Source organism: Ammospiza caudacuta, chromosome 2 (assembly GCF_027887145.1).
Source record: "Ammospiza caudacuta isolate bAmmCau1 chromosome 2, bAmmCau1.pri, whole genome shotgun sequence".
NCBI classification, from domain to species: domain Eukaryota; kingdom Metazoa; phylum Chordata; class Aves; order Passeriformes; family Passerellidae; genus Ammospiza; species Ammospiza caudacuta.
This window is the reverse complement of record NC_080594.1, coordinates 105,777,625-105,917,629: the sequence shown is the minus strand read 5'-3', so window position 1 is coordinate 105,917,629 and position 140,005 is coordinate 105,777,625. Positions and strand designations below refer to the sequence as shown.

Below are 140,005 nucleotides of genomic sequence, written 5' to 3'. Positions count from 1 at the left end.
TTCCCACTTCAAGGTTTTGTGATTAACATTTTGAAAAATTACTTTTGTCCATTGTTCCAAATCTTATCTCTTCACCTTACAATAGGGGCAACTGTACATTTGCTAGGAGAGCCCTAATGCTGTTCCACCCTAATCCTCAGATACAATCCAGACACAGCAGCTGAAAAAAGTATGAGAAAAAGCTCTTGTTCCCTTCTCAAGAGGAGGAGCTGCTAACCATGGCTGCTGAGCTCTGTGCCATTTATTTGTTACTGCTGATAGGTGGTGTCATGGCTGTGCCCTGCATGTGCCAGCATGCAGGTCTGAGGTACTGTGTGCTAGTGCCATGCACGTAATGTGATACGGGCCATAAATCTCCTGTATATGGTACCATATTATACACACACTCCTAAATCAGTGTACACACAGAACCTGCAGAGGTTGGGCTGGCACAGGGCTTGCTTTGTCCCCTGGGTGATGTCCATGGCTGTCAATGAGCTGACCACCAAGGCTGACAGGTTGCTCTGGGTGGTATCCAGCCACACTGCACAGGTTCTTCATGATGAACTGGTAGGACTGGAGACATCTCTGGGTGTGAAATGATGCTGGGACTGCTGCTCCCTGAGACCCTCTGGCCATAAGGTAAGTCCTGCTCTCAGGTGAATTGGGGTGTCAACTGCTCCTGTGGTTGAGCAAGCTCCAATCTAATCCAGAATTATTTGCTGTTACTGGATATGAGTATCAGGGGACTTGAGTTTCCCTGTGGTTCCCTGGAGGTCTCAAACCCAGCTTTTCATCTGTGGACACTACTATCCTACAGGCAGGTTGACTGCTTCATAGAAGACGATTTAAAATTAAGTATAGCTTTTTGGAAGATGTGTGGGAAGAGGGAAACATTATCTGAAATAATGTTGTTGTAGTGTGAGTGCAGCTTTATTTGTCCCTTTAACCTTGAGGCCCATGGCTGGATTTTCTGCAGGCTGCTGTTGGCAATGCTTTCTCATTTTGTTGCAAAGACGAGTCTTCAGAATTTACTTCTTGGGCTGTGATTGCCCTTCCTTTTGGAGAAGGAGAGAGAAGTAAGGGAGGATGCCTTGACTTAGTTACATTTTTAATCACAGCAAGCAAGAGTCAGAGTTGCCATTGATTAATTCAGGTTATAGCTTGTGCTGTCTTGCCCATCAGATTGAGTGCCAGAGCTCAATATTGTGATTATAAAATGCAATCACAACCAAATAAAGAGGCAAACTGAAAACTGTGAGTACCTTTATTTTGTAATTGCAACTAGTTTAGTGGGACAAAAATTACTTTCAAAAAATGCACAGATGAGACTGTTCTTCATTTTTTTTCTGTGTTTGTAGAGAGGACACTTGCACAGCAGTTTTATTTATATCCTGGCTGCCAGCTCAAGGAAGGAAAGCTTCAGCAGAAGCTGACAGAGACTTGGGGCCTCTTACTGCATCACTTACTTAGCAATGAAATATCTTTTGAAGCCCTCTCACTGTGTTTCATAGGCATTCATTTTTCCCTCTTGCAAAAGTGGATGGATTGTTGTGTGTCTAGGCTGTGGTGGTGTAGGAGTCTGTTCTGTGGTCACCAGCACCTGTATTCCTTAATCAGCCCTACTCTTCATTATGGTTAAATTAATAAATTTTATTCCCAGTTGAGCAAGATGATCAGCTAAATGCCTTTGTGTGCTTGGCCTCTGGAGGGAGCAGACAAACAAAAAACCAAACAGAGCTTGGCATACAGGAGCAAGCAGGGTGCCTCAGCATCTCAGCAGGAAGTTTCTATTCCTGGCTTTCAGAGACTCTGAGGTGCCCATGTCTGCAGTAAGTATTGCCAGCAATGAAAATATTTTTTAGGGTTTTCAAAGTAGGTCACCTTCTTCCTAAAGAAGCAGCTGATTGAAGCACGTTACTATGGGCTTAGGTGCACCTCTGGCACTGGCAGCAGCACACGATGCACTCTGCTGTTGGCAGCTGGAATAAATACAGCCAAGAGCAGCAGAAACACTGAAGGATCCCCGTGGGAAACCCAGGACTGGGTAGGTTACATGGGTTCCACTATCAGTGGTGCTGGCTGTCAGGGAGGATTCAGCCTTGTGACAGGTCCTCAAGACAGTGACAGGACACTGTTTAGCCTCAGTGCTTGGAGAGGAAAGCCAAGTGCTGCACAGGGCTTGAGGAAACAGCTTCTGACTTACAAGATTTTGAAACTAAGTGTAGTAGACAGTGGTGGAGGCTGGAGAAAGGAGCATTAACGAGGTTTCTGAGAAAACCTCAACAAAAGACAGTTTTAGTCTTTTGCTGCCTGACCCAGTAGAAAGAGCCACCCTGCTCATGAAGACGTATAGAGAAACTACAGTGATTAAAGGTGTAGTCTTGAAGACTTGTCAAGAAGCCCAAGACCCTGGAAAGGTGTGGAAGACCTTGCTGCCTTTTCACCCACTGGAGAGTGACTATCCCATCTTGCCTTGCCAGGTTGCCCTGGAATACATTGAGATGTTAATAATGAGCTGTTGCAGCAGTGGCTGACCAGAGGAGTCTTGCAACAGCTCTGACACAGAGACCTTTTTGTCTTGAACAAGTGACAATGTGCAGCTAGATCATAAGCTCTGCAGAAAATGGCAGAAGTAGCCAGTGCTAAGTAACTGTGTGATGGAATATACAGAGATGGAACTTCAGATCTGATTCTGGCAGCCCTGTTAGTTGAAAGCATCTTTAAAAATGTCCTGAGACTCATTGGTGTGCTGTCCAGTGTTACTGTATTCCTCTTGAGGGACTGGGTCCCAAGGATGGGCACCTGTATCTCACTGTGGCTGTCAGCTGCATCCCCTTAATAGCAGCTTATCCAAGTTCCATCCTGGTAATGTGTCTGGATTGCTGCTGGTAACCAGAGTACGGGTGAGTGAGCAGAAACCTCTTCCCAAAACAGGGCACCGATTTCACAAAGGTGTTGGAAATGTGCAACAGCCTAGGGACTGTCTCATTAGAAGTGTGGGTGTGCCACCTGTAAGTGGAACAAACACTGTTACTGGTGTATCATTATCCTGGCATACACTAGTGAAACAGTTGCTGAAAAGTGGAAAAAGCTTGTGCTTTTTTGTATTAAATTGTGCCTTAATCCTCAACACCTTCCATTTCGGGCGTCTCTCCCCAGTTTGAATTCATGCTATATTGCCAGGTGCATGCTTTGTCCATAAATGTAGAAAGAATGATCTCAAGCTTCATAAAAGGTTATAAACTAAACAGATGCAAAGCTACTGTTTAGGAGCACAAAAGTCTAGGTTAACTGTAATATTTAGTATAGGATAATACAAAAAATAACATATGGTTACAAAGAAAGAGAACATAATATAGCCAATAGCTGATTGTGTGTGTTTACAGGCAGTTTAGGTTAACATATCAATAGTTACATAAGCAAGTGTTGGAGAATCAAAAAACACTGTGTTTTTTGAAAAAATCAAAAATCAATGTGTGTCTGGTCTAGGACATGGAGAAGCATTTAGAGGAAATAGCTTAAGTGCCAAGTAGCCAATAACTTTATATTGAGAAGACAGCATGAATGTTTCTGATTACTCACATAGATTGACATCTAAATCAATTACAAAAATAACAGGGGAAAGGAAGGAGTGCATGACACCTAATGGCTTCCTTCTTTATTACCCAAGCCTTCCTTATTAATGGTTTTCAAAATACTATTTACTCTTGAACAGGTTTTGGGGATTTGTTTTGATGAGTGCATGCCTAAAGAGGGTAAGCTGTAAAGCAATGATCTTTCCCCAAACAAGAATTCTGAAAAATTTAAACTTTCAAGATAATTTGGGAGTTGTCACTGATCCTTAGAACAAGCTGAAGAACACAGTATGTGAGGAAAGAATGAGATCCAGTGGAGATCTATCAATCAAATTTAGATTAGGGGCTCCTGCCTGTTTACATATATGTTAATATTTTTCACTGTAACAATAATGAATGCACCTAGTTTGCACAGCTGAAGTACTACACCCATATGATCTCTTCAGCAGATCTTATTATATTGTACTATTTATCATTCAATAGGAAGAAATCAGAAGCTGCAGAAACCTTTTTTTCTCTTGGGCTAAGCTGAATTAGCAGTAGTCTGGGAATCTTTGCAACAAATTTCCCCACTGTAATTCTTCTGCAAAAGTAGTCCTTTAATGATACGGAAGTTAGTTTTATGTTTATAAGAATAGAGTTGGTACTGACCACTTTAGGAAATTGGTATTTTTGTTACTCTATTTCTCTGTGGTTGTGTTGGCAGAATAATGTTGCATTGGTATAAATGACAGACAAAAAGATTAAACTAACATTAATCAAAACAGGAGAATTTCTGAAACTGTAAAAATTTTAACAACGATCACTGGCAAGACAATATTTTTGGATAAATGATCTTTAGGTTCTTTCCTGGTCGATACTCATTTTGAACCTCTGCCACAGTGTGTACAATGCAACAGTTTGTGCAGCACAGCCTGAACCATCTCAGGGCCATTTAGTTGTTTAGTTACTTAAGAAAACTTGTTTATTATTTTTTTTTCACTGTTCCATTTGCATTAATGCCAGCCAAGCTGAGGGAAAAATGCACTGGGAGGTGAGAAGAGCAGTGTAAGTACAGATAACTGTTCAGTGCTCACAGCCAACTGAGCTGTTATAGCCTCTGGGGGCTTTGAGGAAATCCTGGCCTCCAGCAGCTGCTTGACTCACAGAATTGCTCAGGTTGGAAGGGACCCCTGGGGGCTGCAGTCCAATGTTCTGTGCAAAGCAGGTCAAGTTAGAGCAGGTTGCTCATGGCTTTGTCCTGTTGTCTTTTTAGTATTTTCAAGGTTGGAGGTTCCACAGCCTGTCTGGGAAATCTGTTCCAGAGCTGGAAAACAAATAACTTCCTTGCATCTCATTGGAATGTTTTGTGCCCTGGGTTGTGTCCATTGCCTCTTGTCCACCCATGATATGCAGCCAAGAAGAGTCTGGCTCTCTCTTCCCCTCCACCTCAATTATGTAGCTGCAGAAAAGAGTAAGATTTCCCCTCATCATTCTTTTCTCTGGGCTGAGCAAGCCCAGGTATATGAATATCTCCCCAGTGTGATGTTCTCCAGCTACTTCAGGAATCTGCTGCTCATTTTTCTCATGTTGGGGAGCCCCAGAATGGACACAGTGCTTCGGATGCAGTGCCAGCATAACAGTGTTCTTCACTGCAGTCTGAACCAGGCATCTGGTGCATGATTTTTTGTACACTGCTGAGATGTTGAAGCATTTGATCTGAATCACAAGATTAGAACTTGACTCTGAGGATCGGAGAACTCCTGACTCACCTCTCTGTTAGAGAAGGTAACTGAGCAATTGACTGAGCAGAAATGGAAAAATACAAATGGGAAGTATTGCATAAAAATGTAGAGGTTCTCTTTTATCATTTTCTTTTTAAACTAGCTTTTACCTTCAGCACAATTAGAAGTGCCTGTAACTACTGAGAACTGCACCACAGACTGTGGTACTGGTTACTGTCATAACCATAGATAGATTGATAGATAGATAGATAGATAGATAGATAGATAGATAGATAGATAGATAGATAGATAGATCTGAAAGTCTTTGGAATTCTTAGAGGTAAGATTCAAAGGTGTAGTTTATATTTACTGAATCCCAGCTCAGAAGAGTAAATTCTGGTATAGGGAGTAGGACATTTCTCATGCCAGGAGGACTTTCAAAGGTGTACTTGCTTGAGCTGAGGTTCTGGGGTTATTTTTAAGTTCATGTTTAAGCAAAGTATTTTTCTTAAGCCTATAATCAGTCTGAGTGTTCATTCTGTAGGATCACTTGTTCATCCTTTTATTTAATTAGTTTGCAGCCTGTCTTCTAAGGAGGTGCTTTCTGAGGAAATAAGTGCAGCCACTGGAATAATTTAATTGTTGTTATTCTGAGACTCTGCCCCAGCCCTGTTTTAAACTCCCTTTCTGTGTCTATCTGGATTTGATGGGAGGACTTTGGTGGATGGGAAATGTGTTGGATGGTCACATCTCCAGGGCAGTGTTCAGGGGCTCAGTGCCAGATGGAGAACCCTGTCAAGGGCTGTCCCTCAGGGTCACTGCTGCTTAATGTCTGCATCGATGACATGGTGGGGTCAAGGGCACCCTCAGTGGGTTTGCAGGTGACACCAAGCTGAGTGGTGGGGTTGCCACACCTGAAAGATGGGATGGCATCCAGAGAGACCTGAACAAGCTCAAGGAGTGGCCTGTGGGAATCTCATGAGTTTAAGAAGATCAAATGCAAAGGGCTGCACCTGGGCTGAGGCAACCCCCGGTATCAACAGAGGCTGGGGATGAACAGGTTGAGAGTAGTCCTGCTGAGAAGGACTTGGGGATACTTGAGGGTGGAAAGCTGGATGCAAATGGGCAATGTGCAACTTGCAGCTCAGAAAAACAACCATGTCCTGGGCTGAATCCAAAAGCAGCATGGGCAGAACCGAGAGGGAGAGAATTTTGCCCCTCTGCTCTGCTCTTGTGAGACCCCACTTGGATCCAGCTCTGGGATCCCCAGCACAGGAAAGACATGGACCTGTTGGTCCATGGGAGGGCACAATCCCAGGGCTGAAGTACCTCTCCTTATGAATAAAGGTGGAGAGAGTTGGGGCTGTTCAGTGTGAAAAGAATTCTCTGGGGACCCTTTCTGGCAGCCTTCTAGAAGGGGCTTAAAAGAAAGATAGATATGAACTTTTTAGCAGGGCCTGTTGCAATAGGACAAGGCATAACAGTTCTAAACTGGAAGAATTTAGTTTTAAACTAGTTATAAAGCAGAAGTTTTGTGTTGTCAATGGGTGGTGAATCTGGAACAGTTTGCCCAGAGAGGTGTTGGATGCTTCATCCCTAGAAACATTCCAGGTTGGACAGGGCTCTGAGCAACCTGGTCTAGCTGAGGATGTCTCTGCTTATTGTAGGGGGAGCACAGGGTGGGGGGTGTTGGAATAGATTATTTTACAGTTCCCTTCTAATTCAAACTATTCTATTATCTAATCCAAAACCTTATTTATTTGGCACTGCCTTAGTGTCAGCAACCCCTAAAGTCAGAGTTCTCTCTCTGCAGTATTTAAGACAAAAGAGTCTTCAGTTCAATCTTCTAAGTGTCAGAAGTTGAAAAGCCCTTCATGGCCAGGTACCCACAGCAGTCACCAGTGGTTCAAACAGCAGCAGCTTTTACTGAACTACTGGATCAGTACTGTGTGAGACAAGGGCAGGTAAAAGCAGATTTCTACTGCTTGGACTTCAACAAAAGAAAAAAGGAGATCAGACATAGTGTTTCAGTCCATCCTCAGGTATTTCAGTTCTTATCCCCAGGTGTAGGACTTGGCATTTCCCATTCTTGAACTTTAGGATTCTGTTGACTCATTTCTCCAGTCAGAGTCCCTTTGAATGGGAGCACACTCATCAGATGCATCACCTACTCCTCCCAGCTTTGTGTCATCTGCAGAGGGTGCCGTCTGTCTCATCCTCCAGGCCACTAATGAAGATGTTATGCAGCATTAACTCCAGGGTTACATCACAAGTGACTGACCTCAATCATGCCTCTGATCACAACCCTTTGACTCCAGCAGTTCAGTAAGTTTCCAGTCCACCCCACTGTCCATTGATGTTTTACATATTTAATCAGTTTCTCTACAAGGATGTTATGAGAGACAGCATTGAAAGCCAGCATAAATAACACCCCTGCTCTCCCTTCCTCCACCAGGTCACTTATATGATCTCATCATAGGGAGGCATGATCTCCACTTTGTAAATCAATCCTCACTACTCCCCAACAGCTTGTTCTCCTTCGTGTGTTTGGAAATCATTCACAGCATCACTTCCCCAGGCTCTGAGGCGACACTGGCTGCCCTGTAGGTTCTTGGATCCTCCTTTTTGCCCTTCTTGAAGAAAGCAGTGACATTTGTCTTTTCCCAGTTCCTAGGAACCTCCTATGATCACTGGCACCTTTCAGAGATTGGTGAGGGTGACCTCACAGTGACATCAGCCAGCTCTATGCTGTTATAAATTACATAATTCAAATCTAGAAGAAGCAGCACATTCCATGGATTGCAGGATTTGCAGGGAGGAAAAAACCTCATCCTTAGTTATATGTGACAGTAAACTTTAACCTTTGCAATTAAGTTAATGCTTGATTAATATTATACGTTTACTCAAGTTTTGACATGCATGACAAATATCTAAATGCAGCCCTGTGAAACTTCTGTAAAGTTACATTATTTTATCTTCCATGTGGTTTAGGTGTATTCCATCAGATACATTCTAGTTTTAATTTCTCCAAGTATGGCTGCTCTGCTCCTCCTGTTCAGATACATCACATCCTACCATTTCTCCACTGAAACTTTGAATACTGGACCCAAATTAAATCCACAATACAAGAAAGGATTCAGATGTATGGCATCTATACTACCCTCTGAGAATAGGGAGTAAAAGATTCACAGTTCTAAACAGAAAACAAGCAGGTTACTGCTCCCCAAAAAACAAGTAAAAGCAAGTTATCTTGGTGGTGTGATCAGTCAGGGAATCTACTGGGCTGAGGTGTTATGAAATCAATAAAATTCACTACAGAATATGTCTATTTATATCAAATAATTTTATACAAAACAAAGAAGTTGGATACTGATTTGATAACAGAAGGCCAGAGAGAGGCTAATTACTATTGTTTCAGACATGTTGGAAGGCGCAGCTGAGTTTATATTCATATTTTAATGTGGTAGAGGCATAAGTCATCTCAGTTGGAAAGGCAAAAGGATGCCAGGGCAAGGGGATGTGGAGCAGAGGTGTGACATGAAAGCCATTCCTTAGCGGAAGCCTCTTGCTGCATTTCCTACTCGACCAAGTAGGTTGGTGAGAGGTGTTGTCCCAGTTGGGAAACTCACCAAGGTGTTTCCCATCTATTGTGCCTTCCCTCTCCAAACAGGCTGGGTGACAATCTTTTACTACCACTCCTGAAACCAAACAAGTTAATAAATACATTATTTTAATAATAGGCTTTATTAATAAGATGTGAAGACCTGAGACCTGCTGCAAGATCCTTGAAATGTTGTTTGAAAGGTACCTCTGAAGGCTGTTTTTCACTCGGACCAGGTCAGCACTAGACTATGTCAATCTTGGCTTTACCTGAGTCTTGAAAAGCCTCAGTGACAGAGATTCCTCCACTCCTTTGGACAAGCTGTTCTACTGCCCAGCTACTCATTGATTTTGTTTTCTGATGCTTGATCTGAACCTCACAAGTTTTAAACTGTGGCAATTGCTCTGTTAGACCCACTGGCAGTGATAAGAACAGCTCAGCTCTGACACTTTTCTAATGATCCTTCAGACACTTGTAGGCTGATGTTACATTACTTCAGATCTTTCTTTCTACCAGCTGAGTCCAATGCCTTCAGCCTCTCCTCAATGACTTTCTTACCAGCCCTCCACTGAACACTCTCTAATCTTGCCCTGTCTGTCCTGATTAGAGGTATCCAAAACTATTTCAGGCATGGCTTCACCAGTACCCAGCAGAGACAATCAGCAAATTCCCTGTGATGTGCTGGCCATGCCTCTAATGCACCCCATGAGAAGCTCCTTCCAGAAGAGCCATGGGTTCCTGTGCTGTACCCCACGGGATTGTGCCCTTGTCCGCCACTTCCCACTCTGTACCCATACATGGGGCAATTCCATTCCAGGGCAGAATTTCATACTTCTCAAAAGAATCATGATGTCTCTGTCTGATCCTTTCTGGGTCCTTCTGGGTTGAACCAGCAGCTTCTCCCCAACCTCAGTGTTACCTGCTCAGAAGCTGTCGGTGAAGGCCCTGGATATGGGTGCCAGTATTGATCCCAGGCTGCTTTACTGATTACCAATCAGATATTGAGTTAGTGATTGCTATCCTTGCAGCTTCCAGTTCATCCAAACAGGTGGTTTGTCCAGTCCACACTTCTGCTGGTTCCAGAGGGGAAGGGTGGGGAAGGTGCTGTCAAAGCCATTTTCAAACCAAGGTATGTTGCAGCCACCATTCTGCCCTTGCCCTTGGGGTCAGACATTTCATCACTGCAGGCACTCAGCAGCCAAACATGGTTTGTCTTCCTGGGCTGACTCTGCTGATTATGTGTTCCCTGATCTTGCCATTGACTGAGATGTGGCTGAGGGCAGCCCTCAACCCCTTCCAACCCAAACCATCCTGTGATTCTGTGACTCCTGTCTTTCTTCTTGCCTTTTTTTAAGGATGAGGACTGACAGTGTTTTCGCAGTCAGGCCCACCAGGTCTCCCAGTAAGCTTGGGGTGATTCCCACCCAGCCCAGTGGATCTGAATGCATAGAGCTTCTCTAACCTCTTGCTCTTGCATTGCTGGCTGCCCAATTTCCTCCCAGTTATGTCTGTACAGGCAGGAATTGAGGAGCTTTGGCTTTGGCTCTGAAGATAGAGGCAGAAGAAAGGCCCTGAGTTCATCAGCTTTTTTGTTAATACCTGTTATCACAAGGGGCCTCTGTCAGTAGAAGTCCATTTTCCCTGAACTTGCTTTTCCAATTAGCAATCTCCATAATCTGCTTTGTTCCAACCAGTGCCCCTTGGCAGTCTCAGTTCCAGCTGGGCTTTGGCATTCCTGGTTTCCTGGTTTTGACACCAAGTGCCTTCCACTGTGGGTGGTTTTGTGTCTGTCAAGTGGGGGTGATTTACTTAGAACATTAAAATACTTTTTTTTAGTTTGGCTAATCTAAAACACATATAAGAGATGATCATTCTGACTCTTGCACACTTTTGTTCCAGTAGGTCAAGACTTATGAATAAACATAGGAAAATTGCTCCAACTGCAGAAGCAATTGGCAGCTAGCAGGAAGGCATAGAAAAATGTCTGAAATTATAACCCAGTTAAATGTGATTAATACAATATCAATAAAATTGAATGGAATTATTTTGTTTTTTAAAGATTTAGAAGGAAAGTGCAACTTGATAGTGAAAACCAACAGATGACCTGTAGGAAAGCTTAAGTTTGGTCTGTCATTGGGAAACATTCTTGGAAGAGGATCATACATGCATGCACACAGAGAGTAGTTTGAGGTCTGAACTGGGATCAAGGCTAATTTGATTGATAAAAGCTTAAATTTTAAAGTAGGGAACAAAGCTGGGAAAGTTTCATGTAATCTGCATGATGATAATGTAGTGAGAAAGGAATATCAAAAGGTCAGAGGAATGAAAGTGCCAATACTGATATATGGAGTGGGAAACTGCTGGCTAAAATTTAGCCTCTTGTGGTGGCCAGAATGAAGATATTGGATTGGTAAAACAAGACAGAGGATCCAAAACTACTGTGTCAGAATGCAAAACTAACTAACACAGATACCTGTGGAGGATTAGCAATTGTGGCTGGAATAATAGGATGGAATTATATGCATCATTTAGGAAAGATGGAAGAGGAAAAAAAAGATGGCAGAACAGTCATTATACATGAATGACTTCAGATAAAAGAAAGGGATGGTGTGAATAGAAGGAGTCATGTTAAAGTAAAGATTGTAAAGAAAAAGTTAGAAAACAAACTGTGCTGTACTGGAGTGTCAGAGAGCCTGCAGTATCCAAGGGAGCCTGGGAGCTGGAATTAGACAGGGGTGTAGATGTCTGTCATGTCAATTGGAAAAGAAAATAAGTACCTTTAGTTCCTCTATAAATATGGAGATATTGTAAAACCTATTCCTAAATGTGCTAACAGATCTCTACACTGCAGTGAGAAGATATGCAAGAGTGCTATGAAAACTTCACCATAGTTTTCTTATATGTAGAAGAAATGTGTAGAATTATTAAATACTTTTAACTTCAAGAAAGTAATTTCCATTACTTTAATTTGAAATAAAAAGAAATTCTGAAATATCAAAATTCTCATTGAATAGAAACACTGGTTTTAGCCATCATAATTTTCCCCAATTAATTGTGATAGTTACATCAGGCTGTATCTTCAAATTGAGCTTGAAGACAGAGTAAATAACTTCTCTCATAAATATCACAAATTATTTTAAAAACAAGAACGTTATTATATGCAGTAAATATATATAAAAGAGAGAATTTAGAAAACACATGCTAGGTATAATTTTGATTTTCAGTGGGGGGTGAGGGAAAGCTAAAAAGCTAGAATTCAGAAAATACACCAAATGGCTACAAAACCAGCATTATGCATTTGGAACCACCCTTAACACTATTTCCACAGAATCTCTCATGCCTATTTTTATTCAATAACTAGCTTTTTTTTTTTTTTTTTAAATTTTGGTCTCTCTTATGTTGGCTACAGAGGTTTATATGTACCAAAAGCATACACTGTATTTGCTGAGTTGTAATTCCTATAAAATTCAAATCTAGAGGAAGCAGCATGTTCCATGATTGGATTGGCAGGGAGGCAGTAAATGAGAGTGACCTTTAACCTGTGAAATTAAACTAGTGTTTGATTTATATCTGATGTTTAGTTAAGTTTGAAACACATGACAACTATCTAAATGCAGCTCCATGAGATTCCTTGAAGTTGTCATTTTATCTTTTTAGCTTATCTAGTTAGGATTTTGTTATGGAATGTTTACACATTATGAAATGCACTAACTGATTTTTCTCTTCAGAGACAGACTGAGTAATTTGTTGTAGCTGTGTTGAAGGCAGTGGAACTCAGTCTGAAAATCCATTTCATTCTTGATGAACAAGTTTTATCAATAGACCCTCCCCTTTTGTGTTAAAATTCCTGGTGTAATATTTTATACTAATTGATTTCAGATTCTGCTCAACCATTTTTCAAATACTGCTTGCTTAAAAATTATTGATTTCATTTTAATAACCAGGAGGCCTTCATACTGTAACCATCTGCAGGCACAGTCTGATTTACCATGCTTTGAAGCAGCCACAGAATCACTGGGACCAGCATTGCTGCCTCTGTGTCTGAGTGAGCCAAGTCACATGGCACAACCCTTGTCTGTGGAATTTAAGAAAGAATGAAAAAGTGATTATAAGAGTAAATAAAATCCTTGTTTTTTACAATGTTCTTTCTCTCTCTTTCAATAAAAGCAAACAGAATTTGACTTCTACTTCCCTATGCTGGGCAGGTATTGGGTATTTTCTTAAATTACATCTGCATCTGTCATAGATTCCTAAAAGGTAAAAATTAATGAATATTTATGATTTAATAAATCACTGAAAATTAGTTATGAAAGCAGACCTATAGCACACAGACTTCTCTCCTAGAATTATCATGTCTCTCCCAGAGCTGGCTGAGGCACTGGACTTGGCAGGCATTTAGGGAGTGGTGAGCACAAAGCAAATGTCTCACTGTGACTGTGAGGCACTCTGGCTGTGCACTTGCAGTGCTGCCCATAAAGTTCTGTACTCTCAAGACTACAACTGCTTGGACTACCTGGTCTATATGTGGCAGAGGTTTTGCATCCCCAGGGTAGTCACGATTTCCTTTCTCTTCAAAGAGACTGAATTTATCATACTTGGGATGCTAGTTTAACCAAAAAAATAAAAAACGAATTCTCTACTGACTGACTGACATCTGATACAGTATAATTATTATTCAATGATAGCTAAACTTAATTAGTTTAAGGCTATTTTAGGCATTCAATCAGGGTAGAAACATTTTAGGGTTTGATATTCCATAAACTCGAGAGCAGTGCATTATCAGTCTGAGGTAGGAACATTCCTGTCCAAGCTTCTCTCCTATATAAGATAATCTTCTCCTGCATGTTCAGTTGAGGTACTGCTGGGGGAAGAATATTCCACTTCCTCGCAAAGTATCCTGGTGCAGTTAAACAAAAGTACTACAAATAACTGCAAATCCTTCAGGCAAATATCACTCACTTCAGCAGGTGGTGAAGAGAAACAGAAAAATATTTCTATGGCTGCAGGGCAGACATTCTTCCTTTCCAAAGCAAGACCTATCTTCTCCTGCTTCCCCCAGCAAAGGTAAGACTGTCACATCCTCTTAAAGCATGAAAAGCTGACAGAGCTTTTGCCTTTTCTTTGCCTAATACTGCAGTAAATAACCTTTAGTTGCATCCCAGATTCAAAAGCAATCCAAAACTCATTAAAATCTAACTTGTTCTTATTGCCCAATGATACCTGCCCACAAATCTGCAAAGCAATTAGTAACACAGCTCCTAAGATTCATGGTTCACAATGTTTTGAATCTGGAGGGGAATAGCAGGCATTTGGTGGCAAATATTTAAGGACTTATTTACAGGAGAACTGGAGAAATAATAAATACCACCCTTTCAATGAAATATTGATGCCAAAATAATCAGTTTAAATCAGTTTAAATCAATGTGAAATAGGTTTGTACTGCATTCCACTACTGTTTATCCCATAACCATGCTCAGCAAAGCAGGGTGTGTATACAGGGCTATGTTTGTACATGACTTGAAATGCCTCTGCTGTCAGCAAATAACAAAAGACAAGGTGATGAGAGAGTTCCTCTCCTGCTCTATTTTCACTTATTTTTGTGAAGATCAACCCTGTTAGTGCCAAGCTTTTCCAAATCAAATAGCTATGACTGAACTTCAAAGGATAAAAGTGAAAAGTGTGAGGCAAGTGAAAATATGCCCCTGGTTCAAGGCATTTGTAGAGTACAAAAAAGCACATATGGCATAGAATATTGGGGTATGTGATTTATCAATTTAACATTTAACAATGTTAATAAAATCTACTTTAATATGAAGGAGAAAGAATACACTTTTCACATGTCAAATAAATAAAAAAGCAATCCATTATGATTAATCTTAAAAATTATTTTAACACTAGGCTGATATTACTCACTGAATGACAGTTCTTGATATATGTGTACACAAAAATAAAGCAGACAGATGTAGTTCAAGTTTTTCCAGACTAAGTTGCACATTGTTCCTGCTCTTCAGTCAGGAGAAGATGCCTGTGAGTACCTGTGACTTCTTAAACAGTGAGAGATAAACAGAAATTGAAGCCATTTCACCTGGGCAAATTCAACTATTTTTTATTAAAATATTTTTGACTAAAAGGTAGAAGTCCTTCAGAAATACAACCATGAGTTCTGATTTCAAAACTATAGTTTTGAAACAGAGCACCATTTTGCTGTTGGTATCTACCTTCAAGACTGCTACTACCAACATTCCTTAGAAAGATTTCAAGCTACTGGAAAAAAATATTTTCTCTGTTATCACAATGGTCCTCAACAGTTTATTGACTCAGTGCCCATGATTTTTTATGTAAGATTGATCTCTCATGAGGAAGATTTCTTATCAGTCAATTACTCCATGAGTGTTTCTGTCCTTTCATAGAACCATGGAATAGTTTGGGTTGGAAGAGATCTTTTAGAGCTCACCTAGTCCAACCCTCCTGTGGTGAGCAGGGCCACGTTCCACTAGACTGGGCTGCTCAAATGTCCATCCAGCTTGGCCTTGAGCATCTCCAGGGACAGGGCATCCACAACTCCTCTGGGCAGTGTCCATGTACCTCACCACCCTCACCAGAAAGAATTTCTTCCTAATATCTGATCTAAACTTGCCCTCTTTCAGTTTAAAGCCATTCCCCCTTGTCTTACCCCTATGTGACCTTGACCTTGTAATCTATTTTAGGGGAATGCTTAAGATGCTAGGTTAATATTTCAACAATCAGGAACAACTCTATTTAGTTATACCCACCAGCTTTCTTCAGTTTCTGATGCATGTGCTGAAATACTGTCTAACTTCTGACTCAGGTTCTGTTTATCTCAGAGAACACCTGATGAAGAGGAGCACTTCTCTTCAGATGACTTTGCACTGCTTGTAAAAATACTTTGGTCTGAGCACTGAATTTCATCCAGAGATTGTGAGGCACTGGACTTCCAAGTTTCAGAAAAGGAAGGATGATTTTGAAATTAAAGCAGACAAATAGTGCCTGAGATAAATGGATTTACCATCTCTGACAAGCAGTGTTTGCATGACACTGGGCTCATTGCTCCAAGTGAAATACCCCAGGGAGCCATTCTACTTGTCTTACTTTTTTTTGGGCACTCAAATTCTTGGCTACTGATTCAAAAACTGTGGACCAACATAGATTTGTAACACTGTAAATTTGGCTAGTTTGCTCAGTACTGACTGTTCTGTTTTCCTTCAGAAGCATTCCTAGGGTGGGATGGCTTTGGTTGCATAGATACCACTGTCTCAAAAACACTGAGAAAAGAAGCCAAGATTCTAAAATTTAGTTTACACTTTTGACAGTTTTTATCTGAATGTCTGTTAAGGTGGCAAAATTATCAGTCTCTCCAGCTTTTTTTCTGTCTGCATCCTGAGCTGACTGTAAGAATTTACTTCTCTGCAGATTTACCTCTGAGATTTTCACAGGTTTTCACAGGCTGACCATCACCTATGGTAGCTCATTTGCACAGACCCTTTTAAATAAAGAATCTCCTCAAAATGTGTGGGAAAAGAGGAAAAATTTTTCCACAAAAGAAATCCAAAGTGGTGTTGATTTTAGTAGTGCACAACACACCTTAAATGAAAGAACAGTGCTTCAAAGTACAACAATCTAGAACAAGTGTTACCAGAGCTTCATTCAAAGCAGGACAAACTGGGCTTCAGATGAAGAAAGTAGAATAACCAAAGTATCTGCAATAAACACTTTCCCAAATGGAGTGCTCAATGTGACATGCCTTACAGACATGAAGTTCTGTGTTGGGAAAATTCCTGCACTGCTTTATAATTTCTGCCAGAGAGCTGCTGATCAGAGACTGGTAATGCCCAGCAAGCACACAGCTTCTCCCTGCTGTCTCATTGCCCTTGCAGGCAGTGCTGTGATAATTCACACTCCTGGCCCAGGAGATGAGGAGAAATTTTCCAATCCCTCAGCAACCAAAGACTATAGGACTGTGTAAAAGTTGTGTAACCCTTCTCCTATCACTCAGAAGTTGACCCTCCCATTGCTCCTGGTGATGTGCAGCCTCTAGGATGCTTTCCTTCTGCTGATAGGAAGGGACATCTAAGGAAGGTGGGCTGTGCAGAGTTAGGGAGGAGCATGGTGACATCCCCAGTTCTAAGCATGCAAATGCTGGCCATAGTCCCACCACAGCTGGGAAGGTCCCTTTTGCTTCTATAGTCGAGAAAATAATCTTGTTCTGTAAACTATGGGCAAAATTAAACTGTTCATAAATTCCTTTTTGAAGGTTGAAAATTAAAAAATGTCCCAGAGTTCTTCTATTTATCATAAAGAAGGATACAAAGACATGCTGAAATTAGCTCCTGACTCCAGGTATAAGTGCATACCAAAGCTTTGTAGATTACCCTAAGTAACCCACTACATCTAGTGCTTAAAAATCTATAAAGTGTTTAAAGTCAAACCTGAGCAAGAACAGTTATGCTCTTGTTTCCGTGGTGCTGGTGGATGCACATTGTATTAAATCCACTGTTCCCTGCTTTAAAACCACCTGCCAGCCTCCACAACATAAAAGAATTAACAAACCACTACAGACAACTCCAGACACATTACCTTCCTTTAGCTCTTCCCTGTGTGCAAAATATGATAATAGTACTACTAAGAAGGCTGCTACAAAGTTAAATTTATGAATGTTTTGAAGGAGTTATAAGACTACCACAGGAAAGTCATCATGGAAATTAATTAAGCTGCCTTCAAGGCAGGGTTTGAAGAATGTACAGAGAATATGACGTGAAAGATTCCACTTTACATGATGAAAATGAAGAGACACATTGAAGAACTATACATTAATTAAAGACATCCTTGTATTGAATGAGGCAGGAGTCTTGTGGAAAAAAACACTCTGCAAAGGTAATTTGAAAAGTGATTCCTATCACAAACAACATAAAATACTATAGGGGAGGGCATTGTCTTTGGAGGTCTCATGTTTTCTGCATAGTTTCCTTAAGTTTTCTTTAAAATCTCCTTTTTAATATTTTTTCCATGGCATGACTGCAGGTCTGAATGGTGTGAACCAACTATCAGAGGAAATTACAGTTGTAGGAGAACACTTCTTTCTCCACGTGACATGCTGTGCTTATGGGCTTCACAACCACCTGAGAGCCAGCACTGGTGGGCTGCTGTTCCTCAGGGCAGATTCTCCAGTGCCCCCATCTCCTTTCAGCCACTGGCTACTGCCTGAATATCCTCCCTCCCTCATATCCCTTTCTCCAGTCTGACCATAATCTTCCATCTTTTCATCCCTCACATCCATTCTCTGCTGTCCTGTTTCCCAGTCCTGGAAATACATCTTTTGTGTTTCCTTTTCCTCATCACTAAGCCCATATATCTTGCACTGAGACCAGCTGTTCTTTCCCATGTGTTCATCAGAAACCAACAGGCTGAAGATTAATTACTGTCACAGGAGATTCTTCCTTCTTTTGGTTTTGTTGCCAAAGGAGCCCCTGGAAATTAGGAGGAACAGCTACAGTAAGAGAGATGGGTTTTCTCTTCTGTAATGTGATCAAAACTGTGCAATTTAATCTTTAGACAGGTAGAATAATAAGTGGAGCCCCTTGATGTAGCGTTAGTGGGAGAAACAGCTGAAATGAAAACGTAATTTGCCACTTTCAAAATGTGGCAGAGTTATAAGCAATGAAAATTACATATTTAATTGATAAAGCAACATTAGGAATAATTATTACTATATACACCAGAAACCCTAAATCTTTGTGGCTAAACTTTTATTGAGGTGCGTGAACCCACACACGACAACACCACTTCAATGTCTAGATGGAAGAATTGCTGCCCACCACCCCAACAGAAAAATTGCCTCATAGGAAATAGGAGACACATCAGGAAAACCAAAGTAAATGCTGTCCTCCTTCTTCCTCTCATATTGACTATGGTCTGTACTTTCAGGTGAAGAATAAAAAGGTAACATAATTGCTTGGCAAAAAGAAGAAAACAAAAGGAGTAAGAATAAAAAGTGGAAGGGTTAAATTTATCTTACATTTAAATTTTGGTAAATTGGCAGTGAAGATGGGTCAATAAGGGGTTTGGCATATAACCACAGTTCTGGCAACGTTTTGGGCAGGAGCTGCCCCAACGCCGCAAGCCCTGTGGCCGCGTGCCCTCCCCTGGCACTGCTGTGCCCCAACACGGTCCGGAAACACGAAACCAGCAATGGGGGAGCAAAAGAAGCACACAAGGTGTGTGTGTTAAAATTTTGGGGAGAGGAGTTCAATTGCTAGTATGTGAGTGATGAGGAGAAACAAAGATTATGTTAATTTCTCCCCTTCTAACACCGAGTACAAAGTGGTCCTGCCGCTGCAGGGCCAGCCTGGCCCGAAGGGAACCGGGACCGCAGCCGGATGGGGAGGACACGGCTGTGCCTTTCCCGGAGCCATCGATTCACCCGAGGCCGCACGAGGCTGCAAACAGCGGGCGCAAACACCTGGATGGAAAAATCTGGGAAAACGGCCCGGAAAGCCGGAGAGCGCTGGTTGTTCGGCTCTGGGGGATAACCCGAGTGAACGCGCCCGGGCACCGCAGCGCCGCTCAGCCGCCCCTGCCCGAGCGCAGCCCCGCCGCCGGAGCGCCGAGGGCGGGGCGCGGCCCCACCTGGGCAGCGGGCCCGCCCCGCCGTGAGGGCCCGGCCGCGGCCCGCCCTCGCTCCCCTCCCTCCGCCGCGCCGTCAGGTGCCGGGGCGGGCACTGCGCCTGTGCGGCGGCCGCGGGCGCAGCCAGCCCAGCCGGCCCCGGCGGGACGCGGTGGCGGCACCGGCGGGGAAGATGGCGGAGCCCGGGGCTGCGCGGAGCCACCCGCGGGCCACAGGTAAGGGATGGGGCCGCGGCCCCGCGACGTGCCGGGGGACCGGCGGCTCCTCTGCCCGCATCCCGCGGTTTCTCCCGGCGCTGTCCCGTCCCGTCTCTCGCCGCCCGGCGCCGGCGCTGCCCGAGTCCCGGCCAGGGGCAGGCGGGGGTCGCTCCCCGGCAGGTGCCGCCGGGTGCGGCCGCCATCTCGGAGGGATGGGGCCGCCGCTGTCGGCGGGAGCCGCGGCGGTGCCGGCGCTGGGCGGCCGCTCCCGAGGGGACACGGAGCGGGTCCCGCCCGCGGCTCCCGGCGGTCCCCATCCTTGCCCTTTGTGGGGCGGGAGGTGTTTGCCATGAGGTGGCTTTTGTGCCGCCGCGATTTCCCCGGCCGCCGGCGGTGCTGCTGGGGCGGGCGGGCGGGCTGTGCCCCGAAGTGCAGAGCAGCGATTTGTAAAGCTCCTGCTCGGCGGTGCCTGGGCCTGCCTGTGCCGGTGCTGCCCAGCCCGGGCACAAACTGGTTGAGCGGGTATCGGGCGTGAGCACCGCACGCAGAGCCCTTATATAGACACGGCTCCTGGGTAAGGTCTCTCCTCGCTGCTCGGCGAACAGAAGTTTTAATTTCCGAGGATGAAAAGGGTGTGTGAGATGTGGTGGAGGGTGCTGTGCTGTATGTGGGAACAGCACCTGGCATGGGATCAAGTCCCCAGCACCCTGAGGTGTTGGAGCCAAGGCTGGTGGTCGTGACCTTGGCTCTTGGCTTCCCGTGTAGGTGTTGGGGTGGGTCTGGCTGCTCCTTCTTCACACGACAGACTTCCCTGGGCGCCGTGTGAGATGAGCGGTGATTAAGGTGTTATGCAGGTGCTCATTACACTTTTACCTTAATTATCTGGTATGGAGCCTATGCTTTGTGGATGGTAAACCATCTAAACCTGGTGCATAAGAGGGAATTAATTTCCCCGTTTGTCCTAAGCCACTGTAGTGACTAAAAGTAGCTTTGCAATTGTTTTGGGAGATAAAGAAGGATTACTCTTCAAATTTATGGAGAGGGCATCTGAGACTTTGACTACACTGAGGTAACACGGTGTGAGGAGCTAAGGAAGCAGCTGGGAACACCTGTGTTTGCTGCTCCTCACCCTTCTCCACATGCTCAGTAGTTACAGCTTTTGCTGTAAGGCTGTTGCTGTTTGAGCAGTCATGCACTCCTAGGGCTTGGGTCTCCATTTCTTAGTATTTCACATGGAAGACAGGAGGAAATTAATGCTCAGAATTCATATTTGTGAGGTTTCTTCACACCTCTTGTCTAAAGCATAGGGAATTCTTCCCAATATTCACTTGCATTCTTCCCAGACATTTTTCTTTTTGTGTTTTTTTTTTTTTTTAATACATTCTAACTTCAGAGGCAAATGTTGCAAAAAACCTTCACTCTTTATATTAACCAGTACATAAAGCATTTTTCACCTTGATGAGATGAGGAATCCATAGAAAAGATAGCATGTACTCTAATTAAAGATTGTATCAAATGGGTCATCTGTTGTAGGGCATGGGCAGGCACAGACAGATGTCATTACTTGTGGTCAAGCATTGGCATTTGAGCACTAATACCCAAGGAAGGCAGTATATATAGAGTGGTCTTGGCCAAGTTTGTTATTTGAGTTGTCTGCTAGAAGATAATACATGATGTGGTGTAAAGATTGTGTATGTGTGGGGTGTGTTACAGACAGCACTATGGATGGCATTTGATCTCCTGCAGCAGAGAATGAGGCTCTTTTTTGTGGGACTTGCCAATTTTGTAACAAGCACGACAGCTACTAAAGTGCATCATTAATGCGGATGTGGACATGATGCTCTCTTAATTCATGTTTGTATGTATGTCTTGGTCCTGGAGTCCTTGCCTTGGTCCTAGGGATAGGAAGACTCTTACCTCTCTGTTCCAGAGGAAAATGCTCTTTCCCACGGTGTTGTTCCCAAAAGGGTGCTGCCAACACCAGGCAGTGACTGTAGCCACTGTTCCCCTTCCCAAACTGTAGTTCTCTGGCAGCATCTGAGCTTTGATCTGCAGGATCCTCCAGTACTGGGGGAATTGTTAGGATGGCAGTGCAAGCAAGGCACTTCACACTGTCTGCCCAGACCAAGCTGTAACAAACAAGCCTGCAATAATGGATTTTTTTTTTTTTTTGCATCTCTTGACTGCTAGAGGAGAGAATATTGTTAAATTGTTTCTAATTCTGCAAGCAAGGAGCAAAATTCTGTGGCACAAAAAAATAATAATTGCAGAGCTCAATTATATCCCTTTGCCAAAAATCAAAGGCATGAGGCAAACAATAGCATGAGAAGACACTGTAGGAATCCTGTTGTCAGGGAGAGTGTTAGGTGACCAAAATGTGGGCATTATTGCTGCTGCTGTCTATGGTAAAGGTAATGACTAAAGAGCATTTGAAGGACAAGTGGCTCAGTATTGAATCTCGTCTTCCTTTTTATTGCCTGGTGAGATTTGCTTAAAGTATGTGCTAGGAGGTTGAAATACTGGACACTTTGATTTTCAGAGTAAGGTGTGTTTGTTGGTTGTTTGGGTTTTTCTCCTTGTATAAAACATGATCACGCCTAAAAGAATTTAAGAGAAAAAATGATGTGCCATCCTAGACTGTATATCACAAAACCAGTTTGTGTGAAAGGAATTAATGTGTGGATTCCTTTTAAAATACTGTGTGGGTTTTTCTTCTTGATCTCATTGCTTTTCCAAGTGATTTCTCATAGGCCAAAATTATTTAACCAACATGTACTTACATTCTTCTTTTTGTACTGTACTGTTGTCTCTCATATGTGGACACTCAAGGTTTATCCCCAAGGTTAATTCATGTACTGCTTTTCATGTGATGTTACCATTTGCAAGTATTGGCTTTAGTTCAGGGCAGTTTAATACACTCTCAAGGTTACTGTTTTGGTATTTAAAGTATTGGCTTTGTCCTTAAAAAAGCAAAGTCAAATCTCTTCCCAGTAAAGTTCACTAAACGGCAGTGAAGAAAAACGTCTTGCCTTTGCATTCTGGGGCTGCAGCAGTAAAAGGAAGGTGTATCACTTGAAATGCACAGGTCAGGGAAGTAAAGCATATGAAAGCTTTAGTGTTTATAGGACAGCTTTGTACAGTGTCACAGAGCTGCCTTTGCTTTGGTGCCTGGTGCATCCATAGCAGTGGAAAGGCATCAGGAATGTTTGATTGAACATTAGGTAATTATTTCTAGATGTGCTAATTGAAGAAGCATGTATGTATTTAATGTTAATGAAACTGTGTATCCTGTGTGATGATACTGTATGAAGATTTATGTAGTAAACCTTTTTAAAGCTCATGAGTAAATAAAATGCAATTATAACTTTTTTGGTTATCAGTCACTCAGTGTATGTGGACCAAAACTGACAGGTGAAATTCTTAAAAATCTTATGTCTGGCATTTACTTATAAATGCTTTCTAAGGCTACAGAATAAATCAAGGCTTTAAATTCTGTTCAGTTCTGGACTGCTTGGATGATTGGAAAAAACATCTTATTTCCTTCTTGTGTGTTTCACCCTTGCAAGGTCCCAGTGTCAGGATTATTGAGTAGCTTGTTTGGCTTTTTCTTTTACTTATCTTGACCACTCCTTGTGAAATCAGGTTTTTGCACCAGCTCTCTGATAGGGCATTGCAGCTTCCAGCCCTTTGTGACTGGCTCAAGCTGTTGAGCAGATCCTAGAAGCAGTAATCCTCAGTCTAGAGTCTACATCAATTTATACAGTGCTTTTTTTGTTTAAGATACTGTTTTATGGAGTTTTTGTAAATAACTGGACTGTACAGGTCCATTTATTTGTAAGATGAAGCTGATCAGGAAGCTAATGCAAATTTTGGGAATGCTAACTGCATTTAGTTACTTTTATTACACACTCAGATTTAACTTTCTTGTGGACATCTACTGGTTGAGAGGGAAAATCTGGATAATATGCTTAAATATTGGAAGGAATAGTAATGCTCAGCCAAGATTCTTGAGGTAATCAAAAGCAAAGTTCAGTACTGTAACTGGGTTAATTTTAATCTGCCTGTTTTAGGTCACTTTACATAATTTCTGAGTTATTTTGCTGTAATTGACTCATGTTTGGTGTTTTCATGACAATTGGCTACATTGCTGGTGTATTTTCTGTGTCTGGAATTAGTGCATGTAGGAACATGGTATGTATCAGTTTTCCCAATGTGTTCAAGCAGTTTAACCAGTGAAAAAAGTGACTTGGGTTGTCACATTAGCCTGGGCTGGCTTTAGATAGGATATTTAGAAATACCTTTCACTGTGTCTTATCTCCACAATGATTAATGATGATGCTGTGTCACTGTGCAAAGATAAGTGGGTCTCACAAAGTGGAAATCCATCTAACCATTAAAAAAAACCCCAAGATTATTGTTGTGTTGTTTAAAAGACTAATGCATCTGACAGACTTTGTCATTCAAAGAGTACACTATTGTTTTTCTTCATTTGTGTCAAGATCCTAAAACCCTAGCACTCTCTGTGGATCTGAATGTTGCAAGAATCTTAGTAAAGTACTTCTTGTTGTAGTTAAATAGTAATCCAAATCTTTCATGTGCAATTACTTCTGGCTTTGAGTTGTCCTCTGTGTATGCACATATATAATGCATGTACATTTCAGGCTTTTTGCAGTTGTAATGAACTGATATATTCAAATGCTTGTTGGTCATATTCTTAGTTTTTGTAATTTTCTTCTTGTAGCTCTTAAATGCATTATTCTCAGTAGTTACACTTTCCCATAATTATTTAATATCTATGCCCTCTGTGATCTGAAGTTTTGTGAAGTATTGTGCTTCTTTTCATTTAATGTATTATTTGTGTGTGTCATCTTTGTTTGCCAAATGTCAGATCAAACTGTTTTGCCCTAAATTCTGGGACACCAATTTTGCTTTTGCACTGGAATATCTAAAGGCTTTTGCTGCTTCTTTCATGTGCTTGTGTGTGCTTTGCTTTGATCGAGGGGGAGCTGATTATTCCTGTAGTATTGAGGTGCTGCAGACAAATGCCTGCTTTGCTGAGATTGATAAAGCATTGCTGTGATCTTTGCATCAGCTTCAGTTACACAGCAGGTGTTTGTTGTTTTAGCAGCTTTTCAGTGAGGGGCTCCAAAGCAGTGATGAATAGGAGAGGTATTCCTGATGTTGTGCAGGGTTTGCACAGTTGTGCTGTGGTAGCTGTTTGCTTAGGCATTAAACTGTTTAAACTGTTTTAAACTGTTTTTCTCTGTGTGCCAAAGTTTGTTTTTTTCACTGTGTTTTCATGTTACTTTTCTTGGCATAAAGATGCCAGTAGCAACCTTCTCATATTAATGTTTCAGTTTTGTTATATGCATTCCTTTACAATGTGTAAAATGCAACTTTTTTTGTGTTCCAGTGTTACAGGTATGTGCTTTTTGATTGGACCAGTTGGAAAAACAACATTGAACTCAATTTCTTCTAATGATTTAACAGAAGTGATTGCTTCCTGTTCATCATGTAATGCTTAACTTTTTGAGCTCTGGACATTCAAATCTTTTTTTCTGGTTTGTGAAAAATCTGTAAACTCTTATTTTCTGTATTTTGAGTACAGAAATAGATGAAATTGTCGAAGCTTTCAAAGTTAACCCCTTCAGTAGTAATTACGTGTGTTGTTTATGTGCTCCTGTGTGCTTGCATTTGCCTTCCAAGAGGACCAGTCTATGGAATATGTATTAACTTGGTGTGAAATGATGAGCATTTTAATCTGGAGTGTCTTCTGCTTTGTTACTTCATGCCAGAGCCAGGTGCCTTGTTGGCTTTGTGCATGTTAATACATCTGCTTGCACAAAAATGAAAATGGATTTTATGCCCCATAACCTTAACACCATCACAGGTGTGTTGTGCATTCAACCAGTTGGGAAGAAATTACATGAAGCTTCATAAATCTGGTTTTCTTTGTTGAATAGTTTCTCTTAGATACTTCTTTTTCCTAGTAGAGATTTCAATAAATAACATGAGTGAGAATTTATCACTTCTGCCTGAGATTTTGATAGGATGGGAATGGGTGTGTCAGATAAAAGTGCACGATACCATATATCAATTTGTGGATGCCACTGTAAAAACATATAAATAAGTCTTCAAGAAAACAGTGGTAACACTACTACAGTTAGTACAAATTTGTCTGTTTTGGTGCCAGATGCTGGAGGATGTGTTGAGGTTTTGTTTCACTTAGGAAGATCTGCAACTATGCCTTGCCCAGTTCAATCCATATGAATTATCAAATTACTTGTTTCGTGCCAAGCAGAAGCCATCAAGGCTCTGCTTTAATTCAGAAGAATGCTCATTCAAATATTTGTAGTTTGAAATTAATTTTGCTCGTGGGTGTGGAATACTGAAATTCTTCAGGTGGCTGCAATCAAAAGAGAAAGATACAAACTTTCCAAATGTGCTGTGCGTGCCTGGGGCTGTAACCACAGCAGGAGTGCTGAGGGGGTCCAGGCAGGGCTCTGCTGCCTTCTCACTTCAGTGATAGACCAGTTTGAACAAACTAGCCTTGATTGTTGAGTTGGAATAAACTTTCAATATCCAATTATACTGGGAGTAAATTAAACTTAATTTTGAAAACACTCCAGCCATGTGAAACAAAAATATTTTTTATGCTTCTAAGTTTGCTGCATGACAAATCACCCAAGAAAGGCCCTTTCCTTTTGTCTCAGAAGGGAAAACAGGACATACTGCAGTGTTTGTCCACACATCATTACTGTGATTTTTACATATTTTAAGTTAGGGGATTTGGTTTCCCTTCCCATGGGAGGGTGGTATCAACAAATGGGAAGAGTTTGCCTTTTGCTGGTGACTTGCCTGCATCTTGCCAGTTTTCATTCCCTTGTTTGTGTTGAGTGTGGCATCTGTGTGTGTGCAGACCCACTCGGTGTCAGGGGAAAGAAACCTCAAGGAGGGAACTGCAGTGTGCTGTTGGACCTCTTAAAATGTTGATAAACAGTGAGCAAATTATGGCTTCCAAAATAAATGGTGGATGAGTTTTAGTTCTCCTTTCCCTCTCCTGAAGCCAGTAGGGCTTTACTTTCATGTGTCTTGACTTTTGATACCATGCATCAGCCCCAGGACATATTTTTCCCATATGCTTAATGGTCTATTAATAGATGTGAGTATTTCCATTATGTTTCCTGGGTTTAGTGGCTCTAAGTGCTGTGGTTACAAGTAAACATGGCACTTTTCAATAGTCAGAGGAAGTGGTTTTAATGATGCAGTGAAACAAGAGGGTGACCTTCCCCTCTTGTTGGCACAAATGAGTTTTTGATGAGGTTCTGGATGTGAGTGCTGCGTTGCAGGGTTGTGAGCTGGGATGTGTTTCATGGCTCGTTGAGGCCAGGTTATGGCACTGAATGAAAATGTTTGAGCCCTGCCTAGGGAAGAAATGGTTTAGAGAATGTATTATGGAGAAAGGTTGCTTTTTTTGGCATTATCAAGTTACAGTACTGAAAGAAAACTTGAAACAGAAATAACTGAACAGATTGAGGCATTTACAGATATTGTAAATAACTTGGTTTCTGTAATAATTTTTATATTCTATGAGCGGTTTTGCGTCTCTTTCATGCCTTGCAGTATGTTTTCCCTGTTTTGGGTTGGGGTTTTTTTGCCTCTGAGGTTTTTGCAATCTCTGTTCTTATAACAGAGTCACTGCCATTATCCAGTCTTCCTTTAAGTCTCATATAGCCAAAGGATGTAATAAAAAAGTAGCCTGTCCTTGAATTTTAATATATTTAATCTGTGATGAAGTTGTCCAAATTATGTGTGAGTGGCACTGAAAACTATGTTACACAGTACAAGCACATCCACTTTCAGATCCAATTTTTGTCATGGTCTGTTTGAAGTGCTGAAGATGAACTGAATACTATAAGGAAAGTCTTCGTGCAACCTCCTTGTAGTGAGTGCTCCCTAAAGCATAGTGACAAGCTTACAGGCCATGTAGCAAGTAAAAAGGTTTTTAAAATAGCACAGTGATGCTCCTGGAAGATCCCTAAAATCTCTGTTGATGAGAACCCCTGCACTACATAGACCTTCTGGTGCCTACTTGCTGATAATGGTGCATCTGTGCTTTTGATAAAATGAGACCCTACTAGGATATCTCTTAAGATTTTAGAAGTTGGCTTTTTATTTTTCTCTCTAATGGTGTTTTCTTCCTTCCCTATTCACATCCACTCAGTCCTGCCTACAAGGTCATAAGGGTGGCCACCTTGTGAGGGAAACTGTCTCACTGCTGTCCTCCCTGATGCCTAGAAACAGGCATTAATGGAGGGGTGTAAGATCACAGCAAGTATCCAGTGTGCTTCCTAGAGTCCCTCAAATTATGGTTAGAGGACTTAGAGATGTATCCAGAAAATACATCTTGACTATATCTTCTGTGTGTACATATTCCCATGCTCTAGTTTGCTTCTTGCCCCAATTTCATAATTACACTCAATACAGTAATTCTTGCTCTTGCTGCCCCAGCAGAGCTCACTCCATTCCATCCAGCCTAGGGAGGGGAGGAAGAGAAAAGCCTGATGGAGGAGACTGAGCCCATCAGATGGGTTCTAGCAGGAATTTACCTCTCACCAGCCCCCATGCCTCCTACAATAGACCCCAGAGGGCTGAAGCAGCTCTGAAGTTTTTCTTGTGGCAGCTGCAGGGCAGGCAAAGAGACCATGAATAGGAAAAAGGTGGAAAGGAAAAGAAAACGCATTCCATGCTATTTAACCTCTGCTTCAGGCGTTCCTGTTCAGAAATAGAGAATCACCATATCAAAGAGCTCTTTGAAAATCAAAGGTAACAAAAACAAATAGGGTGAGGAGTGTTTTCCTAGTCTTCAGAACAGCTCTTGGTTAATGTGCTGCAAGTGTGATATACTTACTTAAGTTATAGACTTGGAGAAGTAGAGGGGCGGAAGTCCTCAAGATGGTTTGTTAATGACTATTTTGCACTGAAATGAATCCAGGTATCTCCTGGTGATGCATGCATCTTGAGAAATTCTGGTCAAAATCTCCATGGTATTAAGTAGTATTTGGAAGATGTAATTTTCCTATTCTGACCCAATGGCTGAGAACTGTTGGATCTGAGGAGCAATGTTTCAAGCTGGTTATATTATACACTCCTTCATAAATTTGTACAACTGAAAAACCCCAAGAAATAAGATTCTTAAGGGAATGTGGAAAACTGCTCAGCAACTAAAAGCTAGCTATAATTCCAGCATTTTAGATTTGAAAGTATTCAGCCATCCCTGTCTGTTTCCAGCTGTGTAATCTAGCCCATTACATTGTACCTTGCCAGAATAAACCAAATTTGTTCTTCTTGGGTGTTGTTTGGTAAAAAAATGTAGTTTCACTGTTGTCTGACAGATGCCAAGTGCTGAAGGTGTGGCAAGTGGGGAATAGTGAAATAAATAAATACACATATTTATTTGTAGGTAGAGCTAGAGTGACATTCTTTGAGTATACAGTTTGGGGTCTTTGGGAATTTCCTGTGTCAAAGTTTACACAGACTGGTAAGAACTGATGGTGTCAGTTTTGTAGAGGAAAAGATTTTCAGTGTGCATCATCTAGCTCTGCTTTGAGAAGGTGGTACAGGATTTGGCTTCAGGTTCTGGACTTAATGAAGCATGTTACACTGAAGTAATCTGCCCCTAAGTCTTCAAATGTTTAATCAGGAACAAGAATCTCTTAATCTTCTGCTACTAGTCAACTGTCTCCTTTTGATTCAGAAATATTTGGTGCATCAATAAAAAAATACTAAAAGCAAAGACAAAAATATTTCTTTCTTGCCTGTTAGATAATCCTCTTGCCTATGCACAGGAGCAATACCAAAATGTTTGCTTGCTTGTTTGGGACAAGTTAATTTCAGATCTCATTTGTATTCTCAGGTAAGAAGTTCTGAGGCTGATCTACTGGAAAAAAAGAAGTGTTAGTTTTGTTTTTTGTTTATAGCATTAATCCTCATTGAGGTAGAAAAGGTGGGTATAGTTGGCTGTTAGTGATGGTGGGTAGAGAAGGTGCTTAGAGAAGATGGGCATAGAGGCTCTTTGTCCCTTTGCCCATTAGCCCATTCTTTCTTCTACTGTCAGCTGAGGCTTAGAGAGCAGCCTTCTTGTGTGTGTGTAGCCCTACATTTCCCTTCTTCCTGACTTCTTTACATGTGCAGGACAGCATGTGGCTTTTGCTGCATCCCCAACCCTTCCTGGCCTCTTCCAAAATATTTACTGCTTTCTATTTCTTCAGCCAACTCAACCTACTCATCTCTCTCCTCTTTTCCCTTGCTATGGGTAGGCAGGTTTTTCAAGCCCTGACTCTGTAGCTTTTGATTTGTATCTACATGTGAAAGAAAATTCTGGAAGAGTGTAGGATTCCCATGTAAGTGCTGGCTTTCAGCCTGAGTGTTTGTGACATGGGGCTCCACATTCAGCAGAGCTGCTCTGTTGCCACAGTCAAACAAAAGCCTTTCCTTGTACAGGTGTGTCCTGAACTTTGCTCTGACCACAATTAGTCTGTGTCTAATCACCCTGGCAAGGAGCTCCACAGTCAGCTGCCTTTGCTGAGAATCCTACAATGAATGTCTTTGCAGTGAGGCGAGGTTTGTGCACAGATAACCTCTTGTTGTGAGACCAACCAATTACAGTGCAAACAAGCAAAGTTCATTGCCCATCAATCTGGAGAAGGAGCAGCTTGGTTCATGGTATGTGGAAGTGGAGAGGAGAATAGGACAAGTGAGTGCATGAGCACTGAGGTTCTTATGGCAGCAGCTGCTTCCTGCTCTTACAGACACACAGGATGTGGGGCCCAACATTTTATACTGGGACACAGCCCCTTTGATCTTTTACTGTGCTCCAAGGTGGCAACCACTGGTCAACTCATTTCAGGTTCTAGAGAAGCCCTAGGCAAGAGGGTGGGAATAAAAATTCAGATGTCTAATGTGCTTTGAAAAGTATTCTAGTGGGGTTACTGGCTTTGCAGGGTGAATATTTGCCATATGGTTTCAAGAACTGACTAGGTGAAGTTAAGACACATCTCTTGGGGTTTAGAACAAAGTGTACAACCCATTGATGGGTTTTGGTTTTTCTGTGCTTATATACAAAATAACTTTCACCTAATGAAGCAATCCTGGTGAGTCATTTTATTAACTGTAGTTGAAATGATGGAATTCCAGATTAGCAAGGGAAAAAAAAAAAAACTGGTGTAAAAAAGAAATAAACAAAAAAACCCCAACCCAAACAAAAATCCCCTTCTGACGTATCTTTCATGTCAGTATGTTTTGGATGTATACTTCATGATTTTTAAAAGAATAAACCAAGAGAATTGCTGACGTGTAAAATCATTGTATGCAGTTTTCAGATTCCTTGTAAATGCTGGAGATAGCAATCTTTTGAATGCAATCTTGCAATAATTGCTGAGTATTAATAAATTTCTGAGTTCATTTAAGTAGGCAGGCAAGACTCTTTTCTCCTGTACTGCTGTTAATTTGTTCCTAGGTTTTTCACCTAGGTTTGCACTGTATAGTAAAGATAAATGGCCCTACTGGTTAGTTTGCATGGAGAAACGGGATGCAGTCTCCACTTTCCTTGCTTGAGACCTTCCTTTGTCAAGGAAAAATGTCAGATGAAAGCTTGCTGGAAGAAGTAAAAATGTCAGCCATAACACTTGGCAAGCGTGGATTTTTTGTTCTTGGTATGGTGGGATTTATGGCACCAGGCTGTGGGCACATGTGGAGCTAAATGAGCAGGCAGGCACTTTGCTGTGACTCTGTTTGCAGGGACTCTGCTGTTACAGGCTTCTGCCATTTCTTCAGTGGAAAGGAATTTAACAGTGTCAAGTGTATTGTATCATCAAAGCAGTGGCAGCTTTGCTGTTTCTCTCTAAGATTTTTCTGGAGAGGAAGAGATCCTGCTGCCACCTACAGCATCAGCAAATACCAGATCTGTTCCGAGCACATACGTGCTGTCCTTCAGTGTTTCAGGATTTCAGTTCCTAAGATACTTAGGGATATGCAGTAGTTATCTGGAAAAGCACCTTTTCTCTTACTTAGCTGAGCTGTGGTTCTCACTGGGAGCCATAACTGGAACCCACTGTCAGAGCCTTACATGCCCAAGGGCAGATTTTTTTCAGCAAATTTGAGGGGAAGGGAATTTATGAGGCCAAGTACAACTGCTTAGTTTCAGATTTAAGAGCTTTCAAAGTAATTATAAAAATGTTCTTGTTATTTAGCTTTGTTTTATTTGACTTGACAAAAAGTTCAGTGCCATATAAATAAGAGAGGGGAATAAGGTCATATTTTGTGTGTTATGTAAAATATCATTAAATTTTTTTTGCCTTTGAAAATAGGATATATTATATCCTATTTATAGGGTATAATATATCTGTATAGAATACAGATTGCCTGCTAAATATAGAGAACGATCAGCTCTTAACACTTTGCTTGTACCATAAGGGTGTTTGCTTTTTAAAAGGGCTGGCAGAACAAATTGCAGACAGGAGGAGTGAGGGGTTTTTGTGTACAGCACAGACGTAGAGGAGATGGAAAGTTAAACTTTGGAACAGAAAACTGTGGAGAAAGGTGGAGATTTCCTTTACTATTTTCATGTCTTCTCTTTTAAAATACAGCGAGATGGAAGGTGGTGTAGTTTCATTTGACTGACAGAATGAGAGTAGTAGTCAAATGTGTTTTGGCAGAGGGGTTTTTAAACTGTGTCCTTAGACGTGTGTGTGGAGGCAGGGGGTGGACTACAGAGCAGTATGTGTTGGCAGGGATAGTAGGAACAGCCCACTTTATTTTAGGAAGAGTTGGAAGGAATAGGTATGAAACTACATTTTTTGGACAAGGAACATAAAGCTGAAGGTAGCTGAATGCTTAGAGAAGGTGATAAGTGAAGAAGCTGTAGGCTCAACAAAGGTGAATCTTGTACCTGATTTCAGCAAAGGGAGGAGGTGTGAGGTCTCTGTGGTTCAAAGCTGAGACACTGAACACCCACGTGTCTTGTGAATGGACCTTGTGTTGGTGTATAAGCAGCATGGGGTTAACCTCAACTTACTGCAATGATGGAAAGCTTTCAGTTTCAGAAACCTACATTTGAACTATATCATAAAAATGTTAGTAATCTGATTTTTATGCCTTTATTAACGCCACTGTAGCTTAACTCTTAAAGCATGACTGACATGAACCATAATTGAGGTAGCATGCCCAGGATTGACAGCTCTGATGTCAATAATAAGGAAAGAATCCAGTTTTTTCTTTCTGTAGAAGCTTCTAGGTTCTTCTGAAACCAAATAAGATCTCTGCTTCAGCTATACTTGGGTAAGTTCTGGCAAGTTATTCAGTGCTTTTTCTGTGCAGCTGCCTGTTTCTGAAGAACATTGTCAATGAGGGGAAAATGGTAGGAAGCTCACACTGATGTCTTCTGTGGGAACAATAGAAAAGGGTATTATTTGGTGCTATTTACATACAGTATGTTGCTTTGGTAGCTCATGCTACCAAGACATGGCTGTGGTTCTGTATATGTTATCAATAATGAGCAATTGGTATTGCTTTCCTTAATCCTTCTTAGGATGCATTGATTTTTTTTTTTTCCTCCAATATTGAGTATGTACTGTAAAAAAAATCTTTATTAGTTGAGGTCACTAACTCATGACATTTGTTTTGATGTTTCCTTTTCTACTTAGCTTACTTATTGGGGATTGAGTTTTGCAAGGAAGACACATTTGCTAATCAGTGACTGAGACTTGATCTTCTAGAAGGGCACAGAGCTCTTTAATCACTTCAATTTTAAAAAGACAAAAAATACGTTGGAGAGGAGACAAGACATTGGAAAGTGGGTGGGTATGTTCTTTTGGTTTTAGAGATGCTGACTTAAAAGCAAGAATGAAGCTCATAATTTTAGTGTTGAAGCTCTGAAAAACTATGGAGAATAAATAAGACAAACTAAAAGTGAGCAAACCCATGCTTAATAGAGAATAACATACATTAATTAAACAATAAACAGGGTCCATATACATTCTTATTCAGTGAAGAAATGTCATTATTAGAGAGTATTACATTGATTTTCATTGTAGTCCTGTTGTATATTTATTTATAAATGTAAAAACGTAAGGGTTTTGTGTATTGATTTTTTTCTTTCCTTTAGTCAAACATCTGCTTGTAACAGGATCTTTTAAAAAGAGCATCCTGCTTCTGTTAGATGTTCCTGGAAAAGAAAATCAATGTATGAAGTTGCATACTGAAACATCTACTGCATTGACTTAGTAATCTTTAATTCTGCATGTAAACAGAAGGAAAAATGATGTTCAGTAAGACTATTTTTTTCTTACAGTTTGTTGTTTTTCATCTTCTGGTAACAGGTTTAACTTCTGCAGTTTTTATGTGCACATCTATATATGTACACAGAAGAGTTCTTCTGAAGTGTCCTGTTTTTATTTGTATTTGGAATTCTTCTACACACAGTCACAGGAAAGAAAATTATGTGCATCTCTTTGGTTCAGTGGGATTTATTGTCATGATGGGGAAAAGAATAATGGGATTAAGATTAAATAAAGGTTGAGGGTTTTATGTTGGCATTACTGCGCTGCTGTTGTTTCCTCGTGACCTTTTGCAGCATCACTCTTGCTGTGCTTTCATTAAACTACAAAAACTCTGAACTCTCCTCGGGTTTGTTTCCCATCTCTGAGGTTAACAGGGCATGAGCACTGTCTGTTTCATGCTGCTCTGAGCATTCATATCTTAAGCAAGTGCTGAGCCTGGAAGTGAATATTGGAAAGCTGCTACTATTAGTGGGTTAATTTGTTGAAACTCTGCTAAGCAGTACCTGCTAATGAACATTTATAGAGGTTTGTCACAATTGACAAAGATATTGTCAAGTGAAGATTTATCAGCGTTACATCACAAATTGGGTTCATTTCATCTATTTTAGAGATTCTGCTTAAATGTTTCAGTTCTCATGGAATCAGTTTTGAGGTTGTTTTATCTCTTTAGCAGTCCAAGGAGATAATTACCAAATTAAATATGTAGTATTTCAGTTCCTTTGCTAAGATGCTTTAGCTGGTTTCTTTCATTCTTCTCAGTCCTGCTGTTCTGTCCTTTAATTTCCTCGAGGTCTGTTCCTCTGACAGTGTAGAAGTGCTGCCTTCATTTAGAAACCCAAAGGCTGATGGTGCTGTGTAGTGTAATATGTAATGGAATAGAAAAATATGAGCTTTAGATAGTCAAATTGTTAGAAAGCCTGATTTTAGAGCTCTTTTAGAAGCCTTTGATCCTTAGCTGAAAACTCATCATTAAATGTCCCTTCCCTGAAGGGATATATGTTCAACTGCTTAATGTTCTTAATTTGTCATCAATAAAAATGTAGAGTTTTGAGATTCTGACCCCCAAAAAAGAAAAGTTTAAATAAAAACTTCCTCCTTGCTATTACATGTGCAGTGTAATTTTTCAGCTGTTAATAAGCAGGCAAATGAAGACAGTTGGTATTTTGAATATAGCTGTAGAAAATCCTGCCATTTCCTGTATGTGCCCTAATGCCTCACTGGTGGGAGAGTGCACAAATTGCATTACTGTGCACAATTAGGTTCTCTGCAGGAATTCATCTGACATCTGTCTGCCCTGGTTCTCTTGGGCTCCCTTTGAGTGGAGTGGAACAGGCACTTCTAAATTCCTCCCTCAGGAGGAGGTGACAGGTCTGAGAAGTGCCCCAGCTCTTGTAAAGTGAGTGAGAGGGAAGCTGAGGAGCTGCTGGCTCTCGGAGGTATCTGCTTACTTGGGCAGCTGAAGTTAGGCTGAATCTCACCCTTCCTGGTACACTGCAGGTGCTGTACCTGTCCTAATGTACAGCTCTGCAAATGAGGAGACAATTTGGGGCTGCTGTCCAGTTCATGATATGCTGACAGCTGTAGCAGTGCTTTACTCTGCCCTGCTCAGGCTTTGGGGATGCTCAAGAGGCACAGGAGGGCTGGTTGTGGCCCCTCTGTGCACTGCTGAAGCTGCTGCCTGTGAGCCCAGGGGCAGAAGATGGGTGCTGTTTACAAGTCAGGTTTACCATTTTTGTTGCAAAGGTTAAGTGCCAGTCTGCTCTGATGTTTTCCCCTCTGTAGCAGTGTGTTGCTGCTGGTTGGCATTTCATGGAGCCACAGCTCAGCCTTTCTCAGAGGCCTTTTGTTGGCTCACAAAGATGTAGTCAGTGGGACTTTTCCAGTGGCAGCAGTTTGTCCCCAGCTGCTGTCTTCCTCAGTAGCCCTATAGCTTTGCCTGGTGTGTGACTTGAAATGCCCCATCCAGGCAAAGGAAATCTGCCTGTGCCCTGTGTGATGGGCAGGATGTGGCCAGCAGGCTGCTGGTTTGGTACCACTGATTGGTTGTTGGTAATCATTCAAACCACTTAGCACTTCATTTAAATCTCTTCTTTTTAAGAAGACAGGCAGATTTCATGGGATGTTTGCTTTCAGTTATGGATGTGTTGATGTGTCATGAAGATATTTGTCATGCTCTTGTTTCTCTGGCTCTGAAAGCTTATTCTAATCATCAAAAGGATTACTGTTCCAAATATATTGTATATCACTGTAACTTTTGACCACTGAGGTTACATGTGCCACTTAAGCAAACACTGTTTGTGATGTTTTAGATTATTGCAATATAGTAATTAAATACAAATGTGGGATAGAGGTTATGATAATTGCCAGTCTCTGTTTTAGAAAGGTCTCTGTAAGGTAAACCCATATATACATGGATTCCTGTAAAGTCTGTCATCCAGCAAAGCATTTGGGATGAGGTTTAAAAATATTTTTAAAAACCCCAAAAATCATAAAGCTTCAGGTTTTTTGAGTTTTGTTTTGATTATACAAATTGTTTATCCATGTAGGGTATTTTTATTGCTAAATTGAGGGTAGTCATAAGAATAAGACTTAACATACTGTATTAATTCTGTTTATTGGGCCTTGATATTGGGTACATATTTTGCTTATTATGGGCTTCCTGGTGAATGTAAGATTATTTTCCAGATACAACTAGAAGGCCACAGAATTAGCAGGCTGTGTAGCCCCCTGCTTTGGAGATGAAGCCATTACTGATGCACCAAAACTCTGAATAAATGAAACCTCTTTTTCTGCATCATTTGCTAAATACAGGTAGTATTTTATCTTTGACCAGTTCTCCTGCCAGAGCTGCCTTATGTAATTTTTAATGCCTTATTACAATTATGACTATAATCACTGGGGGACAGGGACTGCCTTTATCTTGTGCTTCTGATGCACAGTGCAACTCTGAGCCAAATATTAAAGGCTTTGTGCAATTTTTTCCTACAATAGAAAAGTGTATTTTTTTCTCCCAAAGAAAAAACAAAGTCTATCAAAATAGTATTTTGTTTGAATCCTCAAAGCATAGTTAAACAGCAGAGTAAAGGAATACATTGAAAATAAAGGAACAAGGGGGAAATATATACAAGACCATGGAAGCATAATGTCTGGAAAATTTTTAAAATTTTAAAATTGCAAGGCAAATATTTTTGAGGAGCAAACTAGCAAAGAATAAAAAGACCAGTGAACATGTCACCCTTGATACAGACCCTGCCAGACTTTGTGGTAGGTTGCTAAATGGTCCCTGTGTGAAAGGAACACAAGAGACATAAGGCTGGATCACTGAAGCTTCATTACTTGCTTTAGTGTTGTGTGTGGAGGAGCTTCGGGGTGTTTCTTGTCCAAGTCTTTCTTAAAATGGAAAATACCTTGATTTGTTGCTTAAATTGTATTTGATGCTACAGGAAATTAGGCTTAATACAAAGATTTAAAAACTCTAGAGAAGTGAAGAATGAAAAATGAAAGTTTTCAAGCATTAAATGGAGTGGGTGAAATATGATACATTGGGAAGAGCCTATGAGCTCTCTGTTAGGGAATGTATTTTGTACAATTGGGCTTCTCACAAGAGGTCAGCAAACAGGCAAGGTGGAGCGGTCCAGAAGAAGGAATATGCTTGGCTTTTCTAAAAGATGTTTGCAGAAACCATCATCAAAGACACTAAACAGCTTGAAAGCTCTTTACTGTCTGGTGATTTGATGATTGATGTGAAAAAAGTGTGAATACTGTGATGAGGATTTTTTGAATAGGCTTTAAGAATGGTCATGTGAAGAGTACTTATTAAAGTTTGGTAGAAAAATGAGCACCAAGTGACTGAGCAGTAAATGGCAGATAAATTTCAGTGTGCATTGGTACAGAGAGATGTCAGGAGTAATGCCTGTGGCAGACAATTTATACACAAGGAGTTATTTTGAATTACCCAGTAACATTGGGGAGGGCAGCCTTGGAGAAAGGCCAGTCTGGGGGGGTGAGAGCCTTCTCTGCAGAAAGTTCCTGACCTTGGGAGGATGGGTTTGGCTGGGATCTTCTCAACTGTGTCCTCACAGTTAGTGAAGCTGCCTGTAGCTGTGAAAAATCTTTTGATCTGAGTAGTATTAATGATCATAGAAGCTGGTTTTCTATGCAATATTTTCTATGCAATACATGTGAGTGAAACTTTTTTTAAAACCAGTAATTAAGGGTTTGTGATAGAAGTATTTCCTAAATATGATGTATGATTTTCTTTGTAGAGAGAAACTATAATGTTAGAACTATTGATGTTAATTTTAAATAATTTTAAAAATTATTTGATCGCTACAGAATTTGGTGTACGTGAAAAGATTGCCTGTTATAAATAAATGCCTTTAGCCATTCTTTGCACTATGAGGTCTCAAATCTATTTGAAAAGTAACTTTCTGCTGAATATATGCAACAAGGAAAGCTTTGTCAAGCCTGCCTCTTGTAAAATCTACAGGTCTACTCCATGTTTTTTGCTCCTTTTCTTGTACAGATTAAGCATCCCATTTCGTAAATATGTAGCTATAATGTAGGCTTGCAGAGATTTTCAATTATCTCTTAAAGCTAGGAGTAATTTTGAGAATGAAAATTTAATTATATAGAGAGTATTGCCTTTTTTTCTTATTCAGTGTTTTCCGTTTTAATCAGATAGAATTCATTTTGGTATGGAGGATTACATTTATTTCTTATTTGTTTATGTTCAAAGGGACTTTTAAAGTTGCCCTTAAAAATCCTAGGGTGATTTTAATCAAGATTGAATAACTTTTTTTTTTTTTCCCAGAAATTGTTTTGTTCTTTGAAGATGATGGTGATGGTATTATGAGTAGTTTGTCTCAAAACATCTGCAGTAATGCTGTTTCTAGAACACAGATTGTCTGGTGCCACTGAGCAGAAGAGCACATTGTTTGTCCTGTAGGTAATCAGTTGATCTTGTAATTGTGTAGTGGTATAAAGTCAAGTCAGAGTTCTTGGCTCCTGTTTTAGAAGGCTATTTATTCTTACTGTGTTGACATTTTAAATAAGGCAAATGGTGTTACTGATAGAGTTCAAATATTATGGCTTTTACTTGTAAATGAGCCAGTTCTTAATGAAGTTCCAAGGTGAGTGGAGGTTGTGTATTGAAGACTTCACATGGTCCGAGATTTTCATTTTCCATTCTTGACTTCCATCCTCCCTCCCCATCAGTTCCCTGCATGTAAATTTGCCTGCCTGCCCTAATATGCTTTTTCTCCCTCTGTCTCTCACCTTCAGGAATGCAACCACGGTATTGTATTTGCTTGTTTTCATCCTTGTCAAAATGTCCACCTCTTTATCTCCTCTCTGTACTGTTGTGTATGTCCTGGTTGTTCAGAACTGGTCTTTGCAAAGGAAAGCAATCCATGCATGTCACTTCCATGCTTGGCTTTGTTGGTTTCAAGATCAAACCAAGAGCATTGCTTGGCTGCAAATCTGTGTGCTCTCTTTAAATTCTGAACTGTGTTTGATGGAGTATCTTACTGAAATCTCATGTGTCTGTTAGGTGGACAGCTTGTTTTCCCTTCAAACAGCTGTAGGATACAGAAGTTAGCTTCTAATTCTTGCATCAGTTGGACAGGATTGGAACACTGTCTAAAATGCTGGCATCCCTCATTGCATTTCTGTTGTTTTGTGTGAATGCCTGTTCAGTCAAGACAAGGAGAAAGGGAGCTCCCTTCCCTGCTTTGCCACATCCCAGGCAGCAGCACTTTGCCCTGTCCTGGTGGTGTATCCCATTTATCTCCCTGTGCTGCCCTGGCACAGCCTTCTGCCTAGCCCTGCTTCCTTGAGCTTGGCTGTTATGCCTGTTCTGACTAACCTTAGCTTAGGGCTGTACAGTCTGCTCTAAGTTTGGCTGATTTCAGGATGATGCAGACTATTTCTTGTGCTTTTCTCTTTTGACCCACAGAAGAATTACTGTTAACAACATGCAAAAGTACATTGATATCAAAGAACTGAAGTTTTGACCCTTAAAAAGGGGCACAGTTCTCTGAACCCCTCTAGGCCTCTGGGATGTGCACATTAAGGGAATTTTCAGTGGATTACTCTAAAAGATTGACTGGCTTTGTAAAGTATTCTGAACGAGGGCTTGAGTGACTGTAGAGAATACAGACTACAAGAGCATGTAGTTTAATCTTCGTAATACCCTAACTTCATCTTCCTACATACACTATTTGTTTGTTTTTCTTTTTAAAAGCTTTTTTTGCCTCTGGAGGCTTTCAAAATTATGCTCTTTCTTCCCTAGTTTCCATATACCAAAACAGTTAGCTTGGTTTGGATTTTTTTGTGTGCAGATGATGGAGGATGCCACTGCGTTATTACATGCTCCTTGGTGGTCTCAAAGAAATAAGATAAATAAGGAAAATTAAATGGTCTCAGTTGCTCCAAGTAAAAGCCCTTCCTCCTTGCCCTGTAGAGGCTTCTGTGCCCTTGATTTTGATTCACACAATGATGTTCTTAAGCAAAGATCAGGACAGTGATTGTCCCCCTGTAGCTGGCATTGGTGAGGCTGCACCTCAAGTCCTATGTCCATTTCCAGATCCATCACTATAAGAAAGAGGTTGGGAGGCTGGAGCATGTCCAGAGAAGGGTAACAGAGCTGGGGAAGGGTTTAGAGAATAAGTTAGTGAGGAGCAGCTGGGTCTGTTTAGCCTGGAGGAAAGGGGGCTCAGGAGAGACCTTATCACTCTCTAAAACTGCCTGAAAGGAGGTCATAGCCAGGTGGGGGTTGGACTCTTCTGGCAGGCAACCAGTGACAGCAGTAGAGGAAATGACTTCAAGCTGTGTCAGAGGAGGTTCAGGTTAGATATTAGGAAGAATTTCTTCACTGAAAGGGTTCTCAAGCATTGGAACGGGCTCCCTCCTGAAATACTGGAGTCATCACCCCTGGATGTGTTCAAGAAAAGACTGCTTTATTTAACAGGGAAATGACTGGTGTTCAGTCAAAGATTGGACTCAGTGATCTTGGAGTCTTTTCCAACCTGAACAATTTTATGATTCCATGAAAAGGACATACATTTGGATGGATAAAGTTAAAATACTGAAACAGATTAAATAGTTTGAAAGAAACTAGTTGTCATACTCAAGTGTAGCATTGTACTTAAGTGTATGATTAAATAAATTCAAGCCTTAATAAAATCCTAAACGAAGCACATCAGGTTGTGTGGCTTAGGTATAAACTTCCCTAATTTAGGTAGGTCAACACTTACCTCCCAGCTTTAAAGAGCTGTGATGTCACCTCCCTCCCTTGTGTCAGACTGCTCCAGCTGTCACCTGCCGAGCCACTCAAGGCAGAGGTGTTGGGTGTGCTGCTCGGGATGTCCCTTGCTTACCAGCAGTGCACAGGGTAACCCTGCCACCCCTCTCTGCCTTGCCAGGGCAGGCAAGAAGGTGAGGGATCTGCTGGGCAAATGTAAAATAGAAATCCCCAAATAGGATCTGCTGCTTGCAGGCTTGAGCTATTTTGGTTAGGCACACTCAGGATTGTGTGTACCTACAGACACACACTATTTAGTAATTCTGCTCCCAAGGCCAAATATTTCTACTTGAAGCTATTTTGGTACAGTGAGTAGGATGAAAATTTTCTTACTAAGCCTTAAAAAGTAGTCAGAAAACAAGCTAGTATTTTCAAATACCACACTTGAGTGTGTGACAGACTTGCTGGGAGAGTAATCTACGTGCTTTTTCCATAGAATATCATCACCTTGGTCCCGGAATACTAAATCATGCATGCTGTAGATTCATAGACTCTGTAGGGACTCTGATGGCTCTCGGGTGCCAGCAGCCCTGCAGTGTACCTGCACACTGCTGGGACACTATATTGAGTAGGTAATTCTTCCAAATAGATTTCAGAGGGGCAGCCTGAACAGGAGCCTGGCTGCAGCAGTGTGGAGGCATTTCCAGCTGTCACAGGCAGCAAGCCAGTCCTCCTGGAGACACTGCCTTGCATGTGGCCACTAATGGATTTCTGCCTTCCTTCAGAGCCTTCCTGATTGGGGCTGGGGAATCCAACTATACAGATCCATTGCAGGATAAAGGCACATGGTTATGTGATCCTATAGACCTCCCTCACTCCTGGAGCACATCTGATATGTCAGGTCTACAGTGTAGTGGATAATAAGTCCTTTTTTGCTGTAGAGGTTTTAAAGCAGATCTGTTATACAATCCCATAATTATGTCCTGGCATGGTAATGTCTTAATTTATTTTAAATAAATTGACTCCCCAGGAAAAGCTGTTATACTGAGAATGAGCTTCATTTGTCATTTACAAATAAGTGAATTTCATAACAGCTTGAATGCCTTATGTTGAGCTGCTTATTTCTGATATAATGAATAATGGAAGAGCTGGAGGACACGTCATGGTGGGTTTTTTGTTTTTTTAATTGCATAATTTGATAAACCTAATAGATTTTAATAATTATGAAGTCAGATACAAGGTCCTGTTGCTCAAATCAGTATCCCACATGTTGTGAAACAAATAGGTGTGATCCACACTTCCTCAAGCCAGTGTACTAGGGCATATATATAAAATTATGAAGATCCATTCCACTTGCAAGAAATTGGGTATTTTTGTATGGAAATTAGATTCTGAGCACCAGAAGGCAGTTATCAAAAATACCATTTGCTCGGCTGCTGTAAGCTGGCCCAGTTCCTCTCCTGTGGCTTGGATCTTGAAATGGAAGTAATACAGTTCCTTCTCACACTGCTGTGGTTCCAATCAGATATGTGGCTATGCTGATTATCACTACTTAAATGTGCCTGCTTTTGATTGCCCTAGGAAAATAATGTCCCAGTATGTTGGTTATTTTTGTTACTGAATTTGAAGCTGCTGTAGCATAGAAGCAATACCATCCAAATGATCTTCTCTGCTATAATTATGTATAGTAGATGAGAGCCTAATACTACTCACTGCAAAGGGGAATTTGTTCTGAAATTGACTGTAAAGTGCTATGAAAACATTCCTTTAGCAAAGAGGCAGTTTTCTTTTTCAAGGACTATGTGCAGGCTCATTTCAAATTACCTGCATTAAGGTAATCACAATATTCACCAAGTAAAAACAGTGTATGTTTCGTGTATGGATGCTCAAGGGCATCCTTTTGTATTGAAATGATGACTGCAGAACTAGTGACTGAAAGAACTCCTTTGTTGTGTGTGAGTTTTTTTTGTGTGGTTTTTTTGTTGCTTGTTCTTTTTAATTTTTTATTCTGATGTTATTTATAACGAAGGAGCAGATCTGGAAAATTGACTGTGTTCCTTCACCTTGCATTCAATGATGTAGTGCAGGAATGCGCAGCTTTTAATTGGCTGTAAATTGGGATGTGTTAGCTCCTCTTGCTCACTGGAGCAGCAATGAGCTCCCTAAATCGTTCTGCTCACTCAGCTCCCGGCTGACAGAGGAGCCCGCAGCCTGCCCGCAAGGACCCCGAGCCATTCCCCTCTCCTGATCCCACGTATCAGGAGAAAGTTCCTTCACATCTTCACAAAGCTCTTCTACTCAAGCAAGCCTGTCACCCTCAGTTTCTGAGCATTGCATTGAAGTGGCTTTGGTGTCCAAAGACTTATTTTGAAAAGTGGTGTATGAAGTAAAAATTATCATTGTTTAGTCTGTGTGGCATGAGAAGATGTTGTTTAGAAGGTGGCAAATAAGGCTTTAAAGCTTGAAAGTAGAGAGATTTGGGACTCAGAAATGGTAATTTCACAGAAATGTTTTTGCAGGTGAGTATAGGTGGAGTGGAAAAAGGAAGAAATATTCCTTAAAAGGAGTTCACAAACTGTCAAGTCAAAAGAGCTTTAGCCAAGGATGAGTAAGATGATTTTCCAGCATATCATAGTTATAAACTTAGTGATGTGTTATTTCTGGATGATGTAATAGTTTCCATTTATAATCTCAGAATTGTTATCAGTGATTTTTCTATTTTATGAAATACAGTGAACACTTTAGAAAGAAATACATATTGGGCTTGCTGATTGTATAAGTAGAAACAAGTGAGAATTCTTCTGTCCAATTTGAGAAGATCCATTTTAATTTAAGGTTATAGTTCCTACACCTTTCTACCTCTCATGGAAAACATAAAAGCAGATAGAGTTAGAATTCTGAGTAGTGCCACAAGATAAGCCAACTTTAGTCATAATATATAATAAAAGTGATGCCCAGTACATCATCTATGTATCCTTGAATCCCTATAGATAAAAACATACTGATGTTGTTCTAGTTTGGGTCAGGTCATTGCAAGGATATTCAGATATGTCAAGTACTTGCAGATTACTTCGATGTCATGTTGGGGTGTGTGTTAAGTTTTAAGAAATAATCAGAAGTACTTTGTAAAAACTAATTCAGTCTTTGCTTTAAGGTAGTTCTGGTTTACTGACATTGCTTTCAAATTGTTTAAACTTCATTTTTACCATTTTCTTGTTCCTTAGGCAGTCAAATATCAATACTTATATACATCTGAAGTGTAAGGCAAGGCTTGCAGAAAACACTTCAAGTTAAATTTTGCTTTTTCTTCTGATTGCCACATCTCCTTCAGCCAAACCATTTCAATTCATCTTAAAGAGATGGTGTTAGTATATCCTTTTAATAGCTTTAACTATTACAGTTACAAGAGAACTATTTATTGAAGAGTGTTTAACTGGGTATAACAAATTAATGTTGTTTCAAGTATCTTCCTATGTACATTTTGGTTAAGATATTACTTGGAAGTTTAAAAATAGGCATATATGTATTTTAAGATCCAATAAAACTTGATTTTATGGAAGTGTGATGTTGAAATATTGATGTGCACTTTTTATATAGGAAATCATGTACTCTAGAATTTTGAGGCATAAAATTCAACAGATGGTTTCTAAAAGCCGTATATGATTTAGGGTCAGTTTGGATTTTAATTTTGTAGCTGAATAATAATCCCTCAGTAAAGTTTGAGTGATTGAGGGATCATAAGAAGAATTCTTAAACATAGAGTAAGAACAGTTTTTCACTAGAGGATTTATATCCCATCTCTAAATTTAGGCTATTTTTCTTGAATATTTTATTATTAAAGTAGTACTGAAAGCTCTATATTGACATCTGGATACTGATTAATAACTGACATGTTTTCATCAAATATTTCTGGACTAACTTGGTTCAAAAAGAAAAATAAACCTGTTTTCCCAGTCAGTTAAGTATAAAACATTTTTCTCATTCTTGTCAGGGAGCACCTAGATAAAGTTCTATAAAACGTGAGCTTTGAAATATTTATATTTTAATACTGTACAATTAATTTGTTTGCATTGATTCTCTGTTGTCTTCTGTTGGAAAACAAAGGGACTCTTAGTGTTAGGTATAGTGGAGAAAATTATGCTTGCGCCTCTCTTAAATTGACAGTGATATCTAATCTAGTCAGCTACTGTAAGGAAACAAGTGTTCTTTTCTACTGTCATTTTAAGTCTGTCCTGTCTTCATGCACACTGATGAAAGAAACAGCAGTGTGTGTTTCTGTTGTGTTCCAAACATGCAAAAATATGAGAATTCTTTGATTTGTAATTAGCACAATTGGCTCTGATTATTTTGATGCTCCTGACTAGGCTGCTGTCCTGCTTGCAATACTCCAGGACTGTGCTGCAGGTCTGTTCATAGAGTTTTAGTAGAAGAACATCCACCTCCTGTTTCTGCCCTTTCATCTGTGTTGCAGCCTGGGCTGCTGCTCACATCTTTCTTCTGCACCCCCTGGGTATCAGCAGGCACCTGCTTTCATTTTTCTGTTTTTCCTGTCAGAGACCAGGCATTTAACCTGGAGAAGAGAAGGCTCAGGAGCTCATCACCATATTCCAGTACTTAAAGGGTGTCTCCAAAGAGAATGGAAGCTTTGTCTTCTCAAGTAGCTACCTGGAGAAAGCAGAAAGGAATGGTACCAGGAGAGGCTTTACCTTGATAAAAGAAATAAATTTTTTTACAGTGCCAACAATAATCACTATAACAAGCTCCTGAGGGAAATGGTGGAGGCCCTATCACTGGATATTTTCAAGACGGGGCTGGCCAGGATGTTAGCTAATCTTATCTGGGCTCCTTCTCTCATGGAATATTTGACCAGATGGTTTTTTGAGGTTCTTTCTTCCCTGGGCAGTGCTGTGGTTGTATGAACCCACAACCCTTCAGAGCACAAACTCTAGAAAGCAACAAGCCAACTGCATATTTGCAGTACCCATACTGAAGTTTTGCTTACTGCAAAAGGGTTGATGTGATTTTTGTAAGGAAAGCCCGTGTATGGTTTCTCTGTGAGGCCTAGAGCTGCCCTGGGCCAGGAGTGCCTCATGGCTGGCAGAGGTTGTGCCAAAGCCCATGGACCTGTCCAGACCACCTCCCTTGTGAATGGAGTGGCTGGGTGTGGGGGAGAGACTTCCTGGTCCTGAAAAATGTCTGTTTTCTGGCTGTGGGCTTCTCAAGCTTCCCAAAACAGCAGGCACGTGTGGGGTGCATGGTCTGCTTGCAGCTGGTGTGCTGGAGCCAGCCCTGACAGCAGAGTGCTGCTGGCACTTGGCCTGCCAAGGATGGCACATCATCCCCAGCAATGCCTCAGGAGCTTCCTGGGGCACTTGGTGAGTCAGGGGAGGGAATGTCATGGGGGGTGCAGGACAGTTGTGCTGAAAGCTGCAGGAGCAGTGGGCTGGATGTGCAGATGGCATTCTCTTTGAGGGGTAGGGTTTTGAGGGGAAGGCAGGAGCTCATGCAGATTTGTGCTGAGGAGTGGGAAGGTGCAAGGCATGCCAGAAAAGGGGTGTGCATAGGCAGAGCCTGAAGGCAGAGAGCTGCTTTTGATGTAATTTGAATTATTTCAGAAAAAGAAGGGGAAAGGTAGGGAGAGGACATCCTTATCTATTTCTTCTTCTCTCTAATTTTAAGAGAGGAAAACTGCTTAGAATGAGGAGAAATTGCAGAACTCAGCATACTGGTACTCTCTACAGCCAAACTCCATGAAGGTGGAAACAAGTAATTATTGGAATACAATACAGGTAATGATCCTAGAAGCATTCAAGTGTCTTCTCAGAAGCATTGTATACATATTTGAATTTCTCAGGTGTATGTAAATGCACCTTGTTTTCCTTGCTAAATAAAGTCTAAAAATAAGCATAGGGTAACACTCACCACCACTGAAGCTTAATGTGTGTATTGTTCTTTACACATCAAAATTCAGAACCTGGCTATAACATGTTCAGTGCTGCCCATTTGGCCAATTCCCAGTCTGCCTTGCACGAGGAGGTTGTGACAATAATTTTTTCATTGATACTTGAGAGAACTTTCCTGTCCTTAAGACTATTTCCAAGCCAAGGTGCTCACCAATTTTCAAGGTTGAATAAGCCTGCCATAAGATCTCCAATAAATAAACAAGCACAAGTTTGAAAAGATAGATGTTCACACAGCACTACTATTTATAACTCTGTTTATAGGAAACTGTTCCAGTTCTCATGGGTTTTGTTTTTCGATTTCTGTCCTCCCCCTTCAACCATATATATGTATGTGGGAGGAATCTTATTTATCTAGTCACACATAAATCTTTTTCTGAATCTCACTATTTACTCTTCATGCTGTAAATCATTTTAAAATGGCTGAGTAAGAGCTAATCCAGTCTTTGGCTCTTCATGTAACAGTCAACACTTCTGACAGGTCTCTGCCATGAAGAAAAGTAATCTTAATTATGTGCTCGCTATATAAGGTATATATATTTTTGCCTAGAAAGACAGTATTTACAGAGTGCTGCTTACTGATTCTTCTGTAGAAGTTAGCTTTGTATAAATCACAGCAATCAGCCTATTAATTTTTCACAAAGTGTGGAAAGTGCTTAGACAAAACCTGCATCCACTTCCAGTGAGAGGAAGGAAGCTCAGCTACCAACATCATTAGCTGCAGATGTATTTGTTCAAAGTAATTTTGAATGCAACTGAATAGCCTCTAGTCACACATTTTTTATATTCATGAGAGGAGGGAGACATATATGATCTCTTCAAATAGTGTTTAGGAATGTTGTCTTTGAGATTATCATGCTGTTTGCTTAAGTGGTTGTCAGAAACATCCTTGAGAGCTCCTCTTCAACAGAGAGAAGAAACCATTGTGACTTGTTTGCAGCAGGGGCGGTTACAGACAAGGCTCAGGAGAGGCTGTACTTCACTTTTTATTCAAAATAAGCCCTGCAGAGTGTTTTCTGAAAACAACTCTTAGTGCTGGCTGTGGTGTTGCAGTTGAAAAGAAGAATGATTTTGTTTCCCTGCTGTTGTCTCAGCTGCACTGTGCAGGATATTGTCTCCCATCTGGCTAGATCTTTATGATATTAATAAGGAGATTTTGCAAAGCAGGCTGATTTCATTTTCACCTGGAGTGCTTCCCATTTTCAAACTGAAACCTTTCATATTTCCTCCTGGTTCTACCTTTATCAATTTCAGAACTTGCTGTGTTTGTATGGGGTTGTCCTGTTTTGTTTTGTTTTCATTAATATGTGGCTCTTTAACTGGGTTTTGATAGACTATCACCTTGGACTTTTAGACCTGCAGATTTTATTAGGCAAGTAGCCCTGATCTTTTAGCTGAACTGCCATTTTAGCTGAACTGGATTACATAGGGTAGGAATCTGCCCTTCAGCAGATGTGTGTTCAAAACACCCTTCATCCTAAGTCTTGCTTTTTAAGGTGGCAAAATAAAAATACCTGATGATTCTTGTGGACATTCCAGCCTTTAGTTTGGGGAAGTGTTGATGAGAAGTATGTCCAAAAACTTAGGAAGAAGGTGAGGGATAAATACAAAGTGAGGTGGGGGAACCCAAAACATAGTTGTGTAGGTTTAACATTTTCTTTTCCCTGAAATTGTTTTTATCTGATCACTTCTCACTTATTAAGCTGGAGTGGCTGCTGGTTTCTTGGGATGTGCATTGCTGAGCAGAACTTTTCCTTCCCTTCTGTTAGCAGCTGGGGGCCTCTGTGCAGTGAGCAAATGGATGGTTTCCTGGCTTCTGGGTACTTGTGCACCAGCAGCCATCTCTGCATGTTAGAATTGTTTATTTATGAACCTCTTTTATGTATAAAGTACCCAGCATGATCATAGGCATGGGTAGTGGGCATGTGTTACTTACTAAGATAGAAATAGAAGAATGTAATAATGTCAGTACTAAACAGTTTAATTTTCTGTCAAAAGTACTTCACACTTTATAATCCTCTGTTTAAAAAAAACAAGAGAGAGAAGTAAATATCACTATGCAAACCTTGTTTTGTTTTAAACCAATTCACATAACAGTTGGACTTGATGAGACATTTGTGTTTAAAAGTACCTGAAACCTGGTACACTACTTGCTATTGACATAGCTATTGTTTTACTCAGTTGTTATCTATCTAGTGGGCTGACTAGTCACCCTATTAGCTTTTTTTTATTTTGTTGTGGTTTAATTGCTGTTGTTTTATGTCGTGAAAAATCACCCTATTTTATGTCAGTCAGTGATTCTTGGAAGCCAGAAGTGGAAAAGATCATGCAGGTTTCTGTGGCAGTAAAAGGGATGAGAACTCAAAAGGAGCCTGGGGGAAAGTCAGTGTTTGTTGATCCTGTGGTTTCACAGGGCTGTTCAGTGATGCTGTGCAGCCTGGGCTCTCCATGTTCAAGGAGGGAGGTCCTGGGCTGTGAGGAACAGAGATGTGGAGCTGAGCACTTTGGCAGTTCTCTCATGTGAAACAAAGGAGCAATTCAGAGTTTTGTGCATTGGCAATAGTGCAGCACAGTTTCTGTGCTCTGTCCCCAGCACTGCAGAGTGGGCATGGCAGTGCCAGGCCAGTAGGGTGGTCTCTGAACCAGGGACCAGCTGGAATGGGCTGGAGATGGGGTACCAGTGACTGAGCCCAGAGGAACAGCCAGTCTGCAACTTTGAGTCCATCCATGGGGCACCGGCCCCTTCTCCGTGCCAGAGGTGTCTTCAAGGGAGTGATGGCCTGTGTAAAAACCCTCTTAATGAAAGAGTTAGTGTGGAGGGAGATGGGTGCAAGGTAGTGTCAGTGTTTACCCCAAACTCTGGCGCAGTCCAGTAGATCTGATACTGCATGGGTGGTCAGGGAGCTTGGACTGTGGCTTTTGTGGGGATCCTGAGGTCCTGGTGTGTTTTGGGTTTTGTTTTGCTGGCAAATTCCTTTGGATTGACCCCTTCTGTTGTTCATTGTCTGTGCAGTTTGTAAACAGTACAAATTTGAAATTGAGGGGTTTCCAAGTAACTTTAATACCTTTAGCAGCTATTTATCACTTGTAATTTAGTTTGCATTGCATAATTTATGGGAAATTATTCAGTCAATAATATGAAACTTAGTTGCTACGGCCCATTTATTTTTGAGGTATAACATAGCAAAAGGACATGTTTATATGTAGTAAATCCTAAATAACTATATTGCAAACAGCAAAAAAAGTGATGAAAAGACAGTCTAACTTGAATAAACCTGGTAGATTGCTGGAAGATAAGGAATTTAGTCAGTTGATAATTATATGTTATTTCCATAATTGTGTTGCAGATTTGCACCAGTTTATCCCTGAGGTATAGCTGAGAAGATTTTTTAAATAAAACTTCTTCAGTTTTGTAGGATCCAGAATAGGAATAGTTTTAAATAATTGATTATGTTCTTGATATGAGGAAAGTTTTGTATGTGTCTCTACTCTGTAGCTGTAATGTCAGCTCTGGCAGCCTGAGAGGTGAACAGTCTCACTGGAAACCACAGTGAAGGGGAAAGATAAAGAATAATTTTAAATAGATACTCATACACTGAATTACTGAACATGCAAGATTTAATGGTGCAAATGTCCTGAAGCATTATATAAAACTAGAACTTTCTTACAGATTTTGTGACATAAAAAGAAAAACAATCAGGTAGGAAATAACATAGTTTGAGATTTAGTGTTGATATTTGGGCAGGGAAAGGTGATGAGACAGGTTGTTACAAGAATTAAACCAATTGTTTTACTATTTTGGGGTGCAAAGTTTTAAGCTTTTGACTGTAAATTCCTACATTTTGCTGCCAAAAAAGCTGTGTTTGTTTTATTTGCAGGATCAGTCAGGTTAAATTTTCTGCCAGCAATTGTTTTATTAAAACCACAACTGCAATACATCAGAAAAGGGGGAGAGGGAAGAACAAAGAATAAGAGAAAATTAAAAGGTAAATTTTAAACAGAAAATACCAGCTAATCCATATATAAGCTAATTGTAGACTTACAAAGTCTGAACACACATTAGAAGGAATTAAGCCAACTAGACTCTATCTTCCAAAATGTGTAATTATGTTGTATTGCAAGTAGATAATTTAATTGCTAAATCATCATTCAAGTGTTTTCTAAATGAATTAGAACAAAGTATTGTCTGCCAAGGCTGTGTGACCTTCAATTCCTCGCATTCATCATGCATTTATCTCTATTGAAGAGCTTGCTTTTATCCCCACAAACTCATCCACACCACGTGCTACTGGACTATGTCATAGCATTAAATAAATCTGTGTGCCAAAAGAGCCAGGCTCTGTGATTAGATTTGGTGGATTCAGTGTGGCATCCCACACAGGAGAAGGCTGAGTGAAAATTCAGCCACCATCAACCTTCATACATTTGTGCTGCTGTTCACTTGTGCAAGTAATTATCTTTGTTTCCTTTTAGAGCTTGGTATGTTTCCTGCAAGTATTTTTTTCAAACTCATCTGTCAGCCTCCACTTTTTTAGCCAAACAGTGATGTTTTGATGAACTGCAAGCACTCAGTTTCTCGTTTTGCTTTTTATAAATAACCCAAAAGACACTATCACTGAAAATTATTCTGCCATTATTGTTGGTCAGTTTATCTTGGCAGTTTAACATTGTGACACTGGATTAAGCTTTTTTTATGGTTCCCATCTTATATCTTGTCTCTGCCTTTCTTTAAGCTGTCAGTTTAAATGTCAGGCAGTTAATTAGATAAATATCAGTATAACATAACATCATATGTCTTTTTCCTGAAATATTTAAACTGTGTGTTTAAATTTGTTTTTTGGCTAATCTATGTCCTCTCATTTTTATTGTTAGCTTTATTCTAGGTGAGTTATTCAGAAAATTCAGGAGAAGCTAGAGATTTTTCTCTGAACTATTAGGTTATAAAAAAACATAATATGGAGATTTCTGTATTTGTTCTTTGTAGAAACTTCCATGAGTGTTAATAGATTTTTTTGAGTTCTTGTGGGTTTTCTTTTTACTCAAGGCCATCATGTTGTGAGTAGCTGAGACCTTGAAGATAGAAAGCCTTTATTGATAGGGCATTGTGTACTTAATATGCTGTATTTCTGGAGAAATGCAAATGAATAAGGATTTTGATGCAGGTTTTAAGTGTCTTGCTACAATTTCAAGAACTCAGTTGTCTGTATTTCTTGAAAAAAAACTTAAATGTAGAGGATCACATCTGTTTGTCTGTCCATCCTTTCTTCCCACCAATAATTAGCTGTTGAAGCCATTAGTCGATGTCAAACAAATTTGTCATAAATGACAGTCTAAAGGATGCTATGTTCCCACAAAGATGATCAAACCAGATGATGCCACAGAATGCAGGAAAGCTCATCCCTATATCACATGGCCTAAAATTCACCACTTTCAGGAGAGAATTGTTTATGAATGACCCTGACCTCTGAGAACACCTCAGTAGAGAAGCTGGTGTCAAGGCACAGCCCTGTAAGAAAGGAGGCTTTTCAGTGCCCTGTAGAGGCTTGTCTGAAGTAACGTGTTTGCAGAATTTAAATTACCAGAAAAATAAAAATCTGTGGGCCAGATTTCCAGCTCTGCCCTTATTTATGAATGAGAACAAAAATTTGCTTTGCAAAGTGCTACAAAATCATGTGTGAGAGTATACAGAGGCAGAAGGATTAAAGTAATAAAAAAAATTTTAGTCTTTGAACCAGATAGCTTTTCTTATACTGTGGTGGAAGACCCATATGAGCCTCTTAAGAGACATCTGTCATTTTGGACAAATATAAGCTACATTTTTTTTTTTCCTTAGATATTTAAAGTCATGTTCTGCTTGTTTTGTGCCCAGAAAGCATCTGGACACGGATGTTGAATTACTGACTCTAGCACTTAGATGCCAGCTTTGGACTTTGTCCTGAATCAAGTCAGTCTTCTCCAGCTGGCTGAAGCATCAACAGAAATACTCCAAGAAATGTTGTTCTATAAGTATCTGTATTTTCTTTAAAAATTAAGTGCTGGGCCAGTGTGTCTCATCTTTGAAATGAATTCTGGTAACAGTGGAAAGAAAACACTGTGCTTATAGAGTGTACATGGATGTGCAAGGGCCTGTTTGTGTCTAAAGGCTCTAAGATGCCTGTGCCATGGGAACACCATGGTTCTCCCCTGCTCCTGCACAGGGGTTCCCTGAGCCAGGGCAGGGCAGACTTGTCACAGCCCTGAAAGCTGCAGTTGTTGACTGGAATATGAACTCTTCTCTCATCTTGTTCCTCTGTGGGCCACAAAGGTCACAGAAGAAGGTAGGAGACACCAGTGCAAAATGAAGTTTCCCTTCATCCAGTGTTGCCACACATCACTGTGAAAGTTCAGATGAACTTTGACAGAAAATGCTGAATACAGGATCTGATCTCTGTGCTAATGCTCCTTACTGCAGAGCTTGGTGACCCACTATGTTTTAATTGGCCTCTTTGGGTTGGCTTCAGTGTGCTGTCAGGCCTGTATCAGTGTATGCTTTCATCTTAGCTTATCATTTAAGCACTTTGTGTACAGTTTAGTCATTTTATTTTCTGATTTATCCTATAATTTTATAGATTTTTGTAAATTTTTGTAAATGCTCCAGATTCTTACCCGGAAAAAGCCTTCTTTCTGAGATTTGAAAAATCGGTGGATGCATAATCCACTCACCTCTCTTTTGTGGAAAGTTTGAGTTTGGTAAATTATCTTTATAATTCTGTAGGTTAAGAGCTCCATGAATAACGTGATTTGTGTTCTGAGTTTGCATAAACAGCTAATATAAATTATACTGGAACTCTGAATAATCCTCTGAGAAATTAGGGATTAAACACAGATGTAGGTTTTAGGGTGCTAAAAAGGCAGACGTAATCTTTTTTACATTTGGTAAGATATTGACTCTCCAAATAAATTCCACTAAAGAACATCGGTTCACATGACTCGTTCAAGGGATGCAGAAATGTTCAGCCTTATTTGTGTGTCTGTCCATCTCCTTGCTGTCTCTTGCCCTTGAAAAATAATCTTCCAAGTACTAACCTAATAGATCTAAGGTCTTCTGTTTCCATAAAATGCAAACATTGTCAGAATGGAGCAGGATTTAGGCAAGGTGGATGGGTCCCAACATGGCTCAGTTGTCACTGTTCCCTCACTGACCTGGACTCCTTCAACACCAGCCCTGTGCGCAGATGGGCTTACCTGGGTCAGTGTTAAGGCAGTTTTTACTTTGGCATATTTCCTAAACTTCTAGAAGCTCCAAGTAATTCAGATCCTTTCTTTTCAGATCCCTTTCAAGGGTAAGAGTGGAATGAGGTTCTTGCTTTTGGAGCTCTGCCCTTCAGGAGGCTTGATTGGTTTCTAACAGAGGCAATTAACAGTTTGTGTGCATAGTGGCCAATATTAAATTGTTGGACCAAGAACAATCATAATAAATAATTGTTCAGCAATGCATACATATGTACAAAAGGATGTATGTAAATGTAATATTTTGTTCTCTGGGGCAGAGAGGTTGCCAGCACATGGTCAGATCTCAGCAGTGTTTTACAGGTGGACCTGCAGGCACTGAAAGCTTTGTGCTTGGAATTCCTTGAATGTCAGAAGCTCACAGCTAAAGCACAAGTAGAAAAGTAAGCAGAAATCCCAACAAGGACATTAGCTCTTGATGAAAGACCTAGAATGATTAGTTTCTCAGAGGAGACTGACTGCATAAATGCCAGAGGGAAAAAAAATCATGTTCTGGATTTAAAAGGGTATTTGGAGCCCACTACTAAATTATGTGCATTATTAAGAATTATGTGTAGGGGCCAAGACTGGGGAATACAAAACCAGGAGCTGTGTGGAATACACTTTGATGAAACTATATGACTGTATGTCCGTACATAACGTTATAAACTTCAACTCTGTTGGTGTAGTTCATTTACTAAAACACAAGAAAAAACTTTGAAGCAAACATTTAATTGTTAAAGCTTTTCTTCCATATGAGGATTTACTGTGCATTTTCCTAGAATAAATTGTTTTGATTTTGATAGTCAATGGGTGTTCTCCCTGAAATAAATGACTGGGAAATATAATTAGTGTGAAGCACAGCAAAAGCAACATTTTAACTGTTGCTCCTGAGCTTAGCCAAGTCCACAGAGGATGAAGTTCACTTGATCATGTGTGCTGTGGATTAATCAGCTTTGCTGCTTTTTATTTTGGAAGCTTTTGCCAAATCACAGGGAAAATGTGCTTTCTACGTCTGATGCTGGAAGCTGCTTCTATTTGGAATAATACATTGTTTCAGCAATGCTTGAGGTGTGGGTAGAGCAAAGTGGAGGTTATGTAGGTCAGTCCTTGATAGCTGCATGTAGTGTTGGTAAGTCATCAACACTTTCTTTTGATATATATATATATATATGTATAAATGGAAAATTGCAAATGGATTCTTCTTTTGTTAAATGCTTTGTATTCACTTTGCGGACCATAAAGAGCAGAACTAAAGCATCCTGAAACTTTCTCCAAATCTTCACTCATGGAGGACAGAGTATAGTGGTAGATTAAGGTAATGTTAACAATTTAATTTTACTATCTAGGGAAAAAAATTTCATCGTGCTGGCAACACGTCACGCCTCCGTAAGCATTGTTAGGAGTCAAGAGTGTTTTCTTGGTTCTCTAACTGTATCTTTGCTGCAGCTCAGAGCAAATCCCAAAGCACCAGTGTCTCTTTTGCAGTTTCTATTAAATAAGACTTGAAATGTCAAACAGACCTAGTAAAAAGAATCTGCAGAACAATCCCTGTACATACATGTGCAGTTGGAAGGTTGGTGGTCTCTGTTGCTCTGTAAAAATTGCCACCTCTGAAGTGGTCATGCACCAAGCCTCTGTCGCCCAAGTGTGAGCCTTTGATTTGTAGATTTTTCTTTTGTTTTATCATTTCTTCTGGGATTGTCTTAAATATTTTTAAGGACAGTTTCTGAGAGCATACTGACAAATCCTTATAATTTTCACTTCAGGCTCCAAAAGAAAACTTTCTGGGTGAAGTTGATTTAGAAGCAAGGTGAAAATTTTTGTCATGCTTTAGTTTGGGTACCTAGTCATAGACATAGATGTTAATTACCAGTTTGATTACAGGATTTTTTAAAAAGCTTTATTGGCTGCCCCATCTGCAGACAGTCATTTTGCTGCAGAGATCCATGGCCTGCAAAGAGGCTACAGTGGAAGGCAGGATGTACAGGGACTGCTGGGGTTTCCTCCAAAATGCTGTCCTGTGACCCTTGAGTCAGCTGAAATTAGAGATTTGCAGCTGCTATGGACTGGTGCTGTGAGCAGGAGCTTTGGCAGCACAGGAATGGCCTTCAGCAGTGCACTTCAGTGCCTTGAGCTGGGCAGCTTGACATGTTCCAGGTAGCTGCCACAGTGGGGAAATCCTTCCAGCTTCCCTCTTGTCTGTGAAGCTAAATTGGAAGGCTGGGTGCTGCTGTGGGGTGCCTGGCCTGCGGGTGGAGGCAGGACAGCCCCCCCTGCAGAGAGGAGGGTTGCTGGGGCTGCTTGGCCACAGAGCCTGAGGACAGGAGCTGAGCCCAGCGTGCTCCAGGTTACCTGGGTGCTCACATCTGGGAGCTCTCTGTGTTCTGCAGACAATATTGGCAAGTACTGGCTCCTGCACCCCTTGGCTTTAAATGTGTTTAGATGTGCAGAGTGAGGTGCTGCTGGGAGGGTTGGGTCAGGTGTTCAGCAGGACAGTGAGCTCTGGTGCCCCCAGTGCAGCCCCTCAGGGCAGCCCAGCTCAGCTCCTCACCCACCAGAGGCTGCCCAAGGCTCCCCCAGCTCTGCCTGCCTGGGCACAGGGGAGCAGCTCAGGGCTGCCTGCCTTCGGCTGTCACTGGAGAGCGCAACACAGCAGTGACATTTGAAAAACCACCAAAGCATGAGATCACTATTCAGTGCCACACACCAGCAAAGCCAATTAACTTGAGCAGGAAGTGGGGTTTAATGTGCATTTGGGGATTACAAGCCAGTGGAGGTGGGAGAAATGGGTACTTACAGTCCCCATCTGCTCTGCTTGTGCTAAAAATAGCTGAATTTCTCAGTGAGATGCTACTGTTTCACTAAGCTCTGGTTATCTAATACCTAATAGTCAATATATAACATCAGCAGATGTTGATACATAGATGTGTATTGTCAGTCCAGAAACTTTTAATTAGAAATTGAATTGTACTAGACTACACTATACACATAAATACAGCTATACATGTTCATGTGTGTTAAATTTGAGAGAAAGACACTGTAAAGCACTGGTTAAACCTTCTGACTCCTTTCTGCCTGAGAGATTACAGAAGCGCATAAATAAAACATCAGTGTAGAATGCACATTGGACAGAGTGCTGCTGACTACACCTATGCACTATAGATCCAAAGCTTTTTTCCTTTTGGTAACTAAAATTGTTACAAATAAATGGAATTTCTTTCATTTTGATGTATATGTTCCTAAAATGAGGCTGTTCAGATTGAATTTAGTGTGATGGAGAAACAATTCTATCTGATCCTATAAAGTTTCCCTTAGATAATTTGGACAAAATAACTGTGACCTGAGGTCTGCTGTCTTCCACTGAGGCTTTTTCTTGCAAAAGTCAAAGTACAGTGAACCAGGCAAGTGATGTCTACAGTACTTATAGCTACTCTCCTTCCAAAAAATGAATTTTCCATTCAGTATGATAGTACATGAGTGATAGGACCTTTTTTCAGATTTGGGTGGGGTAAGCATGGGCTTCCTGATCCTAACAAGGTATTTCGATATCTTCTGTTTTAACACAAGTCATTCTGCTGAAGTCAGTGAAACTAGTCTGTGCAAGTTTACCAATGCATAAACTGCAAATACAAGTTGGGACTATTGCTGATTCAGGAGATAGGCAGTAAGTGAATGAAAGAAGAAAAGTATTTCAGCCATGGGAAAAAATTTTCAATTTGAAATGTTTATAGCTTTGGGGTTCATAGGTTTGCTTGTTGTTTTAGTGTAAAATTTCAAGCTAGTGCCACCTTGGCAAACCCTAGAAGTTTCAGAATGTTAATTGTGGATCAGAAACAGTATTTTTGGTGAGGTTTTTTGTTGGTTTGTTGTTGTTTGTTTGGGTTTGTGTGTGTGTGTTTGTTTGTTTTTATCCTTTTCAGAATGCACAGTGTTTCCTTCTAGAAAGTTGCTGGGCAGGCTGCAGAAAGGAAGATCCTGCCTGTAGATGCCACATGGGTCTGGGGTCTAGGGCTGTTTGAAAAACAGAGCTGTAAATGTTCATGTGTGTTAAATCTGTGAGAAAGACATTGTCAAGAACTGGTTAAGCCTCTGGACTCCTTTCTGCCCGAGAGGTTGTGGAAGCACATGAATAAAACATCAGTGTAGGAAACAGTGGTACTGCTTGGTATGGGCTGTGGGGGGCTGTATAGCAGGGACTTGTTCAGTAAACTAAATAAATAATAACACTAGATTAATTATATAGTGTTTTCATAAGTAAAAGCATTCTGCCAATGTATGTCACCATTCTCTGAGTGCTCTTGAGGTGCATCTGCTGTGTCTGCCTCATACTGGAGTCTCCTTGGGGCACTCTTAGGGCTGCACACACATCTGTACACAATCCCATGGAGCTAATTAGGTGTCTGTGGGCTCGTGCAAAACTGAGAACATTAATATTTTAGCAATTTTTTCCTCCCCATGTAGTAATTAAGATATTTATGTTAATATATGTGATGACAAAATGATGTATTTATATTCTGTGTATTGTTTCAAGGTTATTTGGCCAGCATTTTGGAACAATTTCACCCAAAACTTAAATAAACATACCAGTAGGGTATATTTTGCTACTGCAGTCTTTGTGTAAGTATGTTTTACAGCTGAAGTTCTTCATTCAAATGGATAATTTTAAAATGCAGGGTGGGGAGCAGGAGCATAAGGCAGGTGTCCTTGTTGTTTAACCAGAGCATGAAGTCCCCAACAGCTTCTCTGTTCTATCTGCCAGGCCACCTCAGACAGTTAGCCTGGGGTTCTGAAATGTCACTGTGTTTGGCAACTGTTTGTCTTTAATGACTTCATCCACTTAACATCTTTATAACAACAAATAACCATCCTGGTATTTTAATTAGACAAAATGGACAATGCTCCTTTTTCTTTTCTGGTTATATTTGAAATCCAGCCTGGCAAATCTAAAAATAAAATTAAGTATCTGAAACTGGGGGAATTCTGATTCTTTGTAATAAGATTTTTGAATGCCATAGAATAAAAAGCTTTTTAAAGAAAATGTGAAAAAGATAATTGTCAAAAAGGACAATTCACTAAATCTTACTGAACCTACCTGCAAAGCTCTTGTGGTGTTTGCATGTTGCCTCTACCTGAAAACCTCTCAGCTTTAAAATTAAAATCTACAATAAGTGCCTTTTGCCAATAGAAATTGCCATCTATGTACAGTCACACACAGCTTTGTAATTCTTTTCCCCCTCCAAGTACAGTTAATAGCTGAAAACCTGAACATTTCTTCAATCAGGAATACCCAGAGGGAAACAATGACAGGTGGAAAATGTCTGTTCATTATTGTCTCAAAGAACAGTCCCAAGAGAGACAAAGCAGATTTCAGGGAGCAAAATGTCAATTTTATAGATGAAGATTGTTTGAAACAAGAGTTTGCCAGCAGTGCAGTGGGTGTAAGTGCAGTGGTGACCCAAGCAAGGCTAACCATTGGCAGAACTGCATCCAAACTGGGAAATTTCACAGATTCAGCAGCATCACTGCATATTGTGGCAAAGGTCTGAAAGTGCTGGACAATGTCAGGTAGAATGGACAAAGGTGTAAATGTCCTGAATGTGGTCATGCGGGATGGCCAAAGGTCTCGGTGTGTGGAACACTGCTGTGTAGAGCTGGTCTCAGATGCCCAGCTGACATTTCTTCTGTCATGGTGCCCAACAAGGATTTCAATATCTGCTGTGTATAAATATTTTGTGAAACCAAATACCATGGGGTATTAGAGAGGATAGATGGGGGTGTGGGTTCAATAACAAAATGGAAAAAAAATTAATAGAAACCTTACCTGCTGACAATTACTCAGGTGTGAATTTCAGGAGAGGAGCTGCCCAAGCAGCCTGTTGGTCCTTTTGAAATGTAGCCTCAGCTTCCACTAACCTAATTGTCCTACTTGGGTACTTGTTTTCTCACCAAAAACAGGATATGGATTTTAAAAGACAGAGCTTGCTATGTCTCATCAGGAGAGGACAGCCTTCCTCTGTCTTGAGCAGCCACCAAGAGGCTTCACAAGCAGGATGTGGAGCAGAGCAGTGTGTGTGGACATGTTCTGGCACTGTTTCATCAGTCTGAATAGGTTTACCTTGCCCATAAAAAAGACTTGAAGCAGTGATTAACATGTTGGGTTTTAGTTCTGTGAATATTTATTTTCAGGGAACATGGAAGTATTTGAAGGAGTCCTGCAGCATCAGCTGTTACATTATTGCTGCAGGTCTGCTGCTGACATTCGAACTGGTTTTATGTTATGGTCTTTTTCTTTAGAAATGCTCATTGTAACAAAGTCCCAGATGAACAGCTAGCCCTCCTCAATCAAAAAATGAGGCACAATCTCAAGGAATTAGCCCAGTGCCTAAGAACATGCCTTAGAGAGTGGGGACTCTGCAAAGGACTTTTGGGGAGGGCTGGGAGATAGAGTAATAAGCAGAAGCAATTTGTACGTGTGCATTTCCTGAGAGTAAAATCTTGGATCTTATTATTTGAGCAGTTTCCTTATTCCTCTGCAAGTCTGGGAATAAACATTTATTAGGGAATTTTCTGCCAGTATCCCTTTGTATTCATTCCTCTGGTTGGCAGAAGAACAGCCAGCCTGCGTTTATATCCTGACTCTTAAACATGTTGTTAACGTGCCTCTCTAAGTGAGGGATCAGAGGCTTAGCTGTAAATATGAGGAAGGCTCAGGATAAAGCTGCGTATACAGACTTAACCCGAGGTCACAGCTCAGTGAGAGCGCCTTTGCCGTGGGGTTTTGTTGTTCATTGAGACCTTCTCCTGCCCTCTGCTGGCAGTTCCCTGCTAGGGCACAGGGATGCCTTTACACTATTCCCGGGATAGTTACCTGTGCCAGCTTGCTGCTTGCAGTCTGCTTTGCCAAAGGGATTTGAATTCCTGTCTTTAATGAAATTCCTTACCACAGGTAACTGCTGTGCCCACTGCATTTATAATGCTATCTGAATGTTATATGAAGATGCATAAAGTACAATCATTTTAGTCTTTGAAAATCATCTCAATGTACAAGCGATCACCCAGGGTTCAGTTATTCTGTCCTTCAAAACTCTATTTACTTTCTGAAGTAAAGTTTCTGTTTTTTGGCAGGCATGCTGATTTGCCAAGTCAAGTACTTGTGTTCAGAAATGCCAGCATTGATGATGCCTGTGCTATTTTAATGCTACTCTTGCCATCTTGTGTTTGATGCCTGTATGTATTAGAATGCAGTTTTCCTCCACTGTTTTATTGGTGGGTTGGGGTTTTTTTCATGTTGGTGTATTGCATATGTAATGATCATAATTCCATGTATTTGTAGTTTCACCTGTGACATAGCCAAGTGTGGAATGCTGTTCTCCAGAAAGCCTTTAAGTATAGTTTTGTCTACTTTTCAGTTTCAGAAAGAGAGTGCAAGAAGCACTAATAACTTTGAACTTGGTTCAACTCTTATGCTGTGAATGAATAAGCAAAGGGACCTAAAAGGAAAAAGTGTAATATATATGTAAGAACAGGCAAAATAAAAATTGTACAGACTGTTTCAATTTGGATACATTCTCGTTCCTTTAATATTTGACATCACAACTTTGATCATCTTATAGTATTTTCTGAATTGGGTTGAGATATTCAAATGCTTGAGAATGCCAACCTGAAAAATTGTGCATCAGCTTTGGATAGCAATGGGGTTGTGACCAAGGCTTTTAGACCCACTTTTACACTTTTCACTTTTGTGTTTGTGAAGCAATCAAAGTAGAGATGAGTTAGCTGTGATTTTATTGATAGGCATAATGGGATGCATTTTTGCTGGTGGATTTCTGAGATAGTTACTGTAAGCCAGGAGAGTGATGAGAATCAGTGCAGGAGTTTGTGAACATAGTTCATGGACATGAACTCTCTTGCTTCCTTTCCATCCCTCCATTTATCCCCATTCTATTTTCTGTACTTTAGGTTCCACCTCTCCATCTGAGTTACATCCTTTGCCACAGAAGACCATAACTCATGCCTCGGTTTGTTTCTTTCCTTCTCCTGCCTCCTTGTTACCAAGCTCAGTCTTCTGTCTTTGGGCTTTTGATCCACCAGAATTTCGCATCCCTCTGCTGCTTCTAGAACGAGTTGTAGGTTTTATGTTTGTTTGACTTTAAGGCCACTGAAAAGCTTTCCATTGGAGCTGTAAAATACCTATGCTGATTCACCTTCTTGCCTATTTACTGCAGGTCCTTTCAAAGCAGTAACAAACCTTTGCCATAGCTGCCTTACTGAGCTGCCACCTCTTGTCTCCTTCCTCCTTGTCGAATCTGAAAATAAATGTCAGCCAAGTGAGCAAGCAAGTGGACTAGTATAGAAGTAGGATGAGTCTTTGGAAATAAATAAATAAATATGTATTTGACCCGCAAATTGAGTTGTAATTAACCAGCTGGGAGCTATAATCACATTTTTCCAGGGACCTGGCTGCCTTCAGGTAATTGCAGTCTGTGTGTGCTGAGGAAGATTAGAGATGGTCTTTGAAGGTGCTGCTTGGGGAAAAAGCAAGCTGTTATTGTAATGGGGGACAGCTGAGACCTGCCTTTGTCACTGAGGCCACTGAGGCTGGCTTTCAGCTTTCCTACACAACTGTGCATTTTAGAGAAAGGTACTTCCTATGCAAAATCCTTGCTCCCACAGACAGGATATCTTTGGAAAGGAACCTGCAAGTGTGATGTTTCAGGAAGGTAGTTGGGGTTACAGTCTATGTAAATTTTCCATTCATATTTATCTGAAAAAAATTAACAGATGCAGTTCTCAGAGCAAAAGGAAGGGGACCTAATTAGAATTCAGTAACTCAGTAGGGAGCCCAGATAATGACTGCAAATGATGTAAACTGTGCTGTGAGACACCATGCCTGTTTGCACTGCTTACACCTCAGGAGATCCTGAGCAGAGAGGGAAGGGAGGGCACTGGAGGTGTTTTAAGAGAATGCCATCCCCTGGATGGTCTGTCAAGGTACTCACTGGTGACCTTTTTCCTGCTGTTGCAGAAGGTCCATCTTAGGTCCCTTTGATGCTTGTTCCAGGGCGTGAAGGCAGGTGACCCTGAGGCACCTGGTGTGTCACACTCTGCCTTCCTGCCTCCTTAAATTGGGCTTTTCAGCTGCTCATGCTGTGCTGGGGTGTCTGAATCCCAGACACATCCTTACAAAACATCCTTAGGCAACCTAGACAAGTATCTTACTTTTAGATACCAACTCCAGGAGGAAACAAAGTGTTTCCTGCCTGGGAAAGAGGGCAGCAGGGCTGCTGCTTCTGTAGCCTCATCCAGCAGTAATTGCCGGTTGTTGAAATGCTGAGCAAGCAAGGAAACTGGGGGGCTGTAGTCAGCCATAAATATAAAGGCTGGGACTCCATAGCTGCTCACTGCTTTTCTGAGCTACCTTTTCATACCTAGCCAAAACATTTAAAATGAGCTTGTTAACAAAGATAAATGCATGTTTATTGCATCCTTACCCTTTTTCCCAAGGAAGTTTCAGGTTCTGAAACAAACACTAACAGCGTGCTTGTTTGCTCTGAGAAGAGGAGTCAGGCATTTGCAGTGAGGAGCCGTGCTTGGAGTTCAGCAGTGAGTGGGAGACTGTGCTCAAGAGGTGCCCAAATCCCAGCTCATTAACCTGCCCACATACAAGAGCAAAGTTGGTTTTGTTATTGGAGTTGTTAAATGTAGTAGTTATGATTTCTTTTTGATGGATTCCTTTAATTTCTTTTGGATCCTTCTTTAGTTTTGCTTAACAGCTTCTTAAGACTTTTTTATTTCTCTCCTTCTGTCTTCAGCTATTGATGGATTTCTAAAAACTGATGAAAGACAAAGACTGGCAAAGGAAAGAAGAGAGGAAAGGGAGAAATACCTGGGTAAGTTGGCAGGAGGTGTATCTATTATTTATATACATGTTTTAATAGGCTTAACTAACTAACATAGCATTTTTTGTGTTCTGATTTCTAAATCTTGTTGTTCAGTCTGTTCCTGGTCTTTACCACTTCTTTTAACTTAAATTATAAAAGATTATATTCTTGCATTTCCAGTCAAATATTTCGTATTTTATATTTACAAGTTTACTTTCTTCTTTGATTTGTGTGCCTTTGAATATAGGTTTATGTTCAAGATATTGCTGTTATGATTGTGGTTTGTGAAAATCCCAAATAAGCCTTGAATAATACTCAGAAAAATATGTAGGATGATTTGATTAAGCAACTTCAATTTTAATCTCTTTGGTTTTTGCCATATTGAAATATATAATAGAGTTTTTAAGTGCAGCATGAAAGTGTGTACTTTTCTGGAAGTTGTAAAATGGTTAATCTTTCAGGAGAATGCTTATGTTATTCAGGAACTGAAGAATGTTTTTTATCAATGATTTCAGATTTTGTTTAAAACAATCACTTATTTTTAATCTATTAATATGACTAGGGAAATGTGGAGAGAATTTTAAAATAGATATGTAAAATGTATAAATATATCTTTAAGGGGAGTGGGTGTATACACAATTAAAATATACATATATGTCTGTGTGTATACATATATATATATATACACGTAAATTTAAATTTTCTGTTCAACATTGATTTGGACTTCCTATATCTCTCTGTGTATATAAAAAGGTGTTAAGCAGTTAACTTCACTTTTCCTCATGGTAATGACAAGAAAGATCAGTAGCACTGTTCCTAGAGATAACCTGACAATACCTAGCAGAAGGAATTGTCAGTGTTTTATGATTTTTGCAAAATTTAAGGTAAACATATATTTTGAGGAAATGTCAACTAAACAAGTAAGGGCACCTGTCAAAATAATCATAGGAAAATACTGTTTTTCTTGCAAGAAATAAACAAACTGTTGACTATTTCTTTGCAAAGTCTGGGGCTTGAGACCAGTGACTTGACATTTTTTCATTACCATGGGCTTGGTCCGCACGATTCCTACGATTCCTTTGGTAATTTGGTAAAAATCTGCTGCTCTTTAGTACTTAATCTTGCCCAAGCTTCTGTCTATCTGGGATTTACTTCTCTTCCAGGTATGCTCAATGTAGGCTATTCTCTTTTTTCCTTCTGATTATCCCTTCTTTTCTGGTTCCCAAGAAAGTGATATGGTGATTAGATTGGAAAGGACTCAGAGTAGAAAAGATGAAAAGGAAACTGAAGCCTGGAGATTTTGGGAGTGGTTGGCCCAGGGGATTTGGAAGGTGGTGTCTGCAATTTTCTCCCAGACATCATGCCTCCTGGAAGCATATTCTTAAGACCATTTCTGTAGTGGGAAGCTTTGAGTTTTGGTCACAGTTTGATTGTGAGAATTTTCTTTTAGAAGTTCAGAAAAAAGCAGCATGTTTCCCCCAAGGGTCAGCTCTTTGAGCAGTCAGCAGGTACTGTATAGCAATATGAAGTAACTTTTTCACCTGAGCCAAAACTCATTAATCAGTGGTTTAGCATCCCTAAATTAAGCAACAAGAATTGTACATGTGTCCATGATGACAGAATTGTTTACTTCTTTGTCCAGAATCAGTCCCAGGTTTCACCTACTTACTCAGAAGGTAATCTTAGCACAATCTTTGGACACCTCACTTTATTTTTGGTTTTTATGGACTCCAGCATGCTTTGTCACCTGCTCTACCTGATGTGGCTAGCAGTTGGAGCAATTCATGCCTGGTCACTTGTTATCCACTGTCTCTGAGGTAACTTTTTCTGTTGACAAGTCTGAACTTCATGCATTCAATCCTTCAAGGTTCACTGCATCACTGACACTCCCCTCATACTGCCCTGTCTTGAGTGGGGAGGATGAGTGGATTTTCATTGGACAGAAGGGAAAGACAACACCAACTGTATTTCTGACAAGAATAAGCTAGAAGGTATTCTGGAAAGCAGGCTGGATTTGAGGAAGAAGTATTGTAGAAGGATTCTGTATTCAAGGGAAAGAAATGGAATGTTGGAAAAGAATCTGGATGTTGGGAAGACTCTGGCTTTCACCCAAGGGAGAGAGGATGGAGTGGGGCTAAGAGGGACAAAAAGTCACAGCTGTGGTTAAAGCCTGGGGGCAGGAACTGAGGGGAAAAGGCTGATCTGGAATGGCTGGACAAGAGCCTAGGAACAGTGGGAGAGTTGGAAGGGTGATGATGTGCTGTAAAAGGAAACAGGAACGGAAGAAACACAGGCATAAGTGAGCAGGAAGAAGGACTAGCTTTTTTATAAACACTGTTAATTCTGGCTTTCCCTGACTTTCAAGTTCTTAGCCTAGCAATATTCCCTCTTTGATATTGGCTGTATGTGTGTTGGTATGTGACACTACAGGCTTGTGTGTGTATAGGCATGCTTACAGACCTCCTCTTTCCTGCCTTTTTATGGAATACACTTGCATGGGAAATGGATTTTTCCTCTCAATTTGCCACCTTAACTCCTGCTACTTGTTTTATGTACACCTGAAGCAGCAGTCCAGTATCTGTTGTTGCAGTCTGAGTTTCTGAAACATCAGGGTAATGTCCCATGAAGATTATTGCTCCAGTTGGAATAAACAGCTGGGAAAAACCTCAGTAACAGAATAATTTTTTTTTATATTAAAAGGCAGAAGTGGGTAAAGACGTAGCACCAAATCATGAGCTGAAAGATGTATTTTCAAAACTTCATAGAAAACAGCATATGTTGTTTGCATGTGTCTATTTCAAAGGCAGCTCTGTAATATAAGCACAGTTTTAAAGAAGTCCCAAGGGCTTTTGCGTCAACATATACAGCTGATTTCCTTCAAAGATTACTAGGAGCAGTATGTCTGAAAAAATAATTTGGCTTTAAGCTTCAGAGGGACTTGAAACATAAAAACATTGCTAGTTTGTTCTGTACACTGTTTTTTACATAGATAAGGGGTACAAACTGGCACCTTGTGTACAAGGGCTTCCCTCTTTATGTATTGAACAAATTGCTTAGATTTACTAATCATTTCAACACTTCTGTGCACTATATTTTCAATCTCAGTCAACTAAAACCCTGTGTACTTGCATTTGTTGTTTTTCACTATTGTTTCATGTTACCAAATAATTTTAAAAGAGAAGAGAATTTGCCTGATGTGAAATGCACCTTTTTCTCTGCACAAGCTGCTAGGGAGCAGCAGATACTGGAGAAGGAGAGAAGAGCAAAACTTCAGTATGAGAAGCAAATGGAGGAGCGATGGAGAAGGCTGGAGGAGCAGAGACAGAGAGAAGAGCAGAAGAGAGCAGCTGTTGAAGAAAAGCGGAGACAAAAGCTTAAAGAGGAGGAGGTGAGGTCCCCTGGGAGATGTATGGCAGCACTGAACAGGGCTGAATATTGACATGCATTAAACCATGGGGGGTGGGAGCAGGACTGGAGACATGGGAGCAATTACTGCAGGAGCTGCAAAGCACATCACCACAGCTGTAAGGAGTCTACCACTGTACATCAAAAACACTTTCCAAAACAATTTTTTAAATTTTTTATGATCTCCTGGAATAGTCATCTACCGTTGCTAACATATCTGGGACTCTGATTGTCAAATATAAAACACCACCTTTCTGGAAGGAAGTCTTTAAAGATGAGTGTTTCCAAAAAGGGAAAGATTCTTCTTACTGTTCTGTTTACTGTCCATGAAAAAGAAATAATGTGTTGTTCCATTTTTCCTCGGTGACAGAAAGTCAGAAATTTGTACTTAAAGCAGTGAAGAATCTAGGCTGTTTTCAAATTCTAACATAAAACAGAATCACGTATTTTTAAGCATCTTCATGCCCTTCCTCTCTTCTAGGCTCCCTGCTGAGATCATTTAAGGTTCTTTTTTTGCTCTAGTGAGTCCAATTTCTGGTGCAGCTCTCTGAATGCAGGGTGTGTGTATATATCTCTGCATGACATTATGTGGAGAACACTAGCACTGCTACCCGCAACTGATAAAGAATGAATGATTTTTGGAAAAGGGGGCAGTGGTTTAAAAAAAAAAAAAAGCCCAAAGAAAATATTTTCTCAATTCCTGGATAAAAAAAAGCTTTAGAAATCCACAGTTCTTAAACTTCGTTTTTCTGCCCCCTTATCCTTTCATCAAAATAACTTTGCAAAACAGGTAAAACACTTCTTGTGCATGATTTCACAATAACATACAGCTATTCATTGAATTTTTTGTTTGATTTTTCACTTTACTTGAAGAGAAGATTGCATCCTGTCATTTGTTGTTCAACTTTAACATACTCATTGTGGCTTCTATGTAATGGCAGAGAATTGATTTAAAAATATTTTGTTATGTGTTTTGTTTCAAATTCTTTTAAGAAAAATGAGAAAAAACTGAAACAAAGGGTAGGAGGTCTCTCTCTTGTGGTAACAGCATTGAAGTCATGTGCTCCTTCCCGAGCATTTCCTGCTGTAATAACCTTCTGCAGCTAAGCAAAATCAATTCCCTTTGTGAGGGTTGTAAGGGGAAGGGGCAGAAAAACGTCCAAAATCCTCTCTTCAAAATATTCAGCAGAGCAGGTCAGAAAGGCAGAGAGGTGTAGGAAGAGCAAGTATCCACCAGTTTTCCCTGCATTCATGGTTTGCCTTTGCTGAAGAAATGAGAGCAGAGTTGTTGGATGTGAGAGGCAGTGACAGGTCAGACCCAAGGCGTCTGTTCAGTGGGGGCCGACCCCATCTCCTGTAGTGGCCTCCTGTACTTCCCCAGAGATGGAATAAGAGCCTGATCACTCTGTGATGCTTTTCCCAAGCACCAGTGAGCCTGATCCAGCTCCGCAAGACCCTGCACGTGTGAGGGCAGGCTTCTGTAATGGTGAGGGAGAGGCTGATTCCCAGTGTTCAGTCATGGTGTGAGTACCACTCCTAGCTCTGCTCAGCAGGCTGGTCCCTTATGCTTAAAGTGTCCAAAGTCTTTTTTGGAAGCTAAAGCAGGCCTGGGTCTGGATTCTTTCCCGTTCCTTCCCACTCCTCTACTCCCCCAGGCTGAGGAGTCTGAGAGAAGGCTATGTGGGCAGGAGGACAGGAGAGGATGCTTGTTTGTTTGGGGATGGATTAAACCTGTGGGAGGAAAGTTCAGGAGCCTCAGAAGAGGATGCACAGGGGAATAATCCATAGAACAGGGGAGAGTGAGAGAAGAAGGAAAATGGGAATAGAAGGCATCCCTCCTAGCTTCCCTTCACAGTTTCTTGTCCTTCATTTTTCAAATTCTGTTTGAGTTCTGCTAAAGGATCTGCCAGTTTAGTCCCACCTTCCCCAACTCTTGTTATTGTGATGGAGCCCTCAAACTCTCGTGCATAATAACAGTGGAGGTCTGAGTAAGGATGGTGATGAACTTGCAGCTCCCTGGACATTTGAGTTACTCACTGCTTGTGAGTAATTTTGGCCATTTAAGACTGTCTTTACTGGAAGAGCTTTGAACATGTATTTCCCCCACCTGGGGTGTGCCCTGCCAGAGAGCCAGTGTGTGCTGCACCATCTTCTGAGTGCTTCTCCTTTTAAGACCAGTTAACACTGGCTGGGTACTGAATACCCATTTTACTTGCTCATCAGGTGTCTGAAATGACAAGTAGAGAGATTTTCTTCCTTGCTCTCTGTCTTACTGGTTGTCCTTTATAGTTTCCCTGAATTATTTTTCCTTGTCTTTTAAACAGAGCAGAAAGTAGTGCACATTCATGATAGGAAGAGGTGATATAAATCTCTCTGTACAAAATATTGTTGTTGCATCTGAAAGAATCTGAGAGGAATAGATCTTAACAAACTGATGGGGACTTGTTGGCTCCTATATCAGAGCATCCTGTGCTCGACTGTTTTGCTTGCAAAGGACTTCTTAAAGTGGTGGCTAAAATTTGATTTATTTTGCTTAGTTTTCCCCCTCTGCAATGCCAGATAAAGGATGATGGTTTTAAAGTCTGTCTTGGTAGAAATCAAGGTATTCTGTCAGAGTTTTTTGGGGCTGCTGGAGGCTGTTGCAGAGCACAGTAAAAGTGTCCGATTCTTCAGAAGGAACTGAATAAATAATGTTTAGAAATTATTCTGTCTATATTGACTGCATCTTTCTTATCTACAGAGGTCTTCAGTTTCACTGTCCTTCCCTTCATATTACTTTTAAAGCTGCACATTTCTTTTAGTAAAAGTAGCCTTGAGGAAAGCAGTGTGTTGTTCTACAGAAGTGATTTAAAAGTTTCTTTTAACAGGGAACTAGACAAAAATAAAGCTAGTCCTTTTTCAGTTAAAGTAATTCTTTCCCCTTTCCTGTCTTGAACTTTCATGTAACTTGGAAATACCTTGTAAATAGATGTCTAGCTGTATACAAGTTATTGAGAAGAGATTGTTTGGTGCATGTGCACTATTTGTTACATTTGTAAAAAGTATGAGCTTAGACACAAAAGAGTGAAACACTCTCAAGATGTTATAGCTTCAATTACTTCCTTTACTCCACTCCAAAGATGAAGCCAACTGATAATCTCAGGAAACAGTGAGCTACTTACATACAGTGCTGTAAATAAAGTGAGGAGGAAGAGATGGTTTGGGGCTCTTTCAGATGTTTGTCTTGTAGATATAAGGAGATTGGTTTAGAATTATTTGCACAAATTATTTTAAGTCATAATACTTGAAACTTTTTTATTCCTTGTCACATCTGTGTTATATTTTACACTGAAAAAAGGAAAGAACTTATTTGTGAGAAAACAAGTCATTTGGCTAGGTTTTGAGGGGTGGGTTTTTGTTTGTTTTTAGTTCAGACACTGCAAGTGCTTATTCTATTGCTCAGGCTGAGGAAAACTTGCATGACTAACTGAATTTTCTAAAGTAATGTGTATTTTAGATTTTAGCAGTATATGGCTCTGTCTTGTGATTTTATTCGTTCTTAGTTTAACCTACATGCAGTGCTTGTGCATTATAAGGCTTGTTGTGAAAATCCAGTATATCTTGAGAGCAGACATTGTTTCCTCTATTTGTAGCTGTTAGAGTTCCCAAATGAGATCACATGCATAGTCTGATATGATTTCAAGAAAGTGCTTCACCTATAACACAGACTGGAAGGGTTTTCCGCATTGTTTGCTGACGAAGGAAAGCTTTGTCTTGTGGTTTAGTTTTCATCATGGAACAAATTATTAATGTATGAGTTGTTTATGCTATGCTTGCTTATGTCTTATTATTTTCTTTGGCTTTTTAGTTCTGTGCCAACTTAAAATGCTTTTAATAACTATCCTTTCTTTGTGAAAAGCAGCCTTCATATTGTTCTTTATCTAACCTATATCTGCAGAGGTTTTGTGAGTTTTAATAATTGTATTCTATAGTAGTCTAATGAAAGGTTCTTTGCAAATGAAAATGAATGATCCTTTCCAAATAATGTAACTGAAGATTTCAACCTCAGATTGTAGGTAGCATGGGCTTTCAAATGTGTATGAAATGTAATTTAATGTCTTTAATCTATGTCAGCATTAATTTTATTCTTGAAACAATATTTTCATAGTAGGTGGTATAAGTGTATTCCGTGGTTTGCAAACTATAGAATATTGTTTATTCCAAGCATTGTTTAAAACCCCCAAACAAGACAGCAAACACAAATAATTGAAACATGGCTGTTTTAGTCTTATCTTTTTTGATTAATGAGTAACAATATTCATTAGAATTGGAAAAAAAAGGTTCTGGGTAAGAGTATAGTTCAATGAGAAACAAATGGGAGGGTGATTTTCCTTGGTAAAAAAGGTGGGTAGAAGGATAGACTGGGGCAAGCTGCATAGTAGAAGAAAGTGGTGAAAAGAGGCACACTGCAGAGAGGAGCTGGTGATGAAATATGTGAGGCTTGGAAAGACTAACAAAAGGGGCTCAAACAGAATTAAGTTAGAGGGGTGGAGAGCTAAAGGTGAAAAAGCACAAACGTGTAAGCAAAGGCTGCGCACACAGGATTTAAATGTGAAACTTGTATCATCAAGTAGTAAGAGAAGAAAGAAATTCTGTAACAAACTAAAGTAGAGAGGACTGACTTCAGATTCCAGAGAATGGAAAAAGGTTGTTTCCTTTTCACAGGCAGGGTGTGTGTAAGAAGGGAATGGGGTGTTCAGGCTGTGGGGGTTTCTGTGCTCTCGGAGAAGAGGCTGCGCTTGAGCCTTGTGGTGCTTCCTTCATTTGCTCTGTAGGGACAAGGAATGAGGCAGAGCTCTCATTTTCATGCCTGCCTGGACACTGATGGCACTGAGTAGACAGAGGAGGGGGATGAAGGGGGGGAGGGGGCAGGGGAGCAGCTGCCTGCTCTCAGTGGCCTTTGAATGATGTTACCTGATAGACCGTGAGCTCACAACACCACTGAAAGCTCCTCTTCCTGGGCACAGCAGCAGAAACAGCAGGGTGGGTCACCTGGCCAAAAGGTAACAGGGACAGGAGAGCTGGGAATGATAGAGGGTGCAAGAATTTCCTTTTTTCACTCTTTGTATAGAAGGTAATAGAATATTTTATGGCGCGAGTGATTTGTAATAAAATTAGAAGAGAGCTTAAAGATTAAAAGGTAGTGGCTTGCTTTCAGTGATACTGATGGATAACTGGTAGCAGGGTTGGGTGAGGTGGAAAAAATAAGCTCAGAAATAAATTCCTGCAAGTCATGGTAGTAGAAAAGAGTCTTCAAAGATGTGGAAGAGGCAGAAATATATTTTAGATAACCAGAAGTAGATGAGGGGACATCAGGCAATGTAGAAAGTCAGTGACCAGGGTCAGAAGCCCAGGAGGGTAAGACAAAGTTTACAGGTACGTGTATAAAGTATGGAGGTTACTGGAGGTCCCTGATGTTAGGGTCTGATGTGCTGAAGGAGCTCCATCAGAGACAACTGGCTCAGCACCAGTGCAGAGCCTGAAGGAAACACACTTAAACAAAGACTGAAATTTTTTGGTAAAATAGCTCAGGAAAGCCAGACCAAAGGCATTAATCAGTGAGAGAAAGTAATCTGGCCAAGAGATGTATGAAGGGTTTTCCACACAATTTATCTGAGCTGCCAAAAGATATTGGAGATAAAAATCAAAATGGGTATGATGTAATCACAGGAGCCTGCAGGATCCAGCTTGAAGTGGATAAGAGTGGGAGTTTTAACTAGACCAAAGGGACATAGCAAAGGTAATAAGGAATAGCACCAAAAATACTAATAGGATCAAAGGGCTAAAACTAGCTGGGGCAGGAGCTGGAGGCAGCAAGAGTAGACTTATCTTTCACAGTAGGGGTTGGGCTGCTGAAATGTGAGGGTGAGGAGGTTGCCAGATGCGAATGAGGTGCTGGGAGGAGGAAGGGAAGAGGCTGTTAGATGATGGAATTGTGGGTGGGGAAGAACCACATTTTATCTGCTTGAAAGGAGGAAAAGAAAAAGTGCAGGGATCATTGCCACAACAATAATTCACAGAGAAACTAGCAGGGGGAGGAGGTGGGAATGAAACTCAGTGGAGGTTTTTGAGAGTCAAGAGGTGATGGAGAGGGAATAAAGCGACCATAATTAGCTGTAAGTAAAAGGTAGAGCAAGATTTGGGGAGAGAAAAAATTAATTCTGTTCTTCCCCCTGTGAAAATCCTAACTCATGGAGAAGAACATGGGAGTGGCAGGGGGAAAAAAAGGAAATCGTGGGATTAGTATGAGGTAGGCACGCACTAAAATAAATGCACAGAGAAGAAAAAAAATCAGAAGGTCTTAAATGCCTATACTTAAGAAACATAAAAGAAGAAAGGAGGGAGTTTTTGTAAAAATAAATAAATAAGTAGGGCATCCTGCAAAGTAACCTACTTTGAGTTTGAAGTGATCATTTATCTGAGTGACTAGGTGGAGCCACTGGCATTGCAGCAATTTAACTGTGCTGAGAAAGGGATGGGAAAAAATTCTGATGTCTGCATAGACAAGAAGGAGTTAATGCTTGGTGAGCATTATTCTTATACAAATTAAGTCCAGAGCACAGCAGCAGCCTCACCAGCAGGAGCAGATGCTAGGCAGTGATGCAACCTGTGTTATTTACTTAGGCCTCTGTAGTGACCTCAGTGGCTTGCAGACAAAGGATACTCATATCTGGAGGTAGGTAGCATGCTGATCCCTTCTTTATTCAGTTCTTTTTCTTTTCTTGTGAGCAAGCTCCTGTAAGCATCTTGTGTGGAGCAACAGGGGGACTGTGTATTTTTAGCGTGGTTTCAGCAGGCAGGGGAAGGAAGCCCCCAGAGAACTGGCTGGGATTTGTGTCTGACTGGGGTTTGTACCAAATTCCCAGGAACGTTTAGAAGCCATGATGCGCCGGTCCCTCGAACGCAGCCAGCAGCTGGAACAGAAGCAGAAGCGATGGTCGTGGGGAGGAGCACTGGCTGCAGGCTCAGGAGGCAGAGATGGTGAGTGAAACAGGCTGCCTGCATTGCAGATCTGCGAGTACAAAATGCATGAGATTGTGGAGATAGTAAGTATGATGGGTTTAGAGTCAGGGTGGTACCGCTGCCTTGGGGCGTGAATAAGTGCTTTGTAATTGCTTGCCGGGCTTCCTCTCCTTAATACCTTCTGTGGAGACAGGTTCCTCTAACTTTAGGAATGCAGATCATTTTAATAGAGTAAGCAGAATCAGTTTGGAGGATGCTAAATGCTAAAATTAAAATTGGTGCACTGTCTCCCTTAATAGCTTCTTCCACATTGTCTTCTCCTGCACACAGTTAGCAAATTTAATATTCACCAAAGGACTGAGTGCTGTCTAAGGCTTGCAAAAGATGTTCTGTTTTTGTTTAGTACTTCTAAAAACCTGATGGGAATTTCTAGATGACTATGCAGCATGTGCAGTTTAAAATAGTTTGTGTTTTTTCCCCACGTACATTCTGTTACTGCTATTTTGGCTTTGACTTCGGAGGAAATTCTTTTTATTACATAATGAGTCATGTGCTGCTTTTATATTTCAGAAAGGTGCATGTTTTCTCTTTTAAAACATAAAATTTATTTGAATTTATCCATTTGTATAAACTGATGTGATAGAGAAAAACATCCATGTTTGGGTGTTGATGAAATATAACAATTACTCTCTTTTAAACAGTGTGTAAGTGTACTTAACTTTAAAAAGGCAAACTGTTTCATATCATAGTTTTCATGATATGTCATTAAAAAAGCCAGGAAATTATAATAATTAAAAAAGTCTCTTATACTTTGAGAAAGAAACCAGTTTTCTTTGTGATACAGTTTGTGCTTAATTCCAGCTCCCCCAACTTATTCAGTAATTTCTTTCACCTCTTTTTGCTCTGATTTCTCTGCTGTGTAGGTGAATCAGAAAATACCCCACCCCCTGTTCTAGGTTTAGCTGCCAACACCCTTCCTCCAGACCCTGTGACCTCTACTGCTCCTGCTGATTCCTTCAATGGTATTTCAGAGAATCACAGTACCATTGTGTCTTGTTTATAACTGTTCTAATCACTGTAATCCATCCACTGATTCTTGTTCTTCTTAACCACTGTTTTCTTATCATTTCAGTCTGCTACTCTACAGCATTACCCTTAGTGATGTAGACCAGTGTCTTTTAATTTCCTTTTAATTTTGCCGTGGTGGAGCAGTGCATGCATCACATTCCAGCACAATAGAGGCATTTCATGGTCTTCTCAGTAACTGTACACTTCTAATGCTCAGATTTTAATTTTTTTTAATTCTGTGGGTGCTGTGTGTGTCTGTAATTACATGTATATTTGACAGTTCTAATGGATGTGTACAGGTGCTGTTGAGAAAAATTTCAGTTGCACAGTAAGAAAATGTGTTATGAAGACCACGTTTCATGAAAACAGCCCTCTTTTTCTATCTCAAGGGCCTTCTGCAATATTTTGAAAACAAGCAAATTTGGTACAAACAGCCATGTTATGTTTTCAGCTTCCTAGAACAAATTATAACCAACTCAAGTGGTTGACTTTGTTTAAGCAATCATGTTTTCTATTATTCAGGTTTAGTTTGTTTTTGTTTTTTGCTTTTGTGGTTTGTTTTTTTATAGTGGTGTTTTATTTGTGGTTTTTTTATTATTATTATTCCCATAAAAGGGAATAATAATACTCTGAAGTATGAGTTCTCCAAACTAACAAATGGATTGCATGTTGGATTTCAAATTGAAAATGTGACTTCATGATTGCAAATGTACTTGGTAGTTTGAAAGGAAAACACAGCCTGTGCTTTTGAGAAGTAGGTTTGTTCTCTCCCCCAAAGGAGGACTTGTTTGGCTATTACTCCTGCAGAATTCACAGTAAATACTGTTCTGCCTATGATCTCACAGAATTAATATTTCTGTGCAAACATAATCAATTTTTTTACTGATTGTTGTTCATGTGCAAAGGTATTTGCCTGTGCAACTGATGTTTTGCAGCATACCAGCATTATATCTGCTTTTTTAAAAAAGGAAATGTAGTGAATTGCATTGTTTACTGTAGCAGATGCAGCCAAATTTTGGAAACCCCACTAAGGCAATGATTTGATGGACATAATAGAAATGCAGTAACCTAGAAGATGCAGAATTAGGGTCACATACATGTCTCTAGCTGAAAATAGTTTTGATTTTGAAAGAAATAAAATTCAAATGTAGGGGACAAAGCGTCTGTGCTTTTAGCTTCTGTGTATCATACAGTGATCATGTACTAGTACTCTGCTAACACTTGAGTAAGATTTCTCTTTCATTCACTTGAATAAATCCCAAGGTAGGAAATTTATATTATGCTCAAGCAGACTTTATCAAATAGTATTTCAGAAGAAAAATACCAAAAAACCTTTGGTATTTTTGTTTTTTTAGTTCTTCTCAAGCACAGAAAGATAAAGCCAAATGGCTGATGCCTGCTCAGTCATTAAAACAGTGAGGTCTCATATAGATGCACAAATGTTGGTTATGTCATTTTCTTATTAGAGTAAGGTCTGATGTGAACCTCAGCTCTTCCAGACTGAAGGTAGAGGGGAGGGGGAATGAAGATGAGTTCAGAGTTGCCATGTATGCAGTTTGTTTTCTTTGGGTAACTTTATGCTTGTGCTGATATATAATTATTTATCAGTGTCAGTATAAAAAATAGGCTTTTGTGAAACTGGAATGTGAAATTCACAAGCAGAAAAGCTGCATGCCAAAGCTTGTGTCATAGGGTGCTGGTCCTCAGTGGTCACAAAGAGCTCATCTCACGTGCCCGCTGCTCTCTGTGAAGGGAGCTGTGGCCACAATCTCGTGGCAGTTCAGCGCTATGATCAGTGCAAGGCCACAAGTACAGATGCAAGGTTAATTTTTGGAGTTTATCAACGCTGTGGTGTGAATACAAATATCTTCAATGCGTTTCTCTGCAGCATGTGACAAACTTTCAGCTTCTACAATGAATCTGCCAAAGCAAATGGAGTCGCCGATCAGTAAACGCCTCTCGTCCTCCACAGCGGCCATAACGCACTCCCCCGACAGAGGCAAGTGAACCTGCTGGTCTGCTGCCAGCATCAACTCTCCTCCTGCTTAGAGCACTTCTGCTCCATAGAGCTTTGGGCTTTGCTTATGTCTGTTATTCAAACATCTGAGACATTCTGTATTCAAACATTCTGAGACATGGTTCTGCAGCCTGTCCCAAGGCTGTGCTGCCTGCTGGAGATCATAGTCCAGCACAAATGCCATGGGCTTTTACTGATTCTTTTCCAAATTTTGGTACTCCAGCAAACCAGGTTATAACTACAGGCTGCGACTGCAGCAATTTCCTTTAACTGTACTGCTTGTGACCTTCTATCAAAATAAGGAAAAACAAGCAAAGCAAAGGTGTGGCCTGGCAGTAGATATGGGATGTTCCATATGCAGGGATATGTCTGATGAGCCACCTGGGAGACTTCAATCTGGTGACCAGAGTTGTAGAGCCCCTTAATTTCTTACGAAACTGATCCTCAAGTGACTCCACAAAAGATGATCAAGATGATCATCTTGTAGGATTAGTGGTTGCTAAACACTACAAAGAGGACTGAAGAGTTTACCTCACTGTGAACTCTTTGGATTTTTTTAGGTTTATGTTGTGTTTTATTTAGGTTTTATTTCTTTCTACCCCTTTTTTTTAAAGTCTAATGGGAAAAAATATATTTCCTGAAATAAATTATGGAGGTTTGTTTCTAGAATGAAAAAGAGAAGGTAAATTTACTTTAATTTTTGAATTGCTTAAGCTCATCAGAAGCTTTGAGGTTATTATGGCTACAGATGGGTATATATACATGTAATAGGAACATCTATATATATATGTCTTATATAGTTGACACTTATATTTATGGAGCAGGAAGTAATGCAGGCATATTGTATAAATAAGACTTACGTAACATGGTGAGATGGCAGATTTCAAATGCAGTCCCAGCACGGGTGGCACATCAGTGAGCAGCTGAGCCGTTTACCAAGTGTTTTACCTTTCCTGCTGGGGAAGAAGACAAACTTTTTTAATGCTGAGTCATGAAAGCAACCATTTTGCAGAACGTAACATGCCTCTTGAGTAAAATCAACATACAACGTGAGCTTAACCTTACTGTGTGTAGTGTATAAGTGAGAAACTTAAACAATGGAGAAATTAGAAGATTTTTTCAGAGGGAATGAAAATTATCTTCAAGTATTTTAAATCTCAAAAAGTTCTAGAATATTTTGTCATTTCATTTCATCATTTCATAATTTTCTTTCAGTTATTTCAATGTAACATTGTTTTATTTCTTTGCATTTTAAATTTTATTTTATTTGCTCCCATCCTTCAGCTCACCGCATGCATCTTAGTCCAATGGAGAACTTTATTGTTTCTCGACTGCTGACTCCCACACAGTCATCTTTAGCCAGAAGCAGAAGTACATTAATGCTTTCTGAGCAGTACAATACTCCAGGTAAAAGTGTGACTTCATCACTTTGAAACCACTGAAGTATGTTTTAGCTGCATTTATGTAGCTGCTGGAAGAAACAGAATACTATGAAACAATTGGCAATTTACAGGATACTATAAAATCAATGATGAACTAAGTTGTTTAATATAGCAGTGTATTTAAAATCTTTGAAAAGCACATTATCTTGTCTGTGCTATTCTGAATACCTATTTTAGAAAAAAAATCATTAATACTGCAGACTATCAAAAAAATAATATATTCATTTAAGAAACAGGTTTTTAGACAAGGATGTGACAACTCTCGGAGGCTTTGATTGATTTATTAACGTCAGCCCTGTCATACCTGAATACTATGTAGAACAAAAATCCCAGTGCACCACTGAGACTTAATTATTTTTACCAGGGTTCCAGTTTCTATCTATTAAGTGTCTTTTTGCCTTTAACTGTGTGACTGTGTGTATGTGACACCTATATGTATGTATAGGTGTAAATGCACATACAGAAAACCAGACTATTGATAGGGAGGTGTCAGTTACAGAAATTATTGATCTTTAAGGGATGATAGTTACCATTCCATGCAAAGGGTAGACTAATAAAACCAGTATTTTGCAAACAGCTATAAAAATAATGTTTCCAGTCCTGCTAGTACTTGGGCAAGTGCCTGACTTTGAGTAGTTTCTGTTTATAAAGCCATACCTGGTTATAGCACTGGCTGAAACAAGACAAAAGCTTAACAGCCCTTTTTACTTTTATTAGAACAAGCAAACAAAAAAAGCCCCCCAAAGCATGCACCCAAATGCCTGTCTGCAAAAGATTAAACTATTTAGATGATAAAGACACTTTTCCAAGATTAAACTATTTAGATGATAAAGACAGATCATCTTTATGATGAGTGTTTTCACACATTCTTGGTTAAACTAGGCTGAAGTTCTGTCGCTGTGTTTTTCATATAAAGCTGTTTAGAAATGAATTGCTAAGTAAACCTACTTTCCCTTGTCCATTTCTTATCTGTTCAGTGCATAGGGACATTGATACTGAATGCCTCTAAAATTGCTTCCCATGTTTCTACATTAAAAACAGCCTCTACTGGAAGCAGAAATGTTTTCATATAGCACTTGAGAAAGTGCCTGATTTGATTACTGCTCAGGGACCAGCTACTGTCAAGAGTGAGCAAAACCCAAGTCAAAATTAGATCAGTACATTCTGCTTAAGATTTTGAGCTGAATTGCTGAGGCCCCCTGTGGTTGATTTTTTTCTGTTTTGTATTTGATTTCCAAGAAATCAATAAGGATGACTTTTGTCCTTCCTCACTCATTTTGTTTGTAAACTCTCAGGTTTATCTCTCTTCATCACAGGATCTTTAAAGTAATACACTGGCATGTCTGACAAGGGTACAATTTGTTCTGAAAACTGCTTTTTCATTGAGCTGAAACAGGGCAGCTGATATTGGGACCAGCTTTTTGAAAAAGCATTCTCTTGTCATTTCCCCACAAGTCAATCAGGCTGTAGCACAGGTTGCAAACAACAATCTCAGGGGCCATTGACATTTTGTCAGTAATTGCCAGCAAAATAGTTGAAGGACATCTCCCATTTGTCATGTAATTCTCACCATAGAAATAGCTTCTGAATAAGGAAGAGGGATCTTCCTTTCCAGGAGCTCATGCTGTGCCTCCTGTCATTATGCTGGGGTCAAAATTGCTCTGCTACTGAATTTTCTGTAAGCTTAGAAATGAGGAGCCTCGATTTCAGACTCTACAGCAACACATTGTTAATGTCACTCGAAGTCAAGATATTCAGGCACACCATTGTTACTGGATGCATAATTAATTCTTTTAACAGTTGAAGTAAAAATATTTCTCTTAGGCAGCTTTTAAGTTTCTGAATGTTTTTGTTAATATCAAGTGACCTTATGCCAGTTGGCTGGAAAGTGGGTCAAAGAGTACAAAGGTTCGGTTAAACTTCAAAGTATTCAAAAAGTCTTCATAAAAATTTTATTAGGGCTGTCTCCAGTAAAAAAATTGGGAACGTGACTTTCTTTACATTAGTGCATAATTGCTGCTTTTTCTAAGTCAATATCCCTCCTGACTTTAGTTGACTAAAACTGGAAACATTCTATCACTTGATTGCAATTAGTGTCTGTCTTATTGATAAAACATGTACTCTGTTGATTGTTCTGTATGAATGTGAAAGTTTCATCTTAGAAGGCAATATGAGCAAAATCAGGAGTAAAATATCCCATTTTAAAAAATCCTGTTCATATTGCAAATAAAAAAAGCTGCCTTATAAGCTGTAATGCATGTGTCACACTCAAATTGATGTCTCCCTCAAATAACAATAACTGAAATACCTACAGCAGCATTTAGTTTAGGTTTGGGGGCTTTTTTATTTTTTTATTAAATCTTATTTGGAAAGTAATTAACATATTTAGGAGCCTTTGCATGTTTAGGGTTTAAAAAAGACAAAACTCCCTATGCTTCTGTCACCTTTCCTGTTTTGCAGTATGGGTTCAAAAGTCACCCAGTTAGCATTATCTGCTTACTCTTTTTATCATATGCCAAGAAGGTTGGACTTCTTAGAAGAAAAAAGTCGTAGTATTAGTCATTTGGTGATTCAAAAGGTGTATGAGGAAAAGAGTATTATATTTTAGAGATAATTTTTTCCTATAAAATGTTTTAGTCAAGACATTTTTAATAAACATGGGATCATGTTGAATGCATTATATGTGATATTTTAAGACACTAAAAACCACTTTAAAACTACCTTTGAACATTATAACATAAAAGTATGCTGTTTTCTCCCCTCCTTTACTTCCTCTATCCGTGCTCCTTTTTGCTCTTGCTATTGTGCTATAACTCTTTAGTATTCCATATCTGTCCTCGTGTAGCACCAGCTAGTCCTCTTAAATCTCCCTACAAGCCTTCCCCCACCCGAAGCACCGACGGGAAGAAGGCAACTTCACCCTCCACTGCCAATGCCATGAAAGGGGCACCTGCAGCTGAAGTTACTCAGGTGAGTTTGTAATGGTTTTGATTTCACTGCTGGGTAAACTGATGCAGCTTCTGCTTGTTATCTTTCACTTTACATGAATACAAATGAAGTGCTTCCCCTGCTATAGGAAACAGCAGTAGAAAAGTGAGCTGTGCCAACACCTGTTGTCTTTGTGCTCCTGTTAAGGTGCATTTCAATATCTTCTTCCTGCTGGGAATCAGTGCTGAGTGCTGGTATTGGAACACCAGCACCCCTATTTTCAGAGAACTGAGGCACTGAAGTGTATGTTTTTGGACTTGTTTATAACTTCTGGGAATGGGGATGACAAATAGAATTCCCTCCTGAGTATGATTATCCAGGCTTGCTGGTTAATGAGCAAGCTTCATATATTTCAGCAATTCCCCAAGTGTATTGATAATGCCTCTGTTTTATACCAATTGCTTTAACTCTTTCTGTGGACATTTTTAATGCTATTTGCTTAAAAGATGCCTTATCGATCCACTGTTGTTTCCAGAAAAGAAAAGACAAGTCACTCACCTTCACGGAGTCTACACAGCTGAAGGCATGCTTTAAAAAAATCTGTGTTAGGGCTATAATATTCATGTAAGGTCCTGTATCTTGAAATACTTAATGTTAGGGGGAATCATGCCATCTGCAAGTGAGAGAACCAAAGCTGGCAATAAAGATTTGGGTAATGTCATTCTTAGGTGTGATACAGTGCTACATGCAGCAACATTTCTGTGAGATGCCTGTTTGCACTGCTGATCATGTCTAAGCAGAGGCATGTGGATGATTTTGAAGATTCCACCCAGTGCCACCACCCCATCCAAGAGCTCTTGCAGAGGCTGTGATGTGTATTACTTATCTGAAATTTGCATGCTCTACCCATGCAAGACAGGGGTGGGTGTGTGCTATGTCTATGTAAAATAAAAAACTATTAATAGCACCTCACTTGTGAGCTGCCTGTTTAAAAAGCTTTTACAAGTGTGCCACACAAATCTCTTTATATGCCAGCTTGCAAATAAAACAATCAAATGCATTTTTGATTTATTTATCCTAATTATGGAAATGAAAATGAACTGTGCTTCTAGACTGAGAAGATAAAGAAGGAGAAGCGATCTGCAACACCTGGTTCCTCATCTGGTATGGGATCTCCTCTGAGAAGGTCTGATTCTCCTGCTGCTATCTCCAGAAGATCTGCATCACCTGCAACACCTAAGTATGCTTTTCTTAGTGGAAAAATATCCTGTGAATTTCTCATTACCTGTAAATAAGGCACAGATTCTTGAGGAACTTCCTTTGAAGTGTTGTATAAAATCTAGTTAATTTTATTAATACGTAAACACATATACAGATGGGTGAGAGGAGAGGTGTAGATGACAAATCTGATATCTGTAATATTGTGGTAGTACCCACTAGAGACAGTTCTCTCTACCTTTCCTCAGTCTTGAGATTACAGTGCATTTCATTATTCATATGAAACTTTACTTCACATTTTTTTAAAATATGCTTTTTTTGTTGTTTGATTTTGAAGAAACTTCCTAATGTGATGAAATGCACTCATCATGAATACTAACTAGAAATTCCAGCATTTAATATATGCATTTCGTATTGTTGGCATGACCATCTGGTGCCATAAATACACTTAACTGTGTGTCATCTAAGCCATTGGTTTTAACCTTTGCTTATTTGCAGACCTCTGGTTTTGTTGTGCCTTTTGCTCCTTTTTTTTTAATGCAGAGCTGTGGTTCTATAGCATATCTGGGCTTACTGACAACTGACTTGCTTTTCTTGATTGTCTTTTGCTTAAAACTGTTTTATGTGTACCACAGCTTGAAACTCAAATCTAAGCAAATGGGTTTCTTAGAACAGAATATTAAGTCTGGCTCTAATGTAGGAGTATGCTAAAGTAGTCCTGTTCTACAGTACTTGCCTAATTTATTTGGCTGGTTGATGGGTTTGGACTTTTTCCCTTAGACCTTGTTTATGAGTGCCACTTCTGTCTTGAAAATTCTTTTTTATCTTTTTTAATATGAAGCTGGCCATATTTTGAACCAGACTTGATGATCCCCTTTCTGACAGATTTCTTCTGCCTGAAAAACCAGCTGGTGTTCCTTTTCTCTTTCAGCTCTGAGGGCACAGCCCTTTAGTGGGGGATGATTTTGTGTATGAATCTGATGTTAGACAACATAAGGAAACCATCTGACTCTCAGCATTCTTTCTGGTTTAGACATCCCCTTGCATGTAACTGGGACACTGCATTTCTTGGTTTTTCTTATAAAGCTACAAATTCTCAAACTTCCAATATTATATATGTAATGTCATCAGATTCTGTGGTATGAACTACATCCATTTTAGGAAAATTTAATGAAATACAATGGTAATGACAGCTTTCTTATCACAGTTTTGAGCAGATCATTGTCTAGTGGCACTCTGCAATTTAAAGTAAAAAAAAAAGTTTGAGCTGTAAGACTGTATATTATTCTGCAAGTACCAATACTCCCTGCTCAGAATGCATTTTTCAGTTTGTTCAGTATAACAGTAAAGTATAAGAGAAAAAAAAAATAGACCCACCAAGAGACACATTTAGTTAAACAAAATGATTGGCAGGAAATGAATTCGCTTGGAGTCAAGTGCTGCTTGTTGGGCAGGCAAAGGTTAGTGCAGATCATCAGAGAATGTCCAGTGATTAAAAGAAAAAGTTATTTGGAGACAGCTCTTTAGTGCTTTATGGAAAATGTATGCCCAGTCTTAATTTGAAGCATTAATTTTGATAAAAGATTAGGAAATTATGAAGAATTTTTTTCCCAGAGGTGCAAATTATAATAACCTTTGTACAGGAAAATATTTTCATGCCTATAAGGAGTACTGTTTTTAGAAGAAGAAACAGATGCTGCATGGAGGAATTAAGAAACCTACTGGTGGGTTTCTCTGTGACTGTGAGCCACAGTAGTGATCTCTTTTTATTTTTCCCCCCTCCTTCTGTTTCTCAAGGGAATCTGATTCTGACCATGTCCAGGAATGTATTACTGAGCATTTAATCTTAACGTGGCCCAATTAGGACACCCTTCTTGACCTTATGAGAGATACAGTAAATAGAGTTTAAATCCATGTTTATTACTGATTGCAGAGAGTTCTGCTTCAGCACTTTCAAAACTTCCCCTCATAATTCTAAAATTAGAAGTGTGCTAATGACCATATTGTATTATTATATATAGATTATATTAGTGATAAAATAGGTATTTTTTCATACAATTGAATTTCCACTGTTAATTTTCATTGAGGAGATAAGATTATACAATCTAAAGGAAGGTTCCAAAAGCCTTACTGCCTGTATTTAAATCCACTGACCAGCAAGATCATTATCTGATATTCAAGTATAATTTTAGTCTAAATATGTATACAAATACTCATTCTCCTTGCAAACCTAACAATCTTTTACATGTTTAATCTTTCTCCTTCTAGCACACTATATGACTGAAAAAATACTCTGGAAGAAATAAGAACACATATTGTGCAGCATTTGTAGTTAGTGATCCTGCATAGCACCTTAACCTTTAAAGCTGTTGAGGAAAGCATCAAGTATGGCCAATGATTTACATGGCAATTAGCTGTATACATTTCTTTTCTTAACTTGAACGCCACGTCACATATTTTTTCCTTGGTATTGTTCTAGTTACCAGTTTTTCATAGTTGTCATCTTGGTTTCTGAGTGGCAGTAACTTGTCTTCTAAATATGTTATTTCATTATTTATTAAATAAAAAGCTCTTTTAATCATGGTAAAGTAACTGAAACAGGATCAAACAAGACAATAAAACCTCAGCCTAAAGAGGCCCCATGATAAATGGCAGAAGAGAGTTGCAGTAATTACATAAATAAAATACTAATGTTTTGGATGAGCAAATTTTACTGAGAAAGCAAAATAGGTCAGCCCATAAACATAACATCTGAGACAAGTGAACAGATACAAATATAAAAAGAAGAAAAGGGAAAAAAAATCAAAATATGCTGAGCAACAATTAAAAGCGGGGAAGGAATTCAAAACATTATGTTATTTGGGAAAGTAAATATGTCAAGAAATGTCACAGAAAGAAATCCAAAACTATTATTTTGAATCTTAATGTGGATAAGATGAAAGTTAATGGATTAGGTGTTTGAACAATTGAGAAATTGTCTTTAATTTTTTTCAATTGCTATTGGATACTGATGGTGTAAAGTGCTCATTTTCTTCAGATCTCTCACAGGATCAATAACAACAGGATGAGGGGTTTGGGTCATTTTTTGTTTTATGCTTTATCTTCAAAGATCTGTACATTAATCAGTTTATTCCTGCAGTATCCCTCAGAGAATAGGTAAGTGTGCTTTCTTATAGATCAGGGAGGCAATAAAGCCTGTGTCCTTCACATGTCTTTGGGTAAATAGTCCCTAAATAAACCAATGGCACCTGACTGAATCAAGGAAGTAGGATTTAATTTTAAATGTCTTCAGATGAGCCATAGTGTAAGCCAGTGAATGAAATCCAAAGCTCTCACAAGCCTGTGTCACGTTCTTTTGCCAAAGCATAACCTCATGAGGGAAGGAGAAATGGGGAAGAGAAAGGTGACTGATGGATGGTGCTGCTGATGGGTGGTGGTTCATGTTTCCTTTCCAGATCATTTCCTTTGCTCATGGTTTCTAACTGGACCCCTTACCTGGTGGTTTTGTTGGGTGACAGCTCCCTGTAGTCTGGGGGAAACACTTTTGATGTCACAAATGTGAATGCTCAAATTGCAGAATAGTGATGGAATGTGCACATAGTATAGTACAAAAAAGTGCACTCAGACTTGTAAAATGTTTAAAAATGAGTTATTGGAAAGGTGTCTGCCTGTGGTGAATTCCCCACAGAAGTAGCTTCTATGTCCTGCAGTGACCCATTTTAGATTTTATTTTGTATGTGCTACATTTGCTACTCTTAGTTTTTGTGTTGACTTGGAAAGATAAAAACAATGGGTAGAATGTTTGTTCAGGAGTATTTGGAGGGATTTTTCAGCAGTTAGCTAGATAACAGGCCAGTTCACCATTTTGAAACATCTGTAATAATGCAGCTATTCAAAAAACTATTCTACAGACCTATGCTGAGTTTTTTCTCTTTTAAGAAATGTAAAAGAGAAATTAATTTGTCTTTGGTTACAAAAGATCAAAACTAAGAGTGAAAGAAAACTGCTTTTGAGAAAATGTCACTGATAGAGCAAAAATGTCAGAACCCAGAAATAGCTGTGATCAGAGCAGTGTCAGAAAGCAGGCTTGAGAACATGCAGGTCTGTGGTGTGGTTTCAGCAGAGTTTTTGTTGAATTAATGGGACTTTCTCAGCTTTGCACTACACACACTGCATTATTCTCATCCTTGCAGTCATCAGTCTTCTGTTTTTCTCACTTTTAGCTACTTTATATGAAACTCTACTATTTTCTTGTTGTTCTGGTCTAAGAGCCTGTAGCACTTCCGTTAAAAAAATACTGTAGGTGTAAAAGTTCAAAGATGCAGTAGCTAAATAATAGATTCAGCACGTTTCTAATCCCCCAGCTGAGTTGTACAGCCAGTCTGCTCTAATGCCTATGCAGTGCAAGATATGTGGCTCTCATGACTAGACTCCTTCCTACCAACCTCTTTGATTGTCATGTCTTTATTAGAGAACAATTACTTCTGTGCTAATACTGAGAATGACTCAGCCTCAGTTATTAGCCTGTTTTGCTCCTTCTGTCACAACAGTTAAATCAAAAGTATTGCAAGGAACGTGTGGTAAAGTTGGAAATGTGAACCAAAGACAGCAATGAGGGACTCTGCTTTGAAGAATTGTCTAATTAACAAGAAGCAGCCTCTGTGCTGCAGAAAAACATGAGGAAAATATTTTCTATTTGCCAATTATATTTTTATGAAACGCAGTTAGAAATGACTGCAGTGATGAGGCACATGTGAGAGACACACTTGTAGGTGGGGCCTTGAAATCTGCCTTTACTGTCAGAAGGACCTGGAAATGCATCTATAACCTAAAGAGGAATCTAAAGACAATGCTAAAACCAGATTGGGTCAACACAACCAAACTCATTGGCTTCTCCCATTGCTGTTTTTTTCAAGAATTGGAATCAGGCTTGCCAGTTTACATCTTCCAAACCTGTTTCTGTCATGGAACAGCCGGAGTCATGGGTGGCAGCAGGACAGACAAGGACAGGGACCTTGCCCATAGCTCCCCGTCCCATGGCAGGCAAAAGAAGTGACCAGGGACAACCAAGAGCCCAGTGAGAGCCAACAAAGGCCTGACTGAGGCAAGTCCAAGGACAAGCCAGGACATCATGGCAGGATCAGCAGGTTGGGAAGCCAAGAAGAACAGGCTTACCTTCAGCTGAGCTCAGCCAAGGACTGAGCTGACAGGGAGCTCCTGGGCCTGCAGGCAGGGGGGGAGCCTGAGTTGAACTTCAAATTTAGTTGAGTGCTACTGTTCCTGCAGCCTGAAGGCTTTTGGACTCTGGTGGCTCTTCAGTGGGAGTAAGAAAGTAGGGATGGTGCAATATTCTGCAGTGTTTTCCTCCCCACAAACCAGGCACCTCTGAGTGAGCTCCTTGTAGTGTAATGTCTCAACCTCTTTCAACAGCAGTCTAATATGGTAGAAAAGAACCCTTTTTTCTACAAAATTCATGAGTTTGGGAAGGAGTTGAAAGATGTCTTGTTTTTATTGTCTGCTCTGCTATTGTAATGCAAATGCTGTTCTAGTTATAATACTCTCTGACCACACAATACTATAGCTAGATCTGTACAAAACTTGCCACTTCAGTCCAATGATTTTCAGCTGCTGTTCATGTTTTTCATGCTTGTGGTCTGCCAGAATGAGTGTATAGTCCAGTAAGCATATTATGGTATATGAATCTATACAGTGTAGATGAAAAAGTGATAAGGCATAATACATTTATATCATAATTGCATATCCAGGAAGAAGGTTAGAAATACATGTGTAATGTTCACTTTAATGTCAGATAATTTATTCTAATGAGACTCACATAAATTGTTATTTTAAGATTGTAATCTCTTTATTCTTATACTACTTAGTCACACATCCCAGCCTTTCTTAATGTTACAAGTGCTAGTTACTGGTGTTACATAAATAATGAATGGCTTTCATGTGTAGTTTTGTGTTTCCTGGTAATCTGTTCTCTCTCTGTGCACCTATTTTCAGTGAATATCAGGTATCTTTACCCTTCCACTTTCCCAGAACTGACTTCAGTGTTATCACTTCCCCTGAAGTGTGCAACAGCCAGATAAGCAATGGGGTGCATTGCTGCAATGGGGTGTATTGGTGCCTCACCATCACCACAAGTGCAGCTTCTGAAAAGCTGCAGGGGCTGAGTTTGGAGTCTGGAGTCTGTTGTGTTGGTGCTGAAAAAAGCACTAACTCATACAATGTTGCTGACAATATAATGGTTTGATCAGTTCTGTCTCTTTTAGTAGTACCCAGCCATTCCTTTGTATATACTGGTATTTGGTGTTTTTTTCTGAAAATCAGATACAATTAGAAAAAGACCATGGTTGGCAAGGTGGTGTTCAGATGAAAGCAGCACACTGTAGCTCATGATTTGTACAGACAGAGAGCAGACATAGCTTTGGTTTACATGTTGAAAAGGACTGTACAAACAGTGAAGTTGACAGAATTCTTTTGAAATGATCATTACTAAAACCACTGGTTTAGGCAGTCCACAAGTTCCTATCTCTCACCTAGACCTTAGACAGTGTTACTGGTTTATTTTAATGAGAATTTTCTGTAATCATGTGCAGTTCTGTGTCAGTTTCATGCATTTTAAGTTCTGATTGCATCCAGGTGGTTCTTTTCAGTATTGTGCAAAACAGCTGATACTCCTCTGCAGCCAGAGACAAGAAAGAATGAGAAATGTGAAGATGGAGTTTGATTCCAAGCTGTGTAACATCTGGCCTTGTTTGATTTTTATTTTCCCTCTTAGGACAGTTGCAAAGACTTATCCTCAGTCTCCTAAAAACACCAAACAATATCTAGCTTCTCCTGTGAAGCATCGTGCCACTTGCAACAGCAGCCAGGAAACACCTAAAAAGAAAGCAGACAAGGAGAAAGAGAATGTCAGTCACCTGAAGTCCCCAGGAGCACGCACTGATGATGTGGCTCCTGAGAAGCACGTGCCTTCTGCTGGAAAGGCTGAGAACACTGAAGGTGAGCCTTGCTGCAAGATGTCAGTGCAAGATTTGATGGGTCCCTGAGAGTTTTAAGTGATGATGAGCTGTTCTTTTCATGAGGCTGCTCAGCCACAGGCTTATGAGAATGTGTAAAGATACATACTGGAACCTGTGAATACACAGTTTTCACTAATGTACCAAAAGCCAAATGTACCAATTGTTAATGAAGATGTGAAAGTGCTGGCATCCAGGGATGCCCTTATCTATTCCATCTTCTTTCTGCTGGAAATTATAAAATATGCTTTTTAAAAAATGTGTCTCACCACCATTTCACCAGGCCCATTTCAGCCTGGTGAATGAACCTGGAATTGCTGGGCCCTCTCTTTTTTCCCTGCCTGACTTCCATCCTTGGTTGTCTTCTCCTAGGGAAGATCACAGCAGGAACAAGTGATGCAGAAGAAGCTGCAAAAATTCTAGCTGAGAAAAGACGACAGGCGCGCCTGCAGAAAGAACAAGAGGAAAGGGAGAAACAGGAAAGAGAAGAACGAGAAAGGTCTCTCTATTGCTTTGTGAAAGTTATAACCTAATAATTTAACCTGTATCTCTGAAGATGCTTGAAACTGTGGTAGTTTTGGAATCAAGCAGGAGTTTATATTATCTGTTAATTTCTTTAATTTCGGACTCATTTCATTAGTGTCTTTTGCAGTCTCCAATATGAGTGAAGTTAAAAAATAATAATTTGGCCTCTTCAAGAACCCTGAATAAATTATTCCTTTTTCAAATACTTCAGGCATGTCCATGCTGAAGTGTACTGCACACTGCAGTATGGTGATACCTAAAATATTTTAGGTGGCTTTAAATGAACTAGATCACGTTGCTGAAATGGTCTTGCAGCAGCAGGATATGCTTTAAATGGCACAGCTTGAATCATTCATTATTAACCTGAAGCTCCTCTTCCTGCCCAACTCTGCTGCAGGCATTGAGGGCTGAGTGTGGGCAGGATGAAGGTTGCTGTCTGAGCAGTGCAGTTCTGGCTCTGTTCTGGGAACAGGCTTTTTGGTGGTTTTCCATATGGGATGCTGGTTGCAAGTGTCAGCAAACCATGCACTTCCTTCAACCCTCTAATAGTAAATCACTAATTTTGCTTGTCTAGAAAACCCAGCTTTGGGTTTTCTTACTACAGACACAGTGGGCAGGGTTGAAGTGTGGAATAGAACTCTCCAGCTAGTTAAAGTTAGAAATGGGTATGTTTATTGACAGTGCCAGACACATCGGGAGTCATCTCCCAGAGATGTGGGAGATTCCCAAAGAATCACAGACTCCAGCTCTCTATTTATCTAAAAAGTCTTACGTATTCATATAATTCCCAAAATGCCTAATACATATTCATTACCTAACCCACCCACACCCCTTGGTATTAAAATGTATTTATAACTGAGTCCAAGGTTCCTTCATGCTTGTGCAGTCTTCACCTCAAATGCGTCAGTGGGTTCTGAAATGGGTCGTGGTCTTCTGAGGTCAAAGTGACCTTTTACTTTTGCCTTGTTGGCAAGTTTTGGCTATAAACCCAAAACCTCTTGGCTATAGCTCAGGTTTTGGGGCCCAGGTGCAGGCTATGGTCCTCTTCTTTTTCACAATTAAATCTGCATCCCATTCTTCTTCTTTAAACATAGTAAAGACAGGCAGGTCTATCACTCTAGCCTTAACTACTTTATCTGCTAATAATTAACTCTCCCTTATTATTTCTACTCTTTGTGCTATACTCTTAATTGTTTCTATCCCCCCTAACTAAATTTAGTTAAACTTTTAACTCTTTCAGTTTCTTTAAACCCTTGATTCAGGGTGGGAGTGGAATGACCAGTTTCTGCCATTTGGCCCTGATAGAATGATAAGAATGATCACTTACAAAACAATTCTTAAGGAGCACGATGTCCCTCAGTGGGCCAGAGAACAGCACAGGTGGGATTTAGACCCACTCCTTCCAGTATTCCACTGTGTTTTGTGGAATTTGCTGCTAGTCATCCCATCTGCTAATCTTCAGAAGAAGCAAAGGATAAAAGAACTTGCTTGCTTAGAGATACCAACATTCTGGTTATCAAGTATAGGAAAAGAAAGGTTGTCTTTGTTCTTGAAATTTATTATTGACACTCTAATTGAAATTAGAACAGGAATGTTTTCTTTGATCACACATATTTTTTTCAATGGAAATTATAACTTCTATGAAATATTTTAGGCATTTAAAGTAAGATTGGAGTAAAACCTTGATAGGAACCTGAATTCTGAGTATGTGCTCAATGTCTTCACTTCACTTGTATCCTGGCATCTTTCATGAAAATATGTGCTGTTGCATGTGTTACCAGTTACTGATGTACATTCAATAGGATTCATGCTAAACCAGATGAAGCCTTTTAAACCTTCTGTTACGTTTTCTGCAGGCTTGAAAGAGAAGAGCAGAAGAGAAAGGCAGAAGAAGAAAGACTTCGTCTGGAAGAAGAAGCTCGTAAGAAGGAGGAGGAAAGAAAACGTGAAGAAGAGGCAGCTAGAAAAAAGGCAGAAGAGGAAGCCAGGAGAAGAGCTGAGGAAGAACAAATGCTAAAGGAAAAGCAAGAAAAACAGCTCCAAGCCAAACTTGAGAAACAGGTATCATCTCAAACAGAAATGTGAAATTTTTATACATGTAAAAAAATACTTATTAATATTTGGTAGTCTGCCTGAAATAAATAATGGCCCTAACATATTTGACACATTTTAATTAGAGGGAAGAAGCAGAAATCAAAGCCCGTGAGGCAGCTGAACAGCTTCGTCTTGAAAGGGAACAAATCATGCAGCAAATTGAGCAAGAAAGGCTGGAGCGGAAGAAGGTGAGTATTTGCATCTCAGGATAATTATTTCATTTCTTGTTTAAATACATAACTCAGGAAGCACCCAGTAGTATCTAATAACAATAATCTGGAGAGATTAAAGGTGAATGGTTATGCCAAATTTAGTATTTGTTATTTGCCAGTTAGGGGAACATGGACATCAACATTTGTAACAAAGTGAATTGTCTAAGGCAAATGACTTTCTCCAAGGCACTGAGCAAACACAGAGCCCGCCTCCACCTGAAAGTTAAATGCCTGACACAAACAAGGAATGGCATGCCAAGGCAAATTTCAATTGCTGTCCAACCCAGGACATCACTAACTACTGAGAAACATGAGTGACTTTGTTTAAAACTTGCTTAGCAAAAGCTCTGTGTCATTAATTGAGAAAGTTTGTGATTAACAAACAGCTTTTCCCCCACCTGGCTGTCTGTGGTTGCCTTATGCAGAGGAACAGGATTGTCTGGCCACTGCTGCACAGGGAAATGGCTGAAGCTGCATAAATTAGCTTTGTTTACAGCTGTGTGGCAGAAAGAGAACAGCTGCAGAACCCCTGTCTGGTTACAAACAGTCATCTCTCCATACATGTTATTCCAATATGTTTTAAACTGTTCACCACTGAACTGGTGGCATATTGCAGTTGCAGATTAGAATATGAAACCAAAGTGTTTTACATCTCAAATAACATTTCCTTTTTAATGAAGAAAGAAGGAAAACAAAAGTATTTTAGGATAATGTCTTACACATTTCTAGCAAGAATAGCTTCAGATATTTTGCTCTTCTATTCCAAAAAGGCTAACTATTTTTAAAGTCACTGTTTGGAAACAATTGGAAAAGCAACTAGATTAAAATCACCACTGTTGGTTTTAAACCAATATCTTGTTCCAGAACTGAGCATAACTCATAGCTGCAAACACCTGGTATTAAAATACTTGTTTCTAAAGTGCACCTGCTGAGAAACTCATGTTTGATCTGATAGGTTAGATCTGATAGGTTAAAGCCAGCTGCAAGATGTTTTCTCCCTTTAATTTTCTGTATTTTTCTTATTTGTTCTCCCTTTGCCAAGACAGGCAGAGAGGATGTCCTGACAGTAAAGAAAAGGTTCTTTGTCTTTTTTTCCTGTTTGTATTGTGTTACATATTCTGTCTGCTGTCTCATCCTGAAATTTATTTTGATTTATAGAGAATAGATGAAATTATGAAGAGAACAAGGAAGAGTGAAACCCCAGAAATAAAGGTATGAAACAGTATGTGGTTGCACATTTTTTTTGTTTTATTATCATATGTGGAAATCAAATTCTAGGGTAGTTCCATGTTAGTAAATCTAGTCTAGTACACTAGATAGTAGTAAATGTCTTTTGTTTTATTATCATATGTGTAGTAGTAGTAAATGTTTTTTGGTTTATTATCATATGTGGAAATGAAATTCTAGGATAGTGTTAGTAAATCTAGTCTAGTACACTTAGTGTACTAAGTGTACACTCCAGACCCAAATTTTAGATGCATTTCAAACTGAGAATGACTGTTGCTGTGTCACAGCCACTGCTACAGAGACACAGCTTTTATGCAGCCTTTGCAGGTAGGATAATTGTCCCCCTCACTACCTAGCAAGGGGCAGAAGCTCATTCCTGCATGTTGGAGCTGTAATGTTTGCTGCTGTTGATGTGTCTTCCTGCTTTGTACTAGGCAGTGATTTAGTTACTGAGCTCTCTGTTACCCCTGTCAGGAATGTGGGAGTGAAGAGAAGGCATTTGTGTCCAGCTAAGGAGTGGCTGTCGGGTTTTCATTTCTAATCTATCACCAAAGTGGTATCAGGGACAGACAAAGGTGATACAGAGACTCCATCATCAGAGGGCATCTAAAAGCACTTTATTATTAGAAATTCACAGTTCTTATAGAAACAGTGGTGGACCTAAGACCTGATTGGAATCTTCTCTCATCTGTTGATCAAGAAGGGACAACTCCTTCTTGTAAACATCTGTGACAAACAGAGATTGCCTGCCAGGTGCAGAGATTGAGATAATTGTTTTCATTCTTTCTCTGAGCTTTCTCACAGCTTCCCAGGAAAATCCTGGGAGAGCTGTGTCTCTCTCTGTTCAGAGGATATGTGATTACCACATAATCTAATTAGGAAACTGTTCAGTTCCTTTCAGAGAATGTTTTCTTTTTTAATTTCGAAAAAATGCTATGCCTAACTAAAAAGGGGGAAAAAAGTCCTGTCTTGCTGTTGCTGGTCTTTGTCACCCTGTGGCCCTGAGCAATCTCACAAGTTTTGAGTCCAATTGGTTTCATAAAGGTTACAGTCCTCCCTCTAATACAGCTGAGTCATTACTTCATTTCAGAAGGAAGAGCCAAAACTGGAGATCCCATCAACTTTGAATGTGGAAAAGCAACCAAAGGCCCTTGTTCTCAACCAGCCAGGTAAAAATTGCCATGTTTTTCTGACCTATTTTCCCAGTTAAATCTCTTCAGATTTTTTTTTTATCTGAGGCAGAGCACTGTGTATTATCATAAGTTTTTTGCTTTCATCTCAAAAAGAACAGCTGCATTTGCATCAGTGACAAATGTTAGAAACTGGAGACAGCTTTGCTTTGCCACTTAAGCAAAACCAGAATAAAGTTTCTCCTCCATTTTAGTACCTGATGTAGCATTTTTTGTAAATGAAAAGTTCTAGTCTGCCAGTGTTGGTTTTTGGTTTTATTGCTGCAACCTACCTTCAAATTTTGTAGGTAGAAAATTTTTCCACACAACCCAGCTTTTTATAGTATGACTCTAAATCTTACATTTAATTTCACTTCATAAAAAAACCTCATATGCATTTAAAAGATTATTAAATAAAATATGTCTGACATTATCTATATTTTGTTTACTTCTCCAGGCTAAGGTTTTTACTACATGACATAAAAGACAGAACATTCTCTTCCTGTTTCCTCAAATGTAAAATATGTAGCATAAAGAGCAGTTTTGGAGTGGAATAAAGGAATGACAGTACAGTATGATGAGTCATGGATTAAGCTGAGTCTACTGCATTGTCAGTCTTCCTTTCTACTCAGTCTGTAACTTAAAACTATTTAAATAACAAAGTTTCTACTGTCATAATTCTAACTTTTTTTTACAGAGATCAATGGATTGGCAACCTGCCTGAAAAATAAAAGCTTAGAAAGTGCTGCTTCTGTAATCCCTTCCCAAGATGTAGTTGCTAATGGACTGAAGTCAGTTTCAGGACTTATTCAGCTGGAAGCTGTTGATGGGAAATCTAACAGCATGGAAGATTCAACAGATGAGGTTCAGTCCATGGATGTGAGGTACACACTGGATCTACCTACAGGGTTGTGGGATTCATGTGAGACACAGGATTTTGGGTTTTGTTTGTTAACACTTTACTACCCTCCTTCTCACATCCCCCCATGGTGGCAGCTGGGTGTGCACTGGCTGTGTTCTGCTCCTGCCAGGATTCTCCTGGGTGTTTGGCACAGGAGCCACAAAACCTCATCTCACTCTCACATATTTGGGACAGGGAACTCTGAAATCCTTCCACAGTCCTTACTTATGGATTCCATGCACGTTTGCCCAAACCTTTCAGACCTTTTGTGAAAGCAGCTACTGTAGATACTGTTCAGATGTCACTATTTTTTAATTTGGCTGCTTAGCTGTGATTCATTAGCATTTCTGCCTCCATACAAACAGAATAAAGAAAATAATGGATTTAGAATTTTAAATACTTAACAAGTAGAAATGTATGAAAATCAGTAAATAACTTTGTGATTTTAAATACTCTCACATTTTGATGGAAGGACATGCAAAAATGAAGGATTTTTAATTTGAAGGATTTTTAATTTAATTTTTTATTTACACACATATACATATAGGCAGTTAATTTAAGGCTGCTAATTCAAAGCTAAATCTGAATTTTAAACATGGAATTTTAGTGCTGTTCTTCATTAATCAGTAAGCCAGTTGAACCTCTTATACTGTCTCCAGCAAATTGTATTTCCAGCAATTGTATTTCCAGCAAATATGCATTAATATATAGGAAATGCCCTGCTGGGACCAGCCAGAAGACTGTGCAGCCCAATATTTGGTTTCAGAGAGTATCAATAAGAAAACTAGTGAGGGAGAGCACATGAGCCTAGCACTTCCTGCAATCCAAGATCACTGAAGTGTAGCCTTAGGGATATTGAGGGCACAAGTCTGCCTTGGCCTTTTAAGTGGCCACTGGTTGACACGTTGCCCATGAGTTTATCCAATTCTTTTTTTTTAGCAGCTCTTTGTGTCTAGGACCTCACCTGGAAGCAGTCTGTACAGTACAGTCTCACTGGTAGATTATGTTCTTTGATCCCTTTTAAACCCAGTTTCTTACTGGTGGCATTGGACACCCCTGACATTTTGTGTTGTAGGATTCCATGTATGATAGTTTTGCTCTTAACTCATCCACCACCACATCATAGTTTAAGAAATGTCTGTGAAAGCCTTCCTCTGCCTTCTCTTCTCCAAGCTAAAATGCACTAGTCTCAGTAGCCTTGCTAGTCTCAGTAAAGCAGCTGGTTGCAGCATTTCTTAAGTTTAATTATGGGATTTCTATGTCTGAAGTATATAATTAGGTTTTAAGAAATAACTTTTTATTTAAGTTTTGAAATGTATGTGCTTTAAGTAAGTGTTTGCAGGATCAGGACAGTAATGTGAAAGATGCAACAAACATTTAGGTAAAGGAATGGTGGAGGGACTGAAATAATGATCAGTAAACTCAGTAAACTGTCAGACGTGGGTTTAGGAGATGAGTGCTCATGTCACACAGCTACCACAAACCTTCATCATTAAGGAATAGGTTAGGCTTGACCTTCTGTCCTGAACAGGTCAAATTTTTTTTTTTTTTTTTGAATTAGGACATTCTCTAGGTAAAATCTTGATGCAGCTGCCCTAAGATGCATGGTAGTTTCTGAACAGTCAGAGGTTTAACTTGATTTTTGCTTAATGAAAAGTTATAGACCTCTTATTCTGTGTCTTTCTTCCTTTATCTTTTGCATAGCCCGGTTTCAAAAGAAGAACTTATCTCTATCCCTGAATATTCACCCATGAATGAACTCATGCCAGGTGTTTCTTTGGACCAAAATGGGACAAGTAATGCCAAGGCTCTTGAAGACCTCTTGGATTTCACAGGCCAAGCTACCTACTCCAAGATGTCCAGTGATACCCTTAGCCTAGATGACTGTAACAAAAACTTGATTGAGGGATTTAACAGCCCAGGACAAGAAAATACACTTAATTCTATCTGTTGACAGCCTTGCTTTTCAGCAGAACTGATACAGGTACAGTATTGTGATAAACATCTTATGATAAATTGCTGTGATTACTTCCTAGTTTCCCAGAATATCTCTCTCCACACATGGCAGTGTGGGGAAAGAAAGAAAGAAAGAATGAAAGCTGTTCTCCTAGGTATTAAAATTCAACATAATCTTTGAGATTTGCAGCTGCCTGTAAATTGGCATCATATGCAAACTGACTGTATCATAGCAACCACAAGTATCTGGTAAATGGAAACATTTCCTTTAGGCATCCAGAATTTCTTCATTAATACCATACCTTTCCTGCATATCATTGGAGCCTATTTGCATGAAGAAAACAGTTAAAAGTGGGGCCAGTCTAGTCATAGTAGTTATTGCTGCTGCTTTCTCTTTGCTGCTGTAAAACTTGCAGTGTAGAATCACACACCCTGAAAAGCCAGCGTAGTAAAAATCCATAGTAGGCTTCAGTGACAGTTTCAAAGTACAAAACTATAGTCAGCTTTTTTGGAAGAGTATATTCTCTAAATAGCAAAACTGAGGTCATCTAACTTGTGTAGCTGACTTGATAGTCTTCTCTCTCTTTTTGATTGACAGAGATAACAATTTCTGGAGGATATATATCCCTGTGATGCTACTGGCAGTAAAATATGAGCTTGTCACTTGAAAAAGCTTCTGCAGTCCTTGAACACTGGATTTCAAATAATCAGAGCTGAATATAACTTGTCTTCCCAGGGAGTATGTTGAATAACTGGCTGCTTTTGGTAGAAACCAATGATCTAGAGCCTTGATGTTTCAGGGAAGACAGTGTGCATTAGAATTTGAGCTTTAGCTGCTAATAAAGCACTTATATCTTCTTTAATTTAAAATTCATCTCAACACTTCACTGTGATTTTTACCTGTGCATTTTATTTTTAAATAATTCTTTCCTAAGCTTGATCATGTCCTTCATCTATTTCCATTTAGACATCTTTTTCTTGTAAATAATGATGGGGTTTGCCCACAGTGCATTGAAACAAAATATACTGTACTTTAGTTTTGTGCCTATCTTTTTTTGTCTTTAAAAGGAGTTAATGGCAACTTTTATGAGGTGTGTAATTCAAAACTGTAGCTGAAGAGGCTTGAAAAACATATAGCTGCTGGAATCAAAAGAGCCTTCTTATTGACTGTGGAGTATGGGAGCTATCCCTTTATGATTATGTTGACACTTTTAGTCACTAGTGGCACTTACCAGTTAATATTAATTAGTCTGGGAGCAACTATCAACTGTGTTTGAAATCATATTTGTGTAGCACTTGTAAGCAAAGTATGCCAAATGCCAAGTATAACCCCTGAATATGTGTGTAGTATAGCTGTAGTAGATCCAAGTGAGTGATCAGGAGGGTGACACATTAACCTTTGAATATGCAGACACTTGATTGATACCAGCAGGCTTTCTATCACACAGAGAAGTATTTTGTCTTCCTGTAGGCTCAACAAAATGGGATTTGGTCAGCAGCAAAACAATATGTGAGTGTCAGAAACACAAAGGGCAAAATGCGCGCTGGGAACACTGGGCGCCCTTGACGTTCTGTAAACATCTGTGTGGAACAGTCCACACCACGATGTGCAAGGTCAGGACGTCATGTGCTGCACAGTGTCAACTTTATTTCTCTTGGTGAACCTTTATGCTAGATTAGGTGCTGCTTTGAGGATATTTTGTCCAGTCCCTTATAAGAATAAATTATAAATACAACTCTCTTTGGACACTAACACCAAAAATGTGAAAACTTGGGGTGAGGAGGGGGTGTTTGGCTTTTTTTTCCTTTTTTTTTTCCACATGTAAGAGTTCACAGCATAGATTGACCTCAGTTGTAGCACCATTCTTGTGCTCTTAAAAGTCAGCAATGGGAAAGTAACCAGTGACATGATGTGCAATTCCTAAAAAAATCATACCTACAACAACCCAGCTCTATTTATGTTAGTGTACTTCAAGAAATACTTTCTTTTGACTGTGCAGTAAGCTGTAGCATGGTACTGTGTCTTCCAAATTAGTCCTTCATCTATTTCCTAAATAATAAACAAACAGAAACAGTTTGTTTTGCTGTAATACACTGTGTTTGACAAATGTCATATTATATTTTATTATGGTGTCATTGTATAACCTGTAGATTTCTGTATTTGCATGACCTGTATAGCATGTATAAAGGTGAAATACATTTTCATTTATGAATCTGACTTGTTTCTTAGCACTTTTTTTTTCCCCACAACAATATGACTGATTTAAAAATACATGTATGTTAATTTGTTCTGAGGTATTTTCTGAAGTAGAGTATAGTACTGAAGAAAGGAGCAGTTGGCAAAATCTCAGAATATTTCACCATTGTTCCCATTGTCATATATTCATTTGCTTTCTGAGGTGCCAGTACACTGGGGAAGTGCAGGCTGGTGGCCAAAGAGCCTCAAGGTCAGGACTCCAAATTGTGCCATCCAGAGGGCTGGTGACAGTATAGAGCCAGTTTGCAGCCCCAGCATCTGCTCTCTGGCAAAGAAAATAAGCAAAAGAAAACATGAGAGCTGTGGTAAGTAGACACTTCTGTTTAGTGTGCAAGGGCTGTTCTCTAAGAGTGCCCATGACATAAATGCTGAACTTCAGGCTATGTGCACACACTGCTGCTTGGAAAGCAACCAGCCTGGAGCTGCTGATAGTTCTCTTGTGAAATGCTGAGGAGATTTTTAAATATATTTTTTTTTAACCATCACTTCAGTCAAAATTGCAAATGAGACAACCTGATTTTATGATTAAGGATATTAATACTTTCCATGGTGACAGTTCATTTCATTTATATTGACTCCTGAAACATTCATGTTATTTTTCCACTATATTATTTACCAAGATTGAAGGAAAGAAGATGAGTATTTGTGAAGAAATTGCATATTAACCTTTATATTCTCTTTCAAATGTAACTTTTCAAATTTGGCCGAATATCTGGAGTAGGTAGTCTCAGCTGAAGGGTTAAATTGCTTCTTTTTGCCTTTACTGATGTAACTTCTTCATAGCAACACCATTCCAGTGTTTGGTGCTGTGAACCAAGACTGTGCAATGAGCTTTGCTTTGAATTTGTCAGTGGTTTTGCAACTGCAGCGAAGGATCAATAGTGATTCACACAAGTCCTTGATAGAGCTTTTCTGCAGTTATTTTATATAACTGTTAGTAAGTTTCTAAAAGGTAAATAACACCTGTGGAGTAACTGGGCATCACAGTAGCTTTCTGATTAGGTTCTACATTAGGTTTTACATGGTGTTGCCCAGGGAAATGGCACCCAGAGCTTGCCTTGGACCACAGTGAAGGCTCTGAGCAGACCTCTTGTCTCCCCAGGGAGTTAATTTCAAAATAAAATTGCATCAGTGAGGGGTGGATCTGGACTCCCAGGCTGTATTTTCATCTGGTGATGAACAGTAAGAAGCAGTGGGCATCATCATCTCTCCTTTAATTGTACAAATGAGATGTGTGCAGGAAGCTGCAGAAATAGCACAGATTGCTACTCTGGCTGGCAGGGTGTGGATCTCCCCCCTGGCATAAAGAGAGCAGCACCTTGCCCTGCTTCCCACCCCACCTCAGACCCTTGACAGCATCTACACCTTGGTGGCCCTGCCACCAACCCACTCCTGTTCCAGGCACTGTCAGTGTGGCACTGCAGCTCTTCTATGCCCAAGGTGGCACAATGGCTTTCAGCATTGATCATGCTGTTTGGGGAAGCCTGAGATCCCAGGATAACTGGGCTTCAGTGCTGCACAGCAGCCTGGAAACACTAGAAGAAGACATCCTTTTCATTAAGGTTTAAACTGTATTAAAATATAGGTAGTTCAATATTCAAGAGCTGAAATCTAGACTCTGAAGTTTATATCTTGTTTTCTCTAAGCCTGGCCTGTGTCCTGCACAAGAGGGAGACTGTCCTGTAAGTGGCACAAATGAATCAGTGGTAACAATGCTGTTCATTTTCCTGATTTAGTGACCTGTGGGACTTCTGCCTTCTCCCTCCCTGTTCAGGAGCGAGGTGGAAACTGAAAAATTCATTTGGTTTCATTTCAGGATAGTGTTGTTCAGGCTGTTGGTTGTCTCCAAAACCAAAGTGAAGAGTGGTGGTTCACCTATGCTGCCACTGTTCATGGGTGCACAGAGACCTAAAGGACCAGTGTCAGTTATCTGACACTGGGGATGTTGATATTCAGTATCAATATTAAATTCTGAAAAGTGTATTATTTCTGCTGAGCCACTATGCTAAAGTATGGAAAATATATTTTACATTATGACTGAATGCAATTTTCTCTGGATTTTCTTTTTAATTTTCAGGAAAGCAGGATTTTAATTCATTCTCTCCAGAATGCATACACTTAAAAATAACAGAAAGCTTAAAATATTCAGATGCTGTTAGTGCAATAATGCCAGTCCAGAACACAGTGAGCCAGAATGTTCATTTCTCCCCCACTTTTTTATCCCATCAATCATTTATCATATCCTCATGATGTCCTACAGCTGAAGAGTAGATGATGCTGTTCACTCCAATTTGACATGTCTGTTGAAGCATGTGAAGTGGAAAAGTCCTTAAAACTGCAGGCAGAAACTCTAAGAGATATTATATTTAAGCTTTTAAAACAATTACCTAAAGTATAAGAAAATGGTTTCTTGATCACCAGAATTTTAGATACTTGTTTTCTTCCCAGCAGCCTTGTTTGCTCTGCAGCTTGTGTATGTTTTATAGCATTTTGACTATTCAAGACTGAGCTTAGTAATGTTTTTAATCTAGTAGGTTTGATGATTACCTGAGGCCTGCAATTTTCAGGATCAAAATAGAGGCTCTGGAAGATAGTGTGTCATGTTCACTTAGGAGCTTTACCAAAATAGATGTGTATCCTTGCTATAATCAAGCCTTAATGATTTCCAGAGGAAAACCAGCTAAGATGCAGGAGAGATCCAAAGAATAGAAGGAGCAGTAAGCAATGAACTATGTGCTCTAGGAAGTCCTTTCTCTAAGAATAAGTTTTTAAAATAGTTACATTAATTGCTTAAACCAGCAGCTTTGTATATCACTTTAGATCTCGCTGTGCCCACAAGAACAACTGGAAGTCCATGCAATTGTAGGTGATTGATATTGTACAATAATGAAACCAAGGACATAAAATTGCATAACTGAAGAAAAAAATTAATGTGTGTAAGAGAGGTTCAGAATCTGGGAAATTACTCTGCCAGTATGTTTTTTGGGTTTTTTTCCTAGAAATAATAGCTCCTCTCACCAAATTCAGTAAGCAGCACAGTAAGCAGGATCAGGGCAATACATGTAACCCCATATTAACATGCAAACACATCCCTTTTCAGAGTACCCTCTCTTTTTAAAATACAGATGGCAGCATTGTCTGAAATATCATTTTTAGCACCTTAAATATGCTAGGCTGGGTGGGGGTTTATACCACTAAATTCTATGGAGTAACTTCTAATTTTCCTGGTGTGAAATCTCAACCAGGAATAATTTTCACTATTTTTTTTCTTAAAGCTCTTATCAGTTTAAATATAGAAATTCAAACAAATACAAAATCTGGCCATTGCCTGCTGAAATGGGTTTGTTCTCTCAGATCCTGGACAAAGACTGCCCACACCACAGCTGGCAGAGAAACAGAAGTCCAGGGAGTCTTTCAAAGACTGATTGTGTGCAGTAGTGTGTCAGGGCCAGCACTGAAACCCTGCTGGCATGGGCAACAGGTACAGTCCTGGTCAGACGTGGCTAAAACTCCCCCAGCTGAAGACTGGGTCAGAAGTTCTTCCCTTCTGGCAAGCAATGTTTGTATTTCTAACCTAGAGATTTACAAGGTTAATTTATGCCAATGTTCAGTGTTGGGCTTTAGGGCAGGTGTCCTGTAGCAAGTGAAACTGCTGGTGGATTTAGCAATTAAAGGAGCTGATGGATGGGTGAAGGTCACAGTCACTGAAGAATGCTAAGACACTTCACACATATTTATTACCACATAATTACTATTAAAATTCCTAAGGCAAATCAGTATCAGTCATGCCTACAATGTTGTCTCAAGCTGGACATTTTAAAATGACTCTCTTAAGTCAGACTTTCACCTGCTGTTTTACTGCGATTTCTTCTGTCATCTTTCCAAGACCCGGCTCTTGCAAAAGGAAAGAATTGCAGCCTTTTTGCACCTCTGCCTTCCTCCTCAAATTCATCTGCTTTGGCCTCTTGGATGATAAGCTCTAAGCTTTTGTTTTTAAAATCCTCTTACTGCATTTATGTCACACATTGGTATTAGTCCATACACTGAGATTGTTTTCACTGGTATTTTGCCAACACCCTACCAAGTTCACACGGGCTGGATGCCCAGCAGCAATGGCACATTTTCCTGTGTTGTTACAGGAAAGCCACGATAACCTTGTAAATAAAACACTGCCTTTGTTACATCATGAGAGCCCAGGCTTGCTGGAGGCTGTCTTTGAAGGGTAATTCAGTGATGCTATCACAGCCAAGTCATGCAGTTAGTCATCCTCTCACATTCCTTCAGGTTTTAATTAAACAATTACTTTCCAGCTTTCCTTCAATTTCCAGGCTAAAAAATGTAGGATGTATTTCCTCAATGAAGGAGGAAGTCATTATCTATTGCTTGGAGCCTAGACTGGAAAAAGTGTCACAGTTCCACAGAAAACTGTTAAAGTTCTTATGACTGAATTTGGGGGTTACTGCTTCATTCTGGAACATATTCTTGTCTTGTCTGCATAAGGTATTACAGATTTGAAGTTTCTGCATAAGGTATTACAGATTTGAAGTTCCTTTGACAAATAACCTCAGGAATTGACTTAAACCCCAGTGTCTATTTTTTATAAATGAAGAGAAAGAGCTGATGCCCCTATGATGGGAACTTAGAGGTTTAGCTAATTTTGTTCCACTGAATGATAGAAATATTTTTTTTATTGCTACCATTAGAGGAAGCAAATGCCCAACACGTCTGCAAAGAATTAGGCAGCTCACTCATTTCATAACAGGAGACACACTTTGTGGTTTGGTGAAAGCATTTTGATAAAAAAGTCCTGATTGCACTAGGGGTAGGAATGGATGAGAGGCAGAAGAAGAAATCATGAATGTGAAACTCCTTCAAAAGTAGAGATCCGAGTTAATGAAGCCATGCAAACCTAATCAGGAGGCATAACAAGATAGTGAACTACAAAAGAAAACATTTCCCTTTCGGTATTATGAGAGGTTGCTTAGTAAAACCATGATTTAACCTTGGACAGCAGTTCCTGATGGTGAATCAAAATCATTGTGTGGGTGTTGACTCCACCAGACCCTCTCTCACTGTTCCAAGATGCCTCTTCCCTTTTAACTGTCACCATCTGCAGGCTCTGTCTGTAGACACCAACATGAATTGTGTATGACAACCAAGCCAAACCACTCCACAACAAGATTTTAATGTCATTTATCTGGTGCACCTCAATGGAGAGAGGTGTTCAGCAGCAGCTGCTGTGGTGGTCAGCCCTGGCACTGCAGGAAAGTCCAGCTGATGCTCCCAGCACAGCCTGGGGAGCACTTTCCTTGTTCCCTGCCTGCTTCCGTGCCTGACCTTGTCAGCAATCAAGGAGATGTTTTATTTTTTTTTTAATTAGTATAATATGGTTCAGCAAAGGTCAGTGTCAAGAGTAACATTCTATGTGGAAAATTAAATGTCTTCCTGAAAGAACAGATCCATAAGATCTGTCTGCTGTCACGGGCTAGTTCCTGCTTTTGAATTTTAGGTAACTTCCATTCATCATTTCCAAGTATTTAGCATGCAAACCACAGTTGTGCTCTTTCCAAAGGGAATGTTTACTAAATTAAGCATTAAAGGAATATGAAAGTGATTCTCTATTCTAATGATACTTAATTAGAAATAAAACATGGAAATAGATTAAAATAATTAGTCTTAATAAGCAGTAATTGCCAAGTCTTGTGCAATAGAATGGCCTTCCCAATTTAGAGGTGACAAATAATGATGCTGTGGAGCTACTAATAGACACTGATTTAAATATTAATTTAACTTGTAAAGTATGTGTAAGTTGTTTTTCACTTAGACTACATGGTCCTAACCACAGAGATCCTTGTGTGCTTACTATCCATCAGGATAATATCCATCATGCTATCCATACATATGAGTTGGATCAAGACCATCTGAGGCAACATCAAATAAATAGGTCGATAATGAAATTTGGTAATTTATTTAATGTCACGTAGAAGTTTACCCTATACACACAGAGGCTGTGTGTCTGTACTGAAAACTCAGTTTTAGTTTCAAATCTGCTTTAAGTCTCAGTGCAGAGGTAGCCCCCTACATGCAGAGGTCAGGCAAACCATTACACCAGCTGAAACAGGGAATAAACCCAAATCTTCTCTACTGTTAGTTCAACTTTCTGAGTCTTGCTAATGCAAGGGTGGCTGCCTATACAGCCATTATCCCACATACTGCCACATATGGCAATATGTTTATATGGCACCCAGGCTGGAGCAGGTTTTATGGCAAAGTGCAGATCAATGGCATCTCTCTGCTTCAGTCTCACTTTGTCAATTTAAAGCTCACAGAGCCAATTCTCATCCTGAACTTCTATTAACAAAAATTCCAGCATGGCAAAGAGGAAGCAAGTGCTGCTTGGTGCAGCTTGTCACTCTAATTCTCTGCCCTATGGGTCAGTAAATCTTCTGCAGTCCATTTTAATTGGGAAAATGCTACAGCTAAATTTAAAAATAATCTTATAATTTTATATGAGAAATTCAAAGTGTTTTGGTGAATGCAGGAAATTCTTTTATGCAGAAATCACGTGGGATTCCTTGTGTTTGAGTCCACAGAGAACAGGGCAGGATCCTGCAGACAAAGACAGCAAATGGATTGATAGCTGTGACAAGGGATCCCTCAGTCCCACCTACAGCCTCCAGGCTTGAGAAGACAGAAAACTGAAGATAGTGCCCTGCTGAAAGATCAGTCCTATAAAAGGAGGACAGGAAGACGTCAGCAGCCAAAAGTCCAAAGGACAGCCAAAGTTGGCAGCTCACACTGGTCGTCAGAACATAAGGAAACTGAGACCACCCCTTTGAGGGGGGCCAAAAGCAAGCAACCCTTCCTCTCCATTCTCTATTCAGTGAATATAACTTCACCCTGTTTAGGCCATGGCTTGATGACAGAGTTAAATGCAACACTGTGACTCTCAGCCGGATCAAAAATGTCAAGACTGCGTAACACAGAGTGATGAGTCTGGTTCTTTTTTTGGCTTAAATTAAATTGTTTAAAAAAATGTTGACAAGGTTAAGTTGGTAAGCTTTACACCAGATCAGATATCACCTGCCTTTGCAGTTGTAATGATACTGTATCAGGTATCTAGGCTTCCTTTAGCTACTGTAAAAATACAAAACAAACACCAAAACCGTGCTTGGTCTAAAACAAAATTGTGTGCCTGCATTTGTGCTGAATCAAATTTATATTAATGAGTTGATCTGGCAATAAAAAAACTACCAAAGTAGTATTCAAGATCATTGACCAACAGCCTCAGACACCAATCCAATCTACATAGCATCAGTGTCTCCTTGGTTTTGTATGATCTATAAATTTATTTCCGAGTGGTTTTCAGCCAGAAGAAGATACTTTGTTTTGAAAGGGTTACAGTATGTTCACTGTGTCATTCTGTTGTTTATAGCTCCTGAAGGAAAAACTGACACCAAACCTGTTGGGCCTGCTGGCTATCAGGACTGGCAATCAAGGGAATTAATGCATCCCAGCAGCCTAAAGAGCCTTCATACCACTGGGACTGATTCAATCCCAGGCAAGGAGAGTGCTGCCATCCTCTAGTGCATGTTCTGATGAGAATTCCAGGAACTTGCAAGAAGTCTTGGAGAGCACTACCTGACACCTTGCCAGGTGCCTCGACCCTTGCAGTAGCAGCAGCAGCAGCAGCCTGGGACAAGGGAGCCTTACCTGCGGGCTCAGAGCAGCACCACAGTGGGTGCAGCTGCAGGGGCCCTGACCTCGGGGAGGCTTTGGTCCAGACTTTCCTGCCTGATCCACTTCAGTGCAGCCAAGACTAGTGAAAGACCAGTGATACCTGCCCAGGAAACCCAGGTCCTTGGGGCCTGCCCCGCTCTGGCCATCGCTGGCCCTGCACAGGAGCTGCCAGCTGCTGCTTGGGCCCAAGGGGCAGTGAGGAGGGACCCAGAAGAATTGAGTCTAACTCTGAGCCCTGCACAGGCCAGCCCCAACAACCATGCCATGTGCCTGGGCTTCTTGAACTCTGTCAGGCTTGGTGCTGTGGCCATTTCCCTGGGGAGCCTGTTCCAGTGCCCAGCCACCCTCTGGGTGAAGAACCTTTTTCTGATATCCAACCTAACCCTCTCCTGGCACAGCTTCAGGCCATTCTGTCAGGTCCTGCCACACTGATCACCACAGAGAGATCAATGCCTGCCCCTCCACTTCCCCTCATGAGAAAGTTGTAGACCACGAGGTCTCCTCCAGGCTGAACAAGCCAAGTGCTTTTAGCCACTTCTTAAACAGTTTCTCCTCTAGACCCTTTGACATCTTCGTAGGCCTCCTCTGGACACTCTCTAATGGCTTTGTATCTTTCTAATACCGTGACGCCCAAAACTGCCCCCAGCGCTCGAGGCGAGGCCGCCTCTGCAAAGCAGAGCAGAGCAGGACAGATCCTCCCTCTCCCGGCTGCCCATGCTGTCCCTGACGTGCCCCAGGACAGAGCTGGCTGCCAGTGTCACACACGGGCTCTGCTTCCCACAGGGCGTTCCAGGCGAGGGGCTGCCCAGGAGTCAGCACCCGGAAAGGGTCAGCGCACCCCGTCCTGCGCGCTACCGCGGCCGGGACCCAGCGGCCCAGGGCCCACCCCGCGCAGCACGGCGGGCTCCGGCCACGGGGCCCCGGTGTGAGAGGGGCGGTCAGTGGGCGGTGCCGGAGCCGCCCCCGCCCGGCCCCGCAGCCCCTCCCCTTCCGGGCCGCCCCCCGCCCGCCCTTTCTCTCCGCCGCGCCCGTGCGGAGCAGCCGCGGCCGGCGCGGCCGCCGGGACCCGCCCCGCCGGCTCGCCGGGCACCTGCTCGGGGCGGAGCGGCGGCGGCCGGAGGAGCGGCGGGAGCGGCGCCGCAGGCGGTGAGTGCTGGGCCGGTGGCGGCACCGCGGCCGCGGCGGGGCCTGGTAAGGCCCGGCGAGGGGGCGGGGGCGGTGCCGCGGGCACGGGGAGCCGGGGCTGCCGCGGTCATTGTCCCCGTCAGCGCCGCCTGCGTCCGGGACGGAGCGGGCCGGGGTGCTCGGGGCTCCGTCGCCCTCCGCCGCGCCCACCGAGGGCCGGCGGTCGGCCCGGCCCAGCCCGGCCCGGGGGAGGTGAGTGATAGTTGCCGCCCTCGCTCCCCGCGCTGGCCCGGGCGCTGCTGGCCGGTGGCAGCGGAGCTGCGGGGACGGGAGCTCGGCGGGGACTGTGCTGCACCATCCTGGGTCTGCTGAGGGCGGGGTAGCCGGAGCAGCGGCACCCGGAGCCGCCTCACCCCGCGTGTGTGCCTGTCTGTCTGTACGGAGCCTGTGTGCCGTGGTGCAGGGCTCGGGGGCCGTCAGGAGGTTTGGGAGGGTCAGGGACAAAGCCCAGGGCCGGGCACACACCCGAGTGGCCGCGGGGCTGTGGCCGTGGCCCCGAGTCGTGACTGTTCCAGAACAGCCGTGTTGTTGTGAGCCCTCTGGGCCAGCGGCACCGCAGGGCTGAGCTCGCTGCTCGCTGGTACTGTAAGGACTCCTTAGAGGTGAGCAATGCATAAAAACCAAAAGTCCCCGTTTCCAGTAATTTATATGCTGTCACACGCAGAATCACACCAGTTAAAGTCTTTATAAAAACTTAGAGTGGTACAGATTTTGTGTATCAGTCATAGCTCAGTTTCAGTATGTGTTCGTATTTTCTAATGTATTTTCTAGATTGATTCAAGCCACAGCAAGGCGAATTGATGCCAATTTGAACAAATCTGAGGGGTTTTGAGACTTCTTTAAGTATTTTAGTTGATTATGCACAATATTTTCATACACATCTGAGTGGGTGGTAATGTCTGGTGAGGAGTTGGTGATAGCAGTCTCCTCACTTGGCTCAACTCCACCTAGGACAGCAACACCTCATTTCTACTGCCATTCTTAAATGCCTCAAGTCCTCATAAATATAGTTCAGATTCCTCAGTTATAAGGGTTTAAAACAAAGGCTGCTCAAATTGCTGGTAGATTTTAATTACCTGCTTAATTTGTGTGTTTGTGGACCTCAAGGAAAAGTGAATCTTGTGTGAAAGTCTTGCTGGGTGTGGATGGCTGGAGGAAGATCAGGGAAGAGGATGCCAGGAAGGGAGGGGAAGAAATATGCAAAAGGCATGGAAGGATCTTTGGTGAAGGATGTTGTGTTGTGGTAGCCTGACACAGGGCTGGGCAGAGGACACAGATGACTCTTTCCCTTTGAGGATTTTTTCGATTTTTTTTGCTTTTTTTTTTTTTAATATTGGTGTTGATGAGGTGAACTGAAATTAATTAACTTCCCTCAGTGACACACCCTGTTATCCTGATAAACCGCTGTCTATCTTGAGTGTCCATGCACTCCTCCACATCTGCCTTCAGCAAAAGAACTGGTATTTCTGCCACTGCTTTTGTAAGAGTCATCAAACCAACTCTCCATGTGCCTGTGCTGGGACAAGATGGGCTTGATTTTGGTGCAGTCTTGGCTTGTGGGTGTTCACCTCTCAGGAGGTAACCTAGGCTGGGTTGGTGTTGCAGAGAAGCTGGTGAGGGATGTGGCTGCACACTGTTAGCTTTGCTTTTCCTCTCGGGTGGCAGCAGGTGCTTGCTGTCAGCAGGGAAGGAAGGAAGCATGCCTGAGCCTTCCAGCAAAGATGCATTTCTGTGGTGTGACTGGGGAAGGCAGCCTGGGCTTCCCAGCCTCCTGGCAATGCTGCTCTGCAGCACCACTGATCCTGAATAAAGAAGGGTCTTGTTTTGGTTTTCTGGTAGTTTGTGACACCAAGGTGAAACGCAGAGGTTTCCATCATGGTTTGTTTTGGAGAGCTTTCAGTAGGCAGGAAGTTGTTATGGTCTGTCTCTAAGACTGACACAAGCAGATTTGACATATCTCTTGTGTCCCCTTAGAAACTGGTCAGCAGATGTGGCTGGGTATGATGCTGTGAAGTTCTGTGCTGAACAGGTGTTAAAGGCCTCCAATTCAACACGTTATGGAAATGCCTCACTAATATATTTATGGGTTGGGTTTTCTTTAGGTAAAAAAAGTACTTTGAGAGTGAAATACCGTGTTTATTATGTGATAGGGATTTATCCTGCTCAGTCTTTCCAAGTTGGCATTCTAATCTGTTCTTTTGCAAAGGTGAGGCATTGCCTGCTAATTAGTGAAATTAAATGGGTCGATTTTAAATGAGAACTCACTGAAAAGTTATATGCTCTGTAGACCTACTCAGTTATTTTTATTCATTTGCTCAAATATGTAGGCATGGGGGAATACTTTCTATGTGTTTTAAGCAATTCCTTAAAATTTATTGGGTGGTCCACTAAGAAATTCTGTATGCTTGAGCTAGGCCTGTACTTTCTGTAGTAAGTCTTCATCCTACTGTTAGTGTAAGGGGGAACAATAATTTTTTTTTTATCTGTGTCTATTTGTGTAGCAAGCAGAGGAGAGCAATCCCCACATGCTGCCCCTGCCTGTCACAGCTACCTTCCTAGTTGTCTGTTACAACCTGTGTAAAGCCTGCCTTCCCCAGCTTGTCCTGAAGAGCAAGGATAAAGCTGAGCAGGAGGACAGCTTTTGAAGCCACAGTGGATGTGGTTTTGGTAGGTTGAAGGGGTGCTTCTGCTGCTGTGGAGGCCCAGTCTCTCATCAGAGAAACTGGAGCATCAGAGCTGCTCACCTTGAGGGGTGACACATTCAGCACGAGTGTGGTGCTGCCTCTTGCCATTGCTGCCCTCTGTTCCCAGCTGCTCTGCCACAGCTGCCTGGGGAGGTGCTGTGGACCAGATCTGGATATTTCTTAAATATAGCAGGGTATGAGAAGTGGAGGGGGGGGGATATAAAGGATTATCTCCCTCATGATGTTGGTGGTGAGGATTTAGGCTGTGAGACTGCAGTTGCCTCAGACCTGTCACAAAATATTGTGGAGATTCAAAGCATATCCATGGAGAGGTGGAAGGCGCTCCAAGAGTGATAAAAGCCCAGGGGAAGGGATCTGTAATCATAAAGAGTCATTGTTGAATATCAGAGACCTATGAGAGAACTGAGGATGGAAATTTGGCTCTCAGTCATTTGCATTGATCTGTTACCTGCTGTTTTCTAAAAGAGGGAATGGTTTAGAAATCCCTCAGCCAAGTTTCATTTGTGTCAGCTGGGTGTGTGCCCTTGACTTAAACTTGACTTGGCTTTTCTAGCTCATAGCTTTCAAAGTGTTACACATGTCCTTCCTGAGGTGATGTGCCTTGAGCTGGGAGTCACCTCCACGTTCTGGCAGAGCTAACAGGGGATGGTGCTGAAGCCTGTCTCGGAAGCACTGACTACAGGAATCCTGTTGCAGGTTCAGAAACATTGAGACTGGTTTGCTGGGAGATGCTTTTATACTTTTTCCTGAGGATTTGGTGTTGGAGGTGATAAGATTTGCCTCAAAGATGAGTGGGCAAGAACGTGCCAGGCTTGTGTTCTGCTTGGATAGTGGGTGGAGTGGACACTGCATGGGACAGCCTTTGAATCAACTCTTATAACCTACACAGTGGAGAAGTTACCAATTCTATGCTTTTCATTTAAAGATGGTGTGAATGACTTTCTGTATGGCAGACCTAAAAAAAAAAACAGCAAAAACCCCAACTTGAAGTCTGGATTGCAGCTGAGCCTTTAATTTGATTGTATTTCTGTCAAATACATGATTGTCCTGATATTGAGAGTCTCAATTCCTGGATTTTCTTTCTTGGCAGACACTGCAGCAATACAGACTTGGGTGTGTCTCTTGCAGCTTCCAACTGATCCCCACCTAGAAGGCAGTCAGTGAAAAGCTTGGAGCTGCTTCTTATCTTTTTTGGGTGAAGTGAGCGAGAGAATGTGGTGAGGGTAGTTTTTACAGCAAGTGTCAGTGTCGGTCTTCTTGTCAGCCATGGGACCCAGCCTATGAGACCTGCTTGTCCCTCTCTCCTCTGTGTTTGTGGTGGTGATCAGGCAATCCCTCCAAAAGGGGTGGGGGAGGACATTTCCTTCACTGTAGGTGAGAGGCATTGAGGAGCAGCTCCCTGGTGATGAGCACTATTAGTATTGGTTTGTCCTTTGTGTGTCCTGAATAAGGTTTCTTCCGTTATCTGTTCCATGTGATGATGGAAGGCACCAGAAAGTCATGTAAAACACACATTTATAATCTGCTCCAGCAGAGTTAACTGCTTCTACTCACTCTATGCTCTTACCTGCAGGATTTTGGCTGTTTGGGGCTTGCTAATTTGGGGCTCCTTGCATTAGAAAGAGCTCCAGTTCCCTTCTGTGCAGCTAGATGATTGCAGTCATTTGTGATTTCTTGTTTCATGCTGGAGAAAGTAAAGAGATAGAAGATTGTTCTGTTCAGGAGTGCTAGTTGTGAAAAATCTACAGCCTTTCTGGAAGAACATATGTTCAAGTTGGCACATCCATACAATTTCTGGTCATTTTTGATTTACTTGTCTTAAGATACTCCTTTCAGGTTTGTTAAAGACTTTTGTACTTGTCAAAACACTAATATCCCAAGGGTGGAATTAAAGGAGAGCTGATAGCAGGCTTGAGGCCATTTCTCCCAAGAGGGAAGTTGTCTGAGTCCAGTTCCAAAAGTCAAGGGAAAGAAAATAAAAGGTGAGAGTCCCATTAATATTTAAAAACTATCTAAGCATAGTTACTGATAACTCATCCAATGAGTCACTTATTGTAACTAACAAACACAAGCAGCACTCTGAACCTAATAATGCTGCTTAGTTAAAAAAATAGTTCTTCATTGTCGAGTTATGTGTGGGTTTTAGGTCTTTAAAGAGACTGGGGCAATTGTTGATTGTTGTAAAGTTGTTTATTGCATGAATGCATCAGCCTGGAAGGCAAAGAGTTCAGAGTAGTAAAGTCTGTGCTAAAAGCTTTCTGTCACAGAGTCCCGATGTTCTGAGCAGAGGCAGCAGAAGCTGCTACCACACCTTTTTCTGCACCCCAATACAGAGGGATTTTAGTCATAAATCATCCAGTCAGGTAAAAACACGGTTCTAAAACATTCTTCCTACAGCTATCTGAGCTTAATTCTAATGTGTGAAAATAATCTCAGTTCTTACACAACATCTATGTATGTAGTTCTGTCTGTTCTGTCTAGAAATGTAAGCAACGTTCTGCTATGTTTTCATTATGTCTGGAGCTAAGTTAATCTTTGAAAGGTATCACTACTGAACTTTAAACTAGGCTTTAGGGCTTTCTACTAGCTAACACAGTCTCTTAAGGCACTTAAGATATATTTCTACTTACTTAAAACTAAAACTTGCACTCCTACTTCATGTCTGTGTGGCTTAATATATTTCAGTTTCTCTAAAGGTACCAATTCAATCCCTGCATTCCTTTCTCTCTCTGAGCGATTCAGAGAGGCTTCTATTTCATGCATTCCAACACTTCATGTTTTCATAGTGACAATGTCTCCCAAAGTACAGCAGAACATCTTGGAGAAATTCAGAGCCCAGAGCAGCCAGGTCCTGGCACCTCTGCTCCATCATGACCTGTCTTTTCAGAAGCACCTGGATGCCTTACTTGCAAACTGTAGGGCCTTCACTTGAGTCAAGTAATTCTGCTACAGACAGGCTTACTGCCTGATACCATCCTACAAAAAACTTGCTTTTTATGGAGCCATAAAAAGGTGACTTAAACCTGGATTTAGCAAAGTTTACAAATTCTGTATAGATTGATTTGCAATTCTGGTGTTACACTGGGAGTCTTGTTGCGGGGGAGCGACTGCTGCCTTCATATGGTGTGTTTCTCTGTGAGGAAATCCTACTGCGTGGGTCATTTTTAGGAGGTGCATGAGATGAGCACTTCTTTCCACTAAACAAAAGGAATGTCATCATTGGAAATTACAGCAGTCCTCCTTATCCTAAGGCAAGATCTAGGATGTGCTGTCACAGTCTTTCTCACGCTTTTAGGTATGATTGTTTAGCCAGTCTCAGAAAGAATAAGGAATTGGTCATTATGTGTGCCCAGTTTCTAGCTTATCAGTCTGGCAGATCAAATTCTGTACAGATAGTTGGGTGGAGTTTAATGGTACTTTTGTCTTTTTGGTGTTTACATACCCATTTGAAAATGAAGAATAAAGTTCAGAACTGAAGGGAAGGTAGGAAGAAAGAATTCGATTGGCATGTAAAAACACTGTCGCTTCTAAAATTTACCAGAAGAGATGGTAGTAGTGAATCTTTGAAGCTTGTTGGGCATGTACCACATTTGGAATATGTTACCCAGGGACTGTGGTGGGGTGATTTTTTTTTTTGTTTTTGTTTTTTTTTGTTTGTTTTTGTTTTTGTGGTGTTTTTTTTGTTGTTGTTGTTGTTTCTGAAATACTGTTGTAAGATGTATTTTCATGGGTGAAATATAGGAATATAGATCACAATATTGCTTTTCTTTGAAAAATAATGAATAGTGGCATTAGAACATCATATCTAACTTTGACTAGTATGACTTCAAGTAAGCAAAAGGCCTGAAGTTAATCATGCTGTGCAGTCCTCAGATATGTCTTTAGGCTATAAGAGGCAGTGATAACTTCATATTTGAGAGTTCAGAGAGCAAATGCTTTATCTTGTCCTTGGGGTACTTTGGAGTTGGATTCTTTTTGCTTCACTATCTCTTGCAACAATTACAACCTTGTGGTTTGTTACATGAAAAGATTGATTTTGGAACAAAAAAATAAGTTATACAGGTTTTTCTTTAAAACTAAGCTATTGCTACATCTTGCAAATAAATATCTGGTTAGCTCAACGAGCAGTTTCTAGTTTAGGAGGTGGCTTGTCTAATGCCTGCCTGTGGGGTAGGCAGCAGAAGTATGCTGTGTATTCTTCTCTTAAGATCCTACTGTTTCAGCCATGAGTAATCATACCAAAAAGTCAAGTATAGCAAGGAGTGATACTTTGTTTGAGCAACCAGTGTGACTGAGGGGTGTGAGGCGCTGGGTCAGGCATGTGGGTGCTCACTACTTCAGGTAGTGCCTTAAAGCTTGCGTGTTTTTCTCCCTTTTCAGTTTCAGTTCATTAGGCAAAAGATTTAGTTAGAGGAATTATTTGAGCACTGGGAGTGTCAGAAATGCCATACTTTGCTAGCTCAGACTAGTTTTCTGTCTCCCTGAGTGTTTGTACAAAAAACTACAGAAAATACCATAGCATATATAGATTGGCATTGACCTGGGTGCATTCTTGCAGTTTCAAATGGTTGGTTGTTCATTAACTTTAGAGCTGTTGATAGATCTGTTTTTGCATCTGTATTTCTGGCCTTTAAAGCATTTTGTGGTAACTAAATCTGTAGGCATGGTTATGTTGGTCAAACTTTGGTTTTTAACCAGTTACCCAGTAATTTAATTCTGCTTTAATCCTTTGTCTTTGCTAAATAATGAACAGTCATTTAATTCCTGTTCACCAGTCCATTACTGGTGAGTTTGCATATACTTTCATCACTTTTTTATGAAGTTCCTAGGGGTTTTTTTTCATTCTTTCATAGCTTTTATGAGAAGGGTTGTCAGGAGCTACCTTCAGGAGTCAGGGGCAGCACTTTGTCATAGTGCATCCATTATTTGGTGTGTGTCTAGTTAGTAGGTTAACAGGTGAAGTACAACAATGAAAAAGAGTGATTTTTTTGTACCTGGTTTATTTTGGATGGAGTATGTGATAACCTAGCAGTTAAGATTTTATGGAATAGTTGAAGTTTACAAGAAGTCTGCAGTCATGTAAAAATTTTGATGTATATGACAAATTTGAAGTTCAGTATGTATGAAGCTCAGGATATAGCTTGATGCAAAAACCTTTTCCTTTATAAACTTTATTTTTAAAGCTTTGTTTGTCCCCTCTATCATCTACAGTATTCAACACATACTAATGTATTTTTCATTGCTGCAGCTTTCTTGTGAGCTTATTAGCATTTAACAGCAGGTTGAATAGACATTAATAGCATTAAAAAATGGAGAGAAAAATGGAACAATGATCAAATATTTAAATCTTTATAAAGAAAATATACTGTGTTTTAAGATCAGCAACTAGAGAAAAGTTGCTTGCTTAAAATTGGTATTGGAGGTTTGCCTTTGATGTAAAACATCCTAAAAATATACCTCACCCTAACTTTGAAGCTTCTAGTACTACACTTTTAAAAAAAACTTCCTGATGTAATTTGTAATTAGAATAGTAAATTATATAATTTTTACAGCTTCAAGAAACTGATAAACGCGTGAGAGAAGATGACAAGATCTAGATCAAGATCACCACGATGGAAACCAAGGTAAATATCTACAGCTTGTGTTCTGAAATGTAGCTCTATGTAGGGATTTATAATTAGGGCCTAAATCTTGCATTAAAGAAAGAAAATGGCATGCAGAATTGCAATTTGTAAAGTGTGTTTTGAAATCTCTAGTTTGTTGTACAGCTGAACACCTGTAATTTTTTTCCCAACTTGTGATTTTATTACAATTTCTCTTAAGCTGGAAATGTTCAGTTTTTGCAGTCTAAGAACCTTTTCACCTTCTGTATTCTGGGATTTACAACTACCTTGAGCACAAAATCCAAGCTCCAAACTAGTTAGGGTCATTTTTTCTCAAGCACCACCTTGTGCACTGAATGTCTGTAACTTGCTTTTGTTTTGCTTCTTGGCCTACAGGGAGGAACCATTAAAATTTTTTTTTTTTCTTTTTTTAAAGTTTTCTGGTTCAAACACCTCGGACTTTCTGAAGTTTGGGGCTGATTTGTAAACTGATCTTTAGCACAGTTAGACATGCCTTGCAGCATAACAGAGTGTGAAAGCATGTGGAAATGTGGGAGTCGTTGCCCTTCTCCTTGGACATCAGCCTGGTAGCACGTGTCTTTGACGTTTGTCACCAGGATAACATCCAGCTTACTTCATGCTGGGAGTTACCTGCCTCATTTTTAAGACTTGCAGTACAAATTTGTGGTGCTAAAATCAGGAGGGTAGAATACAATTGCAAGCTTTTGAGACTGTGAAATTACTGCTGGTTTTGGGTATCTCTTCAAAACAGACTTCAATTGTGATGACCAGGACCAAGGGAGTTTGGATAACTCAGAAAAATGTGTAGGGCTCTTCACTTGTTTCTTTTGTTTTTAAAAAGGGAAATCCTACCTATGTCCACACTAGACTGAGAGTTGTGAATGTCATTTGAGTAAGGGCAGCCCCAGCTCTCATTAAAATGCAAGCCCTAACCAGACCAATGTGGGATGGCAGCCACAGTGTGGGTGCTGTTGGAAATCAGCCATTATGGTTTTAGGAACATCTGTGGTTCTGAGTTTGAACTCATTTGCAGAAATGGAGAAAATTGTTCTTCCAAACTCTTCATTTGCAATATGTGCACAAAGGAAACAGCTTATTTCAACTTGGTTTTTGATGTTTTTTATTAAACAGTGTGTAAAGAGTGTGCAGTGAATACTTGAATATAAGCAGGACTGTTAGGTCTGCGATTATTTCTGGTTGTCATTAGTGGCCTGCGCTGTTTTTTCTTTATTTTAAGGAGATTTTGGCTAACAATTCCTAACAGATTGCCTTCGTTTTTGTAACTATAGGTGAAAATTCAGAGCTGAGTGATGCAATTGAATCTTTAATTTCAAAAGCTGCAGTGAGTGTGGAAGAGTGTGTGTATACATGTGTGAACATGTACATACAATTATCCAAAAGGCCAAAGCATCTTTCTCAAACTTGTTTTTTTATTCAGGAAAAGGCCTACCTGTATGACAATCTAAATACATTTTGTAATGTTTCAGTCTTTCAGTTTCGAAGGGTGCTTTGGCATGCAAAGAAAATGTGAAAAAGCATTTTCCTCCCCTTTTAAGTTTCTTCATACACTTTTTTTTCCTTCCCTTTTTTCTCTTTGCGCTGAAAAAGAAAGATAGGGAATGCTTGAGAAGTGCAAAAATATGTATAACAGTTGTTCTCAATGTAGTGGAAACTTCATGTATATGAAATTATTTTTAGTTTTAAATAAAACACTTTGTAGAGACAAAAATGATTGACTTGCTGCAATTTCAAGTGTGTATTTTTACTATGAAAACTTTCAACAGAGTAAAAGTAAGCCTGGTACTCAGCCAGAAAAATGCCACTTCGATATCTTGGTGTTAATATTTTTACAAGCTGATTAAAATTATGTACTGAACTCTACTTCCTTAGGAAATAGATGTTCTCATTAAGAAATTGATGTAATTTTATGGAACTACTCAAAGTGGATTTTATTTTTGCTTTAGGTCCTTATCTCCAGCTTTTAGGACTCCAGAGCACCATAGGCAAAGACATGCTCATGTTAATTATGACTGTGAATATAAAAGCTTTCGTAAGGACCCAAAAAAGTCTATGCCTTGGAGAACAGAAGATGAAAAGTATGGACAAAGCAATTCCAGGTTTGCACCTCATGGAAATAACCACCAGAGAATATATGAACGTAGGTCACCTTCACCAAACTTGAAAAGAATTCCCATGGAAGATGCTTACAGTCATAAGCCCTACAGAACACATTCATCTGAAAGGACTGAAAGCAATAGGAGATGCCAGTTACCACCAAAATACTCGGAAGTACCTTATAAAGAGCATGATCGTCCGTTTTACCAGCACAAAATGGAGGACAGATACATGTTTGATCACTACAAAGTCACTGGAAATGAAAAAGGAATGAAACCTTTTCATAGACCTTTAGGGGCTTCATGCAAACTTGAAAGAAAATGGCATGAAGATGACTTGAGGCACCAGAGGTTACATGAAGAGAAGTATGGTCAGTCACCCAGAAGAGTTTCTGATGAATTTACGGCAAGGAGCTCTTTACAGAAGAGGTATAGGAATAAAATAATTAAACCCTGGGTATTGTGGTGTAAAGCCTCAAGTGAAAGTCTATTTTCATTATAGTTGAAGATATCCACCTTGAAACACGTTGGCCACTTTGTAGTTTAATTATGGGCGACTGGTAGTAGTGAAGTATTTGTCTTTTAAGTAAATCGTATTGCTGGCTAGAGTATGAAAGGATAATATTTCCCTCTTAAGAGCCCCTGCACATCTGTACCTTGGCGCGAGGGATTATGGGTTAACTGGCCACGCATTCTGCTGTCCAACATTCTGCACATATAAGTTCTCGCTTTCTTCTCTAGTGCAAGTGTAAATTGCTTTATGTCAACACAGGTATCCTGAAGATCACGATTACAGAGAATATGGGCACGCGTCTAAAAGGGCTAAGGAAATGGAGAAGTATGACGCTGGAGATGTAGCGAGAAATTCCAAGTGGAAGCAAGAACGTTCTTTTCCACCCTGCCAGGAAAAGGAGGAGCAGAGATACCCGGGCACGCAGTCGCAGCGCTCGGCGGAGAGGGAACACCTGGGGGGGCCTGTCCCAAAGATAGCCTATGAGTACAGCCACAAACGGCGCCGGCAGCCCGACGGGGAGAAGCCTTTTGCAGCAGACAGAGCTCCCAAGTACATGAAGCAGGAAGAGCAGAAGTACGGCTTTTCCAAGGGTGCCCGGAACAGCAAGGAGCTGGATTACTGCCCTGGGGGCAGAGCGAGGCGGACTGAAGATCGGCAGGTTGAGGAACCTGTTAAATGCAGTTCAAAGAAGGGCTGCAATGCTTGTGTTAACTCTTCCAAAACAGATGTTGAGCTGAGGTCTTGTAAAAACAAACTGAATGAAAGAGTGAGGAAAGATGGGGAATTGAGGAAAAACGTAGATTCCTCCAATAGCCAGCGTGATGCAAGTCATACTGTTTCAGATGTGTCAGAGGCCAACTGTATGAGAGAACATCTCACAGTCAAAGTGGATATGAAGAAAATGGTGACCAAGTACAGGTATTGGTTTTCTTTCACCTCTGCTTTCTTGCTGTCTCTTTACAGTTTATGATTATTGGAGGGAAGCATGGTTTCTTTAGGACAAGGACAAACAAGGACAAACTATGATTGTACCTTTTTGGTTTTATTTCTTCTAAAATGGTAACTTTCCTGTCTGGGCAAGTTAATTATTAAACCTCTATTAAAATAAACAAATACAACCAACCAACAAAAACCAACATTTTATGGAGATGTAGGAATTGGAAAGAATAGATATGCCTGATACAAACCTGTAGTTGGAAGTTGATTATGATAAGTCAGTGTGTTATTTTTATTTAAAAGCAAAACCCTCAAAAGACCAAAACCCAAATGCAGATAAATGTAGTCCTGTGCTTTCATCTGAAATACAATAGTACTTTTTTAAACTGTCCTCCCTTCTTTTTTCTAAAAATCAGCTAACCTGTAAATACATAAATCTCAAGCACATATTCAGATATTCAAGATTTCAAGTTCAGTGAAACTGCAAAAAATGGGAGATCTCTGGGTTGTCATGTATTGTTATAACAAAGTGGCAACCTGCCGAGGCATCAGAACTGAAAAGCAGTAGAGTCTGCTTACAAATGTCTTCTGTGTAATACTTGTGTTTGTGTTTAGCATTCCCAGTGCTGGCTGCAATGGAAGAAAAAGTGACATTAGTATAAATTTTTAGATGATAAATACACAATAGAGAGTAAGCAGCTTGGTTTTGATAGGTTCTTGCAGGGTTTTCTGGCTTGTTGTCATGCTGTTGCAGGCCAGAATATCTTATATTGGTAGTAATAGCTTTTGGAAGAGATTACCTTCCTTTCCAAAATGATCAGCCTTCATTTTAAAGGTATTTTGCCTCTTGTCCCAAATAAAATGTCTATATTAATTTTCTTCTCTTTGCACTATTAAAAAAATATACAATACAGTGGAGAGTTACAAAGACAAGTTACTGCCTAATGCCCATTGCCCACAATTGGGCTAGGATGAGGATTTGACTTCCTGACTGATAATGTAAGGACAATTGTTGGGTTTTGTTGCAAACCCACAGGATGATTCCTCTATCTAGGAGAGTCTTGCTGCTGTTTTTGAAGGTCATGCACAATGGGCATGGTAGTTGTTTGCAGACCAAAGAAACCTCTGCATTGATTACAGTTAATTTAATGTATGGATGGTTTGCTTCTGCAGCCAGAAGTGCTAAATATTTTATTTTTGCAAGATAAGAACGTTAATTTTACAGAAGCTGACGGCTTGGAATATTCATATTACTTTAGGTATTTAAGAAACACCTGACTTCAAATGACTCAGCTGAGAATAATAGTTTCTTTATAAACCTGGGGAGCAGGTAGATAAACCTGAGGTTGCTTGGATTCCTTCTTGCATGCATTTATTCCTAGTCTAAGAGCTCAGAGTATTTAATTTATATTTTAGAATGACAGGCATTTTCCTTACAGCAAGAACAGTATGGTTGCTGAAGTGTTGGCTTTCTTGTCAAAATAATCTTTGAGCAGCAGTGCAACCATTTGGTGTGTAAACTTACTTAGAATGAGTAAAAATTTACAAAAAGATGGTAAGCATGTTCTTTCACACACTGCTACTGGAGCAGTTTCACTGCTGTTTCACTAGGCTGAAGTGATGATTCAGTTCCTAAAGATCTGAGACTTTTTTTCTTATCTCTGAACTGTTCTTGAAAATTGCCTGGTAGTTCCTTCTAAACAAGACACAGGCATAACTGCATTTCAGAATTATTCTAAAGATGTCTGTCAAGATCTTAATTTTTATCTAGATTTGATAATCTAGTTGAATTAAATTTAAAAGTCACAAATTTTCTATTGCATACTTCACAGAAACAAAGATTCCTGAGAGTGTAATTATCTCTTCATATTTTATGATAGATTTTCTTCCTTATGGCCTTACTAGTTTTTTAATTAAAAAAAGGTACAAAATGAGATTTTTGCTTTTAATCCATTTATTCACAAAATGAACTTCTTAATTTGTTTTATTCTACTTGTCTATTTCAAGTTTTCAGATTTAGATATTTGCTTTAAAATAAACCTTGCATTTTTTTTTATTGTAGGACTGCTTCTAGTCACACTACAGAGAGACAGATGTCCCATGATCTGGTTGCTGTTGGCAGAAAAAAAGAAAATTTTCATCCAGTGTTTGAGCACATGGCATCTGTAAAACAAAACATTGAAAACGACCCTTCAAAAGAATTTACTCAGGAAATAATCACAATTATTCATCAAGTTAAAGGTGGCTGTAGTATTTGAAGTATATGTATGTTTAGGTATCTATTACAGATATATATATATATATATATATATGCACATTACAAATGCAGATTCCTAAATCCAAAGCTGGTGGTTTAGATGTGAGGTCCCTGTAAGTCTCAGGTGTTTGCCATTGGCTTTGTTTGTATTTTGGCTTCCTTTTGTATTTAAGGAAAATGTGGGTTGAGGATTTAAAGCAGTTGGGTGGAGGATGACTGCAGGAAGGTCTCAGGCCATAACTGAGGCATTATTGTGGAGATTAAAGATCAAAATGATTTTATGCTAGTATGGGAGAGGAACCTGCTTGCTTAGAAAAAATGACAGGAATAAGGGAGCTTTGCTGTAATCACAGCTCTCTAGTTATGTGTAGTTCCTTTAAATTTTCAGATTAGTGTTTAGGCAGCTGCATCATGCTCAGTGTTGAATCTGTATATCTTTATATATAGATTCAAGTAGTTTGAGTACTACCATGGTAGAGCTGACAATTGAGTTTAATCTTATCAAATAAGAGTGTCTAAGTTGGGCTGGTCTAATCTTTCATTTGTGAATATTAAACTGCAAGTGGAAATAGTTTGAAATTTCATTTCAATAGAGTTGTCATGGTATCCTTAAGTGTTAATCTTTTAAAAGATAGATTTTCCCACTGTGCATTTCAAATACTACAAATAACATTCTTGTATTTAATATCTCTTCACAGCAAATTATTTTGCATCTTCTGACATAACTCTGCACGAACGGTTCTCAAAAATTCAGGATAAATCAAGTGCAAATACAAAAGAAGTGAAAACACATCTGGATCCAGAAATTCACAGGTAGTTGTTGAACTTTTGGTCTTAATTTATTTGCATTAAGGTAATTAATCTTCAGTAGACTTTACACAGTGTGAAGTTTTTATTAATTATTTTTACCTGCCTGTATCTTTAACACATTCTGTAGCCTGGTCAAGAATGCTTTTGCTTTTACAGTGATGGCATTTGTTTTTATGCAGTATTTTTGTGTTCCAGGAGGATTGACATGTCTCTAGCAGAACTTCAGAACAAACGAACCGTGCCATCTGAGTCCCACCAGGTACCTTGGTTGCTTAACTTTTTTGGCAAGCAGTGAGTTGCTATTATAGATACATTATACATGTAAGCAATGTTTTCCCCTTGCTGTTGGGACATAATTTCTACATGCTGTGAAGGCCAGCAGTAGTTCTGGGTGTTTTGAAAAAATGCACATCTGAACATATTTACAGATACCGCAGTATGTGGTACTGTGTTCACTGAGCAGTAAAATGCAGATGTGTTCTCCTGAGTAGCTGGAGTGTGATTATTCCTGCTGCTTGAACTCCTGTCTGATTTTAAATAATGTAAATACTGAGTCCCTGACTGATGTGTGGTTCTTGGTTTTCCTCTGAGTTAAAAAAACCTTAATGTTTCTTCTACCCTAATGTTACAATGACTGAAAATCCACATAATTCCTCAGAATGCTATTTTATCCCGTGCTTTCATCTGGGCTCATAAGATTTTCTGTCTTCCCCTTTAAAGCTCTGCTTGCTATGATATAGTAACCAGGTATGATATATCATATCATATATCATATACTATGATATAGTACAGGTACATGGAGATTCTCCTTGATTAAGGATAGCAGAACTTAAGATTTACTGAAACTTACATAAATATTTCTGCCTTAGCAACTCCATGCAGAATTCCAGTGCTCTGTGCACTGTTGTTTGGAAACTTGTACAAAGGCAGATGGTGCAAGGAAGGATAATTTTTTAGGACCACTTTTTATTGCTTTAGGCTTTGGATCCTTGGGTTGCTGTGAACCTGTCCTTTGTGCAGATAGCTGAACTATGTTTGCAGGTTATGTACAGGGTGCTGCCCCTGAAGGACAGAAGCAGGTTGGTGTTGAGTTCTTAGCAGCTAACTTGGCTTCAACCCTTCCTTTTAACTAGAACATTGTAAGAGTGTTAGAAGATCCAAATGATCTACGGTATGATATAGAAAGGAGAAGAAAAGAGAGATTGAAGAATGAAGATGAGAGAGTGTTTCATGTAGATGGTGTAACTCCAAGGTAATGAGCAAATAATCTTGTTGGCCCAAGCCTATAGTTCCCTTATTTGTTCATTTTAGGCCCCTTGCACAGTTACATTCACATTTGTGGTGATTCTTTTCCAGTTAGGCCTTATAAGTTTGAGTGGGGCTGAAATCCAACTGACATAGATTGCAAACTACTCTGTAATGAGGTGTTACCTTGATAGAGGTTAAACTGCAGTGGGTGAAAATGAAGAGCAAGCACAAACTGTAGTACTGAATGAGAAGAGAGGACAAAGTTAGGTTGAAAAAATTTGAGATTTTTAAACTCTTCCATGTGCCATTCTCTTGGTATTTTGCAGTTCTGTAAAAGTGTTCTAGGATGAATATATTGTTTTGTTGCCCTACTGGTTTGGTAATAAAATGTGGACTATCAGCAAATAATTGGAATTTTTCCCATTCTTGGAGAATTTGAAAACTTAGATTTTTGGAATAGCGTTTTAGTCCTATGGATTCCTCCAGCAGGTTTGTTAAATGTTTTTGCCCCAAAGGTGTTTGCTAACCTCAGTCATCCTGTTTCACTTTTGATGTTGTGAGGTTGGTTGATTAGAGAGAGGGACTGTTAATAGAAATGTTGATTATTGAATTTCCAGAGTGTAATAAAATGTATCCACACAGCAGTCATAGTTTCTTGTGCAGATTTTTCTTCGAGTGCTATTCCTTGTTCATTTTAAGTGCAGTCTATAATAGCAACTAATGGCAATACACACATTTGGAAAAACAGACTTAAGAAGCTGTAGAAGAAATTTCTTGAATTTGGGATTCTTGAATCAAAAACGTTAAGGTTAACAAGTGGAGGAAAAAATCCCTGGACTTGCTTCATTTCCCCCAGCACACTTCCTCAGTTACTGTCCTGCTTATCTTTTCTGAGAAGTGTAAGTTTCTCTGCCAAGTATGGATGTCCTGGAGTTTGTTGTCAGGGGTTCCAGGCTGAGGGCAGTAATGGCATGAGTGATATATAGAATTTTCCTGAGGTTGAGAGGCTTTCATAGCTCACGTGAGATACTGGCAATGCCTCTGAGCTTATCAAGTGTGCTGCTGTTTTTTACCTTAACTTGTTTGCAGCTATGAAAACCGTTTGTGTGTTTAGTGAAATACAAAGTCTGACTTCTAGTGGTTACTTTTCATGGTAAATATTTTATTTAGAAGTTTGTGGATGCATCTTTATTAGCAATAATCTTGGTAAAAAAATATAGAAACAACAAAACAGTTAAAAACAAGCAAGCAAAAGCCTAAATCCAGAATCAGCTGCTTGCTGAGGGTGGAACTGGAGGATGTGGGTGTTTATGTAGCGCTGCTGTGGGATGGGGATGCCGTGGGAGGGCGCGTTCCGTGCAGCCTGGGCGGAGTTGTGTGCAGGGAGCGCTGCCGCCGGCGGAGGGCAGCAGTGACCGCGGCACGGCTGAGCCGGGAGCGGAGCCGGGGCTTCGCCGGGCAGCGTCCCTGCTCCTCGGCCGTCGGAAAGGGAATACACATGGCCGTGGAATTCCGTGCAGTTTGAGCTGGGACTAGGGATTTGTTGGATTGTCCTAGGAAAATTTACTTATGAGATGTTACTTTGCATTTGTGATACAGATGCTAGAATAAGCTAGTTTAAAATACATGGTGTTGATATGCTGTGGATTTAGATGTTAATTGTTCTCACTCTCTCTCTCACACATCAGGAACCAGCAAAGCTGTAGTCTTTCAAAGTTGCAAACATCTCAAGTTGATGGTTTCCAAAAGCCTATGAGGTTTATTAAGCCACCTTTCAGGAAATTTATTGGGAGACCTCATCTGGTAAGCCTAAATGTAGAAATAGTAGCTCCTGCATTGTTGATGTATAATGAATATTTTGCTTCATTGTCTATGCTGATGTAAATTTAACAATCTGTGATGTCTTGCCCTTTTAAATTTTGAGTGAGGCTTTTTTATCTTCTGTCTGTGCTCAGCAATGAAACTACTCATAATTTCACAGTTCTAGTGCAAGAGCACTTCCTCAGGTATTTTTGAAGCAGAGATTAGTACATCTGAACTAAAACCACTTTGATACCACTCCTTTTCTTTTCATAAAAGAGGTTTGTGTCTAATATCACATTTCTTCCACATAATGGTGTAATTACCTAAATTATAAAATAGTAGGCCTTGTTATTGAGCAGATAATCTGAACTAATATTAAGTAGTTTGAGAAAAAAGAATACTTTCCTGCATTCTAGTTGTCACTGGTACAAAGGGAAGGCCTGAATCTTGTGTGGGTGGTATTGTTACTGAAACAGTGTTTCTTTTCTCTTCATTATGATAAAAGTTCTGAAAAGCACTTATTTTAAATAAAAATGAGGAGCAAATTACAGAAATAACAAGAATTATCTGAAAAATGTTCCTGGGGTGAAATGTTAAACAGTGCATTGTCACATCTCTTGAATATTGCATTTTTGAAACCTAGTTTTGGACAATTATACTTTAAGCTATCTTTCTGCAGTTTACTTCAACACTGAAGTGGGCAAGACAATAACATTAGGTCCAGTACAAGTAAATTTGTCTCCTGTGTAAAGTTCTTTCTAAAGAATTGTAATCAATTTCAGGTGTTTCTAATGGTTAACCTGGGGAACTGGTGAGACCAGAAAAGCTTTTTTAATGAGTGCAGTATAATTCTAAATCTTTTTTTTTTCTAAACTTTTTTTTTTTCTGATGGCTGCAAAATAAGGAGGACACTAACATAAGTTGACATTCTTTATACACTGTAACTAATACCCTATGGAGAGGGTTCCAGGAGTCCATGAAACTTAGTTCTGAGGTCCATGAAAAGAAGCTTTCATGTAGTCAACTCTCAAATGTAGCTGCTTTGCAGATAAAAAAGTGCCTCCTTCAGTGTAAAGAAACACACGTTTTTAATGGTAAAAACCATTACTTATTCAAGACTAAGATTCAGGTCTCCCAAAGCAAGTGCCAATGGCTCAGTAACTGCATTGGGTCTGGAGTTCATTTCCCATGGCAGCCCTCCCAGAGCTGTGCTTGGCCCTGGTGCAGGAAGGTGCTGGTAGCACACAGTGCTGGGCTGCTGCTGGGCAGGGCTCCTCGTGGCAGAGCTGCCTCTCCTGCTTCCCACCCCACACCCAGCCTGGGCCTGGGCAGGGTCTTGGGAGAGACCATAGCCAGGACAGCTGACCCAGACTGACCATATGACCTCCTCTGCTCAGTCAGGAGAAAGGGAATAATAATAATAAAAGCTCGGAGAAAGGAAGGAGAGTGTGGGAGGTAATTGGTTATTGTGACATTTGTCTTCTGGAGCAGCCACTGTGCACTGAAACTTGGCTTCCTGGAAAGTGGCTGCATGTTGCCTGCTAGTGGGAAGTAGAGAAGAAATCTTACATTTTTCTTTGCATCTATGTGCAGTCTTTGCTTTTGCTTTATTAAACTGCCTTTTTCTTGACCCATGTGGTTTTAACAATTTTATTTTCTCCCTCCCAGCCTTGCTGAGGGAGAATGATGGGGCTGCTTGGTGGGTACCTGGTATCCAGCCAAGGTTAACTCACCACAGTAATACTGTAATTGCAAATAAAAAGGAGGTTGGTTTGAAAAAGACACTTGAGTTATTTCTAAATGTGGTAAAGATTCAGGAAGATTGCATTTTCTATTTAATAGTGAACTGCAAACATGCAGCTTTTAGGAAGTCCTGCACTGCAGTAAGGAGTAATTCCTTTGGAACAACAGTAGGTGTGAAAGCTTAGGTATTAAAAAGGCAAGACATCCTAAAGACAGAATGGCTCTTAATGGTCAGCCTTTCAGAAGCTGGTTTGCAGACAAGTAGAAAAATAAAAAGCTTTAGTTAAGTAATCAAAATATAATATTTGTGATGTTAATATTCAGTAATTGGGGGTTGAGCTTAAACTTGAGAAGAACTTAGGCCTGAAAGATACAATTGTGTATCTAAGCTTGATTGTAAGATTTGTCCATTTAGCCTTGTCCCCTCCTGACAAAAGGAGGCTAACTAAAGAGTGAAGTAGAAAATCAGAAGCATACATCTGTACATGTGTATTCCTCCTCTTTTTTTTTTTTTTTTTTTTTTTTAAGGCTCTGGTTTAAGAACTTCCTAAAAAGTGGTTTGCTATAGCTTTGCATCAAGTAGTTCTAATGTTAATATTTCTGTGAATGTATTTTAGTCTTAAGGAAGGTGGGGATGGGGAGGGCTGTATCCAGAGTTAATTAAGGCAAGCTTTATTTTAATTCCTAGAGGTTTATTTTGAACTATAATGGGAAGTTTTTATAATTTTTTTTTCATCTTGCTGGATTTCCAGCTTAAAGGAAGAGTGTACTTCCGCTAGGAGCTTCCTGATTTAATTTTGTTGTATGAAGAAAATTAATTTGATTTTGTGGAGTGTCTTTATTTTCTTAGAATAGGAAGGGAACTGGGAAGTTCCTATCTTTTTCTTGCAAAAACCATTTTGATCTCACTTCATAAAATCTTTCTTCTTCTCTTTTTGTTCTCTGAATCCTTTCTTGTCAAGGCATTGTAAGAAGCTGAATGGTTGACTTGTAGGCAATAACATAGTCTAAAAAAGAAAAAAGAAAACTTTTTAAGTTGGCTATCTTGGATTCTAATATCATTCCATTGTATTTATAGCCACCCTCTCTCTCCAATAACTCCATTATTAGCAGTTTTACCAGAAAGGTTTGGTAGTTGTTAGAGGACAGAAATTCTGAGAATAGCAAAGCATGCATTTGGATTTATTATTAAATATTAGTATTTATGAAATATTTCAGGGGAGTTCTCTTCTTAGGTTCTTTTTAAAATTTATTTCAAGCTGATGAAATTTCCTCTATTAAGAGAGTTCAACACCATTGGAATGCTTGTGTGATTATTCAAGAATGGATCATACACAAACAAATTTCTTTAATTGCTTAGAGTTCATTAGCATGTTTGTTCTGTCTGCATAGAGGACTTCAGTATATGCCAGTATATGCCAATGCCTCTGTAAATATTGGTGATCATATGCAATGATGATGAGAATGACATCCTCTAGAAGTAACTGTCATAGGGGAAGTTGGAAAAGAGCCAAAGTGTGCAGGTAGGTCAGTGGCTGAGGGAGTGCTCTGTTTTAGGCAACCACACAGCTGTGTGATTACAGCTGTTCAGTGTGTTGACACAACAATTTCAATACTAGCTGTCTGTGTAACTTGCTTTTGAAATTGTGCTTGTGTGGCAGGCAAGCAATTCTCAAATGCTCCCTTGAAATAAGGAGTTAAAAGCAGCATTTTCTAAGGACCTCAATGTGCTATACATTGTTTGTTTGCTGTGGAGGTGTGTCTGTGCTACACACAGAGGGGTGATGGCCCTGTGCTAACCAGGAGCTCCAGAGAACCAATCCTGTCACCCTTGTTCCTGATGCAAGCCATGGCTGCTCTACCTGATACATGCATTTGTTCTGGAAGGCAGGGAGGGATGGAGAGCCTTAATTGTGTTGTCAGCTGCTTTGATCTCTCCAAGAGGAAGGCATTCCAGGAGGATGGTCTGTATCATCTTTAGCTTCTGCTCAGGACTCTGCTGGCCCTTCAGCTCAATGCTCCTGTTACTCTGCTCCTTCAAAGAGTGTCATTGTGTCAAACAGTACAAGACTGAATGTATTGCAATATTTGTTAGTATAACCTGAACAATTTATATTTTTTCTTGAATAATTTATTAACATGAAGTTATTACTGTTTTCCTTCTAGAATTCTTACTATGCTTCAAAATCAAGTGACACTTACCCCCACAGACGTATTAGAGGACACCTTGAAAATGCAGGACCCATCAGAAGGCACTTTAAGGTACAGATCAGCTTTTATAAAGTGTGTGTTTTATAAAATGGTGGTTGAACCTGTTGAGTTTCGTAACAGGAGACACTTTTGAAGGTATTAAGTGCCATGAAAAATAGTATCATCAAAGCCTAATTGTTTCTGTTGGAATAATGGGAGGCTTAGCTTTTAGTAGGTGAGAGGGCTGGCAGTAGACTGAGCAGGGCTGTCCAGTGTTGTATGCAGGCAGTTGAAATAAATAGGTTAATGCAGAGTCAGGAATAAGAAATGCAGGAATTGCACAATGACTAGAAAACTCATCTCTCCAAAACCCAAGCTGCTGAGCTTTTTTCCTTCTTGTGACAGAAGCCTGAGCATTTTCCAAAGACTGGGAGACATGAGTTGCGTTACTTTCAAAACTGTATTACTGTTATTTTACTAACCCACTCATATAGGGATTTCTGGGGAAATAATGTCATGTGAATGCCTTGCATACTAGCTGTACATTAAAAAAAAATTGAAAATGAGGTTTTATTCTTGGGGCCTCAAGAGGGTAAAGAGATGGGCAACTGTGCTTCTTTCTCAGGTAGAGCAGTGACCAACTAATGCCTTTTAATTGTGAAATGTATCCTGGGTTCAGCAGAAAAACAAAACATTTCCTTTTCTGCTGACAGTGGCATGCTCTGCATGAGTCCAGTTAGAGTTGTTGGTGTGAGAAAAGTGTAAGTCAAATCTAAAACAACTTCACACTAATTTTCTACCTTGAAATTGCCCCTACATTTTTAACATGCATTCTTAAGAGTAAAGTAATACACAGACTAGATAGTCACCTTTTCTGTTTTGTAGATAGTGAAGTAGAATTTTAATGGGTAATTAGCTGTAATTTTTGGATGAAACTTTGAAAGGTGGAGAAGTATAAATGTGGTTTGTGGGTTTTTTTTCCCCTTCTTTCCTCCCACCCCACCCCAAACATAAAAGCTGTTGAATGAAAAGACTTTTCTCCAATTTAGGTGTGCTTTGCCAGCCAACCCTTAGTCAGATAGCTGAGCTAACACCAACATAAACAGCTGTCTTGACTCTACTGGAGAAAGTCTTTGTCTAAGTTTAAAAGTTCAAAGTGTTCAAAGCCTGACACAACTATTTCAACACCTTAGAAGATGGTAGCCTGTTATTCTGTATCCCCACTGTATTGTCAGCCTCCAGGTGATGGAGGAATCTTGCACTGACTGCTGGATCCCTGAGGCAGTGTTGGGGGTTGATGTTCCTTTCATTTACATCACTCTGCAGCTCTGCTGGTTGTACAAGCAGGAAAGTGTCCATTTAAGTTGTCACCTCACGTAGAGATGAATATTGCAGTACCCAGTGATCTGTCCCACGATGCTTTAATATTTATAGGGAAAATGGCATATGCACTTGTATTGCAGTTTGCTTATGTGTATAGCACTTTCATCATTGCCATGGAAACAGTGGTGTTGATTTGACTTCATTTCTTTAATTTTTTACATTTAAATTCCTTTTGCACAACAGTTTTCTCGCTGTGCTGTTGATGAAATAGAGGTGACTTGACTATCTTCTACACACAGGACTTTCTTGGCTAATTATTTAAAAGAACTGCAACATACAGAAAAACAAAAGCCTCACCAAAAAACCCATATAGAATTCCATTCTTTGCCTTTCCCTCTCCCCACCTCCCAAAACAAGCCCCACACAGTTTTTTCTTGATGTATAAAACAGGGGCATTTAAATTTAATAAGCAAAAAGTGATGGCTACTCAGAGTATTTAAAAAAACATATGGTCTGCACTATGTTTTTGAGAAAAGAAGAAAAAACTGCTGTTCTAAAATACTTTATAAAGGATCTGGAGAAGTCTTAGTGATTCATGATAAAAGGGTCATTACAAAAAAGACCTTTTAAATTTTCTAAGTCAGCCTTTAAGCAAGTAAGTGCAAAGTGATCTTTAAAACTAAACTGCATTCACTGCTTAAAAAAAGTTCAGTGTATTACTGGCTGTGGTGGGTTCACCCCTGCCAGCAGCACAGCACCACACAGCTGCTGCCACCTTCCCCTCAGCTCCCTTCCTCTCCCAGCAAGATGGAATGGAAAATGTAGAGGGCAAAAGTGAGAGAACTCGTGAGTTAAGATGAAGACAGTTTTAAGTAGAGAAGAAAAAAGTGATGCAAAGGCCATCACTCACCATCTGTCACAAGGTGACTGATGCCCAGCTGGTCCCCAAGCAATGGCTACTTCCTCCAAAACCCCCTTCCCCCAGTTTCTGTTCCATAGGAGATCATATGGTGTATGACATCCCCGTGCTCAGCTTGGGCCACCTGTCCTGGCTGGGTCCCCTTCCTGCTTCTTGCCCACCCTGATGTCCTTGCTAAGCAGCAGAGTAAGGAAAGAGGAAAAATTGTTGCTGCTGTACAGGTACTGCTGGGCAATAGCCAAAGCAATGGTGTGTTACCAGTGCATTTTTAGTCACAAATCCAAAACTCAGCACCATGGATGCTGCTGTGAAGAAAATTAACTCCATCCCTGCCACACAGTGCAGCCATATATATTTACTCATATACCCTTGTTTTAGAGCTTCAGGCTCCTAGGGATTGTCATTAGCATTATTTATAACAGTCCTAATGTAAACCTGGGTTGTCACTTCAGCAGACTCTTTTCTTATTTCTATACCAAAAGTTTTGATGTTTTCCACAAACTTTAGATTATCTTGTTTTGCTATAAGTTGTGTGACTGAGGTGCCTATTTGCCAAATGTATATATAATCTGTTAGCTTTGTCTGTAACTGATGCTCCTCTTCATTAATATTACTGCTGTGTCCTTCCCACTTACAGAACACATAGATGCTTAAGTTGAAATGTCTGAGCTGTTTATAAGGCAATTTTAATGCCTTTCACCTTTTCCCCATCCCTTACTTGTTCTAGCCCTTTGTTTATTGTCATACAATTGCAGTGGCAGACGACCAAGGCCTCCTTTCTAGTCACTGAAGTCAAGGGAACCATAGCAGGAATGGGGAAATGGGAACTTCTAGTGCTGTGTTCAGGGCATTAATCCAGGATTCAAAGTCCCCTTCAGTTTTCCCTGTGATAGGCACATACCTATGTAATACAGCATAGTGCAAGGAAGTTCTTTGTGCCTGCACTCTGATACTCTCCAGGAAAGTGATGGGCATTGAATGGGCATTTGCAAGTGTTCTCCATCAGAGTAACCCTGGGGAAATGAATGATGGGGCCAGATTCTCACTTGTCTCCTGCAAAGTAGCTGGGTGAAATGATTTGTGAAATAACAGAACCTCTGCACTTGCATGAAGAAACCTGTGTTCTGTACAGTTCTGTCTTTATTGTTTACCAGCCACACAGTGGAAAACACAGTGGAAAAAGTGGTACTAAAGTTATTGCAGTCTCAGAGCATGTGCTTTTTCTTGAAGTGATCCTTGCTCTGTCAAAATGAGACATTTCACCAAAGGAATTTTGTCATGCTCAAGAAGGGCTGTTTCTGTGACATATTTTGTTTTCTCCTGCCCTTCAAAGGTAAAAGATTAGAAGAATTTATATGGCCTGAAGGCTTTCTCTGGTTTAGATGAAAACCCATTGTTTGAATTTGGAGTGGCTGTTGGAAAACTTAAAATGGCAGTGTTGTAAAACTATGGAAAAGTATGATAAATAACATTTTTATTACTCTGAAGACATTTACTGCTTATTTATTGGAGATCTGAGTGCCTAGGAATGAAAATCTTTTTCAAACTTTAGCTACTGTGATCAGTGTTGATCTTGCTATATCCTTTCTGTGTTTTTATAATGCCTTTCACCTTTAAGTCTTCCGATACCTCTATGGCCTCTGCTCCTAGTCCCACACTAGGTTAGTTTGCAGTTTTCCAGCATGAGGTATCAAAGGCATAGAAAATGCCTGTGTGTTCAGACTGTCAGACATTAAAGCTCTAGGAAAAATGTGTACTGACTTGTGTTAGTGTGACACTTCAGACTCAATGTGCTCAATGTGTGCCTGCTGCAGGCTTGGCATCACTGAATTGGGTAGTGGCAGTGAGGTTTTTTGTTGATGGACTGTGCCTCATTAATGGTTGAAAAAAATGTAGAAATGTTGTACAATGAATTTATTTTTTTCCTACAAGGAGGATAATTTCCTATGTTTTAAACAGCAAGTGCAATACACCAGTTCTTTGAGCTCTGTGGTCTGAGAAATAATACATGGATGTAAAGGAAGAGGGTGTGCACTTGCAATGCATGCTTCCGTCATTGAGTACTGGAGGTTTTACGTGTGTATAGCTGTGAATATGAACTGGTTGAGTTTTGGTGCCCTCATTTTGCACACTTTTTCTTCCTTTCCCCCACCCTTACAGAGCAACTTTGCAGATGGCCGTTTGCAATCCCATTACAAATCAGGCTTAGTGCAGAAGGGTTTATATATTCAGGCTAAGTACCAGCGGTTACGTTCTGTTGGTGTAAGGGGATTTGCCACTAATAAATTCAGAGATGGATTTTTGAGGAAAGAAAAGGTAAGTTGGATTAATTTATTTTTCACTAAGCCATTTGTAAAATATGCATATTCATAAGATCCATTTTGATTTTTAAATCTCCATGGGATGACTTGGATGGGATTTCCTGGGATATTGGCTCTTTGTATTTCACTGGCAAACTTGACTGTGCACTCTTGTTTCCTCTCTGTTTATTCTATGGAAACTTGCTGAAACTTGCTTTGTGTAGCTGCAAATCAGAGATGCCCTCTGAGATTCTGTGGTTCCTTCTGTTTCAGTATTTTTTCCTCAAGCTCAGCTGATTTCTCTTTCTACTGACAGGACCAGAAATTGTGCCTTTGTGAAACAAAATATTCTATCCTGTTTAATCTAAGAGAAGGATATTAATTTTTTCATACATTTGTGCTTTTCCTTTTTTGTTATGTTTCCGTAATTATGTGCTTTAAAGTATTTGCTGGGGTGCTGCTCTGAACAAAATTTCCTGCACAATATAATGTCTTGTGTAAAGTGGTTTGATAAGCTTAAACTTTGATTTGCAGACTGTGTGGGCCAACAATAATCTTGAACTGCAGAAGAACTTTTGAGCCATATAAAATGTTGCAGCTTTTGTGAGGATCAGTAGTTAAAACATACTAAATCCTTTATTGGAATTGATCAAAGTAGTATGAAGTTACTTGTGACATGGAGGAATTGGACTGTATGAGCTACACAGCCCCTTGCAGCTCTCTGTGAGTTTTTGTTTTGTAACTCTGTGTCCATCCAGCTACAAGTAAACACACTTGAATAAATAAGCATTTGTAGTTGGATTAGAGTTTAGCTCTTGGAGCACAGAAGCACCTTAAAGCACAGGTTCTTACGGCTGTTTGCAAAATTCCTCACGTTTACAGCCCAGTGGGCAGAAGAAAAAGCCCCCAACACCCCTTAAGGAAACACTTGTAAAAAACAAAACCAAACAAACAAAAACCACCCAACCATCAGAAAGAAAACCAAGCGCTTGAAACAAGGTAAAGAGATCACTTGTTACTGAAGTATCTGGGCAAATATATCTTCTGTTTGCATGGGCTCTGAGAAGTATTATCTTTGAAGGCTAAATTGAATTGGAACTAGTGGAAAATAGGAGAAAGATATCCCCCCCCCCCTTAATTATGACATTGTAAAATGGGTACAGCAATGTTACAATTTGTTGTTGTGAGCTATTTCCAGTGTTCTTCTATAATTGGCTGTTAAGATTCTTGTCTGGAACCTATAAAGCATACTTAAAACATGCTGGCTGCTAGATACTGAATCAGAGATTCATCAGTGACTTCTGAATTTTATGGGATTTTTTACACCTGCTGAATTTGAGTGTGTCTGAATTAAAGTAAAATAAACCCTGAAGAATAGGTATGACAGCCATTTTCTTAACAGCATACTGTTTGCTGGTTGGCTAATTCCTAAAAACTAAAACTGTTCCTGAAATTGTAGCATTTTGCCTATTGTAATGATAAAACTTTTTAAGATCTGTTAAACAGGTCTGAACATCTTTATTTCACTTTATTTCATTTGAAGTAATAATGATGCATATGCATTTTTAAGGTAAGCTCTTTATAGTTGTGCTGTTTGAGTCCATAATTGAAAGAACCTTGCATTTTACATACAGCACTTAGGAAGGTTGGGAGGGTTTTTCTGCTATTACAACTGACAGTAATGATTTTCTTTTTTTTCTCTGTGTAGGGAAATCTAAATATTGCAACAGAAACCTGAACTGAGCTGAGATCCTGAAGTTGAAACAGATAACACAGCGAAGGGATCATCTGTTCAGTTTTTGACAACTTTCTCAAGACTTAAAAAAGGATAAAGGAACTAATGCTGTAACTTTCTTTATTAAAAAATAACTTTATTTTGAATGCTGCAGAACTTTTTTACTGTTTTAATAATTGCTTTTAAAGTACAGTATTCAATTAAAACATCATATTATGTACCTTTAGTTCTGTGTGCATATGAGTCTCAAGTAAGGAAGTCACTGAAGGGAGTCTTATTTATTGAGTACTTTTTCTCCAAGCATGATGTTACAGATGGAACTTGAGTTGTTATAATTAGAGGTTTCTATGTTGAAAGTTTATTGCTAATGTAATAATAAAAAAGAAAAAAAAAAGTGCCTGAATTGTTTGGTAATAGCACATTAGCTCAGGATTTTCCAGTTAATGACCTTTTAGGTTGTGCAATAGATTTTACACCTCTGTTCAGTCATTTCCATAAAACAGTATTTTGTATTACTTTGGATTAATAATACACTTGGATTTCTGATGTGTATATACATTTGTAAATTGTTAGAATGTTGGGACAACTTTCAGCATTTGGTTAAAATTAATGTTAACAGGCAGTTATGTAAAGTACTGTAGCAGTAGCTTATAACTGCACTGAAAGCATGCTTGGGTTTGTTAGAAGATTGGTTGGTCTGTATTCAAAATTATTCTGTCTCATATTTCAGTGTATGAGATTCTTGACCAAGCCACATGTTCTCTAATCTTTTTCATCATAAATTATTTGATGATTTTGTGAATTCTAAAATTGGCGCCTGAAGTATTACATTACAAGACAAACAAAAAATGTAAGTTTTTGAAAGCGTGTCTTCTAACAAAGAAATTGTTCATGATTGAAACTGCTTTAAATGCAGACAGCTGGTGATTTTGTTCTGAATGATTCTCTGAAGTTTACCATACTGCAGTATTGTTAAGCTGTGTGCAAAACTCAAATAGCCAGACCTGTTTCATAAGCAGCTATAAACAGTATTGTGTTTATTTCCTGTTTATAGCCCTTGCCTTAATTCATTATCTATGGTAGGGTTGTGTGTATGTATTACAGATCTGTTCAGACTTCTTATTGACAGTAAATTAAAGATGCAGAGCACGTAGTCTTAAGAGATGTTCTTTTTCAAGAAAAAAGTTAATTCACAATATCTTCAATACATGCAGGCAGATGTATTTCCATCTAGAATGCAGACTGGTCTCTGTTGTGGCTGGTAGACCAGAATTCCAGTTCTGGGTTAGAGGTATGTTCACAGGAAAGGAAATTTGGTTTTCTGGGTGGAAAGCCAGGATGTGATTTCTGCATGCTTTTTTGTAATGTTTTTTTCCACAATGCCTTCAGTAGAGAGACTGTTTGAAAATGTAATTATGGTTCAGAACAGCTAAAATTATTGTGACTTGAGCTCTTCAGTTTCATGGGTGTTCTGCTTAACGTTCATAGGGAATAAGGCAGGAAGAGTGCAACATTCATTGATGTCACGGTCATTCAATGATAACAGATGGTTTGTTTCTAAAACACAGGTTTTCAGTTTAAATAACAATCATTAATAATTTAACTAGTTCTTTCAGTAACTTTAAAATGCAGAGACAAAATGGGAATTGGAAGGAAAGGAACTCCCTGGACAAATAGAGGCAGGCAATCTTCTGCAGATAAGAAAGTGTTTTTTTACTTCATGCTGTCAGTGATTAATCTGGCAGAGTCATCCTGTGTAGATTTACTGGGAGATAAAAATAAGGAACTGAAACAACAGGTTAAATGAGTCAACCCAAAGCAAATGTGGAGTAGCTGCAGTTGTGATGAGGCTGCTGGCAGGGGAGTGCAGCACCTGCCCTGCTGAGAGAGGGGCAGGTTTACCCTGAAGCCAGCAAGTCCTTCACACTGCTCTGAATGTGCACTGTGAAAGATGTGAGAAATGAAACCATTTATGATACAGGAAAAACTACTGAGGCTGTGTTGTCTTATTCAACAGGATACTCCTGTGTCTGTAA

General features: G+C 40.1%; 2 protein-coding genes across 7 annotated transcripts; both read left to right on the top strand.

The window, feature by feature from the left end:
• Window positions 1-19,525: 19,525 nt before the first annotated feature.
• On the top strand, window positions 19,526-100,779 carry MAP7D2 (MAP7 domain containing 2). 4 transcript variants are annotated; one of them, XM_058824952.1, is made up of 18 exons: window positions 19,526-19,718; window positions 64,306-64,383; window positions 67,599-67,762; window positions 74,685-74,799; window positions 75,705-75,803; window positions 77,738-77,848; window positions 79,151-79,273; window positions 82,130-82,278; window positions 83,349-83,476; window positions 90,242-90,465; window positions 90,855-90,981; window positions 92,864-93,068; window positions 93,185-93,289; window positions 94,472-94,525; window positions 95,631-95,709; window positions 96,407-96,593; window positions 98,315-98,594; window positions 99,165-100,779. In XM_058824952.1, the coding sequence occupies exons 1-17, from the start codon at window positions 19,676-19,678 to the stop codon at window positions 98,562-98,564; spliced, it is 2,241 nt and encodes a 746-aa protein (XP_058680935.1). In that variant the 5' UTR covers window positions 19,526-19,675; the 3' UTR covers window positions 98,565-98,594; window positions 99,165-100,779. The 4 variants fall into 4 exon arrangements, with proteins under 4 accessions (XP_058680935.1, XP_058680936.1, XP_058680937.1 ...); XM_058824953.1 differs by lacking the exon at window positions 75,705-75,803 and having other exon boundaries at window positions 19,527-19,718; XM_058824954.1 differs by lacking the exon at window positions 79,151-79,273 and having other exon boundaries at window positions 19,527-19,718; window positions 82,154-82,278.
• An 8,811-nt stretch (window positions 100,780-109,590) lies between these two features.
• On the top strand, window positions 109,591-138,195 carry BCLAF3 (BCLAF1 and THRAP3 family member 3). 3 transcript variants are annotated; one of them, XM_058800027.1, is made up of 13 exons: window positions 109,591-109,709; window positions 118,006-118,077; window positions 120,042-120,620; window positions 120,964-121,623; window positions 123,704-123,882; window positions 124,597-124,711; window positions 124,904-124,967; window positions 125,842-125,960; window positions 127,645-127,759; window positions 131,669-131,764; window positions 136,095-136,250; window positions 136,769-137,233; window positions 137,943-138,195. In XM_058800027.1, the coding sequence occupies exons 2-12, from the start codon at window positions 118,037-118,039 to the stop codon at window positions 136,811-136,813; spliced, it is 2,169 nt and encodes a 722-aa protein (XP_058656010.1). In that variant the 5' UTR covers window positions 109,591-109,709; window positions 118,006-118,036; the 3' UTR covers window positions 136,814-137,233; window positions 137,943-138,195. The 3 variants fall into 3 exon arrangements, with proteins under 3 accessions (XP_058656010.1, XP_058656013.1, XP_058656011.1); XM_058800028.1 differs by lacking the exon at window positions 109,591-109,709 and adding an exon at window positions 109,870-109,940; XM_058800030.1 differs by lacking the exon at window positions 136,769-137,233.
• Window positions 138,196-140,005: the final 1,810 nt, after the last annotated feature.

Bases quoted from the DNA above. Each gene is read 5' to 3' on its own strand.
- MAP7D2 (XM_058824952.1), top strand. From the start codon at position 19,676: ATGGCGGAGCCCGGGGCTGCGCGGAGCCACCCGCGGGCCACAG. The intron at 19,719-64,305 runs GTAAGGGATGGG...TTCTGTCTTCAG, and splicing joins GAGCCACCCGCGGGCCACAG to CTATTGATGGATTTCTAAAA. The intron at 75,804-77,737 runs GTATTTCAGAGA...GTTTCTCTGCAG, and splicing joins TCCTGCTGATTCCTTCAATG to CATGTGACAAACTTTCAGCT.
- BCLAF3 (XM_058800027.1), top strand. From the start codon at position 118,037: ATGACAAGATCTAGATCAAGATCACCACGATGGAAACCAAG. The intron at 118,078-120,041 runs GTAAATATCTAC...TTTTTGCTTTAG, and splicing joins TCACCACGATGGAAACCAAG to GTCCTTATCTCCAGCTTTTA. The intron at 123,883-124,596 runs GTGGCTGTAGTA...ATCTCTTCACAG, and splicing joins AATTATTCATCAAGTTAAAG to CAAATTATTTTGCATCTTCT.